Source organism: Sorex fumeus, unplaced genomic scaffold (assembly GCF_029834395.1).
Source record: "Sorex fumeus unplaced genomic scaffold, SorFum_2.1 ptg000265l, whole genome shotgun sequence".
Lineage (NCBI taxonomy): Eukaryota > Metazoa > Chordata > Mammalia > Eulipotyphla > Soricidae > Sorex > Sorex fumeus.
The window spans coordinates 15,548,690-15,692,868 of NW_026606322.1; the positions used below are offsets into that span (position 1 = coordinate 15,548,690).

At 37.6% G+C, this 144,179-nt stretch overlaps 2 protein-coding genes across 2 annotated transcripts; one reads left to right on the plus strand and one right to left on the minus strand.

The window, feature by feature from the left end:
• Positions 1 to 20,582: 20,582 nt before the first annotated feature.
• LOC130018646 (T-cell receptor-associated transmembrane adapter 1) lies at positions 20,583 to 63,463 on the minus strand. Its single transcript, XM_056109429.1, has 6 exons — positions 63,364 to 63,463; positions 54,553 to 54,663; positions 40,319 to 40,355; positions 29,294 to 29,355; positions 26,753 to 26,841; positions 20,583 to 20,985 (listed from the first exon to the last, which is right to left on the minus strand). Exons 1-6 carry the CDS (start codon positions 63,368 to 63,370, stop codon positions 20,728 to 20,730), a joined length of 564 nt encoding a protein of 187 aa, XP_055965404.1. The 5' UTR covers positions 63,371 to 63,463; the 3' UTR covers positions 20,583 to 20,727.
• A 58,746-nt stretch (positions 63,464 to 122,209) lies between these two features.
• On the plus strand, positions 122,210 to 125,231 carry RETNLB (resistin like beta). The gene is made up of 3 exons (XM_056109145.1): positions 122,210 to 122,327; positions 123,421 to 123,495; positions 125,104 to 125,231. The coding sequence occupies exons 1-3, from the start codon at positions 122,210 to 122,212 to the stop codon at positions 125,229 to 125,231; spliced, it is 321 nt and encodes a 106-aa protein (XP_055965120.1).
• The last annotated feature ends 18,948 nt before the right edge of the window (positions 125,232 to 144,179 follow it).

The window sequence follows — 144,179 nt, forward strand, 5'->3', positions numbered from 1 at the left end:
CTCTGTTCCAGTGCCTGGCTATTTTGATTACAATAACTTGTAGCAAAGATTTTAAAATGGAGCTTTTTAATCATTGCTTTTAAATTACTTTTAAATCACAGCTTTTTCTTAAGATTGCTTTGGTTATTATGGGCTTTATGGTTTTATCAAAATTTTTAGAAATATTTCCAAATTTTCTTAATATATTTCTTTCTCTAATAGATGTGTGGGAATATACCTTTTCAGAGTGAAAATTCCAAACTATTTATTTTTCTTTAGTGATTATAAAATCTTTTGGGTTTGTTTGTTTCTTCTTGAGTTAATTTTAATTGTTTGTAATTTTGGGGGAATTTGTACATAGTTTAAATGTCTACCAGTTTTATACAGTCATTAACATAGCTCTTTGATTTTTTTTTGAGTACATGAACACTGGTATTTTCTACTCCTTATATTATTTATCAGTGGTTTATCTATTTTTTAAACCCATTCTCCTAGCATTTCGTTGTGGGAAATGGTCCTGTGTGTGGAAGTTATGTATAGCAATCCTCTGACATCTACCTTCTATCTGCCAATAACATTCCTCATAGTCATGTTGAATTTTCCATCACACTATATTGCTGGATATTGCCAAATATTCCCTGTGGTAGGTTGCAGGAAGAGGAGCAAAATTACTCTCAGTTACAAAACACTGATTTGGAAGTTTGAAAACAATATGACGCCTTCTCAAATAAAATTTGGCATTACTGATACTATTTGTTCATTTTCTATTTAATTACTTGTAGGATAACATTGTTTGTCCTTTATGCCTTGCCTCAGGGAGCTTAGGCTTTTTGGGTTACTCCCATCTCAGTGCTCCCATTCCTTCATTTATTTGTAACTTCTTTCTTTGTGCTCTGTTGACTTGTAAATATCGTTTTTCTCTTCTCCTTAAGTCCTTTGCATAGTTTATAGAGAGTAATGATTTTTCTGTATGGGCACAAGAAAACAGTGAATGCTATGCTTTTGTAAAGTAGAAATTAATTGACTCTCAATGATATTTACCTCCTGGGCATCTGTTCTCTCGACTTAAGCCTAAATTGCCCTTACTTCCTAGCACCCCAAAAGCAGGGTCCCAATGAGGGATTGAATGGAACCAGGGCAAGTGGTGATCTATGAGCTACTCTGGCATCGAGATGGGCTGGTCAAAGTGTCATAATGCTTAACTATAAGTTAAGAGCATGGTCATGGACAAATTCTGTCATGATCCATAAAGTTATAACTAGATTCGGACCCTGCTAGGGTTAGGAATGATTAATCTGGCATGAGCACTGTACTCTGAGTCTGTGGCAAGATGTTCCTAGGAGAGCTACCCTACAAGCCTCAATGTATCTCTTACTGTGTCCATACAAAAATAACTAATATCAAGTTATTAATTAAGATATTAGAGTAAGAAGAAGAGGAACACCCGTAGGTGATGTTTCTGCCCTTAAGCCTGATGGGCAGTCAGGAAGGGCTTTCTCATGTTGATTTTGCTACTGGACTGGGTGTAGTGTCTTCCCCTGGTGCTAGGGAGTGGGAGATGAGAGAGAGAGAGAGCAGGACAGCAAGATGGGGTTCAGAGAGACTTAGCAAAGGGAACAGAGGGAGAAGAATGTAGCAGAATACAGGGACAGGTGCTTGGAGAGAGAGAGAGCCTAGGCTGCAAGATGGAGCACATAGAGATGAGAGGGAGAGACAGGAGGAGACGGAAATGAGGGGCAGTGTGAGACTAGAATGGGGGGAGGCTCAGAGAGACGAGAATAGGCCCTTGCGGAGAATAGAATAAACAGCAGCTCATCAACCAACAGGCTTTGCCTTCACTTCCTTCTCTGTCTGTCTCATGGAACAAGCCGCCCTGGCAGGGGGGAGTGGCCTGAGGACCCCCAAACGCTGGCAGGGAGGGGGAGACCTTGGGGGGGCAGCCACTCAGAGATTAAACAATAATTGTTCTTATCTTTTCCTTTCTTGGATTATCCTAAATTTTTAAGTTTTATGACTCATATCTAGTATCGATTTTCACTCAAATCTTTTTCTAACTTTGCACAAATTTTTTTCCTAAGTATCTCTTACAGTTCACAAGTAGGTGAAATTATATCTCAGTTTTAACCGGTCAGTTTTAATTTTGTTATTTTATCCATGTGAAATTTGGCATCAATTATATATTTCTATGATTAAAATATTAAATTATTTCTCCACCTCTCTCGGAGAGTCCGGCAAGCTACCGAGAGTATCTCGCCCACGCACCAAAGCCTGGCAAGCTACCTGTGATGTATTCGATATGCCAAACACAGTAACAAGTCTCACAATGGAGATGTTACTAGGCCTGTTCAATCAAATCGATGAACAAGGGTAGCTTACCAGGCTTTGCCGTGCAGGCAAGATACTCTTGGTAGCTTGCCGGCCTTTAGGCAGACAGAAATTAGAATTTTTATATTTTTGTATTAAATGCTAATTTTATTAGTATAGAAACCCTCTCTAATATTTTCTATGTAAAGGCATTTTATTGACATAAATATTGTCAGCATTCTTAATGTTACTTGTTTATAATTATTTTTTTAAACTATTGCATTCCTGCTTGTAGGTAGAATTAGGAGTTATTCCCCTACTTGTACAGCATTCGCACGATAATATTTGTAAATAACACTTCATAAATTTGTAGACTAAAATTTCCTGTTTTAAAAATGGAGTTTTTTTGTAAATCTGCCAGAGAATTAAAAAATACCAGCAATTCTTCTCTGATATTACCTACTAATATTGTATTTGCATTTTTTAGCAGCACTGATATAACACATAATATAATGGTACCTGGTCAAATAAGACATCTAATCATAATGGAAAGTTTCTTTGGGCTATTGCTAGAAGATCTGGCAGCAATCCATAAAGTCTTCCAAGTCTTAAAAGAATCTTTTTTTGAAATGATATTTCCAAGGACAAATTTATATTAATAGAAAGAGAATGTAAGTTGGTAACTGTTATGAATATTCACACAAGTCTTCTTGTTTCACGAGAAACAAGATTGATATTCTTGTGAATATTCTCAATTTAATACCTTATCAAAACAGAATGTTTGAATGTGCTTTATGATGCAGAAAGTGCTCTCTGTCTTCATAACTTCAGGGGAGAGGGAACATCTCTTCATCTCTTTCAACTTCCTTTGTTAATTGTGAAAAGTACTTTTATGAATGCTAGGATCAGGAAGTCCATTACTTGGTACTAAAAGTAAAATGCAGATTCTATACATCATTTTTATTTGCAGAATGGGAATATGAAATGAATCATATGATTCTTATGAACAGAATAATAAGATGCATATAATATTAATGTTCTATATTCTGATTTCTCAAATTAGGAGTGTGCTATTGTCAAAAGCAATATGAAATTGACAAAAATGCCAGTAGACTCAAGCAAATGTATTCCTTTTTTTAAGGTAATCAAAGGTTTAAGAGCATATAGAGCAGGACACATTGCAGAAGTCCTGGTTAGAGAAACAGATCTCATCCTCATACATCTCCCACAACAAAAGCTGTTGGATGATCTTCTGGCGAGAAGGTGACTCTCCCACTTCTCCAGAATTTTCTCTAGCATTTGAGCTTTGTAAATCTCAAAAAAGTCTTTGGGAGTCTCCCGGTGGATAGTTCCACCATGAAACAGACCACATCATATTCAATCGATGGTTTTGTGTGACCGATGTTACTGTTGTCCCAAAATTCCAAATGGGATCGGACCACCGTCTCCTTCATGCAAAATTCTACTTCACGGAGTGGGGAGAAAGGACTGCAAAGTTTAAGAAGAGAACTCCCAGAACAACCACCAACTAGGAACTCTTTGGCACTATTGGGGTAACAAGGGAAGATGCCATTGCTGACAATATTGACGAGGAATATGATCGACTGGTTCAGCACCTCCATGATTGTGTGAGGAACGCTGAGAGAGATAGCTACAAAAAAAATGCCTGTCTCCGAAAACTCTTTAGCTTATTTGCCAACGTGGTTTGGCACATGCCTCAGGCAATCGCAAGTGAATGTCCAAGCTCACAAAACATTGCAGAGATGCGATAAAGGAAGACTTCAAAGAGAGAAGAGCAGAAGTGCTGGTAGATGCGGCAGAAGCCAGGAAAAGCATTTTGTAATGCCTGCCTGTCCTTGGCCAACTACAAGACAAGATGACTGTCCTCCGACTTCCTGTTGGATCTATCGCATCTTCCAGAAGGGCAATGGAGAAGAGTATCCATTACTTCTACTCAGATCTCTTTGATAGCGACGTCCACCTGCCGACATACCAAATTCCGCAGGATGGATATGTCATTACCACTTTCTCCCTTTCAAAATCCAACAGGCCATTTCATCGGTAAAGAAACGAATAGCACTCGGCTCAGACAAGGTCAGACCTGAACACCTGAAGAACCTGCCGTCAGTACTCATCAATACACTGGCTCGTCTCTTCACACACTACCTGTCTAAATGCAAGGTTCCGTCCCAATAAAAAGCCAGCAGGACTGTACCACTGTACAAGAATGGAGATATCCATGACATTGGCAACTATTGCCCAATCTGCCTATTGTCTGTCATCTATAAGCTGTTCATTTGAGTCATCCTGAATAGGATTGGCAGAACAATAGATGAAGGAAAACCATGCGAGCCAGCTGGATTCCGAAAAGGATTCAGCACCATCGACGATATCCACACGATAACCAAGATCATTGACGTTTCTCGGGAGTTCAAGATGCCGCTCTGTCTGACATTCATTGATTTAAAGAAGGCCTTTGATTCTGTTGAGACGGTGGCGGTCATTGAAGCCCTAGCCAGTCAGGGCATTCAAACTCAATACATCAGAATCCTCAGTGAGCTGTATTACGATTTCACTACCAGGATCTCACCATTCTACAAAGAAGTGATCATTGATGTCAAGAGAGGGGGTTAGCAGAGTAATACCATTTCACTGAAACTCTTCAGTGCCACCCTCGAAAACATCATGCGACGACTGGAATGGGAAGGAATGGGAGTGAAGATAGATGGTTGGCAACTACACTACCTCCGCTTTGCTGATGACATTGTTCTAATAACACCAAACATTAGCCAAGCAGCACAAATGCTGGCCGACTTCGACTGTGAGTATGGAAAGGTCGGACTACAGCTGAATCTCACGAAGATAATGTTTATGAGAAACAGTCTCGTTCCTGACGTTTCATTCGCTGTCAATGGAATGAACATCTCCGAATGCAACAGCTATGTGTACCTAGGTCGAGAAATCAACATGACAAATGACCTGGCTCCTGAGTTTTGCAGGAGGAAGAGAGCGGCTTGGAACGCCTTCAAGAATGTCAAAGAAATAGTTAAAAGGACAAAGAACCTCCAGCTCTGGGCACATCTCTTTGATTCCACTGTTCTTCCTGCATTAACATACACCTCAGAGACCTGGGCCCTACAAAAACAGGATGAGAACGTTATTTGGGTCTCCCAAAGAGGAATCAAAGAGCTATGCTTGGTGTACCACGTTTGACTCAAATGAGAGAAATAATCCAGAGTTCTGACCTTTGTCGATGATCAAGAATCAGGGATGCTGTCTTGTTTGCCAAGACGTCAAAAATCAGATGGGCTGGACACGTAATGAGATTTGGAGAGGACCTCTGGACTAGAGCCGTTACCGACTGGATTCCACGGGACGTCAAAAGATCTTGTGGCCGCCCACCTATCAGATGGTCAGACTTCTTTGTCATGACCCTGAATGATTGGTTTGAGGCTTTTCGTGTTCCTAGAATGAACAGATGCATTTGGGCTACACTAGCATGTGACAGGGACAAACGAAGATGTTACTGGTGCCCGCTTGAGCAAATCAATGATTAACGGGAAGTCAAGTGATCAAGTGATTGAGACTAGAACATATATGTAATTAAATCCATTTATTTTAGTTTAATTTTATTGACCTAGTAATTATAACTAGCACTTAGACCAATATATTATATTTAGCAATCTTCTTTTTCATATTTAGTTTTGTTTTATTTTGGGACCACACCTGTTGGTTCTCAAGGTTTACAGCTGTCTTTGTACTCAAGGATCATTCCTGATTATTTTTTTTTATTTTTTTATTTTTATTTTTTTTATTAGTGAAACACCATGTGGTACAGTTGTAGATTTACTATTTTTCATTCATTCCTGATTATTTTGAGGGACAATGTGAGGTGCCAGGGATCAAATACAACAGGTGAACTGTATATAATGCAAACACCTTAACTCCTGAAACAATTTCTCTGATCTAGAATTATACATATTTTATGCAAATTATAAGATAGATGCATGGTAACCTATGTCTTTCCATAAGGAAGTTTTATGCCTACAAATTTTAATTAATTAATTAATTATTTTTTATTGAATCATTGTGAGATACAGTTACAAGATATTCATGTTTGAGTTTCAGTCATACAATGATCAAACACCCATTCTTCCACCAGTGCACATTTTCCACCACCAATGTCCCCAGTATCCCCCACCTTTCCCAACCCTTCCCCTGCCTCTATGGCAATTTCTCACATACTCTCTACTTTTGGGCATTATGGTTTGCAACATAGATACTGAGAATATGCCTACAAAATGTAAAATAAATTTATTTGCTGGTATTCTCTATGTCGCATATGAGTAAAGTCATGAAATGTTTGTTTGTTTTTTCCATTGGATTCATTTTACATAGCATAATACCCTCTAATATTCAAGGATAGGGAAACTATTTTCCTCTCCCAAAGGGTCATTTGGACATTTTTGACATCATTTAGCAATTCTTAAAAATAATCCCAGGGGCCAGAGTCATAATACTTAAGTAGGACATTTGCCTTGTATACAGCTGACCAAGGTTTGATTCCCCAGCACCCCACATGATCCCCCCGAATCTCACTAGGAGTGACTCCTGAGCACAGAGCTAGGAGTTGGCCCTGAGCACTCCCTGACATAAATAAGAGAATAAGCAAACAAACACACAAAATTCCAGTTGTCTTTGTGTAAGAGTCATCTATTGAGCCTGTTATTTAGAAAGTCTTGAACTCTATATTATACTCGTATTTTCTTATGCTTATTGAAGTGTCATTGCTCTTGTAGTGGTTTCTTGCTTTTTCAGTTGCTTTTTAGCTCTTATCTCACTAATAACAACTAAGACTCCTACTTCTAGTTTCATTTGTAAGAAGGATTGGGTGTCTAGATTCAGGTACTCACTTCTAATTCAGTCAACCCTGAGTTCTAAGACACTATGAGCTGCAGTTGGGTAGTTTGATTTTCTCAGAAGAGGTCAAAGAAATAGCAAGTAGCAGAAGGAGTGTTTCTGTTTGATTTGTATTCATCCTTATTTCTATATATAAATTTTGACCTTTTTTTCCTTTTAGTGTTTTACAAATTGTTCTGTTCATCAAGTGAAGGAAAAAGCCTGAGAGAAAGATTTAAGGCATATATCAAAACTAATCACCCTGCCTTTACTCTGTCAGGAGTAAGATCTTCAATGCCAAAGGGAAATGGGTTATCATTTCGATTTTTGAGATTTAAGTAAACTTTTGGGGACCTTAGGACATTCTTGGTGAAAATCTAAAGACTTTGTGATTAATCTATTTTCTAGTGAAATGTTCTCTTTATTTCCCTCTGTACATTTTAAAGATGAAATATGAAAGCCTCAAATAATACTCTTTCTGAAACATAAGCTCTATGAACTTCCATGAGTGACAAATTTCTTTAAGTAACTGCATAATATCATAAATTCATAGCTATTATAGTTTCAAAGAATACTGGTGAAGTAGCAGGCATATTAAATGTAAGTAGCATGAGGAATTGAGCATTCCACTCCTGGTCAAGATTGAATGACATCTTAGAGCCACCCTGACACTGAGATACATATTTCTTCCCATCTTAAACCACTGGATCAAAGAAAAGTGTATGGAACAGTGGAACTCCAGACTTTGAACATCGTATAATTAAGCACTGAAATCCCTGGCAGATTGAAAATAAATGAGACAACCCTTACTTTTATTTTGTGTTCTTCCTGGGAGAGTTTCAGGTTTTATAGCAGGTGAAGTAATGCATAATGTCCACTGATCTCCTAACTTGAGGATATCTAGCTGCATATCAAGAGAAGTCAAGAAAGCCAAATATTGGAGAATGGGGAGCTGCATGCATATGGAGGCACTCTGGAAACTTAGAGAGTCCCTCTTGCATATTCAACTAATTAGTGCAGGCAGATGAGAAACTTATCAAAGTTTGTAAAAGACCTATCTGAAAATATTAAACAGAGCTCACTCAAGACTAAGAAAAGTACCTGTTTTGAATAGAATGTAAATCTTAATTCGTAGGAACCAGAATACTTTTGAATCTAATTAAAGTTATTCTGCTCATTGAGGCAAGATCTTGCTCTGGTCCTGTTAACAAATTTTAAAAGCAAAGCTTTATGTGTCAAATTGGTACCCAAGTAACATTACTACTTACTTTTTAAAGAGCACAATAATATTAAATATTAAAAATACCCACCATAGGGACTAGAGTGATAGTAGAGCAGGAAAGCCAATATCTTTCCATGCAGCCTATGTAATTTGATCGATGGCACCACATACGTTCCCCCAAAGCCCTAACAGGAGTGATCCCTGAATACAGAGCCTGGCACAGTTAAGGATGATGCACAAATAAAACAAAAGCTCATCACTAATACAAAATTACCAGCTTTTCAAAGAAGTAGAACAATATAACCCACAATGAGGAAAATTCATCAATTAAATTCAGGATAACAGATATAATAAAATTTATAAAAAAAGGTAAGAGCTATATTCAATATTTCCTGAAACAGAAAATCATAAACCTGAGTGATAGATAAAATATGAAAAAAGTTCCCAAATTGAATTTATTATAATATCAACTATACTGTCTGATTAAAAATATGTCACTTCTCAAAGGAACATAGAAGGATAACCAATAGGAACATGAAAAGGAGCTCATCATTCCTTATAAATACAAATCAAGACAACAATGAGATAACATCTTAGACCAATGAGACTGGTACATATCAAAAACCCTGGAAACTGTGTTGCAAGACTATAGTGAACAAGAAACCCTCATCATTGCTGGTGGGATTGTTTTTCTTTTCTTTTTTTATAATTTTTAATGAATCACTGTGAGATACAGTTACAAACGTTCACGATTGTGTTTCAGTTAAACAACGTTCAAGTACCTATCCTTCCACCAGTGTCCATTCTCCACCACCAATGTTCCCAGTGTCCCTCCTCCCATCCCCAGCCCTTCCCACCTTCTGCCTCTGTGGCAGGCACATTCCCTCTTACTCTCTCTGTCCTTTTGGGTGTTATGGTTTGCAATACAGGTATCAAGTGGCTATCATGGTTGGTCCATAGTTTACTTTCAGCACACATCTACTATGCTGAGCGAACCCTCCAACCATCATTTACTTAGTGCTCCTCTCTCCATCCCAGCTACCTTTTCCCGCTGGTGGATTGTTATATGATTCAACCCCCAGGAAAACAGAATGAAGATATCTCAGAAAAGTAGAAATAGAGCTGCCATATAATCTAACAATTTTATTTTTTGGTATTTAACCCTGGAGTACAAAAAATTCATTTAGAAGGACATATGTAAACCATTATTTATAGTAGTACTTAGCACAATAGTGGGGACATGGCATCAACCTAGGTGTCCAATAACAGAAGAGTGAAAAATGAAAGTGCACTATATACAAAAAATGGAATACTATGCACCTTCAAGGAAGAATAAAATTGGCAATTGGCTCTAACTTATTTGGAACTAGAGGATGTTATGTAAAGTAAAGTCAGGAAAAGAAGTGCTGAATGATCCCACTTGTATATACTTTATAGAATAACAGGAAACAGGGATGCAAAATATCAAAGGAGGGGATACCTAGATTTACCTGAACTCCAGAGTATAGAAATAATAAGGATAGCAAAGTAAAAAATAATTGAGAGGGGAAGTAAAAGGTAGGAAGGAGATAACAAGTGTAGGGGCAAGAGACCTTGGGAACAAGGTGTTGTATATCTTGTTTTTTTTTTTTTGCTTTTTTAGGTCACACCCAGTGATACTCAGAGGTTACTCCTGGCTCTGCACTCAGGAATTACTCCTGGAAGTGCTCAGGGGACCAGATGGGATGCTGGGGATTGAACTCAGGTAGGCTGCATGCAAGGAAAACACCTTACCTGCTGTTCTATTGCTCCAGCCCAAGGTGTGGTATATCTTAATGTCTTAACCATACAGTCAACATTGTAAGCACGAGATCCAAGCCACAGCAACAGAACTAAGAATAGTCCTGTCAAAGAGACAGACAGGAAGAAGGGCAGGAATCTGAGGACATTAGTATAGGGGAGTTGACAGTGATGGTGAGATTGGTGTTGGGACATTGTATGCTTGAAACTCTGCTATGAATAACTTTTCAGAACACAGTATCTTAATACAAAATTAACTTAAAAATCTGTCTAGGATTCTTGACTGATGGAGATTTTGGAAAAAAATATAGTGATCTTAAAGACACTACAAGAGAAACTAACCAAAAAAAAAAAAACACAAAAGAAATAGTGATATACTAGTAAAATATAGAACAATTTGCCAATAATGAAAGAGCCTGTGAATGAGGGAAGTTATAGAATGAAAAATTTAAAAATACTGGCCATTTAACCCAAAACTGAAAAAGAAAAAACTTTAAACATACAGATTAAAGAAGCCCAACAATGTCCAAATACAGTGTACATTTAAAAATGGTAATGGTGGGCTGGAGCAGTAGCACAGTGGGTAGTGCATTTGCCTCGCATACTGCCAACCAGAGTTTGATCTCAGCATTCCATATGGTCCCCCAAGCACCACCAGGAGTAATTTCTAGTACAGAGTCAGGAGTAAGCCTGGAACATCAATGGGTATGATCCAAAAAGCAAAAAATAAAAATAGGCTGGAGTTCTGCTGCGCACATGCCCACCCACCCCCTTCTTTCCTTTGCACAGGTGTGTCTGTTGTGCACCCCCGCCCTGTCCCACCCTGCGCTCCTGATCACCTGCCACCCATACAGCTCCCTGAGGGTATCTGCCAGAGTTTTGACGCATGCGTGCCCACCCAGCACCCGCCTTTCCTCTGCACAGGCCGTTGGGCCCAGGTCTGTGGACTTGCATCAGGACCTACTGGGGGTGTTACCTCCAGTGTAGGGGTGTAGCCTCCGCAAAGTGGGCGTGGCCTTCTGTATGACCAGCAGCTGCTAATGGGGCCACAGTTGTATTTCCCACTCCCAGCACTCTCGACTCACATCCCAACCTTTATCACCTAATTCTGTGGAAAAAGTTCTGGCTGCCTCAAACACAATATGACAAAAATCCACAAGCCTAGTCCAATTCCAATAAAAAACCAGTGTATGCAAGAAGCTGTACAAGCCCAATATAAAAGAGCACCTCCTACAACACTTCACTAGATGCCAATCGTAAGCCACAGAACAATGTCTGAGAGGAAGGACATATTCTAGAAGGGGAGAAGGGTGACCAATATCGACTAACATTATTCAGAATCCCTTCTTGCAATAAAAGGGAACAGTGCTAGTGAACTTGAAGGTTTTATCACTATATAACCACAACAGCATGAGGAAACAAGCCAAATCTCCACCACGAGGAGAGGATGAAGAAGAATCCAGAATCCTCAACAGGAGTAACCCACAAATACATCTCTCTGATAAGAATTCCAAGATGAATCCTGAGGATGTTCAAGGAACTCAAAGAATCAATGGAGCAAACATCCAGAAAATTAAAGGAAGAAATGAAAGAAACAGTGGAATAGATAGTTGAGAAAATATAGGAAGAAATAAGAGCAGAAATAAGGAAGCTACAAAAAGAAGTGTCACAAAGAACGGATTAGGTAGATGAAGTAAAAAAACTCAGGATGCCCTCAGCAGTAGAATGACTACAGCTGAAGACAGAATCAGTGAGTTTGAAGATGTTCAACATAAATCATACAGGCAACAACAAACAATGGTAAAAGACCTCAAAATAGCACAAAGGTAAATCGGAGAACTAGGGGATGACTCCAAGAAGAACAACGTTAGAATCAGCGGAGTACCAAAGAACCAGAAGTACCAGCAGGCCACTCCAATTGAAAAACCACAGTTAAAGAAATCATTGCTGAAAAGTTCCCAGAGTTAGAGAATGCAGGCATCCAGATCCAAGGAGTCAGAAGTGTGCCAGCTAAAAGAAACATTAATAAAAACACTCCAAGGCATGTCATAGTCAGAAAGATGGATGCTGTGGATAGAGACACAACACTGCAAACAGCAAGGTCAAAGAAGGAAATCACATACAAAGGAGCACCCCTTAGATTTACAGCAGACCTACCAGAGGAAACCCTCCAAGCCCGAAGACAATAGTGAGTATAGTGAAAAAACTCAATGAAATGAATACTTCACCAAGGATACTTTATCTAGCTAAACTCTCACCCAAACTCGAAGGAATGGTACACCATTTTCTAGATAAACAACAATTCAGGAACTTCATAGACTCAAAACCAGACCTAAAAGAAGGGCTAAAAGGCTCCTGAATTTCAAAAAGGAAAACACCCAGAAGCATAACAAACCCTTACTGAAAGATGGCACAAAACCCCATGACATTTGTTCTCTCTCTCTCTCTCCTTTTGGGTTCTTTGGTTTGCAAGAGAGGCATTGAGTGGCAATCATGTTTGGTCTATAGTCTACTTTCAGCATGCTTCTCCCATCCTGGGAGGATCCTCCAAACACTCTTTATTTGGTGCTCCCTTCTCTATCCGAGCTTCCTTTTCTCATAGCATGTGTGGCTGGCCTCCAAGTCATGGAGCAAAATTCCTGGTACTAGTCTCGGCCACTCCTGGGTGTTAGTCTCCCATTATGTTACTTTATGTTCCCCAGATGAATGCAATATGCCCTGCCACAGAGGCAGGGGGGATGGGGGGTGGGGGGGGAGAGATGCTGGGACCTGTGGTGGTGGAGGATGGGTGCTGGTGGAGGGATGGGTACTTGATCATTGTATAACTGAAACCCAAGCACAAAAATTTGTAAGTCTATAACTGTACCTCGTGGTGTTTCACTAATAAAAAATAAATAAATAAACCCATGACAATAATGTCTCAATGTCAATGTTTTAAATGCACTAATCAAGAGACACAGAGTGGCAAATAGATCCAGAAACTAAAAACAGCATTCTGCTGCCTACAAGAAACTCTTCTGAACAGTCAGAGCAAACACAGAATCAAAATTAAATGATGAAAAACAATCCTGCAAGCAAACAACTCCCTCAAAAAAGCTGGGGTGGCCATATCCGACAATATAGATTTCAGATTGAAAGAGATTAGAAGGGACAGTGAACGCCATTTTCTATTTATCAAGATTTATGTACAACAGGAAAAAATCACATTCTTAAATGTATACACATCTAATGAGGGACCAGCTAAACACATAAAACAACTGCTAACAGATTTTAAGGAAGACATTATCAGCAATAAAATAGTAGTCGGAGACTTCAACATTGCCTTATCACCTCTGGATAGATCAATAAGAACAAAACTCAGCAAGGAAACATTGGCTTTGAAGGAAGAAATAGAAGAGGGAAGGCTAATACACCTATACAGGGCTTTACACCCCCAAAAGAAAGAATGCACATTCTTTTCCAGTGCGCATGGAACATTTTCTAAAATAGGCCACATGTTGGGTCACAGAACATACCTCAATAGAATCAGGAATATAGAAATTGTATCAACTATCTTTTCAGACCATGGTGCACTGAAGACAAAAGCAAATCACACACAGATGTGGAGAACCAAATCAATCACCTGGAAATTAAATAACAATGTTGAACAATGAGTGGTTCAAAAAGGAAGTCAAGGAAGAAATCAAGAGATACCTGGAAACAAATGAGAATTAAGACATGAGCTGCCAGAACCTATGGGACACAGCCAAAGCCGTGTTTAGAGGAAAATTTATAGCTGTGCAAGTATTTCTCAGGAATGAAGAAAGGGCCTATATAGAAAACTTGACTTCACAAGTCAAGATCTTAGAAAACGACCACACCAGGAACCCAAACCCGGCCAAAGGAAAGAAATAATAAAAATTAGAGCAGAAATTAATGACATCAAAACCCAGAAAACAATGTGAAAGTTAAATCAAACCAAGAGATGGTTCTTTGAGAAAATAAACAAGCTTGATAAACCACTAGCAAGACTCTCATAAACTGAATCAGAAATGAAAAAGGGAACATCACAACAGAAACCAATGAAAATCAAAAGATCAGAGACTATTTTGAGAGTCTGTATGCCACGAAACAAAAGAACCTAGAAGAAATGGATAAATTTATGAATTCCTACAATCTCCATGACTGAGCCAAGAAGACTTGGAACACCTAAATAGAGCCATTAACATCGAGGAAATCAAAACCATAATCAAAAGTCTTCCCAAAAACAAAAGCCTAGGCCCAGATGGATTCACTAGCGAATTCTTCCAAACACTTAAAGAAGACCTGTTGCAAGTTCTCATATTTTTCCAGGAAATTGAAAAAACAGGAACTCTCCCAAACAGTTTCTATAAGGCACATATCTCCCTAATACCAAAAGCAAACAAAGATACCACTAACAAGAAAACTAGAGGCCAATATCTCTGATGAAAACAGATGCAAAGTTCCTCAACAAAATATTAGGAAATATAATCCAACAACTCATTCAAAAAGGTCATACACCACGACCAAGTGGGATTTATCTCAGGGATGCAAGGATGGTATAACATTTGGAAATCAATCAGCAGAATTCATCATATCAACAAAAGTAAAGATAAAAACCAATAAAAAAACCATATGATAATATCAATAGATGCAGAGAAGGCATTTGAAAAGATCCAATACCTGTTTAGATGAAAACTCTTATCAAAATGGGCTTAGAAGTAACTTTCCTCAAGATAGTAAAAGCCATCTACAACAAAACAACAGCAAGCATTTTCCTCAATTGGAAAAAACTAAGGGTCTTCCCTCTAAGATCATGGACAAGACAAGAATGCCTACTATCACCACTTCTATTCAATATACTTCCATTCAATGGAAGTACTTGCAATAGCAGTTAGGCAAGAAAAAGTTATTGAGGGCATCCAGATAGGAACAGAAGAACTCAAGCTTTCACTATTTGCAGAAGGTATGATACTATATCTAGAGAATCCTAGAGCCTCTACCAAAAATCTCCTAGAAACAATAGACTTGTACAGTAAAGTTGCAGGCTATAAAATCAATACCCCAAAATCCATGGCCTTTCAATATGTAAATAATGGACAGAGGAAAGAGACATGAATAAAGCAATCCTGTTCACAATCATGCCCCAGAAAATCAAGTACCTTAGAATCAGCCTAACTAAGGAGGTAAAGGACCTCTACAAATAAAACTACAAAATACTACTCCATGAAATAAAAGAGGACACGAGGAAATAAAAACATATCTCGTGCTCATGGATAAAAACAACAATTAACATTGTCAAAATGGCAATACTCCCCAAGGCACTATACAGATTTAATACGATCTCTATAAGGATACCCATGAAATTCTTTGAAGAAATGGATCAAGCACTCCTACAATTCATTTGGAACAACAAACACTCACGAATAGCTAAAGCAATTTTGGGGAAAAAGACAATGGGAGGCATCACTCTCCCCAACCTCAAACTCTACTAAAAAGCGGTAACAATGAAAACAGCATGGCACTGGAACAAAGGCAGAGCCACAGACCAATGGAACAGGGTGAAATATCCCTACACACAATCCCAAATGTATGAACATCTAATCTTTGATAAGGGAGCAATAAATGTGAAATGGAACAAGGAAAGCCTCTTCAACAAATGGTGCTGGCCTAACTGCCACATGCAAAAAAATGGGCATAGACCTCGACTTAACACCATGCACAAAAGTCGGATCAAAATGGATTAAAGATCTCATCATCAGACCAGAATCCATAAGGTACGTTGAAGACAAGGTCTGCAAAACCCCCCACGATATTGAGGCTAATGCTATCTTCAAAGATGACATGCCACTGACAAACCAAGTGGAAACAGAGATAAACAAGTGGGGCTATATTAAACTAAGAAGCTTCTACACCACAAAAGATTCAGTAACCAAAATACAAAGGCAATCAACAGAATGGAAAAGGATATTCACCCAGTATCCATCCAATAAGGGGTTGATATCAAGGATATACAAAACACTGATTGAACTCTACAAGAAGAAAACATCCAATCCCATCAAAAAATGGGGTGATGGAATGGACAGAAACTTTGTCAAAGAAGAAATCCGAATGGCAAAAAGGCACATGAGAAAATGCTCTGCATCACTAATCATCAGGTAAATGCAGATCAGAACAACAATGAGATACCATCTCACACCACAGAGACTGGCCCACATCCAAAAGAGCAAAAGCAACCACTGTTGGCATAGATGCGGGGAGAAAGGGACTCTCCTTCACTGTTTGTGGGAATGCCAACTGGTTCAACCTTTTTGGAAAACACTATGGACGATTCTCAAAAAATTAGAAATTGAACTCCTATTTGACCCAGCAATACCACTCCTGGGAATATATCTCAGAAAGGCAAAAAAGTATAGTCGAAATGACATCTGCACTTCTATGTTCGTTGTTGCACTGTTCACAATAGCCAAAATCTGGAAAAAACCCAAAGCCCGAGAATAAATGACTGGTTAAACAACCTTTGGTATATCTACACAAAGGAATACTATGCAGCATTTAGAATAGATGAAATTTGCATACAAGTGGTACTACATGGAAAGTATCATGCTAAGTCAAATGAGCAAGAAAGAGAGGGGCAGACATAGAAAGACTGCGCTCATCTAGGGAGTAAAAAGTAACAGAATGTGAGACGAACACCCAAGAATAGTTGAGAGAAATACCAGTAGGTCTGCTGCACGGCTTGGAAGCTGGCAGCACATGCTGGTGGAGAAGGCATTTAGATAGAGAAGGGAATACCAAGTGTTAGGAGGACTTGCTCAGGATGCGAGATGCATGCTGAAAGTATTCTATAGACTGGACATGATGGCCACTCAGTGCCTCTATTGCAAACTACAACACCTAAAAGAAAGAGAGAGCAAAAGCGATTGCCTTGCCACAGAGGTGGTGTGGGGTAGGGTGGGGGTGGGGGGCTGGGAGGTTGAGAGTGCTACTGGCTTTATTGGTGGTGGAGAATGGGCTCTGGTGGAGGCATGGGTCCTTATCATTGCATAACGGAAACCCAAGCATGAACGTTTGTAAGCCTTCAACTGTACATCATGGTGTTTTACTAATTAAAAAATAAATAAATAAAAATAAAAATAAAAATGACACTGTGGTCAGAGCAGCAGTACGCTTGCCTTACTTGGGGCTGACCCAAATTTAATCCCAGCACTGTATTGGCTTCCTGAACAGCACCAGAAATGATCCCTGAGCTTAGAGACGAAGTAATCTCTGAATACTGCCAGGTGTGCTGCCTAACTCCCACCCCTCCCTGCAAACCCCCACAAGATTGTAAGATATATATTATTTAAAATCAATTATGAAAATCTTATGACAGTAAAAGAATAGTAAGAACAGAAAATGGACAAAAATAAGTATAATAGCATATTTTTCTTCAGAGACAATGTAACAGGAGAGAATGCAACAGTGTCTTTATATTATTTAAAGAAACATATAGTTGAATAAATCTTGAAATTGTTATGCAGCAAAAAATATCTTTTAAATAAGAGGAAAATAAACAAAAAATTTGGAGATCACAAAACCTGAAATAATCATCACCAGCAGACTTAAACTTCAGTTAATTTTTTATTAGATGGTAAACTGATGTTAGATGACATTAAAAGAATTTCTTTTAATCCATATATCTGTTGTTGAATATTCAGGTTATCACCATATCCTGGCTAGTAAGTACTGCAATGAACATAGGAGTGCATATATGTACTTTCTAGTGTTTTTGTGTTTGGGAGTATACTCCAAGAAGCAGAATTGTGAGTCATAAAGTGTTTTATTCTTTAAACAATAATTAATTTCCTAGCTCTTTGTCCTAAAAAATGATCAATTATCCTAACATGTGTGAAAAGTATTTTTGTAATATCATTTATGTTATTATATTATTATGCATAAAACATAAAACATTAGTTGAAAAAAAGCTAAATATACTTGGATTTATTGAAACAAATTGTATATAGTTTTCAATAAAGTGTTATTCAAAATTTTAATGAGATATATTACAATTATGACATCTTCATATCCAGTTGTAGTTAAAAACAACAGTACTACATATTTTTCAATGACAAAAGTTTCAATGCCATGTATAATCACTCTTCTTATCCTTTTCATAAAGGGATGTTACACCTAGAATTACTCAGAGGCTATTCCTAACTCTGTGCTCAAAAATGGTCTTCTGCAGTTTCTAGGGAACTGTATGTGGTGCCAGAGATTTGAAATGGGGTTGGTGGGAAGCAAAACAATGCATTAACCCCTAAACTGGCCCTCCAGCCCCAATAATTACCCTTTGTTAATAAACAAAAAAATTAAGAAATGTAAAACTGTGATAAATATAGATATGCTCAGTATAAAAAAACAGCTAAAAATAGGAAATTGGAAATTATTCACAGTGATTACCTCAGGCTAGTAGAATTTCCAAACACCTTTAAAAATTTATTTACTATTGCAAGAAGAATGCGTCAATTTTATAATAAAATTTAAAGACTTATCAAGATATTTCTAATGGCAAAAAATTATTTCTTGGGCTGGAGCGATAGCACAGCTGGTAGGGCGTTTGCCTTGCATGCGGCTGACCCGAATTCAATTCCCAGCATTCCATATGGTCCCCTGAGCATCGCCAGGAGTAATTCCTGAGTGCAGAGCCAGGAGTAATCCCTGTACATTGCTGGGTGTGACCCAAAAAGCAAAGAAAAAAATTCTTAATAAGATACTATTTCTCTTTGGAATATTTTTTTTCTTTTATCAGGGCGGATGATCCTCCATAGTAGGCATCCTCCATAGTAGGCAGGGGTCATACCCACCAACTGGTCCCCTGGCGCCGTGTAATCCCATCAACGGCCTAGATCCAGAGACTATAAAAGCCAGCTCCTGGAAGAGAACAGCACAGCACAGAGTCTCCTGTCCCTGTGCCTGGCTGTCCTCGCCAGGGCCCCTTGGAGGGGAACGGGTTGAGTTTCCTTCCCCACCCCGACCAGGGCTCTGGCAGCCGAAGACCTCCAGAACCAGTCACCACCACGCTGAGACCACTCTCCACACGCATGAAGGTACGGGCAGAGGAACAAAGGTATGCGGGTCCCAGGGCTGAGATCTCCAAGCCTGCTCAGATCGGAGTTGGGCATCCTCCACCCAGATCCTCCATATTCCAGTAGGCAGGGGTCACACCCACCAACTGGCGCTGTTTGATCCCATCAACGCCTGAGACCCAGAGACTATAAAACCCAGCTCCTGGAAGTGTGCGGCCACAACATCTTATTATCTCATTCTTTGGACAAATTGGCAGGTTACTGAATCTAACCTGCCAACACAGCAGAGTCTGGCAAACTCCCCTTGGCGTACCCAATATGCCAAATACCAGTAACAATGATGGGTCTCATTCTCCTAACCCTTAAAGAGCCTTGAATATGGCACTTTAAAAAAAATCTCAGGGCTAGGGTGAAGGAGACACTACTGGGGCCTGCTTGAGACAATCAACGAACAACAGGATGGTCGTGATCGTGAGGGGGGCAAGCTCCCAAGAAGTGCTTAGGGGAATCAGGAAGCCACTTAGCTGATACTTAGTCAGCCAAGCCTGGTGACACTATGTTCAGGTTCTATAATCTGGTATTGTTCAATTCAGCAGTCCCAGACATGTACCCTGACATCTAATTGTACTCCAGTTCCTGGGGATATACACCCAGAAATATATTTTAATATTTCCCATGTTTTCCAATCAAATTTATTTTTAATTACAGGTGCTTCATGTTGGTGATAAGAGAGATGCATTTCTGTAGATATCTGTTGATATCTAATCCACTAGACCCAACACTACTGAAATCACGAATACCAAACTACAATAATTAAACTAAAAAACGAATCTGTCAAGTATACAGGTTGAGATGTGGGAGGAAACCTGGGGTTCAGGAGAAGGCATCAGGTCACAGGATGTGGTACTGTAGGTGGGGACGCTGTATTCCTGAAAACCTATTATAGACAACTTTGTAAATAATGATGATTAAAATTTAAAATTTTCAAAAAGATGAAAAATCGTAGAAGTATTGATTTTTAGACAAAAATAAAATAAACAAAAAATAAAAATGAAAAAAGGAAGAAAAAAGTGTTGACTTTTCCTTTTCCTTTATATTTACTTTATATATTTATATATTTACTTTATATATAAATATATATACACTTATATATATTTTATATATATATTTACTTTATTTCTCCATTTCACTAACTTGAGTATTACAATTACAATCAAGCACAGACTCTTATTATTATTTTCAATTTGCAAACTTAATTTTATTTTACATTCTGTACATAGGTATTTTTTTAAAATCCAAATAAGTAATATTTATGGACTTACATTTGATAAAGAGGAAACTCTGGATATGAAATAGCCACTATCCCTCCAACAAAATGATCAGTTAATCGCCCTGGCAAATCATGCTATCATGCAGGATCTTGTTTCCTTTTACACGCTGTCCAGAAGTGAGTCATTGAGCTAGAACACAGTTTACCTAATTTATAGGCTCCCTCTTGGCACGAATCAATCCGAAAAGTCTGACAGGATCATCATGAATGTTTTCTTCAATTTTCTGGCTTTCTGGTGGGAAATTGCCAACCAAAGTGGCCTGAGAAATACAAGCATCCATTTCATGTAACAGCTTATCTTCATTCTTGTCTGGCAAATGTGTATTTGGTTTCCTAGGCTTTCTTCGTTGCCCCTCTTTGCTGTGATCTAGTGAGGCATAGAACATCTCTGGATCACTTATTACCTAAAAAAGAAAGGCATGTTAATTTTTTATTGTTAATGGATATTATGATTTTGTTGGCTTCAGGGAATTCTAATGCCTATGACAAACAAGCTATTTGTTTTCTCATCTTCTACTAGCTTGTTTGTAAAAAAATAAAAGTGTCAGCATAGAGTGAAATGAAATAGTTCGAGATGTTTTAGTAAAAAATGAATCTTAGGTGAAATTTTTGTATACTTCTTTTTTCATAATTGAAATATGCCTGAATATTTATATGAATCAGCCTCTCATCCTAGAATTTTGCTTCTGTGGGTTCTTGTCCTTTTCTGCCCTTGCCCAGGAAAAATTTGATTCTTTAAAGAGGAAATAAGCATGATTAGAAAGTAACAAATCACAAGGTTTCTTCTACGTATGTTTAACAATTGGCCAATTATCCACAAAAATCCCCAGTTTATTTATTTATTTTTTTTACAAAAATGTAAAAATATTTAGAAGAGTAAAGGTAACTAAATCCTATGATTAAGAAGAGCAAAGGTAACTGTCTATTTATGGATAGACATGGTATCTGGCAGGTATAAAACTTTCTGCGTTTTCTTTTAATTCTTTCTTGCCTGCCTGTCAGATCTCCTCTGATCAAATTGATCTATCTACTAGGGTATATCTGATTTTAGACAGGCATCTTTTTTTTAATTTCAATTTTATTTTCCCCTTACAATTTATGTGAACACTGTGGTTTATAGAGTTGTTCATGATGATTTGTTACAGACATTCGACATTCCACCACCAATCCCACCACCATTTCACCTTCCCACCACCATTATTTCCAGTTCTCCCAACCACCCCTTAAACCTGCACCAGATTGGATGGGATGTAATATAGAAGTCAACCAATCTCAATTAACAAAATATAAATACAGAATGCCTAACTTCTAATAATATCTCAGTAGTGTATCGTACAAAGACTAATGACTCCATGGTGAGATATAACAATCTTCACTACCTTTCTTCTAAGGAGACATATTTTCATCATTCTTTTAGCAAATTATTTATAATAAGCAATATAAAATAACTTATTGAGGAACTGCTATGTGTGTCTATAGCATCTTAAATGTTTATTTGCACATGAACATAAGTAGTGTCTGGTGGTCCCCTCTGACGTGTAGAGCTGAGTAAATATTAGAACAAGAAAGACAGAAGAATAAAGAAAGTTGGAGAAGCAATGGCATGAAGCCAAGACCTTGAATATGGTATTGGAAAGCCTCCAACTGACTTCCAGTTCTGTTTCACACTGGTCTTGAAATCTCAGGCAATATTTATAAACTATTTTTGCTTTATTTTTCTTGCTTCTAACAAGAGTACTTATCTGACAGCGCATTTGCCTTGCATGCGGCCGACCTGGCTGACCTGAGTTCGATTCCTCTGCCCCTCTTGGAGAGCCCGGCAAGCTACTGAGAGTATCTCACCCACACAGCAAAGTCTGGCAAGCTATCCATAACGTATTCGATATGCCAAACACTAAAACAACAAAGTCTCACCATTACTGGGCCCGCTTGAGCAAATCAATGAACAACAGGAGGACAGTGCTACTATATACTATACAGAATATAGATGGCAGCTATACCCAAATATACTTGTTATTTTAAAAGTAACAAGTGGTGTGTATTAACTATTAGAAATGGTAGGGTAAAACTTTAGGATATCGATTGAATAAAACAATAATATTTGATCGACGTTTCCCTTAAAAGAAGATCAAAATTAATCTGTGGAAAAGGAAATAAGCAAGAAACATTAAAAGCTCTTGATATTTCAGAAGTATCATCCTCTTGGCATTCATTTTATTTTAAGTGTCTTGAGTGTTCCATAAGCAGAAGAAATGGCCCTATTTGGAACCTATCCTAGTCTGACATTTACTCCCCAAATAATCATTTCTGGAAATTTCAATTGTTGCCTAGCTGGTATCCTTGCTTAGGGCTCTTCTTTCTGGAAGTTAGCTTATAAATTGTCTTCAAATTATTTTCTCAAGGCACAACATTTATATTTTACCATAGTCTTCAAAATTTTAGTTGATAAAGATCTGAGTTTTATATTTTGACTTCCTGGCTTCCCATATTTATATACCATCTTTTCATTTGATTCCACTACTTGCCTACATAAGTTCTGTATTCCAGCAAAACTCGTAATTCACTGATTTCCACACAATCCTACTACTTTTATCTGTATTGCTTCTGTGTAGTCAAAACAGATATCAGTGACGCTCAAAAGAAAGTGAATTCCACTTGATTCCGCAATGGTGTGGCTATCCTTTTTTGCATAACCTCTTTTATTGTATCAATTCCCCATTTTCCATGGAAAATTTCTCTCCTCTCTATGGTTCTGCAGAGCCTGTCAACTACAATTCTGCACCCAATGTCCAGCACAGAACTAAGCAGGTGACGTAGGGTAAAACAAGTCACATGATCAATTCCTGTGGTTCCCAACCCTAGAACGGGCATGCAATAACAGCAAAACTAATTCTATGGCATTTGGGGGGATTAATATACAGAAACAGATATTGTAACATTGTTTTTTCCTGGAATTGGGAAAAATCTGGGTCTACCAGTAGTTAAGCCAGACTCAATGGAAGAATCTTTTGGCAATAAAAGACAATTAACTTGATAATGAAGGGAAGACCTCTTATTTAGTCAAAACAAAACCTACCCTTACATCTCCCAGTTACAGAAGTCAGTAATTCACCTTTCATACTATTGTGGCTTGAATTAAATTTCTGCATTTATAACTGAAAGAATTCCAAATAAGTATGTTTGGTCATTAAATCAGCAACTTTATATCCAGTGCTGCAGAGTTCAAGGAATATTCATATTAAGAAATGAAAATACACTATATGTAAGTCATTTATGACTCCAGGAGAATGGCTTCAGTTGAGTTGCTAGGTGTAAAATATATAGCCAAATGTAAATGGATTCACATCTCTGGAAAGAAATAGAAACAGTAGAAAAAAGCAAGAGTTTAGGAATTTGTAAAACAAATTTGAAATAAAGCTTTGTTGAATTGCTTTATTTTGCTTTGCTTCATTTTTGTTTTGTTTCTGTTTGGGGAACATACCTGATGATGCAGCAGCAAAGCATGAGCTCTAGTCCTTTGAGCAGTTTCTCCAGCTCTGTTTGCATTTGGGGGGGGGGTTGTTTTTTGTTTGTTTTTTGGGGGAGGGACTGAGGCATATCTCGTGGTTCTCTGACATCACTCCTGGTGGTGTGATACGTGGGGATAGATATGTGGGGTCTGAGATCATATTTTGAGATAGCACTGTAGCACTGTCTTCCCGTTGTTCATCAATTTGCTTGAGAGGGCACCAGAAATGTCTCCATTGTGAGACTTGCTACTGTTTTTGGCATATTGAATACATCAAGGGGAGCTTGCCAGGCTTTGCCAGGTGAGTGGGATACTCTAGGTAGCTTGCCGGGCTCTCCGAGAGGGATGGAGAAATTGAACCCGGGTTGGCTGTGTGCAAAGCAAATGCCCTACACGCTGTGCTAATGGTTAAGAGTTTAAATAAGAATATTGACTTCAGAGAGGTGAGAATTTATTTCTGATATAGGACAAGAAGAAGAGATTGGTTAGAGATATTGAGATGAGAATAATATAAAGAAACTCATATTTGTGTCCCAAGGGACACAACCAAAACTCCTAGAATTGGGAGAAGTAATTTTTCAGAATATGAACATCTTATGGACTCATTTACTATAAAATTGCCTTACTAACTCTTTCTAACTAATGGTAGACTTATATACTGAAATTAGAACTTTTAAGCTATATACTTCACTTTCAAAGCTCAAGCAATCTGTATCTTTTAACAGCAAATTCTGTATGCATCAAGTTTTGTGCATAATATACCTTGTGCTTTTGTAATTAACCAAAGCAACAAAGTAATTACTGGACTAGCAAACTGGGTAGTACTTTTAATGATAAATGAAAATTTTAGTAAAATAGAATTGAGAAAATATAAAACCATTACTTCTCATCTATTTTATTTTTTAGATCTACTTAAAATTTGTAAAAAGACTATAATCAAAGATTAATTACAGGTCGTTCTCAGGCATCATTCCTGGTGTATGTGGACTAAATTTTTTAGAAGTACCTTTAACGATATAACATATAAGTATAAAATAGAAAATAGTTTTTTTGTTTTTTATTTTTTTTTGTTTGTTTTTTGCAGTACTGGGTACTAAACACAGGGGCCTCACACACACAAGGCAAGAGGCACTGTACCGCGAGTTATTTCCCTGACTTGAAATAGCAAATTTTTAAAGACATTCTAAAGTGTTGCTTAATTTCAACTTGAGTAAAAATCAAATGCATTTCAAATAAAGCTGGTCTGTACAATTTATGTGTATTAAACAGCCACTTCTATTTTGAATTCTCAGTTCTTTTATAGTTAAGTTATGATGATGCTAAATTTCAGAGAATGCAGTTATATTTTAACTAAATTTGATAGATTTAATCTTTATTACCATGGATTTAGCATATTTTATTATCACATGCAGATTTGAAGACTTTTATCTAAAAGTATGTTTTATAATTAACTGAACGTCATACGATGGATTTGTCCATCAGAGGGTGTACATTTTGCTTAAATTTCACTACCCATTAATTTCTTAATAAAAGTGTCAAGAACTCTGATTTCTTAGGACTTTCATATAAAGAAAAAGAGAAAAATTCTACCTTTTTGAGAAATTTCCAAGATGTGACCTCTCTTAGGTGAAGGAAAATGTTCTCTGTTAGGCAAGACTAAGCCTAGACTCTCCTCACTTAGTATGTGGCTGCTCTAGGGTAAGGTTTTTATCCTTGACAAGTTTCTGTCAAGTAGGCGTAATAATGTTGTTTCCCCTCATAGGAATCAAAGATAATAAGACGATAAAGCACATAATACGGGCCTGACACATCACAACTGTGAGGGAAATGCTGGCCCTATTACTATTTCTAGCAATTGGCAAGACAGCATGTGTTAGAAGAGGCAAGGTCCATAAGGACAAGGAAAAAATAGAGACTTTAACTGAAACTTTTAACATTTCAGGAGCATGTAGGCTGAACAAAGGTGTGTGTGTCAGGACACGGAACTTATTATGGAAGGAAATGGAAAAACTTTTTTTTCTGGTTTGTATGTCTGTCTCAGCTTTGTCCTGACTATCCCTCATATAAGCCGTGCATAATTTTTTTGCCATAAGACCACATCCTTAGAACTTATATCAGATCCACACACATTTGCCTTACAAAGTAGAGGTACAACTAATTTACCTTATGACTTATAACTGTCCTTATAACCTAGTGCTCCCTCCCTTTCTCTCCCTTCCCCCTGCCTTTCCTTCTTCTCTTGCACTCTTTTGCTCACTCTTTCGAACATCGAAATCTATTCAGCATTATGCATATGCCAATTTTTATATTTATCTCTGTGAAACATGTAAGATTCACCATGAAGGAAAAGAACTAATTGAACATTTTTGGACATTTAGGAATGAGACGCATTTTTCCCTTCAAAAATATTTTTGCCTTTGTATTTGCACACAATTTATACCTTTGAGTGTGGTTGAGGATTGTTTACTTGCCTTTGCTTGCATTTTAGACCTCAGTCTCCAGAGCTTACCACTGATTCAAACTTATCATTTAACATAGCACTGTTAGAAACTTAAAAAAATTTTAACAGTATCCATCAGAATACTCGTTTTTGTGTCCTTGCAACAGGATTCCCAGCTGTGACTTAGTTTGAATTTGACCTTGGATCTGAAGGGCACACTCACCTGTGCAGATGGGCTGGCCTCTTGTAGTTCATTCACGGATCTCTCTGGTCGGGCTTTCATTTGTTCATAGCAATTTTCATCCATTGTTTCTTGGGAAATTTGTAGTATAAAAATGAAAATACTGGCACAAAAAATACTTGACAGACAACATTAGCTGTTCATGTAAACCCCTAATCATCATATAATTCATCTTTATATGATCTGTGTGTGAAGGTAGGAAATAATGCAAGGAGGTACCAAAGCATAAGGTGTTATCTGCAGATCAGACAGTGGAGGAGTCTTTTATTCATAGAAATAATGGTAAGAAAGACAGAAGATTATTTGGGATAAGAACTGAAATCCTATTTTATACCATTGCATGACAGTCTTCATTCAAATTGTCAATGGAAATGATGGAAACCTCACAAGTTAAAAAGATTTTCTGTATTTTTTAAGATAAGATTGCAATGGAGAGTAGCATAAAACACAATGCAATTATATCGATGAATATAACTTAATTTTTACATGAGTAAGTTTTATTCAGAATATTTTAGACTTTTTTTTTTTTGCTTTTTGGGTCACACCCAGCGATGCCCAGGGGTTACTCCTGGCTCTGCACTCAGGAATTACTTCTGGTGGTGCTGGCGGTGCTGGTGAGACCATATGGGATACCGGGTATCGAACCTGGGTTGGCCGCATACAAGGCAAACACCTTACCTGCTTTACTGTTGCCTCTGGCCTCATATTTAAATTCTTGTTAGAAAAAGAGAATACAGATTACCATATGTATTCCATGTGACAGTCCCATTCAGCCAACCTATACAAAATTCTGGGACTGTAAATTCTGGTCCACAGTCTTAGAGTTTTTGAACAGTTTAACAACCTCCAGACCTGACCCAATCTCAAACTGTGGGGATTGTTCATACCTTTCTTCTTCCAAACACTCCTATTTAAAAGGGATAACAATAAGAGTAACTGATAGGATGAGTCTGAGAATCACATGGGAGGTTGATAACTAGAAGATTCTTAAGTCCTATCCTGGACATACAAATTCAGAGATTATCGAATAACACCTAGAGTCTGCATTCACCTAGATGCAGAAATTAAAGATAAGCTGGGCTTAAAGACACCAAAAATTAGAAATTAAGTTCTAGAATATTGTAGATGGGCGTCATTACTCTCCAAGTCAAATCAGAAAGGTAAATCACCCCCAACACCATCGTCTGCCACACATCTCCCACTGTGATAATCTCAGTTCTGTAGACTATATTTAACAGTACATTTCTGAAAATTAGTTTATGATTTCTCAAAGGAGAGTGATTATAGTGCACTTTAGAATAAATGGAAAGATAAATTCTTGAATTTTATAAAATTGTCACAGTGCTAAAGCCAGAGTAGTTGTACAGTGGGCAGGGTGCTTGAATTGTACATGGGTCTACCCAGATTTGGTCCTCTGCATCCCATATGTTCCCGTAAGTCTTGACAGGAGTGAGTCTTGAGCACAGAGCCAGGAGTAAGTCCTGTGCACCACTGTGTTTGGCCCGCAAACAAGCAAATATCATATTTATAATTTTAGAAACTTTGATATAGAGGATTTGATATATGACGATTTGCTTTCATATATGAGGATTCAAATTTAGTCTATTACTGGAAATTTCTGTGCTCAAGTCATCACCCCAAGTCTATTAAAAATGTCTTCAGGGTAAATGTGGGGTTCATTGCTAACATTATTCTCATGACTTTATCAACAGAATTCTAGAATTAGGTCATGGTTGTATGTTTTGAGGAATTTGAAGGTTATTTTTAGGGAGTGATTTAGATAAATGTTTTTCAACTGGGGGCCATATACTCCCACTGTAGGCCCCAGAATATTCTCAGAGGGCAAAGGTGAAAATCCAATAAGTGAGGCGGCCACAATATAAAGTTAGGGGGACAACCAGTAAGACGGGGGCTACAGGAAGGAAGCAAGGTCAAAAGGAAGCCATAGTTGGAAAAAAGGTTGAGAAACACTTGTTTAGATGATTCATGTAATCAATGTAAAAAGAACAGTACTTGCTACAAAAGAATAACAATCAAAAAATATGATCACTCAGTACTTTAGTTTATTTCTCCTCTAATTTTCCATCAGTCTAGACCTAGATTTTCTAATTTACAAAGGACAATTTTAAGTTAGAGAATCCAAAGAAAGCATTCATTGTTCCAATGAGTCACCGTAGACTTTTGAATACAGAGGACAAAGCAGTTTCTATGGACTATTTTCTGCTCTAGAAATAGCTTTATTTCGTATAATTCTGCTCATCAAAAGTCATTGTAATCAAGTCTTCCTGTGTTATTCTTAATACTAGAATGAAATTAAGAGACTGTAGAAAAACATAATGTTGATTTAAACAAAATGTTTTAATATAATTTATAATGGGAATCTTTGGAAATAAATAACATAATAAATATAGTTGTATTTATAACTACCATTGGAATATTGAAATATTGTAACAAATAACTAGCAACTTTAACTTCCTTGTAGAATATTCTGGTCAATTTTAATTTTGGAAAAATAGAACTTACCTGGGATCACACTATCTAAATTACCATAAATTGGTATGTCTTCAATATCATTCTCATCTTCCCTATAATAATAAAAAAATTATCTTTATAATTGACTTCATACATTACTTATGACAGATGCCCAACCAAATTCAATATTGAATAAATGATTGTATGCTCTTGTTCAGTCTTGACAAACCAAAGTACATGTTTATAAGTGAAGTGAGTGAGAGCATATTAGTACACATGAAGGCACCAATTAGATTCAAGTGCATGCACACAGTATTTTGTGCATGAAAGACCCAGACAACATCTTAAAAATTATTACTAGTGTTCTACACTTTGCATATGAGAACTCTACAATTAATATAAGTATATTTTCCCCTAATCTTTTGTCTAATAGCAATAATAACTACTAATTATAAAATCTTTGTGTCACTGTTCATCAGTCCTCAAGAAAACCCTACGAAGATCTAGCGGGACAGTACAGAGGTTGAGGTGGGTACATTGCATGGGATCACTCACGGTTCAATACCTGGCACCACATGGTCCCTCAAGTATTGCTGGTGCAGTCTGGAGGCCCCTCCAAATAACACCAGGTTTGACCCTGTTTCCTAAACACTCCAGGGGTGGACAATTAATACCTGGTTTTGTGAAGTTTGAGCAGTACCATCTCCTCAGACTCTTGGAGGATCTCCAGGATGAGCCTCTGGACCCTCTTGAAAGTACACACACACACATACACACACACACACACACACACACACACAAGCATACAGATACCTATGAGATTCATGGATATATTTTTAAATCCACATTGTTCAGATAAGGAATTTTCAATTCATCTAGGTAAGTTGTTCAAAGACATATGGATAGTAACTAGCAATACTAGGATTGTAATGCAAGACTGCTCTTAAACCCTGAATGCTATTTCCTCTGATGTTTCATTAATTTTTCTTACAGCCTCCTCAGAGTAATCCTATTAGGATTACCGAAGGCATCCGACAATTGACACTAGACAGTGGCGATGACCCTGGTGACCAGCTTGACAGTGGCAGGCTGAGAAGAGAGGCAGTGAGAGTGGCATTTCACAAAACAGTACCAACTGCTTTAACTTGAAAATTATACATCAATAAGAACTGGAGGGAATTGAATTAAGAGGGAAAAAAGAACTTTTATCTTAAGACATAACACTTACATTACTCCCCAGTCTTCCGACAGAACATACAGAATATGAAAATAATAACCAGGTATCTTCTAAAAGTAACAAATCAAATTTTATCTCTAAGAAATGGTTTGAAAAGTCCAGATGCTGGATTTTGCTTATCTGATAACAAATAAACTTACCCACCAACTTTTTTTTTAAACATTGGTAATTAATTCATATAGATTCGAATTAGAATGTAGCATAATCCCTGCTCTTGGGCTTTCTCTGGCTATGCATGCAGAAAATATAATAGCAAACAGTGAAGAATTTTTAATAAGACAATCCATCCATTTCCTAGCCTACAGATAGCAGATATAACCTGCAAAAGATAAATCATGTCCAAAACATGAACATCATTTTATTCGCGGTGAATGAAAATAAGATGTGATTTATAATGCAGTGCCCTGCGTCTACAGGCAGGTCTCAGATGATTAATCATGGCAAATAAACTATTATTCAGGAGCAGTTTCCTAACCAAAAAGTTAAAAAAATATTTTTTCACTTAGCAATGCCAACTAGCCCTAGTCTATTGAAAATATCTAATGAACTGTAGGCATCAATGCTTGGCATTATTTTGTGTATGGAAGATTAATTACTATTAAAATAGATTAATAAATGAACTCATATCCCAGAGATTGTTAAGCCTCTGAGATTTGGGTCTTTATCAGATTATCCATTGCTTTTAATTTGTTTGAAATGTTTCTCTAATTAATAAATACCTTTACTGACACTGCAAGTATTTAAGTATTAATTGCATCTTTTATTAGACTCAATATTTTTTATCCTCACTTGTATCACTGCCATTCTTTTAAAAGTTTTAAGTTATATTTTATTATTTTACTGCCAAGTCTTTTAAGAAAAGTAATTCAGGTATTATTTATGAATAAAATAAGTAAATTAAACAATTAAGCTATCATTACACACAAGTACTGGATTTCAATTTTCTTATTTCTTTTCAATTCCCAAAGACCACGCCATAAATTCACCATTCCTATCTATATCTAATTAAAGTTAAAGTAATTTATATAAAAGTATTTTAAGGAGCTATAAATTCATAAGATTAAGAAAAAATAAACTCAGGGATGTATCAGAAATTGGTTTTGGTATCACCTTGACTAGATTACTAAGTATGCATATATGTATATATATACATACATAAATAAATATATTTTCTTGATTGGTGTAAAATTGCTATTTAAAATAATGAGAGAGATTAAAATTACTTGTGAAATGAGTATAGATAGAGGAGAGATTCACTGGATGTGTTTAGATATTTATGGTTCAGCAAAGAAGGAGCCTCTGGCTAGGGAGGAGAAAATCCAAAGGAGTGGCCCAGAGTCCGGAGAAGCAGACGTCTCGAGAAAGAGAGTGCGGGGCCAGCGAGACAGGACAGTGGGTCAAGCACTTGCCTTGCATGTACCTAACCTGGTTTTGATCCCCTATAAGACAAATGGTCTCCCATGTACCATCAGGAGTGATCACTGGACAAAGTGCCCTGAGTAAGCCCTGAGTACCATCAGGTCCCCATGCCACTCCTCAAAACAAAACAAAACAAAACAAAAGGGTATCAAAGTGTCCAATGCTATAGCTGAGCAATGTGAAATGTGTCCATTTTGATAGTGGATTCCACTGAAAACCCTCAAAAACTGAGTTGGTGAATCACTGAGGACCAAAAACTGAAGAGTAGATTCAAGAAATTAAAAGAAAGATGAAGAGAAACCTGCATATGTGGGCAGATGTAAATTTAACTTTTAAGTTCTTCTGGAAAAGTTGCAGATCAATGAAGAGATGATTGTCAGGCAACTTGGTATAAATTTAGTCTGATATCTATTTAACAAGTATATATAATTTTTAAAATATATTTCACATTTTATGCATAATTTAGAAATAAGGCAGATTAATGGAATAGTGCCAAAAAATAAATGAAAGCTGTAATGATGGGGCAGGGAAGCAAAGCTGCCAAAGTGAAGAATTTATCAATATATGCTTAATGTGATTTTTTACTTTCTTTGGCTGGGTATGTGATAGGACATATGTATAGAAGTTTTTATACTGGAGTGAGATAACACAAAAGATAGCAGAAACTTGTCCAGGGGACGGATATCAATATAAATAAAATGTTATTTCTTTTTCTATTCTTTTACTTTTTAGTCAAGGTAACAATACTTTGCATATTTGTATTTTTATATTTTAGTGTTCAATGTTACCATACCACATCCACCACTGAAGTATCAATATCCCTCCATTAGCTAATCACAGGACCCCTTTCATCTTCCCCCACCCTGCCCCTTTTGAACTCTCAGTTTTGTCATTAGAATTTAGGAGTTGTTTTCATTGAACATTGTCTATTTCCTTGCTTTGTTTCGTTGTCCACCATATATATGTGACATCATCTGGTGTTTGTCTTTCTCCTTCTATCACAATTTACTTAACATGACAATCTCTGGTTGCATGTACGGTGTACACAAAGACAAGATTTTATCTTTTATTTTTACAACTGGTAGTGTGTTTGCCTTGCTTGAGGCCAACCCAGGTTCAATTATTCCGTCCCTCTCGGAGAGCCTGACAAGCTACCGAGAGTATCCTGCCTGCATGGCAGAGCCTGGCAAGCTCCCCGTGGCATATTCGATATGCCAAAAACAATAACAACAAGTCTCACAATGGAGACCTTACTGGTGCCCACTTGAGCAAATCAATGAACAATGGGACAACAGTGCAGGACAGTGCAGGACAGTGCATTTTTATGAATAGAATAAAAATGTGTATATAAACCACAATTTCTTTATCTACATATCTTTATCTAAACATCTGTTGCTGGGCACTTGAGTTGCATTCAAGTATTGGCCACGAGAGAGAGCATTGCAATGGACGTAGGCATATATGTACCTTTTCTAGTTAGTATTTTTGTGTTTTGGGATACATATCAAGAAGAAAAAATTGCTGCATCATATGGTAATTCTATTTTGAACTTTTTGAGACATCTCCAAACTGTTTTTAGAAGATGAAATAGTTTATATTCCAACCAACAATGAATGATTCAGTTTTATATATACTTGCAAGAACTGGTAGTTTCTAACCTTTTTAAATGTAGGTCATTGTCACTCCTATGAGGTGTTATCTCATTGTTATTTTGATATTTATTTTCCTGATAATTTCAGAGAGAGTCAGCATTTTTTAATTTGCCTTTTGACAATGTTTATGTCTTCTTAGAACAACGTTCCTTTAGCTCATTTCCCATTTTTTGGGAGGTGAGTTGGGGGGAGGGGGTGGGTAATTGGGTCACACTTGGCATTGCTCAAGATTTTTGCCTGGCTCTGAACTTAAAAGAATTACTTACTCCTGGTGGGGCTTGGGGGCCATATGAGATTCTGGGAATCAAATCTGGGTCCTCCACAAACATGGCAAATACCCTACTTGCTGTACTATTGTTCCAACCCCTTTTCTTCCCATTTTCTGATGAGACTGCCTGTTATTTTGTTGTGAGTTCTTTATACATCTTGAATAATAGCCCCTTAATAGATGTGCAAATATTTTTGCTTTCAGTAGAGTGTTTTCATTTTAGCATTTTTCACAGTTCAGAAACATTTTAACTTGAGGTAATTTTCCTTTATCTTTGCTTCTGTTTTGCTTTCCAATAGAGTTGAATCATTGAAAACACCTCTGAAGTCAATACATGGAAAGTTCTTTTGTAAAATTTTAAAAATAACTGGAACTTTTGAATGTACCTACAAGTTGACAGACAGGGCATGGGGAGTGGGGGGAGAGTAAGGGTTTGGATGGGGAAGGAATCTGGAAATACTGGTGGAGGGAAATTGACACTGATGGATATATTAGTGTTGAATTATTGTTGCTTAAAACCCAACTATCAGTAACTTTGTAAATCATGGATGTTTAATTAAAAAAACTAAACTAAAATAAGATGCATTTGGTGCATTTGGACCTAACATCAAGGTCTTTGGTTAATTTTGAGTTAGCTTTTGTTTATGGTAAGAGATGGTGGTCCAATTTCATTCTTTTCATTCAGCTAACCAGTTTTCTCAACACCATTCATTGAAGAGGTTTTTCTCCCTTCATTTTATGCTCTTGAATAAACAGTCATAAATGAACTGTCCATGTACATGATGGTTTCTTTTGGGGCTCTCAATTCTATTCACTTGGTATGCAACTCTGTTTTCATTTCACCACCACACTCTTTTGATTGCTACAGCTTTACAGTAATTTTTTGTGAGGAAATTTAGTTTGGGAAGATATCTTTGTTCTTCTCAGGCTTTCTAGCCAGTGTTTCTTTATGACTAGCGTTTGTTAAGAACTAATAATATTTCTAAGAAGAGGATGATTGTCGTTTTTCAGAGCAATGTTGTGTAACACTAAACTTAATTCTTTATTAGTGCACAAATTCCCCTCAAATACACCTACTTCAATGTAAAATTTATTAAGAACATAGAGCTAAGGGCCAGAGATATAGCTGAAAGGGCTGGTGTACATCTTTTGCATGCTTGGTGCCTATGTTTGATCCCTGGCATTTTGTGGTCCCCCGAGTAGCCCCTAAGAGTATCCATTCTGCACTTTTGGATGTTGCTCAGAAACACAACAAAGAACAACATATTCAATGGTGGATAAATACTGGTACCTAGATGGAAGTTTTGGTATGGTAACTTTGTACGCCTAAAACATAAACACATGTATGCTAGCATACCACTGCTACTTCGATAAGAAATAAAATAAAATAAATTTGATTACTAAAAATCAAAGACAGTCATTGTAAAAATTAAGAAGAAAAAAACAAAAAGTCAAATAGAATTCTGCATTGCAATTATTTTTCTCCTAGTCCCTTCCCTTTCTGGATGATATTGTTATTGTGATGATGAGGGGCTGCACGCATGCCTAATTGGGGTTAGTGCACAATGAGTTTCTAGTCTGTTGAGCTCCAGAAAAAAGTCATCTCAAGGCAGAAGACGAGTTGAGATGCTTGCAAGGGATTGCACATCAGGTTGTGGTACTTGTACATCCAGTCATGGTGCTCACTGAGGGTCACAGTCCTTTTATTTATTATACCTGTGCACATGTGCGTAGTTTAAGTTATGGTGCTCATCTGTGTTTTGATTGCAGTGCTCACCAGGAGCCCCTGTGATGCTCACACAAGTGTTCACCACTGCTTGTATTTCCTGACCATGAGGCATGGACATCATACCTGTCCATGTATATGATGGTTTATTTTGGGGCTTTCAATTAGTTATGGCATTTGCCAGTTTGTTGAATTGCTTAGCTGTACCTTTTTATTGTGCAACTACAGTTCACTAGTAACATAAGGGACCACAAACAGGAGAGCAAGCATCCAGGGTCTACCTTGAGGATGTGATAACACTAAGTATTGAATCTGCTTGCAAGGCTGATGCTTTTCCGCATTCGCCACTGAGCTATTCCCCTTGTTGTGACTATTTTGAAGTACTGAAAACAAAGGGTATTTTGGCCAAAATTTAGGGGAAAGGAAACCAGGAAGAGTTGCCCTCATGGATTCTAATATGATGGGGATAGAGTCTAAGGCATTATCACAGAAGTAGTGTCACCAAAGCAAAGCCAAGTTCCCATACAATTTTGGGAACCTGCTGGTATTTCTCAGAGGATCACAAAATTACTTAGGGAGGAAACTAGACTTGAAATAACATAAGGTTGGAACTTGGTTTGTGGTTCTTTGTATAGTTCTAAACAGAAGACTGGGAACGGACTACTTGGGTATAAACAGGGCCTCATCTGAATATCCACTTGAAAGTCTAGGCCATGAGTTCTATTGTCAAAAGATCCTCAGTGTAGAGTTAAGGTAAAAGGATCACTTTAAGATTCAAGGCCTTTTTCAGTGCATTAAGCAAAGAGGTCACTGAATGAGGGTTTCTAGCCTTTTGAGGGTCAGAGAGCCAAGATATCACCTCAAGGCACAAGACTGCATGAGATGAGATCTATTTTATTATGAATGTAAGTGTTTATTACATGAATGGATAGAACATGCAAAAGCTTCTGAGATGTGGTGAATTTTAGAAAAAATTCTAAAATCTCTGAATGCTGAGGAGTGATGATATATACATATATATATATGAAATACTTTTCTAATTTTAGGATTGAAAAAAATTCAGAATAAAATTTTCTTAGGCTTTTTATTAAAAAAACTACACAATTTTTATTTTATTTATTTATTTATTTTTTTGTTACTCCTGGCTTGATGCTTAAGGATAGCTGGTACCGAAAGAGAAAGCCTTAATTTCCCTTAACCAGCTGCTTGAATAATCTTTTTTATCTTTATTTTTTAATTTTATTTTGTTTTATTTTTTAATTTTTATTAGTGAAACACCATGAGTCTACAGTTGTAGGCTTACAAATTTTTGTGCTTGGGTTTCAATTATACAATGATCAAGTACCCATTCCTCCACCAATGTCTATTTTCCACCACCACTGATCCCAGTATCCCTCCCACCCTTCCGTTCCCCCATCTCACCCTGCCTCTGTGGCAGGGCATTCCGTTTTTTTCTCTCTCTCCTTCTGGGTGCTGTGGTTAGCAAAAGAGGCATTGAGTGGCAATCATGTTCGGTCTATAGTCTACTTTCAGCATGTATCTCCCATCCTGGAAGGATCCTCCCAACACCCTTTATTTGGTGCTCCCTTCTCTATCTGACCTGCTTTTCCTGCTAGCATGTGTGGCTGGCCTCCAAGCCATGGAGTGAACCTCCTGGTATTTATCTCAGCTATTCTTTGGTGTTAGTCTATTTTGTTACTTTATGTTCCCCAGATGAATGCAATCTTTCTATGTCTGACCCTCTCTTTCTGACTCATTTGGCTTAGCATGATACTTTCCATGTAGTACCACTTGTATGTAAATTTCATGACTTCATTTTTTTCTAACAGCCACATAGTACTCCACTGAAACTACACAATTTTTAATTGTTCATTTTCTGTGGATGAAGTACTATAATCTGCATTTTTCAGATGATAAAACTGAAGTTCATTAATCTTTTTTTCCTAGATTATAAGCTTAATCATTGCAAGCTTGTTTAAAATGCATAATGTCCCCTGTATTATTCTCCTTACACATATCCAAATAAAATAATTGTGGGGGAGTATATTCTGAAGGCACACCCAAGAACCTAGGAATAATTACCCAGTAGTGTATATTTGCTTTCTATTATACAGAGCTACTGTACTATCCTTGAAGTGATCAAGTTCCTGACCTGCTGGCACAAAGAAAAGGGATATGGGGGAGCAGAAAGCAAAAATCAGAGGAACAAATGTCTTCTCTAGTATATTGAACCAACAAAACGAACATTAAGAAGGACCCTGTGTGTTCGGAGATCCTGTGTGAGAGAAACTTGCTTCCCTTCTTTCTTGCCTCGAGCCATTTAAGAATTGAGGAGGCACCTGTTTTCCTTGCCCTAAGAACATTGTCCTCATTTCTACTTGCTCTTTTAACATTTGTTTTAGTGACTGGAGAAACATTTGCTTCTCTGCTTTTTTTCCTTCCTCTGGAGGTCATTCCACTTCCTCTCCAGAACCTTTGTGCCTGCCCCCACAAAGGTGATTTTTGAGTTCCAAATTATTAAAAACAGACAACTAAACAAGCTACGAAATACATACATATACTTATGAATGAACATACAAACTACTTTTATAGATAAAATCTGCACTGCATATTCAAATTTTGACTAAATTTAAATATCACAATAGACAATAGATTATTAAATCTTTAGGGGGAGAATCTGTCTCTGTCCTTTCTTTATGATCTATTTTGGTGCCTATTTGCTGATTGAATATTTATTGAATGAGTGTTACAAAAGAATCTGTCTCTTTAATATATTTTCCTTTAACAAAGAGCCTGCTTGATTTGAGATAAGTATTTTACTAATTTTTCTTTTTTGACACCTTCTATTTTAATCTAAAACCCACCAACCTAGCAAAATATGATTAAATCCCAAGACCTTCTATCTCACTTGCCTTTCAAATAAAAAATATTAAACTAATCACCAAAGAAACTGACTCTAGATAATCATATAAATCTTTATCATCACAGTATTTTTTATAAAAAGATTAGAAAATAATTTTGTATGTGAGGCTGTTTTTGTTTGTTTATTTGTTTTTTTTTTCTGCTAACACCAGTAGTTCTTAGGACTTACTCCTGGATCTGCTCTCAGGGTTCGCTCCTGGCAGTACTCAAGAGGACCATATGTGGTACTTCGGATGGAATTCAGGTCAGCGTTGTGCAAGGTATCTTATCATTTGGCACAGCAAATGCTTGTTTTATTTAAAAATTTTTTTATTAAATCACTGTGAGATAGATACTTACAAAGCTGCTCATGATTGAACTTCAGTCACAGTATTCCAACATTCATCCATCCACCAGTGTACATTTTTCAGCATCAGTGACCCAGGGTTTCCTCCCATCATCTCCCACCCCCTGTCTGCTTCTATGGCAGGTGCTTTTCTTTCTGTCTCTCTGTCTCTGTCTGTCTGTCTGTCTGTCTGTCTGTCTGTTTGTCCCTCTCTCTCTTTCTCTCTCTCTCTCTTGATCTCCCGCCCATTCCCTTTTGGGTATTGTGGTTTGCAATGTTGATACTGAAAGGTTATCAAGAATATCCCTTATCTATTTTAAACCCTCAGATCTTGTCCAGCGTGATAATTCCCAACTATTATTGTCATACGCCAGCATTCTTAAAAATCTGAGTTAAATTTATCTTAAAAATTATGTCATCTTACAAATTATTCAATGTAAGGAATAGTTAAAAAATAAAAATGTCTTTCTGGGGTAGGTTCACCTGGAAACCAGGTCCAGAATCTGCTAAATACATTTTTATGTTGAGTTTTTAAAAGACCTTTTAGAGACAAAAATGCTTATAATTATATCCCACCCTATGAGAAAAAGCTGTGGTTTTAAAAGACCTTTTAGCCTTGCAGTTTACCATTTCAGAAAGGTCTTGAAGAGTCCTCTAGGAAATTCTACTATATTTAGATATTTTGATAGCGAAAAAGAAATCTGAAATCTAATGACACATTTGGTCAGAACATACTATCCATAAAATAAAATTTCTTTACTACGAATATGCCATAAACTTTTTTCCTAAGGTATAAATTTTAAGAATATGTTTGTAATAAGCTATATTTACAACCATACATTACTTTAGAGTTGCTTTATAACATTTTCCTATTAATTGACAGTGTCTTTCAAAAGAACATACTACAAAGCATTCTTGATATGTATGTGTGCACATATATTTTAAATTAATAAGGTAGTGTTAATTTATTTCTACTTTGGGCTCTTAAGATTGACACAATTCTATTTATAGCTATACATTATATAATATTATATGAATAATAATCTAGTATATCACCTTTAAAACTTATATGACTTCTTGGGCCAGAGCAATGTGATACAATGAATGATACGGCAAATGTGCTCTTGCCTTGCACACAGCTAACTCAGATTAAATCCTAACATCCCTTATGGTCCCTCGAGTGATCCCTGTATGCAGGGTCAGGAGTAATCAGAATTTCCAGGTGTGTTCCCCAGATAAGCCCCCAAAATAAATTAAAAATAAAATTGATATGATTTCTGTAAGTACTAAGTTATAGTCTCATTTTGTCTGTAAGCAACACATTCATTGACTCAAAAAAGTAATCAACTAGGGCAAAAATTAATTTTCTAGCTTTGAATCTTATGATGAGAATAAGAATAGTAAAAGTTCATATTCACTTAATTTTACCTAAATGGAATATTATAAAGTCAAACCAACAGAAATTTAATATTTATTACTTTTATTTATTGCTTGTGAATCAAAATACATGTTTCATTTTAGACATACCTGGGATTGTAGTCACTGTAGTCCATGTTTATTTTATCTGAAATATATTAAAAATAGACAAATTAAAAGAAATGTTTATATTTATTTTTCTAAAGAGTGCTAAATCAAGTCATTCCAGCACCCCAGGAATGGAGCAAAGATATCTAATTTAGGGAACCATACTCCTTCTTCCTAATTTAGGTACAAACACAGTTTATCTGGGCTATGCAGTAGAGCCCAATGTGTGATATTTCTACTTAAGGTAAATAAGCAACCGAGAACTCTTGGATTCTTTGCTCTGTGTTTCCAGTCAGCAATGAGACAAAACTGGGTTGTCTATGTCTGAAAAACTACACTTTTGTTTCCACCTTTTCTAGTGCTACTTTGACTAGGCTTTTATTCATTATCCTATTACCTTCTTTCCCCGGCAACCCCTCCACAACCAATTCCCTAGAAGGTTGCATGTCTTTTTGACATGTCCTTTAACATTTATTGTATGTGAACAATCAGATAAAAATGATCTTCAGAGCCGTTCCTCCACTCTCTACTCACTCATGCGGGTACCCACCCGGCGGCAGGGCCCCTTCCCAGAGCCATGGCCGCTAACGCGGCCGCGAGTTTTTCTCCCCCTACATATCCTATAGGAACCATAAGTTACCTTCTTAGATGGAACTTTCACTAGGATAACTTAACCACCAGAAACACATTAGCCAATAATTCATTAAGCCCATCTCAAAATTTCCTATAAAGGAGCATCCTTAAGATTCACAGCTGGTTTGTCTGATGAAACACTCATGGCCCGAAAACAGTGGTGGGGTATAGTGAAAAAACTCAATGAAATAAATGCCTCACCAAAAATACTTTACCCAGCGAGACTCTCATTCATAACAGAAGGAACAACACACAGTTTTGCAGATCAACAACAGCTCAGGAACTTCATATACTCAAAACCATGGTAACAAGAGCAACTAAATGGGCTACTTTAAGACAAGACAGGCCCCTCAAATACACCAAATTTCAACAGAAAAATAGGAAAAAAAACCCATAACAATAATCTCTCTCAACGTCAATGGGCTAAACACACCAATTAAAAGACACAGAGTGGCAGGATAGATTAGAAAATTGAACCCAACATTCTGCTGCCTGCAAGAAACACATCTCAATAGTCAAAGCAAACACAGGTTGAGAATCAAAAGCTGGAAAACAATCCTACAGGCAAACAGCTACCCCCAAAATGCTGGGGTAGCCATCCTAGTATCAGACCACATTGATTTCAGACTGAAGAAGGTCACAAGAGACAATGAAAGCCATTTCTTATTGATCAAGGGATCTGTACAAGAGGAAGAACTTACAATACTAAGACATGTGTATATACACCAAATGAGGGACCAGCAAATTACTTAAAATAACTACTCATAGACTTGGAGAAAGACATCGATAGCAATACAATTCTAGTGGGAGACTTCAACACCGATTTATCACCTCTTGATAGGTCAACCAGACTCAAGATTAGCAAGGACATACTTCATCTGTGGTAAAAAGTGGAAGAAAAGGACTTAGTAGATATAGCAGAACACTTCATTCTCAAAAAGCTGAACACACATTCTTCTCAAGAGTGCATGGAACATTCTCCAAGATAGACCACATCTGAGCCACAGAACATGCCTTCATAAAATTAAGAAGATAGAGATTGTATTAACAATGTTCTCAGATCACAGTGCACTGAACTTTGAAGTAAATCACACACACAAACTAACTCAAACAGCTGTAAATTTAAAAGTTCACTATTGAACAAAGAGTGGCATAGAAAGGAAATCAAAAAGGAAATCAGAATATTCGTGGAAACAAATGAAAATGAGGACACGAGTTACCAAAACTTATGTGACACAGCAAAAGCTGTGTTAAGAGGAAAGTGTATAGCTCTACAAGCATTCCTCAGGAAGGAGGAGCAAGCCCACATAAGTAACGTAACTACACAGCTTTAGAGCTTGGAGAATGACCAACAAAAGGAGCCCAATCCGAACAGGAGGAAGAAAATAATAAAACTCAGAGCAGAGTAACGAGATGGAAACCCAATAAACTATCCGAAAGATCAATGAAACCAAGAGCTGGTTCTTCGAGAAAATAAACAAGATCAATAAACCTATGGCAAAACTCAAAAAGAAAGGGAGAGAGAAAACCCTAATAAACCAAATCAGAAATGAAAAGAGGGTAATTACAACAGAAACTACAGAAATTCAGAGGATCCTTAGGGAGTACTTGGAGAAACTTTATGCTACAGAACACGAAAACCTCGAGGAAATGAATAAATTCCTAGATTCCTATACCCACTCAAGGCTGATCCAAGAAGACCTGAACAGACCTATCACCATCAAGGAAATTTAAACAGTAATAAAAAGTCCCCAAGCACAAAAGTCCTGGCCCAGATGGATTCACTATTGAATTCTTCCAATTCTTTAAAGAGGACTTATTCCCAATCCTCTTTAAGCTTTTCCATAAAGGTAAAGGTAAAGGCCCTCCCGTTGATCGTCGATTTGCTCGAGCGGGCCCAGTAACGTCTCCATTAGAGACTTTGTTGTTACTGTGTCTGGCATATCGAATACTCTCGGTAGCTTGCCGGGCTCTCCGAGAGGGGCGGAGGAATCGAACTCGGGTCGGCCATGCTGGCCGCTTGTAAGGCGAACGCCCTACCCGCACACTTCCATACAGTTTCTATGAAGCCAATATCACCCTGTTACCAAAAGCAGACAGAGATAACACAAAGAAAGAGAATTACAGGCCGATATCCCTGATGAAGAGAGATGCAAAGATCCTCAACAAACTATTATCAAATAGAATCCAACGACTCATCAAAAAGATGATACACCAGGACCAAGTAGAATTCATCCCAGGGAGCAAGGAAACATTTGGAAATCAATCAACATATTCCATCATATCACAAAAGAAAAAAGAAAAGATAAAAAGCACATGATCAAATCAATAGATGCAGAGAAAGCATTTGACAAGTTCCAGCACCCATTTATGATAAAAACCCTTGTCAAAATGGGAAGAGAAGGGACTTTTCTCAATATAGTTAAAGCCATCTACCACAAGCCAACAGCAAGCATCATCCTCAATGGGGAAAAACTGAGAGCCTCCCCTCTAAGAGCAGGAATGAGACAAGGATGTCCACTCTCTCCACTGCTGTTCAATATTGTACTGGAAGTACTTGCAATAGTGGGTAGGCCAGAAAAAGATTAATGGCACTCAGGTAGCAAAGGAAGAAATCAAGCTCTCACTATTTGCAGAGATATGATACTGTACTTAGAGAACCATAAAACCTATACCAAGAAACTCCTAAAAACAATAGACTTGTATAGTAAAGTTGCAGGCTATAAAATCAATACCCAAAAATCCATGGCTTTCCTATATGCAAATATTGAGATAGAAGAAAGTAACATGAAAAAAAAATCCCATTCACAATTGTGCCCCAGAAAATCAAGTACCTAGGAATCAGCTTAACTAAGGAAGTAAAGGACCTGTACAAAGAAAACTACAAAACGCTATTTCAGGAAATAAAAGAGGACACTAGAAAATGGAAAGATATCCCCTGCTCATGGATGAGGAGAATTAACTTGTCAAAATGGCAATACTTCCCAAAGCACTGTACAAATTCAATGCGATCCCTATTATGATACCCATAAAATTCTTTAAAGAAATGAAGCAAACACTTCTGAAATACATATGGAAAAATAAGCCCCCACGAATAGCTAAAGCAATTCTTGGGAAAAAGAAAATGGGACGAATCAACCTCCCTAACTTCAAACTCTACTACAAAGCAGTAATAATTAAAACAGCATGGTATTGGAACAAAGACAGAGATGCAGACCATGGAACAGGGCTGAATATACTGACATCTCCCCCCAAACATATGATCATTTAATCTTTGACAAGGGAGCAAGAAATGTGAAGTGGAGCAAGGAAAGCCTCTTTAACAAATTGTGCTGGCAAAACTGGATGGCTACATGCCAAAAAGAAATGGGTTTAGATCTCTACTAACACCATGTATAAAAGTAAGATTAAAATGCATTAAAGACCTCAACATCAGACCAGAATCCATAAGGTACATTGAAGACAAAGTTTGCAAAACCCTCCATGATATTGAAGCTAATGGCATCTTCAAAGAGGTCACGTCACTGGCCAAGCAAGTGAAAACAGAGATAGACAAATGGGATCATCTTAAACTAAGAAGCTGCTGCACCTCAAAGGAAACAGTGACCAAAATACAGGCTGTCTAGAGAATGGGAAAGGATATTCGCCCAATACACATCCGACAAGGGGTTGATATCAAGGATATACAAAATACTGGTTGAACTCCACAAGAAAAAAACATCCAACCCCATTCAAAAAATGGGGCAATGAAATGAACAGAAACTTTCTCAAAGAAGAAATCCGAATGGCTAAAATGCACATGAGAGAGGCTGGAACGAGAGCACAGCGGGTAGGGCGTTTGCCTTGCATGCAGCCAACATGGCCAACCCTGGTTCGATTCCTAGCATCCCATATGGTCCCCCGAGCACCGCCAGGAGTAATTCCTGAGTGCATGAGCCAGGAGTAAACCCTGAGCATCGCAGGGTGTGACGCAAAAAGAAAAAAAAAAGCTAAATAAATAAATAAATAAAAGGCCCATGAGAAAATGCTCTACATCATTAATCATCAGGAAAATGCAGATCAAAACCACAATGAGATATGATCTCACACCACAGAGACTGGCCCATATCTAATTAACAAAAGCAACAGGTGCTGGCGCGGACGTGGTGAGAAAGGGACCCTCCTTCACTGCTGGTGGGAATGCCGACTGGTTCATCCCTTTTGGAAAACAGTATGGACGATTCTCCAAAAATTAGAAATTGAGCTCCCATTTGATCCAGCAACACCACTCCTGGGAATATATCCCAGAGAGGCAAAAAAGTATAGTCGAAGTGACATCTGCACTTGTTTGTTCATTGCAGCACTCTACAATAGCCAGAATCTGGAAAAAACCTGAGTGCCCAAGAACAGATGACTGGTTAAAGAAACTTTGGTACATCTACACAATGGATACTATGTAGCTGTTATAAAAGATGAAGTCATGAAATTTACATACTAGTGGTACTACATTGAAAGTATCATGCTAAGTGAAATGAGTCAGAAAGAGAGGGATAGACATAGAAAGATTGCATTCGTCTGGGGAACATAAAGTAAGAAAATAGGAGACTAACACCTAAGAATAGCCAAGATAAGTAACAAGATAAGTAACCTCCATGGCTTGGAGGTCAGCCACACATGCTAGTGAACAAGGTAGCTCAGATAGAGAAGGGAACACCAAGTAAAGGGTGTTGGAAGGATCCTCCCAGGATAGGAGATGCATGCTGAAAGTAGACTATAGTTCGAACATGATTACCACTCAATGTCTCTTTTGCTAACCACATCACCCAAAAGGAGAGAGAGAACAAAAGGGAATGCCCTGCCACAGAGACAGGTAGGATGGGGGGGTTCGGGGGTGGAAGGGATACTGGGATCAGTTGTGATGGAAAATGGGCACTGTTGGACGGATGGGTACTCGATCACTGTATAATTGAAACCCATGCACAAAAATTTGTAAGTCTACAACTGTAACCTCATGATGTTTCACTAAAAAAATTTTAAAAAATGATGTTCAAAAAATTGTTTGGGGAGTGTTTTCATTTTTTTATGCATCCAAATAGAGTAGAAAAGAAAGAAGGGGCTCTAGAGATGAGACCTTTAAAAAGTTGGGAATAGTATCTAACCTGCAAAGGAATAGAGTGTCTTCTAAAAGAAAAGAAACAATATAGTTTTCTGCAGAAAGAAGAGCTGAGTCATGATGAATATAAAATTATAAAGCTTGGAAAAAATTATGTGCCAATTATCAATTGGTTTTCATGTCATGTTTCATATAAAAATAAAAAGGAAATGTTTTAGTTCAATTTAAATATACTTGTATATACTAAACTGAATAAAAGTAGTCATGAAAAGTACTTTTCATTAAAACCAATAGCTGGATTTTTAGAGGAAATTAAAAAATCTATCTGAAGTTTTAATCATTAAGATAAATTTATAAAGAAATCCCTGCTCATCAATAAGTTTTCTCTGATGTCTAACTGAATATGGATATATGTGAACGTTGTCATATTTTAATTGTTTTATTTAATTAAGTATTGAATCAAAGTAAAAAAAATCATAATAGCTATTCATATAACAGTATTGTCTAGAATTATAAAAATCTATGACAATGAGAAGCAATAGTAGCCATATGGTAATTTTTAGCTTTTTTCTGAAAAATATTTTTTGTTGGCAAAGAATAAGCCCCAAAATTTTCAATTTATTTAAAAAACTACTAAACAACTGAAGAAATTATTTTCAGTTATATTTATGCATGACCAAGTTGAATTGGATTTTTTTTAGATATTTCTATTTCTTTCTTTGTACTGTTGTATTCAGTTTGCCAAGATTATGTTGAGAATATGTTGCCCTAAAAATAAATAAATTAATTAATTAATAAAAAAAAAAGAAAGTGTATTCTGGAAAAAAACAAAGTACAAGTTGTTTTCTTTTTATGTGAAGTATACAATTACATTCAGGTCCTTAGCTATTCAAATTTGTCTGGAATTTAAATTCATAGCCTAATGTATCATGGTAGTAATCAGAATTAAAAATCAATAGATACTTGATTTGGGTACCTGTTCTTCGATGCTCCTGGCGTGGTACAACATACAATTTTTTTAAAACTCTGACTCTCGTTTATTCTTAATGTGGGGAGAATAATGCTTGCATTATAGAGTATATGTGGAGAATAAATAATTTCTATAAAATCATTTACAAAATTACAGTTGCTGTATTACACCTGAAACATTTATGTCATAAACAAGCCACAACTCAATTGTGTTGATCTGAACTGGGAAGTCTGTTCACTGGAAAAACATTAGATGAAAACAAGCTGATATTACTAGGATATAATTTTATATTAAAAATTATAAATAAAGCTTCATTGGGGGCTGTAGAGATAGTACACCAGGTAGGGCATTTGCTTTGTACACAGTCACCTCATGTCTGATCCGCAGCATATGGTCACTGAAGCCACATCTGGAGTAATCCCTGAGAACTGAGCCAGAATCTTAAGCACAGCCAGGCGTGGCCCAAAAAAACAAAGAAAAAAAATTGATTGAAATAAAATGACCAAGTCTCGTCTTTAATAAGATTGTTAACAGCTGGAATTAACTTTAAAGAAAAATTAAACTTAGTAAAATCAAAATAAACTTTTAGATGTGGATATCAGAAAGAAGGATGAGAAAAATAGAATAGGTAAAATTGGTCGATTGGTGAAGGATCCAGAGGCAGATGTGTAATAATGTGCATCTGAAAGATAACATAATGTTCATCCAGTAAATAGTGTAATGTGTGGAACTGTTCAACAGTTCAGAGATTGCAGATTGAGAGGTAGAATAAAGTTTGCCCTACTATATGGATCTGTACATTGACTTAAATGTACAGATAAAAAATAAGGACATGACTAATTATTCTAATTATCATTACTAAAATAAAAAGCAATTTTGCTTTTGCTATAAAACCATTGCCTTTGTAAACCATTGTGAAAAGGGCTGGCTAAATTTTCTTCATGGTCTCCTATGATTCAAATACAAACACTTGTGGTCATCTTCATGATAGACAGAATGTGAGTAAACACTTGTGGTTTTTTCGTGGTTTTTTTTTTCTTCTTTTTAGTGTTAATCTTTCCATGAGTAAGAAAGAGTACTGTATGGGTTAGTTCCTTTATACATTTTCATGCTAAAATGTGCTCTAATTTTTTAATGAATAGGAGATATGCCAAAGAAATTTAATGTCTGAACAGAAAGATGAGCATTCTTTTTTTTATCCTTCTCAAACCAGAGAATAACAGCAGGATAAAGAATATATTGTGGCTCCAGGAGGACTCCACCAACTCAGGAGTGATATTCACAGAGAGCCTAACCTGCTGAAAATTTTAGGTACACAGGGTTTTTTGCTGAAAACTCCAGGCCTTCTCAAAATCAGGATGGGTGACCTCAAACCACCTCCTGGTACTTCCAGAAGACCCAGCAGCCACCTCCACATTTCACCACTGTCACGTAAACTCATCTATTTGGTCCAGAGACTCATAAATAAGTCTCAAAAGAAATCAACTGGCTGCAAAAATTTCTTCAATACCCATTCCCAGCTGAGACCTCCAGGGTGATCTCGGGAGGAAGGTGGGCCAGCTCCTACCCGAGCAAAGCCCTCAAAGCCACACCCTTGCATCACAGCTGCCACCATGCCTCAGGCCAGACTGCATAGTTAAATGTTCTGGATTTTCTGGAGCAACATTTCCAAAAGCTCTAGCACTGACATCTCAGTAGTAGCACACCAGACTGAATGGGACATAATCTAGAAACCAACCAAAACCCTGCACCTTTATTTGCAATTTTATGTGAAGTTTATGATTATATACAGGTCCTTAACTAAATTTTGAGATAGAAGACTTAACTTGCAACAACAGCTCAGTATACACTCAGGTAAGGATTTATTGTCCCCATGGTGAGATACAACAATTTTCACAAACTTTCTTTTACTAAAGTATTTTTTGGTCATTCCATTAGCCATTTAGTGATAATAAAAATATGAAAATAAGTTATTGTGAGCCTGTTACAGGAGCAAGATTGAGGGGTGATTGGGAAAACAGAGACAATAGTGGAGGAAAGGTGACAGTTGTGGTAGGACTGGTGTTGGAATTGATTGCCTGTAATAAATCTTCATAAACAACTTTGTAAAACCACATTGTTTAAATAAAGCGAGGGAAAAATATATTGGGGAATGCAAAGTTTAAAAAAAAAACAATGTATTCCTACCAGAAAAAGAAATGAATATAATCTTTTTTAAAACCGATTTATAGAAAGAATCACATAAAGTACAAAATACTTATTTTGGGTGAAAAGGGACAACTCCATTTCTAAAGCTTCTATCTAGCAGTGCTACAGAAAATATGAAGGAGAGGCTTATCTTGTCTAACTGATTGAATGTGCAGATACTGTGCTGTCGCTGTGATAGATTTTCTTGTGTAAGCTATTTAATACACCAGTAAACTTATTCACTCCGTGTACACCAAGGTGCAGCCATATCTTGCAAGTTTCTTAACTACAAAGAACAGTAGGGCGATGAAAAAATAAAGTTGCATGAGATCATTTACGGGCACATTGTGTTCACAGACCAAGTGGCAGAAAAGCTGGCAACTATGAATCTTTTCTTGTATGTCTAGAAGAAACAAAACAGGGGAAGGATAAATCTTCAGAAGAACTGGGAACGAGGTAAACAGTTTGCACAGCTGAGCCCAATTCATCTGGTATCTTTAGATGAGAAAGATAGATAGTGCTTCTTGCTCAGTTGAAACAGAAAAGAATGGCAGTTTTTGCTAATAATTGGGAGGAAATGGATAGAAGTTGGACTACTGGGAAAGAGCTGGGGAGAAAAAAGAAAAGATGGAGAGAACAAAAGACCTTTCTTCGGCATCAAAAAACTCTGCTCCAGGGCTAATGGTAGGTTTGGGCACCAGTAAAGGACAAAACCCAGGGTTGCACATCACTGCCTGAAATAATTTTTTATAGACTGAGATATTTAGGATTTATTCAATAAAAACCTACCGAAACCTCTAATAAAAAGCTGTATGTGACTTAAACACAGCAGCTATTGCTAAAAGTCAGGCTGTTTTTAAAATGTGGTAAATAATACAGAGATGGGAATAAGAATAGTCCAGCAGGTTTGGCAGTTTCCTTGCTCTTGGCCCCTGGGTTTGATCTCTGGCACCTGATATGGTCCCCCAAGCCCTGCAAGCAATGATCCCTGAGCACAGAGCCAGGCTTTACTACTATGAAGCCATAATAAGTCCTTAATAAATATTTGTGAAAAGAAGGAAGCATCATGGCCACCTGAAAAAACATGATGTGGTCCAGAACCAAGCTATTAAGAACCCAGCACTATACCAAGATATTTCCATCACTTGTATCACCTGTCATTCTGTTGCTCATCGATTTGCTCGAGCGGGCACTAGTAATGTCTTCATTCACCCCTGTCACATGCTAGTGTAGTTCAATGGCATCTTCTCACTCCAGGAACACCAAGATATTTCCATAGTTCTCACAAAAGCACTCTGGTCTACATGTAATTTGTCACATTTTATAAATAAGAAAACAAGTTCAGGGCTTTGAGCTAGCCCGGGGCACTGGGGATCATACTCTATATGTACAAATCTCTGAGTTCTATCTCAGGCACTGTATGTGCATTGCGTTTCTCCACCCCTGTGTTCCCCTGATGGTCCCCAGCACTGCTGCATCAAACAGTGCTACATTGCTGGTGCCTAACATTGAAGCAGTTGGCCCCCAAATCGCTGGGATCCAGGTCCCAGCATAGTACTTGGGAAGTACCCCCATCATCCCCCAGACCTCAGCTCCCACTATCCGCCCCCTACACACACAGAAAAAAAAAAGTGAAATTCAGAGTGAGTAAAATTATTCATACTAGATCTTCCAGGTAAAGTACTGAAATAGTAGTTCTAATCATACCAAGTTGACTTAGAGTTATGATACTAAAAACAATTATAGAAACTGAAATTGACACTTAAAAGTGCATCAAAAATGTAATTTTCATTTTCTTTTTTTTTACGTTTTGGGTCACACCAGGCAATGCACAGGGGTTAATCCTGGCTCATGCACTCAGGAATGACTCCTAGCGGTGCTCTGGGGACCATATGGGATGCTGACAATCGAACCTGGGTAGGCCATGTGCAAGGCTAATGCCCTGCTCTCTGTACTGTTGCTCTTTAAAAAGAATTGCTCCTGCCTTGTTTATTATTACCAATAGAGTTACTTATGGCTTTATTGTTCTACGTCAACATTTATGACATAAATTACCTAAGTCAGTAAGAGTCTGAACTACTAAAAGAAAAAAATTAATCTATGCCTGAGAAACACATTAAACATCAACTATTAAGCTATTGTCTTTTAGCAGTGGTAAGCTCATCTTTATAAGTGAATGGTTCCCCAAAGGAACTTCCGTGATGAATAAATGGTATGAACATGGAGAAGTAAGTTTACACATGGAGAAGTAAATGTACACATTTCCAATTATGGGGTACAAAAATCCTCCTGGTCTCTGGCTCCACATAAATCTCCATTGGAAGATTATCAGTGACTTTAATGAAATGGGGAGGCACTATTGCAAATGATTATTCTTGTCCTGCTTTCCATATTATTTCACCTTGATAATCTTCAAATCACGTCTTTCTAATTTAGGTGGCAAAACAGTCTGCATTCGTAAAATATATATTGAAAAACATAATATTAATCAATTGTACTAATATTAGTGCTACTTGGCTCATTTTTATTCTATAAAGGAATATTTTTGTAAAATGTTTGATTCATGTTACAGAGAAAGTTTATTTAAAAAGATACAGATTTTTAAAATAATTACTGAAAATATTGCAAATAAGTGAGCTTTTCTTGCTAGAATTTGATCTGAACATAGAAAAGATATAATAAAGATTCTAAAAGAATGTTATAGTTCTAGCTAGGATATTTGGTTTTGACCATGGAACTAGAAAAAGTTGGAATTTATCTTTGGCTTTTTTATTAAGTAGATTTATATCTTCAGCAATGCCACTTCATTTGTTAGTATCTCTCATTTTTTCCTTCAAACATGTATGACACAATATTTTACTATTTTACTTTAGTATTTTGCTATTTTACTTTAGTATTAACACTTAAGAAAATACTCCTAAAAGGATCAAGTCCTCTTCCCAGAATCTGTTCATGGTCCAAAATTTGTTTTCTGGAATTTTTCTTGGGCACATGGTGCCAAATTTTGTTTTCCAGTTTTTCTCATCTGTTAAAGGAAAATGTATTTGTCATCTCTTTTTTATTCATTTATTGGTACTTAAATGTCATACTCCCCAATGAATTTTTGGTTATAAACTATTAAATCTTCTCAAAAACAACTTATCAGTTATTCTTTCACACATCTATCCATGTATTCATACATGTGTTGAAGATACATGGACCTACAGCATGCATAAGACTGTTCCAATTGATGGGCAACCCACTATTTTAACAATGCACCTGAAGGTGAAAGTCACAGTGGAGTGGAGAGTATCACGCTGAGTGAAGTTAGTCAGAAGGAAAGGGAAAGACAGAGAATGAGCTCTCTCATATGGGGGGATATAAAGAAACATTGTAAGGGAGTAACAAATACTGAAAGGCAACAGAAACAGAACTGGTCTTCAATATAATGCTTACCACAGGAGAAGGGGATTGGATTGGAGGGATACTGGAACAACAGTGGAGGGAAGTGGACATTGTGGTAGATGGTGTGGTGCTGGAATGTGTCATGCATGAAACCCCTATGCTAACAGTTCGTAAGCCATGGTCCCTAAAATAAAATAAATAAAACCTCTGTCCAATTTTATGAAATTAAGTTACAGAAAGTAACAGTTCCTTTTGATATGTGTTCCAGACCTTGAGAGTGTATGTGTTCACAAAAGTGTGTGGGCACTTGTTCCTTAGGTTTGGTGGTCAGGTTGCTTCCTCACCCCAGATGGCTAATGCCAATGGATGGAAAAATGAGGAAACGGGTCAGGCTGGTTGGTGATCAATTGCCATTTATTCCAATCTCTAGTCTTACTCTCTGCCCCCCAAACTAGTCTTCCCCTGTAGCACATTCCCTTCATCTCTCCCTTGACAGACCCATCTCACAGTCTTAGTTATCAAGAACAATCACTAAGGGTTGGGGGTAGCAATTACACATAGATGAGATAACGGAATCAACATATGTAAAGTCCTCCCTTCTGGGGAAGCTTTTCCTAAGACAAAGATCTCATCCTGCTAGGAGATCTGTTCAAGGGTGAAATTTCATCTAAGTTCATTTTTCTCCTTCCCTTACTCCACATCCATTTAAACAATCTTCTTAAATTTACTTCTTAATAATCGTTCTAGTCATTTTATATGGACACAGTGAGAGATATATTAAGCTTAAAGGGTGGCTCTCCTGGGGACATCTCACCATATATTCCAGATTTCTGTCCTCAAGCCAGATTAGTCCTTCCTAAACCCTGCAGGGGTTACTTCAGTTATTTATTTTTGGGTCATGACAGTTTGTCCATTACCAAGTTCTTCAAATATTGTAAGTTTTATGGTGCTTGACCTTTCCCTTTTAGATGCCAGGATAACTTACAGCTTGCCCTGCGTCCATTCAAATCCCCTCATCTTTTCTTGTGGGGTGCTAGGAACTAAAGGAAACTGAGGCTTAAATCAAGTAAACATGACAGATTCCCAGGAGTAAATATTTTTCAGAATTAATTAACTCTCAAGTAACAAGAGCATAATAGCAACTGTCTTCCTGTGTCTATACAGAAAGGACCCTGCTCTAAAGTAAACTGCAAAGGACATAAAGGAAAAAGAAAAGCAATATTACACGTACAAATACAAAATTCAGAATCCTCTGAGGAATCTGACTTTAAAAGTCACAGTGTCTGATTAGGGAAATGAGCAATTAATAGATAGATAGGCTAGCAGAGCACAAAGGAGAATTTAAAGATGAAAGGGAATGCTTCAGGAGCATTGTGATATGTGTTACTCAGTAAACATAAGCTCCTTGTGGCAGAGGAAAAAGAACCAGACTAACATTATCTAACATTATCTAGCAGGAGAGTTTGCTATCAAGCCAAGATTCAGACTTTTGGTTGCTTTTTGTTTGTTTTTGTTTTTTAATGCCTCTTTGAGTCCAACCAATATGGCTACACTTTAGAGACCCCAACTGATGCTGAAAAATTTCATTAAATTTGAATGAAAACTTAAAAGAGCAAGTTTTCACTTTTCTCGTCATGCATCTGAGAGAACCTGTATGACTATATCAGAATTAACTACAATTTCACGAATTTTTCAGTTGGAAGAAGAAAAATACATTGCATCAGAAAAATCTTTTCATACTCTGTACCCCAAAGCAGATGGCAAATGATAAAGCTGAGACTGGGAGTATGTTTATGTTAGTAAAATGATCACATTCTTAAATTGAGAAATAGTAGTAAAAAAGAACCCCATAGATGTCTACAAAGTTATCCAATTGGATAATATTTCATAAAATTGTCATTTTCTGTATGTTATCCAGGGACTTGTCCTCTATTCAAGTAAGTATCATAGGCTGTTTAAAAACTGTCTTACCTCTTCGATGTGAATCCACATAGTAGGAAACATTGAAGATCAATGATATCACCAGAGCTAAACCCAAGAAGGCTAGAATTGCCCAAACATAAAACTGGCATTCATGGTTTCCTAGAAATAAAAGCAAAAATAAAAAGCAATACTGTTGTTATTTACTTTTTTTGAACTAGGTATTCTCACAATTAAAACTATTTGAATTTTAATTTAACCATAGTGTCAGGGATACAGCTAAAATGGTAAAGCATTTGTCTAGCATGTGAGAGCCACTGGTACCTAGTACCTCTGGATGTAGCCCTCGATGTGCCCAGGAATTGCCAGGGCTAGAGAGATAATTCTAATAGAGAAAGAGAGAGAGAAAGAGAGAGAGAGAACGAGAGAGAGAGAAGGCAACAGAATCATTATGTATACTCATAGTAAGGGACACATTCTCTGCCAAGAAATTAATATTAATAGCTAAAGACTTCTTATAAATTTCATAATGGGTATTGGAATAAATTTTTACATTAAGCATGGAAAAATCATCAAGTTTCCTTTATTTTTAGTGCTTATGAAATAGATAACAATTTTAACCTGGCTAATAAAATTTTAAAACCAATGACAGATTCTAGAATTTTTAGTTCAAAATCATGAACATCGGACCAGAGATATGTATAGGATGTGACCCTAGTTTAAATCCTCCGTACCATATATGTTCTCTGAGCACTGTTAGGAGTAATACCAAGCACAGAGCAAGTAGAGGGACCCACACACACTCTGAAAAACTAATATCCAAATTGCCCTGAAATCATGAACAGATGTTTTTGTCATTACTTTAATCCTTAGACTAATATATATCATCCGATTGTGATCAGACTATTTTGTTTAATTTACTATCTATTAATTTCTCTATTAATTTCTATATATGATGCAATATATTTGAATCAATAATTTAAGAGTCATCTAATCCAGTTTTTTCAAGACTGGCCACGGGAAGCTTTTATTTCACACCATTTAGAGTACCATGAAAAGATAGTAGAGGGTTGACACATTTCTCATTTATTCTCGGAAGGCCTCATTTTTAAATTTCCTTTTAGTTTGTTTTTGCTTTGCGGAGGTTTGGGGACCACATTCTGCAGTGTTCAAGGGACCATATGGGATGCCAGGGTTGGGATCAAACCTAGGTCTGCCATATGCAATGCAAGATCTTTACCACCTGTACTATCTCTATGGCCCATTTTTTAATTCTGAGCCAAAAAATGGGGTTTAGTGTGACATTGTGTGGCAGTTGTCCTTGTCAATGTTTATTAAATAATTATGCTCATGTGTTAAAAAAAAAGACATAAAATACTGCAACAAAAACTCAGTCATGAAGACCTGGAATGATGGTACAAAAAAGACTGAGAAGGTGTTAAGAACTAAAAATTATTCTAAATACATAAAATATCTCTTCAAAAGATGAGAAAGAAAGCAGATAATAAAAGGAAAAGATACAAAGTGAAATAAACAATTGTATAAATAATTAAATTGAGGTAATGATCTCTGATAAATTATACAGGCAAAATGCCTAGGAATTATATATGCACTGCATTAAAATAATTCATAGAATTATGATTCTGAATTTAAATTTTTATAAATATATTTATGCATATTGTATAGTCTACATAGAATAAATATATAGAGATATGTATGTATACATATATGTGCATATATGTAATTAGGTAGGAGTCATCAATGCCCTTGTAAGACTAATTCAAGAAGACTAATTTACGATTTTATAATCTACATTTATGTATTGAACTGGTAAAAACTGGACCTCAATTCTCTGTAGGAACTATGATCTATTATCGGTAATGAATTCAGTATATTTGCACTCGAGAAATTGCTTTTAGCTGAAGACAATGGTGTGTAAATAGATCATTATAAATGTAAAGTGGAAACAGCTACTATGAAGATTGTATTTCTTCAAAGTCCCAATTTTCTCACTATGTGATTGCCCCAGATTAGAGAACATTTTAGGTCCTTCAAAGAAATCCAAATAGACCCAATTAACAGAGCAGGCAAACACTTAACAGAAGAGAAATTGGTTTTTCTTAATTTGTGTTCAAGTCATCAAATGAGGAATCCATAAGCCAAAATGTTCTTTGTGCTGCTCTATTTGACTAACTTTTGTTGTTGTTGTTGTTGTTGTTGTTGGTACATGCTCAGGAGGCCCGACCAGCAATTCTCAGCTGAACAGGTTGTTGTTTTCACTTAAGAATGGAAGACATAATGCTGCTCGGACCCTGTTGTATCAGGAAGACCCAGGCAACACCCAGCAGCGCTCAGAGTTGCATCCAGGGCCCCAGGGCTTCACCCAGTGATGCTGGGGGAGGGAGTGAAGTGGGGGAGAAATCATGTGGTGCTAAGAATACAACCCATGTCTCTAACCTCTTTGATGCCTCTCAGTCTCTTTACTAACTTTGCACATCTCAAATTTTGTTTGCATTTTCTCTTTTTGTGAGTTCACAAAGTGTGGGGGTGTGCTACTCCTGCATTTGGTAGTTGAGAGCCAGGGCTCCATCCGCCCCAGACCTCTACAGCAGAGGAACAAAGAGATAGGGGACCACAGACTCATGGTAAAAATGGCCTGTTTAATGCAGAGCTGCTAGTATAGAACATCTGAAGGGGGCTGAAGTATAGGACACACATAGGTATGGTTGACCATTTACAGAACATTACAAAACATTTCAGCAGAGGCAATTCTCTTCGGGAGATTAACTTAAGGAGACACAATCTGTCTCCCAGGGACATCTATATTGCTTTTCTCTTTCCCTTAAGGAGAGCCCGGCAAGCTACCGAGAGTATCTCGCCCTCACGGCAGGGCCTGGCAAGCTCCCCGTGATGTATTCGATATGCCAAACACAGTAACAACAAAGTCTCCAATGGAGACGTTACTGGGCCCGCTCGAGCAAATATATTAAACAATTAAGTTTAATTCTTATTAATACTTACAGTTATTTGGATGAACACAGTAAGAGATCAAGATTCCAAAACTTAGTTCTCTGGGCTCCAAGGGCAAGAAAGTTTTTTACCGTAAATCCCAGACTAAGTCCTCAGGCCAGTTCAGTCTGTCCTTCCCCATGGGGGTCTTGTCTCTTAAGTCATGACAGCTTGCATCAAGAATGTGCTTTTATGCTTTCTAGACTGTCCCATTTCGATGCCAGGGGAGCTTCACCACTTGCCCTGAGTCCATCCTAGTCCCATCGCAGGACCTCCCTTTTGTGGTGTTAGAAACTACTGCAACCAAACATAATTTTATGTTTTCTAGATTGTCCCATTTTGATGCAAAGGTAGCTTCGCCACTTGCCCCAGACCCACCCCAGTTCCATGGCGGAACCTCCCTTTTGGGGTATTAGGAACTACAGCAACCAAATCCTGAGTCAAGAAATTGTGACAAATGCCCTGAAGTAGATATATTTCAGAGTCAATCAACTCCCAACTATTAAGAGCATAGCATTAAGGTCTTTCTGTGTGTATGCAAAAAACATTATAGTAAAATATAAAAGGCCTATAGGGGAAAGAAAAAAAGCAGGTATTTCACTACAAATACACGGTACAGAATTATCAAAAAATTTGGCTTTAAGTAACCAAAATTGACTTGGGAAACTCTGACAATGAAAGGTAAAACACAAAGAAAAGGTTAAAGATAAACTCAGGGGATTAGGATACTCGCAAGAGCACTGTAAGCTTCTCTGGGAGGAGGGAAAGGGACATTCACTGATGAAGCCTAAAACACTTAGGGTGAATATCCAACAGTCTTTGAATACTTGATAATATTGATAGGTTATTGAATGATATCAGTGATGTTTACGTCAGTTATCTCTTCTCTATCTCTCTCTCTTTTCTCTCCTCTTTCTCTCTCTCTCTCTCTCTCTCTCTCTCTCTCTCTCTCTTACTTTTTTCTAGGAAGAAGGTGGTAATCATCCACATCATTACTCCGGAGTTACTCCCAGGGGTACTTTAGGGACCACAGGGTATAATAGTTCAAATTCCCTCAAATTAAAAACATGCACAATAGTCTTTTGAGTTTTCTCCATATCCCTCTTGTCCATTGTCAATTCAGCGTAGTAGGCATAAAAAATATTGACTATGAAAAGTATACATTGATATGTATTTATGATATACATGGTAGTGCAATGTACGTTTTTCTTATTTTTAGAGAATTTTATAAATTCTCTCTGATTTAGGAATCTATAATTCCAATTTATCTTGTTTTCCTAGAGTTTGTTCCTTTTGTATTGTTATATGAGCTTTAAGTAGGACTATTTTCAGTAAAACGCTTTTTTATTTCATGATGCTCTTGATATCTCTCATATCCTTATTGCCAAAAATAAATGGAATTATAATGAAAATATACACAGCAAGTAAAGGAACATGCAAATGCTCAACATCAATTTTTTAAATGTATGCGTGCTTGCACACACTTTCTCAAACACGCATTTTATATTTCTCATTGCCAATTTCTTTTTCTTGTGTAATATGGCTTCTACACTTCTAAATATCTATTCATGCACATGGTGCTTCTGATAACATTAGATGCATAAAGTACTTAAAATCTGTGGTTCAACAAATATAATTTATTGATTGAATTTCTTTCACTTACACTGTTTTTATTAATTAAAATTATTTAAATCTTACATTTACTTACTACATTTTATTTACTCCATTTAAAATACCAAAAGTCTTGAGAAGTTAGTAATATGGTGATAACTGCTGGAAAAATATTATTTAAATTTCAGCTGTCAACTGCCAGAGGCTAATAGTAGTAGGCTTGATTTTAAGACCTATGACTTCCTTAAGGCCAAAATTACTTGGCAGGAACTCTTCAAAATTTACAAGTACATAAAGCACTGAAAATAAATCCAACTAAACAAATGTAATGTCTCTCTGTTAGCAAGTGTGATTGATACAAAAATCTTTACTTAAATAATTAGCCATTGAAAGGACATGAATGTCATTCATAAATGTTTCTTCTTCAGGAAGGTTTGTAGTGATGAAAGGAATGTGATTTTATAGTACATAGAGTATAGTCTTTCTTGAGTATTTCTCTCCTTTAACTTTAAAACTGTCAGAACAGCAACTATCTCTTGTTTGCTTTCCATGAATGTGTATATTTATTTTGGACACTCCAGAGAGTTCAGAGGGTAAGTTCTAATATTACAATTCCCATAGAATCTACTTATAAAGTGAGATTTTTCTTGCTGCGCTTATGGTCTAGTGCATTAGAGTCATAGATAGGAGCACTGGAAGGAATTCTCAAATCCAGACCAAGTAAATAAGATAATGCTTTTAATGGAAAATTTGAAAGCTGCCAGCTTTAAATGAGTATCTATTATGAGCAGACAGATGTCAGGTAAGAATGATAGGAAGAGGGAAAATAAACCTATGGGACATTGAAATGTCTCTAGCAGAAGAGTGGAGGTTGAAGGGAATAAAAGAAGGAACTTAAAACCCAGGTGACTTTTTATAAATCACTGAACCTCACTAAGCTAATTTTAAAACTGGAGTTCGAGGTCCATCTCTGTGATAAAAAGGTACTCTTTCTTGTATATTATGATTCCTCCAAACACTTAGGGAATTTAACGAAGAAAGCATAGACATAGGAGAGAGATGGAGGAGAGCTCTGAGACACTACATTATCCTACAGGTTATTTCTCAATATTAGACTTTTATAATTCAATTTATTGGTGATTGGTAAGATTGAGAAGTCTTGCTGGGGTTAAAATACTGTCAAAATTTGTGCTGTAGATGAACCTCTCTTTTTTATGTAGCTTTCCACTGTAATTCATTTATTATTTTCTAGTAGAAATGCCTTGTAAGAGCATCTGAAAATGCCAGGGATGTGTGTAAATTCAGTATATATTTCTTTGATGTTTTAAGAATGCTTAACAATTGCTTTCCTTTTTAGAGTTTAGGAATTCTGAGAAAATTAAATGGAAAAAATTGTACCTGGAAATGTGTCAACTTACAATATTTATTAGGAAATATCTGGATGTTTATTTATCAGAATTTTAAGAAATAAACTTATTTATTAATAAGAAATTTTCCTTATTATTTTAATTCTTATTTATTAATAATAAATTTTAAATATTATATCTACACTTTCCTAGAATGACTTTTTCTGAAATTCATGGCAAACATTACTTAGAGAAAATGATGAAATATTGTCTTAGACAAATCTTTAAAAAATATCTGATGTAAAGGATGATTAATAAGTTATTCTCTTAATTTGTTCTACCAAGGTTCTGAATGGGGCTGGAGCAATAACACAGGGATAGGGAGTTTGTCTTGCACGCGGCCAACCTTGCTGACCCAGGTTCAAATCCTCTGCCCCTCTCAGAGAGCCCAGCAAGCTACCGAGAGTTCCTTGCCCTCAGGCAAAGCCTGACAAGCTCCCCATGATGTATTCGATATGCCAAACTCAGTAACAACAAGTCTCACAATGGAGACATTACTGGGCCCAGTTGAGCAAATCGATGAACAACAGGAGGACAGTGACAGTGACAGTGACAGATTCTGAATGAAACACTATCATTGTCTCAAAAAGGTGATTTAGAGGGCAGAGTGATAACGTAGTGAGTAGGTCCCTAGATCATCTGTGGCATCCCATCTAGTTCCTGAACCCCACCAGGAGTGATCCCTGAGTGTAGAGTCAGGATTAAACCTTAGGCACTGTTGGGTGTGGCCCCAAAAGCCAAAAAAAAAAAAGGCAAATGTGTAATATGTAAATGGTGAACCATAGTTTAAATTAATTAATACTAACCCAAAGGGGTAGTTGTCATTGTGTGATTCAATGACTGGTGACTGCAGAAGTACAAGTGGAAATTATGATTGGGATACATGGGCTAATTGAAGAGGATAGAAATGAAGAGTTGGATGTTTCTTTTTTATACTTTGCTTAGAAATATTTTCACATTTTTTCACACGCACTTCTTTCTTTACTTCATAGATATAAATGTATTTAGATAGGTTTCTAATAACTTCTGATTCTCTTTAACTTCAGGTTTTTATTTTTCTTTCAAGGTCTACACTTTAACGGCAAATGTTTCATTTTATTTCTTCAGTGGAATTATAGAAACTTTTTAAATGACAATGAAGTACTCCAATGTATTTCTGAACGGAATATATCTGAACTATGAAATGGTTTGGAGGAAATTTTATCTCCTTCCTTATAAATATAAATTAATCCTGGAAATAATTAAATATCAAAGTCACTGCCTATAGGCTTCCCACTCTTCCATCACCTCATCGCTACCAGCTCAGAGGAATTGCGCATAGTATTTCTTTTTTTAACTTTTTTTTTATTCTAGCAAAACTAGAATAATTGTCTTTGTCTTATGATAATCTATATACATGTAGAAGATAGAGAGAAAATCATAGTCAGCTCATGCTCCTTGGGTGATTAATTCAACCAAGTGATTTTAAAATCCAGGAAGCAAAACACTACATTACAGATATTACAGCATATGACATCTCTATAAATGGCTTATGTAAATTAGTAGTAAAGTATTGTAAGCACAACAATTAAGCAAAAAGATAGAATCACACAATTCACAAATGATAGAATTATAAACAGTTTTAATTATCCTTCAAAAAAATTTCAACTTCCTTATACTCAAAGTGACAGAGGATGAGCATGTTGTGCTTATGAAATTAGCAAAGATTTTTAAAGACCCTATCAATAGGTTAAAGGGAACATTTCAAGAATTAGACAGAAATGACATAAACTCTTGGAAAGCAGTGTGACAATAAGGATACTTATATCTTCTAACCTTTTCTCAGCAATTCCAGTTCTAGAACTCTTTCCTAAAATAATTTTAATATTAAAATATAGCTTTTATTATTTAAATATTAAAAAAGCTAGACACATTTTTAACATTAAACAAATTATAATTAACTGAAGAGATGTCATTTGTGCGCTTTTTTAAATGATTAGGCAGAAGTTATCTATAAAAGGGGAAATATAATTAATTTCCATTTTGAAGAGAATATTATAACTTTAATGAAAAGAGCAAAAAGATGGATATTGGATATTATGTACAATGTACATTATTATTTCAGTCATGAAAGGTAAATCATTTAGGATGAAGATAAATAAAAGTTAGAAGAAAATGTATCTTGTGTTTCTGTAAGTGATGAAAATTATGAAATTTTTAAAGATATATTTTACAATTTTCCCAACTATAGACTGTTATTGTATACTCTTACAAAAAAAATACATTTGTTAAAGTAATAAGAGGAAATAAGAGGATAATGGAGCAACAAACCACCAACATCGAACTCAACTAACTGATGTAGAAACAACTCCACAACTCATTTCACAATGGATCAAATTTTTGCTGCTCTTTAAAAAATTTGAATCTCTCAGAATGTTGACTATTGGGGTGACTTCTGGGAAAACAGCTTACCGCCTAAACTCTAAGGACTTATAATGTGACTATTTCTAAAATGTTTTGTAATCAAATTGCAGTAATGAGGATAATGCTTGGTCAACAAAAATTTAAGTACTTTAAGTGAGCTAGTTATTAGTGAACACTTAATAAACAGGAACAGGTAGCTTTATATTATAAAATATTGCCCAATATTTTCTCTGAAGAAAAAATAAGCAACAAACACCCATTAATGTATTTCAAAGATTGTTCTAATTATGAAAAATATTATATAACATTAAACAACTAATTGTGTAAAAAATTTACTTTCTAAACCTTAAATTTCTTTTTCTTAAAGATTTTCAAATTTTGAAGTGAATATTTTAGATGGAAAAAGGAACAAAAAGTTTGAAATGCCACTTACCTGACATACTTCTTTTCTTAGAGAAATCCTCATGTAACCAAGTGTATTGATTAAAAATGCTCCCACAAACTTCTTTTTGTTAAGCAATGCTTCTTTGTTCTGTTAGAAGAAGTATGACAATAAAACTTTTCTTAATCTGTATCTCAGGCTCTATTTTTCTCTCACTCTCTCTCTCTCTTCTGTTTCTTAAAATCTTTTGTGTGTACTTTGTTCAGTTACAAACAGGAAATGTGGTGATAGAGTTTCTGAAACCAGTAAGCCCTTAAATTTGAGGGTACTGTAAAAAAGGAAAATCCCACATGCCTCTGTATCTGGTATTTGAATTTTCATCAGTCATTTTATAATTTTAATGTAAAAAATGAAATCAATATATGAATTAGACTAGGATGAATTTTTTATCCCTGGAGAAAAGTCACGGAGTCCTAAAGTGAATCAAAGTGACTTGGACTTGAATATTTTATAAAATATTCTAAACGGTGAGGAAGCAGGTTACAGTGAGAAGCACCCAGGTGTGCTGAGCTGTTGGCCATGTGGTTTTTGCTTGGTGGGGTGGGGGTTCTATTTTGAAGCATAACAGAGGAAAGGATATTCATGTACATTATACCGGTATGAGATTTCTTGCCAACTCTCACCAATGTGAGATCCTCTGTCCAACCCAGAATCACTTGGCAGGAAGATCCAGGTGTTTATTACTACTCCTCTTTCAATTTTGGAAATTCTTAAATTCTAGTGTGCATAAATACAATATGCAGTACAAGTTTTAGATGCATATTTCTGAGATCTATTTGAATCAGAATATTTGGTGTAGAGCCCAATTTGCTGGACTCATGTGAGTATCCAAGCTTACTTTAATATGAGTACTCTGGATAATATTTCGAGAAATTAATTAATATGGATAATTAATACATGTAAAACATGTAGTATATAAGATACATATAAGAATTATTTTAAAAAATAGCAGCAACATGGATGGAACTAGAAGATATCAGGCAAAGTGAAGTCAATTAGAAGGAATGGGGTAGACACAAAATGATCTCTCTTTTAAATGGAACTTAAAGTTACACAACAAGGTAACAACAAAGCCCTGAGGTAGAACTAATCCACTCAATTGATTAGGTGGGGAGGTGAGGGACAATTGAAAGGGAGGTACATTAGGGCCCTTGGTGAAGGGATGTGGGCACACTGGTGACAGGTGTGGTGTTAGAATTATGTGAATGAGAAACCATTATAAACCACAAAATCTCACTTAAAATATAAACATTTGAAAGGTAAAAATATATATGGCAATGGAAAATATTGAAGAGCTGAATCCAAGATTTCCAATTATGAATCTGACGCCCATCTGTAGGGTGGTCTTGAGGTGTTGGTCTTTGATTCAAGAAGATAGTTGTCAAGTTGGACAGAAGTCCCAGGCTCAAAAGGATCTCAATGGATAAATTTGGCAGGACCTCTGTTCCCTTTTCTTGCCCAAGACAACTTAAAATCCCTGCTTAGCCTTTCCCAGGACACAGAGCCTTGCCAAAGGTTTGTAGAGTCCCCCCAGGAGCTGACCCCAAAAAACTCCTCTTTCTCTATTTTTCCACTTTAGTCATCTCCATCTGGGACAGAATCTACCCACACGCTTTCTTGCATCAAGTCTATGTCTATACTCTCCAAGTGTGTGGATAAAGAAGAGGCAAAGGCAAAGGCAAAGTGGATACCCCTTTTTAACCAATGAGATAGCTGAATGATTATGTAATAGCCTATAAAAGGTCAAGTCCATGATTAGCATCTCTAAAATAGTAAATCTAAGACAGATAAATTTTAACCACTTCAGATTTTCTAACTGTTAAAATGGTTGTGAAAAGCCTGCATTATAATGCTCAATAATTTATCCTTATTATTTAATAGACTTTAATAGACTTATATAAACAGAATATAATGCAAATTTGTCTAAGACCACACAGAAAGTCTGTGAGTGCGCATTAGATAATCCATAGATGTTCTAAATTTTCCAGGAAATGATACATTAGTTTTTCATTAAATATAGATGGCAGACACATAGCAACATTATAAGAATATTAAAAGGCCTATGGATATGTTTGTTATAAAATATATTAGTAAGAACATTCAGAGATTTGATTGATAGCTTCATGAGCCATGTTCAAATAATAAATAAACATGAGATTCTGTGGTATTTTTTAATAAGATGGGTTATCAAAATGAAATTTAGAAGATAGCTAACCTAAGCAGAAATGTTCTGACAAGCTTCAGCAGTTAGAAATGTTGTAGGAAATTTGGGGGAAAGACATGAGGCTTTGATAGGCATCTGTCAAGAAATGAGAATTTTAAGACCAACAAAATTGAGAGTTTGTTGCCAAAAGAAAATGAAAAACATATCAAAATGGCAGGTGCTGCTCAGGGTTTCCATACTCAGAAGGTAGTGTCAGAAATTATAGAAAGAGACCCAGTTTTCAAACCTCTTTTCAGGTCAACAAAAGCTTTCTTGGCAACCAATCATCCTGTTAAATGGCAGAACCATGCCCTAAAAGCAACCACCTTGACTTCATGGCTTCAAGAACCTTTTAGAAAATTTTATTTTGTTTCATTTCTAATAGAAAAATAACAAGGATAATGGTAAGATTGCAATTGGTGGGTTCAGAATAAACAATAAATTACTTTCTGGGCGGATCTTCTGAGGGACAATGCCTCATCTTATTCAAAAATCTAAACAAAGAGGAAATGTGTAATCTTTAAGTTTTGGAACAGAGATAATAAGACAAGCATTCTTTCTAGGAGTTTGCCTTTTATAATTTCTCTGAAGTGGTTTTAAGCCCCAATGTCAGTTTTTCCTTTCATATCTATAGAAGTTGGGATCTTTTGTCAAAACTGCTTACTGTGAGATAATACTTTATAATCTCTTTTCCTAGAGATTTTTACATATCGAACATTTTTTTCTTATGGTTATGTATTATTTTTAAATACACACATATGTGCTATGAATGTTTCTGTTTTTATTCTTTAAGGCTCCAATGGTGAAGGGTAATTATTTGCATATATGAGACACTGTGTTGAATCCAGCATGAGGAGAAAAAAATAGAAAAGTTCTAAATAACAGTTATAACAGGGGCTAAATATATTTGATATGCTTATCTATGATGTGGTCACTATAACCACATCATATTCAATCGATGGTTTTGCCTGACCCATGTTGCTATTGTACCAAAATTCCAAACGGCATCTGATCACTGTCTCCTTCGTGCAAAATTCTACTTCAAGGAGCGGAGAGAAAGAGCTGCAAAGTTTAGGAAGAGAACTGCCAGAACGACCACCAACTGGGAGCTCTTTGGCACTATTGCGGCAATGTGAGAAAATGCTGTCATTGACTACATTGACAAGGAATACGATTGACTGGTTCAGAACCTCCTTGATTGTGCGAGGAATGCTGAGAAAAAAACAGAAAAATACGCCTGTCTTGGAAAACTCTAGAGCTCATTCACTAATGTGGCTTGGCGCGAGCCTCAGGCAACCACAAGCTAACATCCAAGCTCACAAAGCAACGCAGAGAAGTGATAAAGGAGAACCTCAAAGAGAAAAGAGCAGCAGTGCTGGCCAATGTGGCAGAAGCTGAAAAAAGCATTCACAACTACCACCTGTCCTTTGCCAACTCCAAGACCAAGATGACTGCCCTCCGACGTCCTTATGGATCTATTGCATCTTCCAGAAGGGAAATGGAGAAGATTATTCATGACTTCTACTTGGATCTCTTTGATAGTCACATCCACCTACCCACATACCAAATTCTGCAGGATGGATATGTTCTTTCCAAAGTTATCCCTTCCAAAATCTGACACACCATTTCATCAGTAAAGAAGCGAACAGAGCTTGGCCTAGGCAAGGTCAGACCCGAACACCTGAAGAACTTACCATCAGTACTCATCAATACACTGACTCGGCTCTTCACACACTACCAGTCTGAATGCAAGGCTCCATCCCAATGGAAAACCAGCAGGACTGTTCTACTGTACAGGAAGGGAGACATCCATGACATTGGCAACTATGTACCTGTTGTCTGTGGTCTATAAGCTGTTCACTTCAGTCATCCTGAATCTGATTGGCAGAACACTAGATGGAGGACAGCCTTGTGAGCATGTTGTATTTCAAAAGTAATTCAGCATGATCGACCATATCCACATGGTAATCAAGATCAGTGGGGTTTTGTCAGAGTTCAAGATGCCACTCTGTCTAACATTCATTGATTTAAAAAAGGCCTTTGATTCTGTTGAGACTGAAGCGGTCATTGAAGCCCTAGCCAAACAGGGCATTAGGATCCTCCATGAGCTGTATTACAGATTCACTACCAGGATCTCACCATTCTACAAGGAAGTGATCATTGATGTCAAGAGAGGGGTTTGGCAGGGCAATACCATTTCATTGAAACTCTTCAGTGACACCCTCAAGAATGTCATGTGATGACTGGAATGGGACAGAATGGGAGTGAACTACACCACTTCCACTTAGCTGATGACATCGTTCTAATAACACCACAAATTAGCCAAGAGGCAGAAATGTTGACCGACTTCAACTGTGATTGTGGAAAGATCAGACTGCAGCTGAATCTCACAAAGATAATTTTTATGAAAAATGGACTAGTTCCTGATGTTCCATTTGCTCTCAATGGAATGAAGATCTCCGAATGCAGCAGTTATATGTACCTAGGTCAAAAACTCAACATGACGAACGACCTGGCACCTGAGCTGCACAGGAGGAAGAGAGCAGCGTGGAACGCCTTCAAAAATGTTGAAGAAATAGCTAAGAAGATGAAGAACATACTGCTCCGGGTATATCTCTTCGACTCCACCGTTCTCCCTGCACTAACATATGCCTCAGAGACCTGGGCCCTATGAAAACAGGATGAGAACGCTATTCGGATCACCCAAGGAGGAATTGAACAAGTTATGCTTGGAGTATCATGCTTCACTCAAGTGAGAGAAGGATTCTAGAGTTCTGACCTCCATCGATGATCATAATCAGAGACACTGTCTCATTTGCCAAGGTGTCGAAAATCAGATGGGCTGGACATGTAATGTGATTTGAAGACAACCGCTAGACTAGAGCTGTTACCTACTGGATTCTATGTGACATCAAAAGAATGCGTGGCTGCTTGATGTTCAGACTTCTTCGTCAAGACTCTGAACAAATGGTTTGAGGCTCTTTGTGTTCCTGTAGCGAGTAGATGCCACTGGGCAACACTAGCATGCCACAGGGACAAATGGAGACGTTACTGGCGCCCACTCAAGCAAATTGATAAGTAATGGGATATCAAGTAATCAAGTGATACTTATCTGTTATTTAAATAATTTCCAATATGTACTGCTATTATTTGTAATAAACTTATGCTTCAGTATTTTTAAGATTCTTTAGAATACTGTCTTTTATAAAAACACAACATAACTCTGTGTTTTACTTTATTCCAGTGAATAACTCTTTAGTAAGACTAAAGTTGGCACAAATTAATCAAATTACTTTGTGAAAACAAGCAATGGGCCCCTGTGTTTCCAATTATGCTGTTTTAATATGTGAAATTATTCTAAATTAATCATGTGTTGCTATTGTATCTTGTTAGGCCATATTGATGATCCATATTTTCATTAAGTTTACACTAAGAGATCTTCCACAAAGCATAATTATTCTGGGGCTGGAGCAATATCACAGCGAGCAGGGCGTTTGCCTTGCACGCAGCTGACCCGCGTTCAATTCCCATCATCCCATATGGTCCCCCGAGCTGTGCCTGACATATTTCCTAAGCGCATGAGCCAGGGACGACCCCTGTGCATAGCCGGGTGTGACCCAAAAATGGAAAAAAAAACCATAATTATTCAATTTTTAAAAAATTTAAATCTATGTGGCAGTTCATAGAATTTGCAAGATTTGCAGACCCTATGTAATCAAACTTCTGAACTATCAAACTCTAAGGTGAAAGAATAAATTTAAAAATTAGAAAAAAGAATACTTGAATAGAAGACATTGTTTCATCACATGTGAAATTTTCCAGTTTTCAATTTTCTGAAAACACAATGATTTGCTACATAGCCCATATTTTTATACACAGATCCCTAGATGAAGTACTATTAGCAAAGTTAGAGCATTATGAGAACTTTTTTATTTGAAACACAGTGTGCTCAAGATAAATCTTTTATTTTCTTTGACATCTCATAGCTTTTGTGAGATAGTATGCTATTTCTCTTAAGAGGATATATTGCACTGTATTTCTGAAATTTATTGCACAAGCAAAATATTCTCTTCTAAATTTTTAGTAGAAGCTTAAAACACTCTATTCTGTGGTAAATATTTCAAGAAATGCTAGATAAAGCAATTTGTTTTTGTTTATCTGGTTCTTCTCTTCTGGCCTCTTAAGTTTATAGTCTGACTTACATGGTACATAGCACAAAAATGTCTTCTACACGACCAATGTTCTAATTTCCATCTCTAAAGATCTTTTGCTTCATTCAGCTTAGAGAGCAATGAGCCCTTACCATTCAAATATGGATCAGAGAAATAGAAATGCACACTTGATCTCTGCTTGATCTCAGAACTGCAAGCCCTCCACTCCTGGCATTGCCCTGTGGTACCACTGGATGTGGCTCTGGTTGTCCTTGGCATCACAGAACAAGGAACAACACCACAACCATGGGTCCTTGCTTTGAATGCTTGCCTGGTTGACCAAATTTAGTTGAAGTGGTTCCCAGGGACCCCTGATGACTGTTTAGAAGCCTCCCACTCTCTTCTGACCACCAACTCATATATCTTAGGATAAGACACAGAATTTGTATCTTCAAAATATACCATGAGAATAGTTATTATGGAACCTCCACCAAATAAGACATTCAAAGATTAAATTTTGATAAATATAAGAAATTTGGAACACAGACATTTCTCAAAGAGAGCAAGTTGTAGCTGGAAAACACTAGGAACTAGGACATTAGAAAGTGATACACCATTTCTCTGTCTCACCCCCATGCCCACTTCTACATTTCTAAACCACAGTTTGTACCTCTAACCTTTCAAGTGAGGTATGAGGTTAACCTCCCAGCTGACATTCATATCTGACCAGTCTCCATACTGATACCCTCTTAAATTTTATCAGCAGGTCTAACTCTACATCTACTGAATCTCTGCTGCCCCATGAACCCTCCACGTGAAGTTAACCTCACAAAGGACAGTTCTACTCATCATACCTCACACAGTTTACACTTATACTGTCACTGGGTGAAGACTAGTAGAAGAAAGAATAGAGCAATACCCAACCTTGTCCATCAGAGACTCCTAGGGGGGGAGGACTAACTACAAAGATTTAATGTAAGCATAGCATGAGCACATCAAACCAAATGGGAAAGACACTTAGAAGCCCACCAAGTTAAATGAGTGAAAATATTAACAGAAAGTTCTACCAATAACAACCAACCAGGTCCATAAACTCTCAAAGAATAAATTTAGTGATACCATGATTAGGATGTTTAATAAGGTCAAATAAACCATGGCACAGGTAGTCAGCAAAGTACAAGAAGAGTGAGATTGAAATGGGAGTGAAATGAGAACATTACATTCAGAAGTGACAGGAATGCAAGGTATGTTATATGATCTAAAATCACCAGAGAAGTTATGGGCAGCAGAATAACAGCAGCAGAGGAAAATATCAAAGAGTTCCACGATGAGATGCAGGAAACCTTTAGAAAACAATGGAAGATTAATAAAACTTTTATAAAGAAATGAACAGCACATCAGAGATCTATGAAATTAGTTAAGAGAAACAATATAAGAATCACCACAATACCCAAATAAAAGAAAGGCAAATTTAATGAAGATCTACCCATTTAAAAAAACATAGTTAAGAATATCCTAGAATTGAAGAGTGTGACTAAAGCCAAAAATCAAAACAGAATATTGAAAGCAGCAAGATCAAGAAAGGAATTTACAAATAAAGTCCAGAAAACTCTTTAGTAGATCTGTCAAATAAGACCGTATGGGTCAGAAGAAACTTGTGGGATAAAGCACTGTAGCACTGTCCTCCTGTTGTTCATTGAGTTGCTCGAGCAGTCACCAGTAACGTCTCCATTGTGAGACTTGTTATTACCATTTTTGGCATATCGAATACTCCACAGGAAGCTTACCAGGCCTTTTGGCTAAGATCAAGTGTAGTGGGATATAGTCTTAAAAAAAAAGAAAGAAATGAACACCTCACTAATAATACTCTCTCCAGGTAGATTATCATCCACATTTGAAGAAACTATACGGAACTTCATAGGCAAAACTTAAGGAATTCATAGCCTTGAAAACATTTTTCAAGAAGTGTTAAAGGAGCTTCTTTAAAGACAAGACAAAATTCTCAGCTCTTTTGACACCGAGTATAGCATTTGCTCATGAGGCTTATGGTTGCTCTGTACAAAATCTGTTTATTCCTAGCTTGCTAAGGGGTTTTATATTTTTTCAATAAGTAATTAATGTTTCATTTACATTGACTGTTCTATGTCCATTTAGGTGATTTTGTTGCATCTATAAAGATTTTTATTATAACCTTTCATTTATTTATGCAGGTACTTAAACATTGCCTGTAATATAATATTTTCTATCATCAGAAAATACAATATTTTTTTCTAACAGTATTTTCTAACATAAAGCCAACATTCCATTTTTAGTATAAAACACTGCTTAATACTTTTATAGGCCTATTCAAATTTTCCCTTAAAATTTTCTTACTTTTACTCTCCTCACTCTTATTAAATCATATATTATAGGATTTATATATTTCATGTCCATGTAAAAGTGTATTAGCATATAATTCTTCATACTATTAAATTTTTAATTTATATATCTACATAAAGATACTATTAATAATATGATTTTTTCAACTTATCATTAATTTACAATTTTGCGGAATTTAGGGGTTTAGCTTTAACCATATAAATGTGTGTAGGTATCACCACCTCTATAATAAATAAATTTAAAAGATTTCTCTTGGATGTGAGATATAAAAAGTCACTGTCACAGTCACGGTCCTCCCGCTGTTCATCGATTTGCTCGAGCAGGCCCAGTAACGTCTCCATCGTGAGACTTGTTGTTATTGTGCTTGGCATATCAAATACATCACGGGGAGCTTGCCAGGCTCTGCCATGTGGGCAAGATACTCTTGGTAGCTTACCGGGCTCTCCGAGAGGGGCGGAGGAACTGAACTCGCTTGGCTGGAGCGGTAGCATATAAAAAGTAAAGGAACAAAAAATAGTCAAAGTTATCAGTACTGGAGATTTAGTCTACAGAACTGAGATTACGTGAGAGGTTGGGTGATTCGAGGAGCCCTTGGAACACTGGTCTGGGGAAGTGGACACTCTGGTGATGAGTGTGATGTTGAGATGATATATCAGAATATTATTAATACTTAGCGAGGTTTGTGCTGGTATTGTTGTGAAGCTACTTCCAGCAGTCTCCCTCCTCTCCTCATCTTGAGGCTACTCTTCCTGTGCTACTTGGTGGACTATGTGATACAGTGCTAGGAAACAAACTTAGAAAATGGCACAAGCAATCTATGTACTCTACCCTTGAGCCCCACATCCCTTATTCCAATAATTGTTACATTTGGATAACAGTTATGTGGAATTTATTTGTACCATGTTCACATAATTAAAAGAGGAAAAATCTATTCAGTATTTTTGGTCAGAGGTATCCCCCGTGCTCCGGGATGCAGGGGCTATAGGGACCACTCTGGCAATACTTAGTTTGGTTATGTGGACCTGATGCTTTACTACATTGACCTGGCAATATGATATATCTTAGGTCCACTAATGGTAAGGGGAGGGACTGAAGTTCACTATGACCCTATTCAGTGGTGCCCAAGGGATCAAATTCAAAATTTCGTATGTGTCAGACATCCCCTCCAGTCCTTTGAAGTATCTCCCTTGGCCACTAAATCAATAATCTTATCTTTTAGCTTTACAAACAAAATGGAAGAAATAAAGGCCAGAGCAATGGCACAGTGTGCAAAGTAGATAGTACAGTGTTTATCCAGCCCACCAGAGTGATCCCTCAGAGTAGAACCAGAACTAAGTCCTGAGCACCACTGGATGTGTCCAACCCCAGCCTTCGCCCCCCCACCCCCCGCCCGGCTATTAAAGAAGGAAGAAATAAAACAAAATTTGTAGAAAAAAATTTTTTTGAAAGAATGCAATGAAAACCTAAAAAAAAAAAAGAGAGAGAGAGAAAATGTTAATGGAACTGAAAATGTTAATGGTAATTTAGATCCATAAAATCAACAAACATGTGTAGTCTCAATAGGAAATAAAAGACTGTTAGGAAAAAATAAACGCATTCCTTTTAAACTATAGATCACTGTATCACTTTATCACTGTCATCCCGTTGCTCATTGATTTGCTCGAGAGGGTGCCAGTAATGTCTTCATCTGTCCCTGTTGCATGCTAGTGCACCCCAATGGCGTATTGGGGGCTCTTTCAGGGTCAAAGGAATGAGGGCCTTCATTTGTTTTGTTTTTGACATATCAAGAACGCCACGGGTAGCTTGCCAGACTCCTGCTTTGCGGGCGGAATACTCTAAGTATCTTGTTCGCCTCTCTGAGAGGGACAAACTATAGATAAAATGGACAAGTGCTTACATAAACACACATTACAAAAACTAACAAGAAGTAATAAAAATTATAAAATGATAGTCCTATGCAAAATAAGAAAATTTAGTTATTAAAAAGGGCTGGAGCCATAGCACAGCAGGTAGGGCAATTGCCTTGCATGCGGCCAACTTGACCGAGTTAGTTTGATTCTTCCGCCCCTCTTAGAGAACCCGGCAAGCTACCGAGAGCATCTCACCCACATGGCAGAGCCTGGCAAGCTACCCATCATGTATTCGATATGCCAAACACAGTAACAAGTGTCACAATGGAGACGTTACTAGGCCTATTTGAGCAAAATCGATAAACAATGGGAGGACAGTGGAGAGTGACAGTGACAGTGATTAAAGATAAAGGAAAAATTAAAAAAGCAGGGAAGGAAAGTTAAGTTTACAATATTTTATATTATTCAAATATTTACCGTAGTAGTGTAGTTATGAATTATTTCTGATTATAATAAAAAGGTCAATTTCAGTTAGTAATAGATGTATAGAGTTCAGCTTAAACATGAAGACACTTTAGACTTAACCCAGGGCCAAATTCATTTAGTTTCAAGAAATAAAACAGAAAATAACATAACAGACACAACAACATAGTCCTGGTCTCCCACCTCCCAAGCATAATTTACAATTCTCTGCTGTGATGCTTATTAAATTCACATTTTCCTAAGAAATAGAGCTAAAAAATGTGCAGCTATTGAAGCTTGGGAGACATAAACGCTGAGATCCCTTAAACTTATCTTCCACTTAGTGACATTGCTTTCTCAGATGCATGTAACTCGTCCCAGTTCTTAGAGCTATGTGCATCTCATAGTACTCAGTCTCAATGCTCAGCATACTTTGGTCCTCTGCTTATTCTTTGACTGAATTCTTTGTAATATAAACCTGATCTTGTGAAATTCTTAAATAGAGAAAAATCTAAATGTCATTTATGATGACAATTATGATAAAGATAATATATTGCTTACTGGTAACATCTTGCTCCTTTAGTTATCATACAAATATGTGCTGTGAGATGCATTTAATAACATGCTGTATGTAAGTGCTTTAGACAGGGAACCATCTCCACCTGGAATATGTAAGGACTCACTCCATTATGGAGAATTCCTATTCTTCCTTGAGCATGTGCCTTTATTTACCTTCTTCCCTCACTTTGGTTCTCCAATAAACTTGTTAGCGATCACGATCACGATCATCCTGTTGTTCGTCGATTGCCTCGAGCAGGCCCCAGTAACATCTCCTTCATCCTAGCTCTGAGATTTTAAAAAGTGCCATATTCAAGGCTCTTTCAGGGTTAGGAGAATGAGATCCATCATTGTTACTGGTATATGGCATATTGGGTACGCCACGGGGAGTTTGCCAGACTCTGCAGTGTGGGCAGGTAACATTCAGTTGATTTTAGAATACACTCAAAATACTACAAGAAAACAAGGCTTACTATTTCTAATTAAATATTATATAATTAAGAGGTGCCCGTGGATGGTGTGAGGCCGGTCGTGGCCCGCGGCGCACCGGGCCCGGGTCTTCCCAGAGTCGGGTTGCTTGGGAATGCAGCCCAAAGCGGGTGGTAAACTCCATCTAAGGCTAAATACCGGCATGAGACCGATAGTCAACAAGTACCATAAGGGAAAGTTGAAAAGAACTTTGAAGAGAGAGTTCAAGAGGGCATTAAACTTGCTAACATTTCCTTAAAGAAGTTATTTGTTAGTATGGCAGAGAAGAGTGAACATGGGTCCAATCCTCAGACTTAGGCTAAAAGAAATATCAAAGATGCGTCTGTTAACACCTCTTATATGGTTGGACAGATATTTGAAGATGAAAAATACGTATGTCAAAATTAGAGGTGATATTTGTTTCATAATTAAAATTTAATATTATTAAAAAATTTCAATAAACACTAATTTTAGATGTAAAACAAAGTTATTTCCAAAATATAAAGTATTTATAAATAAAATTATGTTTTTTTTCAACTGCAGGAAATAAGGAGTTGTTGCAGATGGCAAATATTTTCAAACAGACATAAAAAGACAAAAATTTTAATGGTAACTGACATTCTTAAAAATTACATTTAAACTCTATGAGAGCCAGAAAAAATAGCAGGGAATAGTGTGTTTGCCTTGCGTGCAGCAGACCCTAGTTCAATCTTCAGCACCCTATATAGTCCCCCAAGACTACCAGGAGAGATCCCTGAGAACAGAGCTATAAGCAAGCCTGGCTTACATCTGAATGCGGCCCTAAAAATAAAAAACACGGGGCTGGAGCAATACCACAGCGGATTGGGTAACTGCCTTGCACACTGCTGACCAGGGTTCTATTCTCAGCATCCCATATGGTCCCCTGAGCACCACCAGGGGAATTCCTGAGTGCATCAGCCAGGAGTAACCCTTGTGCATTGCTGGGTATGATCCAAAAAGCAAAAAAGAAAAAATAATAAATAAAAATTACATTTAACTTTTAGTGACTATTTTTTTTTTTTGCTTTTTGGTTCACACCCGGCAATACACAGGGGTCACTCCTGTACTCAAGAATTACCCCTAGTGAAAGGGTGTTGACCGGCCCTCCCGCTCCTCTCTGGAAAGAAAGATGGCGGCCGCACAGGAGCCTTGTGGACAGCAGGTTTGAGCCGGGCTCGGCGGGAGCGGCGGGGACCTCATGGGAAGGGGGGCTTTGTGGGCCGTCCCCCACGCCCCACCGAGGTCGCCAGCTTCCCCCCACGAGCGGCTCTCCGGCACGGCCACGGCCCCGGAGGCACAAGGACTTAGCACAGAGAACCAGCCGCTTGGAGCAGAAAAGCAAATGGACTATGTGTTAAACAGTGCCACCAAGCCTGCCCGGAGGGGAAAGGGTGTTGACCGGCCCGCCCACTCCTCTCTGGAAAGAAAGATGGCGGCCGCACGGGAGCCTTGTGGACAGCAGGTTTGAGTCGGGCTCGGCGGGAACGGCGGGGACCTCATGGGAAGGGGGGCTTTGTGGGCCGTCCCCCACGCCCCACCGAGGTCGCCAGCTGCCCCCCACGAGCGGCTCTCCGGCACGGCCACGACTCCAGGGCACAGAAACCAATCTCTTAACTATCTAACTTTTAATAGAAATTCTTCCAGGGTCAATAAGTAAAATAGCAGAAATTCAAAACCGCGTGGCCACTACCGCGGCCGCGCGACATCATTTTATTCTTAAACCAAGTTGTAGAAATCAAATCATTTCACAACGCTGTTTCAGCATATCTGATTGTGGGGGGTGGGTCGTAAACTCTAAACAATAATTGTGCATCTTCTATCGAAACAATCTATCTAGTCAAAGTAGATAGAGTATTAACTAGAACTCATCTGCCTCACAAGAATTGGGAGGGGTGGGGGGAGGTGGGGGTCTATTGGGGTTCGGGGTTAAAAATGAGTATTGGTAAAGGGAAATGTGTTTGATATTTACATGACTGAGACCTAAACCCGAAAGCTCTGTAACTTTTCCCACAGTGATTCAATAAATAAATAAATTATAAAAAAAAAAAAAAAGAATTACCCCTAGTGTTGCTCACGGGACCATATGGGATGTTGGGAATCAAACCCAGGTCAGTCGTGTGCAAGACAAACGCCCTATTCGCTGTGCTATCACTCCAGCCCCTAGTGACTATTTTTTTATTGCATTAAAGTTGAAGCTGAAGCAAAAGAGCATATTTTGAGTACTGATAATTCCCTAGTCTATTTTTGTAGTACGTTGGGTTCCCCAGGAAGGAAATTCCAAGATAAATATTAGTATACAGAACATTTGCTAAATGTGCAGTTGCGATCAAGAGTACTGTCAGAGAATAATGGTCAAAAGTAGAATTGGGCAGAGAAAAGAGTCAAGCTGAAGAGCTGTCAGTGTTGAGAGAAGCTTTAGCCAACACCCAACTCTGAAGATGAAATAATCCTTTAGAGCTTTTCTGTGATTGGAGGGAGGAAGGCAAGGAGCATGAAGGGAAACAAAGTGTTGGGAATGGATTGGGGAAAGGTGTTGGCTGAGGAATAGGCTTTTCCAAGTCCTAGTAAAGTTCTAAACGATGGACATGGGAGTCTCCCGGTGGACGATTCCACAACGAAATAGACCACATCATATTCAATCGAAGGTTTTGCCTGACCGATATCGCTGTTGTCCCAAAATTTCGAACGGGATCGGACCACCGTCTCCTTCGTGCAAAACTCTACTTCACAGAGCGGGGAGAAAGGACTGCAAAGTTCAAAAAGAGAACTTCCAGAATGACCACCAACTGGGAACTCTTTGGTACTATTGCAGCAACATGGGAAGATGCCATTGTTCACAACATTGACGAGGAATACGATCAACTGGTTCAGCACCTCCATGAATGTGCGAGGAACGCCAAGAGAGAGATAGCCACAAAAAATCACCTATATTCGAAAACTCTTGAGCTAATTCGCCAGCGTGGTTTGGCGCATGCCTCAGGCAACCGCAAGCTAACGTCCGAGCTCGCAAAGCAGTGCAGAGATGTGATCAAGGAAGACCTCAAAGAGAGAAGAGCAGAAGTACTGGTAGATGCGGCAGAAGCCGGAAAAAGTATTCGTAATGCCCGCCTGTCCTTCGCCAACTACAAGACCAAGATGACTGCCCTCCGACATCCTGATGGATCCATCACATCCTCCAGAACGGCAATGGAGAAGATTATCCATGACTTCTACTCAAATCTCTTCGATAGCCATGTCCACTTGCCGACATACCAAATTCTACAGTATGGATATGTCGTTCCCAACGTTCTCCCTTCTGAAATCTGACACACCATTTTGTCGGTAAAGAAACAAACAGCACCCGGCCCAGACAAGGTCAGACCTGAACACCTGAAGAACCTGCCGTCAGTACTCATCAATACACTGGCTCGGCTCTTCACTCGCTACCTGTCTGAATGCAAGGTTCCGTCCCAATGGAAAACCAGCAGGACTGTACTACTGTTCAAGAAGGGAGACATCCATGACATTGGCAACTATCGCCCAATCTGCCTATTGTCTGTCATCTACAAGTTGTTCACTCGAGTCATCCTAAATAGGATTGGCAGAACACTAGATGAAGGACAACCATGCGAGCAAGCCGGGTTCCGCAAAGGATTCAGCACCATCGACCATATCCACCCGATAACCAAGCTCATTGAGGTTTCTCGGGAGTTCAAGATGCCGCTCTGTTTAACGCTCATTGATTTAAAGAAGGCCTTTGATTCTGTTGAGACGGAAGTGGTCATTGAAGCCCTAGCCAATCAGGGCATTCAAGCCCAATACATCAGGATCCTCCATGAGCTGTAATGTGGATTCACTACCAGGATCTCACCATTCTACAAAGAAGTGATCATTGATGTCAAGAGAGGGGTGCGGCAGGGTGATACCATTTCACCGAAACTCTTCAGTGCCACCCTCGAGAACATCATGAGACGACTGGAATGGGAAGGAATGGGAGTGAAGATAGATGGTCGGCAACTACACCACCTCCGCTTTGCTGATGACATTGTTTTAATAACACCAAACATCAGCCAAGAGGCATAAATGCTGGCCGACTTTGACCATGAGTGTGGAAAGGTAGGACTACAGCTGAATCTTACGAAGACAATGTTTATGAGAAACAGCCTCGTTCCTGACGCCCCATTCGCTCTCAATGGAACGACCATCTCCGAATGCAACAGCTATGTGTACCTAGGTCGAGAAGTCAACATGACAAACGACCTGGGACCCGAGCTGCGCAGGAGGAAGAGAGCGGCTTGGAACGCCTTCAAGAACGTCGAAGAAATAGCTAAGCGGACGGAGAACCTCCGGCTCCGGGCACATCTCTTTGATTCCACTGTTCTTCCTGCATTAACATATGCCTCAGAGACCTGGGCCCTATGCAAACAAGATGAGAACGCTATTCAGGTCTCCCAAAGAAGAATAGAAAGAGCTATGCTTGGAATATCACATTTCACTCAAATGAGAGAGAGAATCCGGAGTTCTGACATCCGTCGACGATCAAGAATCAGGGACGCTGTCTCATTTGCCAAGGTGTCGAAAATCAGATGGGCTGGTCACGTAATGAGATTTAAAGACGACCGCTGGACTAGAGCTGTTACCGACTGGATTCCACAGGATGTCAAAAGACCGCATGGCCACCCACCTACCAGATGGTCAGACTTCTTCGTGAAGATCATGAACGATTGGTTTGAGGCTCTTCATGTTCCTGGAGCTAACAGATGCCATTGGGCTACACTAGCACGCAACAGGGACAAATGGAGACGTTACTGGCGCCTGCTCGAGCAAATCGATGACTAACGGGAAGTTAAGTGATTAAGTGATTAAGTAAAGTTCTAGTGTTGAAAGGAGAAATTTCTTTGGTAAAATGACTTTCCAGTTCAAGCAATATCTAGAGTAGTCTCAACCCAAGGCATGGCTTCCTTTGAGTTGAACAACCATCAGGCAGCTCAGTCATCAGTCCTTTACCTTTAAGGGGATCTGAGCTGTGCATTCGAGTTTGCTTCACAACTTAAGAATAAGAAGTGAGTGATAATCGTACATTGTCTGAGTAAACAACACTTTAGTTGCTTAAGTAGACGCAAGAGTTTTGGAAATTCTCATTGTGGTTCTAATGTTTGAAGCAATGATGTGCCCAAGCCAGGTAAAGCAACTGGGGTGTCTAACCCAATGATAATCCAATTCCCTGTTTATTAGATCCTCCTACATCTGCAACAGTTTGATGTGGTCAATTCCTTCTCTCTTTTTTGGTACATAGTTGTGGTACTTTGAATCACATAAAATATCTTATAACCAAGAGAAAAAAAAGGTCAAGATAATTTTTATGATTTTTTTTGTCATGTTTGTGAGTCACTTAAAATAGCCATAAAGCTAACACTGGGCGTCTCCTGCCCCCGCGCCTGGCTATCCTCGCTGGGGCCCCTTGGAGGGGAGTGGGTTGAGCTTTCCTCCCCACCCCAACCAGGGCTCCGGCAGCGAAGACCTCCAGGACCAGCCACCACCATGCTGAGACCACTCTCCGCACAAGTGAAGGTACCAGCAGAGGAACAAAGGCAAGCTGGTCCTGGGGCTGAAATCGCCAAGCCTGCTCAGATTGGGGCTGAGCATCCTCCACCCAGATCCTCCAAATTCCAGTAGGCAGTGGTCACACCCACCAACTGGCCCCCTGGCGCCGTGTAATCCCATCTACAGCCAAGACTCAGAGACTATAAAAACCAGCTCCCGGAACCGCGCGGCCGCGAATGCTTCTTATTATGACATCTTATTATCTCATTCCTACTTTGGACAAACTGGCAGGCTACCGAATGTAACCTGCCCACACGGCAGAGTCTGGCAAACTCCCCGTGGCGTACCCAATATGCCAAATACCAGTAACAATGATGGGTCTCATTCTCCTAAAGAGCCTTGAACATAGCACTTTTTTAAAAATCTCAGGGCTAGGATGAAGGAGACATTACTGGGGCCTGCTCAAGGCAATCGACGAAAAACAGGATGGTCGTGATTCATGATTCGCTAGCACTGGGTACTTTGCTCTCAGAAGAGAATAGCCCCTGGATTATTTTTACTGGCAACAAATTATAACCTAAACTTTGCTAGGATTTATAAAATAGAGTGGTGCATTAAAAAATAAAACAAAAGCAAACTGCTGTAAAGGCAGGCTGGTAGTGGGGGTCGGGGTGTGGTGGTGGGAAGGACACTGGGGACATTGGTGGTGAGAAATATAAACTGGTTGAAGGGATGGGTGTTGTAATGTTATATGACTGAAACCCAATCCTGAACAACTTTGTAACAGTGCATCTCATGGTGATTCAGTAAAAAAAGGAAAGAAAAAAATCAAGCATAAAAAGTTTCCAAGAATAATTCCTAAGTATAAAGTCAGGAGTAACCCCTGAACATCACTGGGTGTGCTCCCAAACCAGACCACAAAAAAAAGAGAATAGTACATATATTTTGAAAAGGGGTAAAAGTGTACCTAGAAAGCTTATACAATCTTGGAAACTAATGTAACATCAATTAAAATAAAATTATAAGATAGAATGGGAACTCCATCCAGAATTTTTTTAAAAAATAGAGTTGGTGTGTGTATGTGTGTGTGTTTATTTATCTATTTATCTACCTGTCATGCGTGTTTAACAGATAATGCTTTGAAAATATGTTTGAAAATGCCAAATATGCTAATATGCTTGAAAATGCCAAATCATTCTTTTGGGATTTCATAGTATATATTATCATGAATAATATTATTAGCAATACTATGTTCTATGATAATTAAAATAATTTCAATGAAGCTTATGCTTCTTAAACACATTTGATTAAAAAAACCTAGCTATTAAAATTTTACTTACTTGGGACTGGAGAGATTGTACAATGTTAGGGTGTTTGCCTTGCATGAAACCAACTTGGATTTGATCCCTGGCACCCCATATGCTTCCCTGAGCACTACCAGGAGTAATTCCCAAGTGTAGAGCCAGGAGTAAGTCCTGAACATCACCAGGTATGGCCCCCAAACCAAAACAAACCAAAACAAACAAAAAGCAATCATTTACCTATAAATGGAAATGGACTGGGAAATATTATTCAGTCTGTATTCTGTTCCATAGTTCATTAACAGTGAATTACTTCTGTGATTCTTTTCTGCAGAAGAATTCTTTGTATCATCTAGCTTATTGTTGTGGTTTTGGTTACACACCCAGTTGTACTCAGGGGTTCCTGCAGACATTGATCCTGAGAATCTGCTGTGCAAAGGCCCAAACCTAGACCTCAAGCATGCAGTATAGCCCAACTCACTAACTGTTTCTCCAGCCTGAAATAATTTTAAGTTAAATTAAATTAAAATAATAAAATGATTACCTCTTTGTTATAGCTGAATTAAGCACTCAAACTAGGTCTGAATGGTTCACAGTGTTTTAGGATGTGGTCAAAGGCTAACAAAGAAACACATAACAGCATATATTCAGGTCACAACTAATCTGCACACTTTGCAGGTGATGATTGACATCCTGGGTCTCTCGACATCAGTTATTTTTATTTTTCTGCAAGCAGTCTCCTTTCACTTCTCTACAACTTATTGGCAGTCTAAAAAAAAAAAGACATGACTTGGAGGCAAGCATGAAGTTCTCTATGATATAGAAAAAAATCTTTCTCAATTTTGACACAGGAAGTAATGGCTGTGGCTACTTTAACAAAAGCCTCGTTACAGTAATTTTTATTTGATCCTGTAACAGATTTGCCAAATGTCAAAACATATCATGGTCCAAAGGGAGACTTTAGCAACTCCTTCTTAAGTCATTCTAGTATGAATAACTAGACACTGGCTTTTGTTTTCTTTCTGGCCTCTTTTAAAATGACCTATTTTCTTTATACTTATTTATTCCTCCTCTAAAGGATGATTCAGAATGTCAATCCAGAATTTTCTGAAGTTGAATATTTGATTCCTTGTCCATCCTCCACAGTTTGATAACAGCACTGTCCACATATGAAGGAAATCAGGGGTTGTTTTTTTCTTTCTCTGTCTTTTTCACTTGTCATAATACCTTCAAGTTCCATTCATATTTTCTAAAATGACAAGATTCTATCTTGTGCAACAGCTGGTGTTTTAATGTACCATATTCTCTATCTATTCATCCATTGATGAGCACTTCAGCTGTTAACATATCTTGGCTTTTGTGAATAATGCTGCAATGAGCCATGTCCTGACTACAGAAATAATTCACACCATCTCTCTGCTATCCCCTCTAGACTTCGTGCAAACAGCATCCATTCAAAGATGGTTTTTATCACTCTTCTCCACCCAGAATTCTGAACAACATCTTAAAAATTAAGTAAGACCAAGTCATTTTGTTGCTTAGCAGGTACTCTCAATGGCCTTACACCATACTAAGAATAAAATTCTAGCTTTTTATGTCCTCTGGCCCCACATGTTCTGGACACTTCACAGTTTCAATTTAAAAACTTAACACTTTCCTTTTTGTTCTATAGCCTAGTATGAGAGTTGATTAACTACATACAACACACGGGCAAATCGTATATTTTTTGAAAACAAATTTTTATTGGAATTCAGTTGTATATTTCACATATGTACCTCTATGATTGCTTTTGAACTGCAATAGCAGAGTTGAATAGTTTCAACAAGAGAGCACATGGGACCCCAAAAAGCCTAAAATATTTATTGTCAGATCCTTTCAAGAAATTTGCTATATTTTTCTCAAAAGGGTCTGTCAAGAAAATAATTATTTGTGTACATTTACTATATAAAGAGCCTCACTAGCCTCCTTTACCTACTTTGATTCAGATAAACTGATTATTACTTGCAGATTTTATACTTGTCCTTTCTGTTTTGAGAGGGTGAAACCTTGCTTAACAGAGAATCATTCAACTTCTTAAAATTTAGCTTTAACATTCAGAATAGTCTTCTGTTATAACTCTAACTGTAAAGTAGGACTCTCATCTCCCATCTATACTACATTCTATAGTATACTAATTTCTGTGTAATGCATTAAAATGGAAATAATTTTTCTTATGCTCTGTTTATGGTTTTCTTTTCTCTATGATTAATCAGCATTGGTCTTACAGGTCTCAGGGGAAAATGTACTATAGTAGGAACTGGATTTAGACATATGTGACTGAAAGTTTCTACAAGCAGAGATAAAGCAATGTTTCTTCTAATGATGGTAAATTTGGTCATTTGTAAGGAAAGAGCAATTGAAAAGATGTTTTTGGAATTTGGTGATAATGAGTTTAATGTGATATTGTATTGGAGAATTTTGGACAATATAGTCATTTGAGTATTTGTGGAGCTAGACAAAATGTCACCTGATTACTATGAACAGAAGTGGAGAAAAGAGAAATATCATAATTTTCTCATTTTGTATATATGAGAATTTTTCCATTGACCCCTGGCAATAATTTAACACCATCTACTTGGTCCTGGTCAGAGTTTGCAGTAGACTGCCTTATTCATCTTGAGAAATCTCAAACCATACAACTCAAGAGAATTTCATATAGTATTTTCTTCATAGTTTACTGAATTAAATAACAAGTACACTTTAAAATACAAGTGGTACAATATGGAAAGTATCATGCTAAGCAAAATGAGTCAGAAAGAGAGGGATAGACATAGAAAGATTGCATTCATCTGGGGGATATAAAATAACAAAATATGAGATTAATACCCAAGAATAGCTGAGATCAACACCAGGAGGATTACTCCATAACTTAGAGGCCAGCCGGGTATTCTAGGGGAAAGGACAGTTCAGATAGAGAAGGGAGCACCAAATGGAGGGTGTTTGGAGGATCCTCCCAGGAGGGGAGATGCAGGTTGAAAGTAGACTGGACTGAACATGTTTGCCACTCAATGCCTCTTTTGCTGATCATAACACCCAAAAGGAGAGAGAGAACAAAAGGGAATGCCCTGCCACAATGGCGGGGGGGATGGGGGGAATGGGGGGGGGGATATTATCCATGGTGGTGGAAAATGGGCACTGGTGGAGGGATGGGTATTTGATCATGGTATGACCGAAACCCAAGCACAAAAATTTGTAAATCTACAACTGTACCTCATGGTGTTTCACTAATAAAAAATAAATTAAAAAAAAGAAAATAAAGGCTTTCCCTATGATTCATCTTCAATGAATGCACCAAAAGACTTTACATGCTTGGGTATTTTATTTATTTTACTAGAATATGGCTGGGGGTTTGTACTAAAATCTCACATTAATGAATGCAATTAGTTTCTGAAATTTTTGTTCACTGTATGAAGAATAAGTTTGCAGGGATAGTTTTGAAAACTAGGCGTAACAGAGCTTGATGTTACAAGGTAAATCTGATGATAGGTTTCAGAATTATTGGCTCTCTGTAATACAGTTAACCTGCCCTTGAAGCCAGTTTTGCTGCAAGGTGCAAGGTGGATTTCCTATGGGAAATCACTTGCTTACCCCAACCATTTGTTTCCCATCACTGAATCTTATCTGGCATTATTTCAAAGAAAGTTCTGCAAAATTAGAAACTAATAATAATAAAAGTGGCCACTTTTAGGTGTCTACATTTCTAGACAAAAGAAGAAAAATGCCATTTTTGGTTTTGAATGTTTTGAATGCAGTTGATATTTTAGCACTTCTAGTTGAAGTGCTTTCCATACATTTGTCCACCTTAGTTTTTGCTTACTACAGGGAGGATTAAAATATTATATTTTAATATTTAAAGGATTGTTATCCTATTTTCATTTTCATGCTCAAGAGACACCACTTACCAAATTGTCCTGGTTAACATTCATACGTATTGTTCCTATTTACAATTGTCCTTCTTACATAGCCAAGTCTTTGCTTTAAGAATTCCAGAACAAATCAGTGATTATACAAGAACTCAATCACATTTTGTTAATAAAAGAAAAAACTGGTAGAAAAACATTCCTTGCCTCAGAAGTCTAAGTCCTCACTTAATACCAAAAAAGATGTAAAATTGAACCCAGATTGCACAGGGGGAAAAGGCTAGTAAATAATTTTGAGAATTGTGGCTAAGGATATTATTGGAATTTCACAGCTCTTTCTGGTACTGCCATGTATTTGAACAACATTGAATTAATGTGTCCAAAAGAAAAATGAGAAAATGGTCTTAGTCAGTAAGAAAATGCAGAAGAAATTTTTAAATTAAAGAAATGCACTATTATCTCAGTGTCAGTTGGATTCTAATGCAATTGAGAGAAAACTAACTCTATTTTTCTCCTAGAGGTGAAATACACAAGCTCATTGTCCAGAAAAACTCTGAAAGGCAAATATCTAATTTAATTACTGATTATTGGTATAAAAATATAGGTTAAAGGAAAAGGTAAATGTTATGCAAGTTGTGAAAAATGGCATTTAAACTGTAATATTTGACCTTCTCCATGCAAGCCTATTTCTGATGGATTTTTCTGATTCTCTATAATGCCTAAAACGGTTCTATGAACATAGGAAGTGATTTTTCACTTACTGGCACAATGGAATCCAAAATAAATCACACTGGTAAATCTAGGTAGCCCTAATTAATTAAGATGTAAACATATTTAATACTTAAATATTATAAAGGTCTTTGTTTTATATGCACTCGTAAATTTTCACCTCTTCCAAAATTCAAATATATATAAATGGATAAAGTAATATTAGTGTTTGATAAATAGGAAGTAATTTTTTTAGTATTCTGGTCTTTGAATTACTTATTATGTCATCCTTATATATTGTGACAATTTTTTACTTAAAACAGAATACAAGGTGAGACACTGTGATCTTTAAGATGTATATTAAAGAGCTGGGGATGGAGCAATAGCACAGCAGGTAGGGTGTTTGCCTTGCACGCAGCTGACCTGGATTTGATTCCCAGCATCCCATATGGTCCCCTTAGCACTGCCAGGGTAATTCCTGAGCACAGAGCCAGGAGTAATCCCTGGGCACTTCTGGGTGTGACCCAAAAGGCAAAAAAAAAAGATGTATATTAAAGAGCAGAATCTTTCAAAATGCAAAGGTATTTCATTTTGACTTTTATTTATAATCAACAATTTTGTTACAGGTATCCATGGCAGCTTGTTTCTGACTTAAATAATTTATCATTTATTTTATAACTTTTAAATGTTTACATGTTGTATTTTTACTATGAAAAGCTAAAAGACTTAGAATTTCATTTTTCCGAATTTCAAAATTATTACAATGATGGCATAGAGTTCACATGCCCCACACTCAATTTCTCCTAATAGCATCCTACATTACATGGGTACATTTGTCATGCCCACAACCATCGTACCAGCATCCCTCCAATTCTAAATCTCCAGGGTTCATCCATTCTCCTCCACTTAGCAAATTCAGTTCTATGGGCCAGTGCGCAGAGTCTGTTGGCCATTGTTTATTGCCTTACTATGTTTCTTTTTACTCTTTATATGAGATCATTTCATATTCAGCAACAGTGTTTCTTTCTTCAACAATGTCATCTTTCTAGCATTATTAAAATCATTCTAATGGGGCTGGAGAGTAGTGTACTTGCTATGCACCCAGCTGACCACTTTGATCCCTGGAATCATATGATCCCTCAAACTCTGCCTGGACTGATCCCTGAGCATAGAGTCATGAGTAAACCATGAAGACAGCCGGACATGGCCCCAAATCCAAAATAAAGTAAAATAAAATAATAAATTAAAATGCTTCAAGCAGATGCGTTTCATAGTATTCTTTCCTTTGTCTTGTTCAGGATATAAGCAGTAATTCTCTCAAAGCCTCTCTACAGAGGTAAAGTTAAAAACTTTGTGTAATTTGTAAAATTTAGACTCCCCAAGAGTTATTCACTCTTTTACGAGTCCAAAGTCAGACTTCACCAGTACATCAAAATTGCACTTAGATATCATCAGTTAATAGTCCCAGAGGATCAGAGACCTCTACCCTAGGCAAATAATACGGACTGCGATGTTGGCTTCAACTGTCTCTTCAGATTTCAACAAGATGTCTTGCTCCACAAACCGATTCTTTGATGGGTTCAATAGGAGTTGTTGACTTACAGTTTGTATAACTTTTTCTTTTAATGATAAAAATAATGACCTCAGAGCCCTTTCAATATTACAGCTAAAAGCTGCATTTAGCTTTCCTTGGCTATCTCTTGCTGATGAAAGCTACACTCTTAAATCTTAAAACTGTTTTCACCGTTTTTTTTGGACAATACATCATTTACCATTGAATTAGATTTTTATGACCAACAATAAAAAGGCCTTATAACCATTTTATGCCTCACCCTGCCTGACTATGATGTTTCTTTATATTTTGTCAGAAATGCTTAGTTTATATTCCCATCCACAATCTTAAATGTGCAAATGAACATAAATTATATCAACTGACCCTTTAAAATGGATGGATGGTTTCCTTATGTTATATTTTTTATTGTGAAATGAAATGCATATTCAAACATTGCACAAAATAAAAGATACAGTTCAGAATTATTATTAAATCATTGCCCCTACAACCACCCACGTTAAAAAATACAATATGGCTGATTAAAAGCTTCTGATACAATGCCAAATGTAGTAGAAGTAGTGGACAGTGTGTCTTGTTCCTAATCTTTTTGTTGTTTGTCTTTTGATTTGGGGCCAAACCCAGTGTTCAGGGCTTCCTCCTGACTCTGCACTCAGAAGTTCCTCCTGGCAGTGCTTGGTGAACCATATGGGACGCCTGGGATTGAATCCAGGTTAGCCATGTGCAAGTCAAATGTCTTATCTGCTGCACTATTGCTCCAGTCCTCTTGATCCTAATTATAATGGGAAAGTTTATCCATTAAACAAAGTGATTGCTTCAAGTGTCAAAGTATATGCATTTTATTAGTTAAGGAAATACCTAATACCATTTTTATTAATATTTTATAAGAAATGAGAGTCCATTTTCCTTAAAAACTTTAACAGCATTCACGGAGATAAAAATTTTCCTTTCAGTAACTAATTTGGTAGTAGAATAAATAAATCAGACCCCTTATATTGAATAATTGAATATTGAATAATCTTTATATTGCAGTGATAAAACCATATGTGGTCATGATAACTTTCCAAAAAATGAACTTGTGGTTCAATTTACTGATTTTTAGAAAGCAAGTAATCTCAGTGCCTTTGAAATTGTCTACATAAACAAATAAAAGAAGCAAAACAGTATCAGTATCCAATTTCTTTTTTGTTACCTGCTTCTCTACACAATAAAAAAATTATCTATTAATTTCCCTTAAACCTCTTGTACAAATGGCTGCTATGTCATTTGGTACATAAGTATAATTTTTATGTCTTTGTGTTACTAAACTATGTCCTTCAGCCTACTCTTTATATTCTTTAATGTCAGGAGTTCACATATGTCTCATTTATATTTGTGGATTAGATTATACATTCCCTACTATAACGTTTCAACCTCTGCTTTTTTATATATACATATATTTTGGTTTATTTTTGCCTATCCATTGGTTTTCAGCATTTTTTGACTTTTGGGATCACACGAAGCAATGCTCAGGATTTATTCCTGGTTTAGGAATTACTCCTGGTGGTGCTCCAGGGATCGTATGGGATGCTGGGGATCAAACCTGAGTCGGCCATGGGCAAGGCAAATGCCCTTCCCCATAGCTATATACTATAGCTCCAGTCCCCGTTTGCAGCATTTCTTAATCAGCCTCTATGTATCTTGTACATGTACAGCACAGGGTTTACAGATAAACCACAGCTCTAGCTTATTGACATTCTTGTGCTTGGTGTCAACTCTTTGATGTTGTTAGACTATGTTTACTATGTGGGATATATTTATTATGTTGACCCTACACAATTAGTCTTTATGTGATTTTCTTAAAGAATAGTTTAGATTTTAGGAAGTTTTCCTCCAGCCAATTAATCTTTTTATACTATCTTTAATAATGTTTTAATCTTCTTAAAAAATTTTATGTCTACTAATTTTGGTTTATTATCCCTTTATTTTTTTTAGGCATTGTGGTTTACAAAGTTATTTTTGGTTGAGTTTCATAAATACAAACTTCACCAGTGTCCACTTCCCTCCACTAATGTCCCCAGTTTCCTTTACACCACCCAAACTGCCTCTATAACAGGCAACTTTATGTTTCCTTTTAAAACTGCGGTTTGCAATACTGTTACTAATATCCTTTCCTGCATACCATTTTACCTCTTTCCAGTATCCCCTCCTCCTCCAGAGTAACCACTTCCCTCCACCTGTCATAGTGTTCATGTCCCCATCCTATCTCCCTCCATCCCAGTGTGAAACATTCTACTGAAGACAAGATCTCATGGTTTTTGTTTTTATTGCCATTGACCATTGATTATTCTCCAGCTGTTTCTTTATATTCTACATAAGAGAGAAAACTTTAAATGCTATACTTTGATTATTTTTTATTTTCACAGTAACTCATAAAAGAATTTCATTTTAGCCTTTTCTCTTATTGTTTTTCCTTTTATTTTGGAGGACCTCTCAAGTGGTGTTTAGTGGACTCATGAGCCCCTCCCAGTGACTATTGGACAATTGGGCTAAAGGTTCAGGACAGAACTTGAGTATGTAGTTCTGTTTGAGTTCTGCTGTGTCAGGCACTGCCAGGGCCACCCACTTGAAACTCAGGAGGCTCCAGGGCTATGCCCATCAATGTTCAGAATGCCATGTGGTGCCAAAACCAGAATGGACACCAAACTCAGGATGGGTACCTTTAGTTCTATACTATCTTCTCAGTCCTGAGTCTGACTTTTTTCTTTACATTTTTTAAAAAAGCAGAAAAAATTATATTTTATAGTTATTTTAAATTACATAATTGATGGGCTGGAGCTATAGCACAGTGGTAGGGCACTTGCCTTGCATGCAGCCAACATGGCTGACCTGAGTTCGATTCCTCCGCCCCTCTCAGACAGCCCGGCAAGTTACCGAGAGTATCTCGCTCACACGGCAGAGCCTGGCAAGCTCCCCGTGATGTATTCGATATGCCAAACACAGTAACAACAAAGTCTCCAATGAAGACGTTACTGGGCCCGCTCCAGCAAATCGATGATCAATGGGAGGGCCTTTGAAATAATTGATATGATTATATCTGCACATTTTACATTTATACACAATTATTATTTTTCCTTTACATTCATCCAGTTAAATAAATGGGTCATCTTGATTTTATTAGTTATCTACTTTGAATTTGTTTTATTGTTTTGTTGGTGTTGTTTTATATTTTTATTAGTGAAACACCATGAGGTACAGTTGTAGACTCACAAGATTTTGTGCTTGGGTTTCAGCTATATAATGATCGAGGAACCATCCCTCCACCAGTGCACATTCTCCACCACCAATGATACCAGTATCCCTCCCACCCCCCATCCCCCTCATCTCACTCTGCCTCTGTGACAGGGAACTCCTTTTTGTTCTCTCCCTCCTTTTGGGTGCTGAGATTTTCAATAGAGGCATTGAGTAGCAATCATATTAGGTATATAGTCTATTTTCAGCATGCATCTCTCATCCTGGGAGGATCGTCCTAATACCCTTTACTTGGTGTTCCCTTCTCTATCTGAGCTGCCTTTTCCCCTAGCATGTGCGGCTGGCCTTCAAGCCATGGAGTGAACCTCCTGGTACATATCTCGACTATTCTTGGGTGTTAGTCTCCTACTTTGTTACTTTATTTTCCCCAGATGAATGCAATCTTTCTATGACTATCCCTCTCTTTCTGACTCATTTCGCTTAGCATGATATTTTCCATGTAGTACCACTTGTATGTAAATTTCATGACTTCATCTTTTCTAACAGCTACATAGTACTCCATTGTGTAGATGTACTAAAGTTTCTTTAACCAGTCATCTGTTCTTGGGCACTCAGGTTTTTTCCAGATTCTGGCTATTGTAAAGAGTGCTGCAATGAACAAGCAAGTGTAGATGTCACTTCGACTATACATTTTTGCCTCTCTGAGATATATTCCCAGGAGTGGTATTGCTGGGTCAAATGGGAGCTCAATTTCTAATTTTTTGAGAATCGTCCATACTGTTTTCCAAAAGGACTTAACTAGTCAGCATTCCCACCAGCAGTGAAGGAGAGTCCCTTTCTTACCACATCCACGACAACAGCGGTTGCTTTTGTTCTTTTGGATGTGGACCAGTCTCTGTGGTGTGAGATGATATTTCATTGTTGTTTTGATATGCATCTCCCTGATGATTAGTGATGTAGAGCATTTTCTCATGTGCCTTTTTGCCATTCGGATTTCTTCTTTGAGAAAGTTTCTGTTCATTTCATCACCCCATTTTTGATGGGGTTGGATGTTTTCTTCTTGTGGAGTTCAAGCAGTGCTTTATATATCCCTGATATCAACCCATTTTCAGATGGGTATTGGGTGAATATCCTTTCCCATTCTGTATATTGTCTTTGTATTCTGGTCACTGTATCTTTTGAGGTGCAGAAGCTTCTTAATTTAAGATAGTACCATTTGTTTATCCCTGTTTCTGCTTGGTCGGTCAGTGGAGTGTCATCTTTGAAGATACCATTAACTATATCTTGAGAATCCTAAATCCTCTACCAAGAAACTCCTAGAAACAATAGGCTTGTACAGTAAAGTCACAGGCTATAAAATCAAAGCCCCAAAACCCATGACTTTCCTATAGGCAAATAATGAGACAGAGGAAAGTGACATGAAAAAATAAACATTCCCGTTCACAATTGTGCCCCAGAAAATCAAATACCTCAGAATCAGCCTAACTGAAAAGGTAAAGGACCTCTACAATGATAACTACAAAACACTACTCCATGAAATAAAAGAGGACACGAGGAAATGGAAACATATCCCCTGTTCATGGATCGGAAGAAATAACATTGTCAAAATGGCAATACTCCCCAAAGCATTATACAGATTCAATGCAATCCCTATAAGGATACCCATGAATTCTTCAAAGAAATAGATCAGGCACTCCTGAAATCCATATAGAACAACAAACGCCCATGAATAGCTAAACCAATTCTTGGGAAAAAGACATGGGGAGGCATTACCCTCCCCAACCTCAAACTCTACTTAGAAAGCAGTAGTAATTAAAACAGCATGGTACTGGAACAAAGGCAGGTCTGCAGATCATGGAACAGTGTGGAATATCTGTACACACACAACCCCAAATGTATGAACATCTAAGCTTTGATAAGGGAGCAAGAAATGTGCAGTGAAGCAAGGAAAGCCTCTTCAACAAATGGTGCTGGCATAACTGGACAACCACAAATGCAAAATATGGGCTTAGACCTAGACCTAACACCATGTACAAAAGTCAGATCAAAATGCATTAACGATCTCAAAATCCATAAGGTACACTGAAGACAAGGTCTGAAAAACCCTCCATAATATTGAATTTGTTTTATTGTTATAGTTACAGGGTTCAATAGTTAACATTTGTAACACTGAGGCACATGATTACCACCACCAAAGTACAAAAGACCATCTATCAGTCCCCTAATATTAATTCTAGTCCACTGCTTCCTTTACTTCCATACCACTCCCATTGCTCGCCAGCACACCAGTTTTGTAATTCAAAATCATATATTATCCAAGATCATTGTCCTCTTTTGATGTTATCAATTTCCTTGCTTTATTTTCCTATATACCACAGTTGAATAATATCTGGTATTTTGTCCTCTCTCTGACATATTTTGCTTAGCAAAATTACTTTCAGTCTCATCCATTTGCAGTGAACAGTAAGACTTCCTATTTTTTTTTAGAACTACATAGTATCTAGAAGCTGTTCTCTTGAGTCATCCTGAATAGGATTGGCAGAACACTAGATGAAGGACAACCATGCAAGCAAGCCGGTTTTCAAAAAGGATTCAGCACGATAACCAAGCTCATTGAGGTTTCTCGGGAGTTGAAGATGCCACTCTGTCTAAAGTTCAGTGATTTAAAGGCCTTTGATTCTGTTGACACAGAAGCAGTCATTGAAACCCTAGCCAATCAGGGCACTCAAACTCAATACATCAGGATCCTTTATGAGCTGTATTACGGATTCACTGCCAGAATCTCACCATTCCACAATGAACTGATCATTGATGTCAAGAGAGGGGTTCAGCAGGATGATACCATTTCACCGAAACTCTTCAGTGCCACCCTCCAGAACATCATGCGATGACTGGAATGGGAAGGAATGGGAGTGAAGATAGGTGAGTAAAATTCTTCACAAAAATTTCTGTCACCATGGTGACAAAATAGAGGATTAGAAATTTAGTGGGGGCTGAGTTAGATACGGAGCAGGGGGAAGTAAACATCTTCTCTCTTACTCCCAGTTGTTTTTTAGAAACCCCTTTGAATCTAGGATACTAATTTTTTTTTGCAACAACAGGCTTCATATCACTAGCCCATTCCAGCCTCACAGTATTGGAGTGATATTAGGGGCAGGAGAACTAGCCTAGCATGTATATCCACAGTCAGGCCATTCTGACTCATCTCTCCAGAGACTATGGAACAACAATACCAGAATGGTTCTCAGGGACATCCGACACTTCCTGTGAAGAGTGTGGGCTGACACACCTCAAACCACACTTCAGTGAGGCAGAGGCTTTGTCTGCATGCCTGGCAGCTTATCTGGATATGGTGCTTTAGTCAGGAAGGAGATAACATTGCTTTGTGGTTGGGCCTATATTTACACTTTCCTTGTTAAACCCCAACCTTAAAATATCTTGAATTCATACATTCTCCACTAGTTTTCTCTGAAGTTTGCACTCTGGTGTAATGTCTTTCACTGATGGGAAATGACAGAGCACTCAGATGAGTGTATTATTTGGAGAAGAAATGAAGTCAGTGCATTGGACTGATTATAGGTGCAAAGGGCCTATTAACTGTGGCTTCTTCCCTAGTATGCTCACCTCTATGAAGGAGCCTTATCAGGAAGATGACAAAGAAGGTTCTTACTGTTGTCTCCACTTGATATGGGAAAAGTGAGTTACAAATTTATTGCCATACTATTTTTACTCTTTCAACAATTATTCTTTGAGTACTCATAGCCACTTATATTAACCTAAATAGTGAGATTACTAAAATGTCTGATACCTTTATAATATACCAAAATATGCATGAAAATAACCAGTTATTCAGGAAACACAGTAAGATAAGCCCAGACACATATATGTATATAAACAAACACATATATGTATATATATAAAGCTATGCTTAATCTTGTAAAAAAGATATCACTGAGTAATTAGCATTTGAGGAAGAACTGAAAAATCAGCCTATGGAGGAGACAGAAAATTCCCTAACCTAATAGAACTGTATCACTTAAAGCAAAATGTTATCAAAGAGGAAGAGAAGGACAACATGGAGGGCGGGATCCACAGATCCCGAAGGAAAAAAAAAAAACAGGTTCCAAAAAGAGCCGAGATCATCGGGAAGTCCCAGATGGGGTAGGTACCGCATCCCGCCTCCCCCAGATGGAACCCCTGTGACCAGAAGCCTCTACAAGCACAGCTCGAGTATGCGGGAACTAGGACTTCTCCTCAAAACCACGCGGCCGCTTATGCGGCCGTGCGACTTCTCTCTATGTACAAAGTGATCCATGGGAAGTAAACCACCCAACCTTTCTCCCTGAAAATCAGAGTTAAGTTTGGAGCATGGCCACAGCCCCAGAAACACAAGGACTTAATGCATAACCCAGCAGCTTGGAGCAGAAAAGTGAAAGGACTATGCGTTAATCCAGGCCATCATGTCTCCCCAGAGGGGAAAGGGTGTTGGTCCCTTCCGCCCTCCTCCCTCTGGAAAGAAAGATGGCGGCCACATGGGAGCCTTGTGGACAGCAGGTATGAGCCGGGGCTGTGGGGGCAACTAAAACCTCATGGGAAGGGGGGGCGTTCCAGTCTGCCCTTCACACCCTACCGAGGTTACCAGTTGCCCCCCGCGAGCGGCTCTCCAGCACGGCCACAGCCCCAGAAGCACAAGGACTTAATGCAGAACCCGGCAGCTTGGAGCAGAAAAGTGAACGGACTATGCGTTAATCCAGGCCATCAGGTCTGTCCGGAGGGGAAAGGGTGTTGCCCCAGTTGCCTTCTCCTCTCTGGAAAGAAAGATGGCGGCCGCATTGGAGCTTTGTGGACAGCAGGTATGAGCCGGGGCAGTGGGGGCGACTAAAACCTCATGGGAAGGGAGGTGTTTCGGTCCGCCCTTCACGCCCTACCAAGGCCACCAGTTGCCCCCGCTAGCAGCTCTCCAGCACGGCCACGACTCCAGAGCACAGAAACCAATTTCTTAACTATCTGACTTTCAGTAGAAATACTTCCAGGATCAATAAGTAAAATAGCAGAATTCCAAAACCAACATTTAATTCTTGAACCCAGCTGTAGAAAGCAAATCACTTCACAATGCTTTTTCAGCATGTCTGATTTGGTGGGGGGGTAAACTCTAAATAATAGTGGTGAATCTTTTATTGAAACAATGAATCTAATCAAAGCAGATAGAGTGTTAACTAGAATTCATCTGCCCCACAGAGACTGGGAGGGGTGGGGGGTGGGGTTTTATTGGGGTTTTTCATGGTAAAAAATAAGTATTGGTAAAGGGAAATGTGTTTGATATTTGCATGACTGAGACTTAAACCTGAAAGCTTTGTAACCTTTCCCACGGTGATTCAATAAAGAAATAAAAAAAATGTTATCAAAGAGCATCAAATCTAAATACTATGTGGCTGTTAAGAAAATTGGGTTAACTAGTCTTCAAATTCTATATATCTTTATTATCAGTATTAGTGCTACTTTATCATTTTAAATACTAGCCACCAAAAATCTCTTAGTCTAAGTATGGTGTTGCCCACTGACTCCCATTTTATGCTTTTTTAGCAGCAAAGATTTAATCACTATTTTATCCTCTTAATGGGTTACATATTTGTGAATATATGTGAATCATCTTTAACTTAGTGCATTTGGCTTAAAGTTATACTTTGTCTAATTTATTAAATTACTTTTTAAACATAGAATAGTTGAATCTATGAAAATTGCATTCAGTCTTCTGCTTTCGTCTGGAGAAGGAATAATACAATAAAATACAAATATATTCTCCAGTGTAATAATTAGTGAAGGCACTGCTTTGATATATAGGAACTAGAGAGGAATAAGAAAATATGTAAAATCTCTGCATCCTGGAAACACCAAATAGTATAGTAATTATAACTTTTCTTATTTTACACTTCTTTAAACTCAAAATCACTCTTCTATTTTCTCTTATGTTAAATGTAAGACACTATAGAATTAAGCTATTGTCCAGATAAAACCATTAACACTTCCCAGAGATCAGTAGGCTACATGTTCTCCCTAGAAAAAGAATGCCCTTCACCCTACCATGGTATTAAATATAAAAATGAAAGGGAAGACAGTTGCTTGTACTTGCTCTTTATTCTCTTCTAAACTTCTAATTTTTAAACTTTATTTTTGGGAGAACTCTCAAGCAATATTTTTTGGGACCCTGAGCCTTCTCCCTCTGGGTTCAAGAATTCAATGACTGAGACTGAGCTATGTGATGCTGTTCAGGCTCAGCCATTCTAGACAGCCATGTAGTCCCTAGAATCAAATTTAGAGTATACATACTTGTGTTAGACTAAGTAATATCCAAGCTATAATAGTAATAATATATAAGGGTGGACATTACATACTGGCTAGTGAATCAAAAGGCCAAAAGAGCTTAAATCTTGTCAACATAGATATACCAAATGAAGGAGCAAAAAAGCTTATATAAACAACTATCAATAAACCCTTAGAGTTAAACTGATGGCACCCAATAGGAGTGGGATAATTTAATGTGGCACTTATATCTTTGGTTAGATCAGTCAGACAGAGCATCAATGGGGAAACATGAGTCCTGAATGAAGAACTAGGGCTAATAGACAACAGGACCCTCCATCCCCCAAAAGTCAAATAAGATTTTTCTCCACCTTGCTTGGAACATTTTCCAGGATAGATTACTTTCTGGGACACATAATTCTAGTATCCATAAAGTCAAGGAAATAGAAACGATATCAAGCATTTTCTCAGATGACAGTGACATGAAGGTAGAAATCAATCATAAAATAAAAAGTTGGGGAAAAATCTGATATTTGGGAACTTAATGACAAAATTTCAAGCAATATTGGACTGAAGATAAATTCAAAAAAGTGAAAAGACTCTTTGAAACAAACAGGAATAAAGACACAAGCTCTCAGAAACTGTATTGTCTTGGAAGTCTTTGGAAGGCACAAGAATGTGGCAAAAAAATTTAAAGTATCTAAATTGGACATGAATAAGTTAAATTATCACTGCTTGTGTGTAATATAACAATATATCTGGAAGATCCTAAAGACTCTACTGAAAGCTCTTATAAGTAATGAACCAATACAACAAAGTAGGAGGCTACGAAGCCAACAAACACACAAAAAAAATCTGCATACTTTTCCCCCCACACACAGTTGTAAAGTTCCTCATGACTGGGTTTCAGTTACACAATGTTCCAGCCCCCATACCCTTTACTAAAATAAATCTGCATTTTTATGTGTAAATAGAAAACTAGAAGAGAATGACATATAGAGAACAATCCATTTATTTCTTTGCTTTTTGGGGGACCAAACCTGGCAGTTCTCACAGACTTATCCCTGGTTCTGTTCTCAGGAATAATTCCTGGTGGGACTCAGGAGACTGTATGAAGTGTTGAGGATAGAATCTGGGTAGGCCACATGCAAGGCAAGTACCATACCATCTGTAGTGTCTATTCACAACATACAATCCACTTAAATTGCACCCAAAGATGTAAAATACCTATGTATCAATTTAGCAAAGGATATACAAGGCTTATACATTGAAAACTAGGAACACAACTAAAAGAAATAGAAGATAATACCATGCAATGGGAAAAAATTCCATGATTATGAAATGGAAGAACTAATAATATCAAAATGAATATCCTATCCAACACATTATATATTCAATGTAATTCCCATTCATATTTAAATGAAATTCTTCAAAGACTTAGAACAAGATATATTATAGTTTATGTGGACTCATGAACTCACTAAAGTCATAAAATAACCAATCATTCTGAGAAAAAAATGAGAAGTATCACAATTCTGGACTTTAAATTATACTATAAACCTACTATAAACCTAGAGTTGTCAGAACAATGTGATGCTTAAATAAAGGTAGACTCTCCAGCCAATGGAACAGAACTGAGAGCCCAGAGATAAACCTTCAAATTTATGAACAGTTAACCTATGGCAAAGAAGCATGAGCTGAGCACACAAAGAGAAACAAAGAAAGCTTCTTCAATAAATGATGTTAAAAAAAACTGTATAGATACATGGAACCTATGCCTAATACCTATATAAAAGTTAATTCAAAGTGGATTAAAAGCCTAGAGATTAGGCCAGAATCTATAAGATTCATTGAGGAAAACATAAGCATAACTCTAGAGAATATAGGATATGGACACATTAGTGGTATTTTCAATGATTTGACTTCAGAAGAAAGATAACAAAAAAATTTTTTTAAATGGGGTTATATCAAACTAAAAAAGATTTTATATGGTAAAAGAAATGCAGGCTAAAATAAAGACACCTTACCAATGTGAGAAAATATTTGCATACAATGTATCAGATAAAGGGCTAATATACAACACACTCACAAAGTTCAACAAAATCTGATAACATCAAAATATGGGGAGCAGAGATGAGCAAACATTTCTCTAAAGAGAACATATGACAGCAGTAGGTATAGTCAGTCAAATGCACATCAAAACAATGAGGTATCGTCTCTCACCAGTGAGAATGGCTTATATCAAAACAACTGGAAACATCCAATGTTGGCAAGTTAAAAAAGAAACCCTCATTCACGATTAATGGGAATGTTGTTGGTTAAGCTCTGTGGAAAACAGTATGAATGTTTTCCAAGCAAACAAAAATAATGTTTTCTTATGACCCAGTTACTTTTCTTCTTGGCTTCTGCCTCTGAAACAAAAATTAATGGGAAAAAAATGTTCACCCATATTTGTTGAACTTACAATAGCAAGAATATGCAAACAACTTAAGTGCTCAGTGACTAGTGAACAAAGAAATTGTGGTGAGACTGCAGAGATAGTACGGTGGATAGGGCATTTGCTTTGCCTGCAGCCAAGTGGAGTTCAATCCCTGGCACTGAATATGATCCCCTGAGTGATGCTAGGAATTATCCCTGAATGCAAAAACTTTGAGCACGGTCAGATGTGACTCTAAAAAAATTTTTTTTTTTTACAATTGTAGACTTACAATTTTTTGTGCTTGGGTTTTAGTTATACAATGATTGAGTGCCCATCCCTCCACCAGTGCCCATTCTCCACCACCACTAATCCCAGTATCTCTTTCACTCCCCATCCCCCCATCCCACACTGTCTCTGTGGCAGGGCACGCCCCTTTGTTCTCTCTCCTTTTGGGTGCTATGGTTTGCAAAAGAGAAAATGAGTGGCAATCATGTTCGGTCTACAGACTACTTTCAACATGCATCTCCCATCCTGGGCGAATCTTCCCAACACCCTTTATTTGGTGCTCCTTTCTCTGTCTGAGCTGCCTTTACCCCTAGAGTGTGTGGCTGGCCGCCAAGCCATGGAGTAAACCTCCTGGTATTTATCTCGGCTATTCTTGGGTGTTAGTCTCCTATTTCGTTACTTTATGTTCCCCAGATGAATGCAATCTTTCTATGTCTGTCCCTCTCTTTCTGACTCATATCACTTAGCATGATACTTTCCATGTAATACCACTTGTATGTAAATTTCATGACTTCATCCTTTCTAACAAGTACAGAGTACTCCATTGAGTAGATGTACCAAAGTTTCTTTAACCAGTCATCTGTTCTCGGGCACTCAGGTTTTTTCAGATTTTAGCTATTATAAACAGTGCTGCAATGAACAAACAAATGCAGATGTCACTTTGACTATATTTTTTTGCCTCTCCTGGGTATATTCCCAGGAGTGGTGTTGCTGGGTCAAATGGGAGCTCAATTTCTAATTTTTTGACAATCGTCCATACTTTTTTCCAAAACGGCTGAACCAGTCAGCATTCCTACCAGCAGTGAAGGAGGTTCCCTTTCTCGCCACATCCATGCCAGCACCGGTTGCTTTTGTTCTTTTGGATGTGGACCAGTCTCTGTGGTGTGAGATGATATCTCATTGTTTTGATCTGCACCTCCCTGATAATTAAGGATGTCGTGCATTTTCTCATGTGCCTTTTTGCCATTCGGATTTCTTCTTTGAGAAAGTTTCTGTTCATTTAATCGTCCCATTTTTGATGGGGTTGAATGTTTTCTTCTAGTGGAGTTCAACCAGTGCTTTGTATATCCTTGATACAACCCCTTGTCGGATGTGTATTCAGTGAATATCCTTTCCCATTCTGTAGACTGTATTTGTATTTTGGTCACTGTTTCTTTTGAGGTGCAGAAGCTTCTTAGTTTAAGATAGTCCCATTTGTCTATCTCTGTTTTCACTTTCTTGGCCAGTGGCATGACATCTTTGAAGACACCATTAGCTTCTATGTCATGGAGGGTTTTGAAAACTTTGTCTTCAATGTACCTTATCGATTCCAGTCTGACGTTGAGGTCTTTAATTCATTTTGATCTTACTTTTGTACATGGTGTTAGGCAGAGATCTGGGCCCACTTTTTTGCATGTAGCCATCCAGTTTTGCCTGCACAATTTGGTAAAGAGGATTTCCTTGCTCCACTTTACTTTTCTGGCCCCCTAATCAAGGATTATATGATCATATGCTTGGGGGGAGATGTCAGTGTATTCAACCCTGTTCCAATGGTCTGCATCTCTGTCTTTGTTCCAGTACCAGGCTGTTTTAATTATTATTGCTTTGTAGTAAAGTTTGATGTTAGGGAGGTTGATTTCTTCCTTCCATTTTCTTTTTCCCAAGAATTGCTTTATCTATTCGTGGGCGCTTATTGTTCCATATGTATTTCAGAAGTGTTTGCTCCATTTCTTTGAAGAATGTCATGGATATCATAATAGGGATCACATTGAATTTGTACAGTGCTTTGGGAAGTATTGCCATTTTGACAATGTTAATTCTCCTGATCCATGAACAGAGGATATTTTTCCATTTCCTGTGTCCTCTTTTATTTCCTGAAGTAGCGATTTGTACTTTTCTTTGAACAGGTCCTTTACTTCCTTAGTTAAGCTGATTACTAGGTACTTAATTTCCTGGGGCACAATTGTGAATGGGATTGTTTTCTGCATGTCACTTACTTCTCTCTCACTATTTGCGTATAGGAAAGCTATGGATTTTTGGGTATTGATTGTATAGCCTGCAACTTTACTATACAAGTCTATTGTTTCTAGGAGTTTCCTGGTAGAGCTTTTAGGGTTCTCTAAGTATAGTATCATATCATCTGAGAATAGTGAGAGCTTGAGTTCTTTATTTTCTACCTGGATGCCCTTAAAATCTTTTTCTTGCCTAATAGTTATTGCAAGTACTTTCAATACTATAATGAACCGTAGTGGAGAGAGTTGGAATCCTTGTCTCATCCCTGATCTTAGGGAGAAGGCTCTCAGTTTTTCCCCATTGAGGATGATGCTTGCTGTAGGCTTGAGGTAAATGGCTTTAACTAAATTAAGGAAAGTCCCCTCTATCCCCATTTTGACGAGGGTTTTCATCATAAACGGGTGCTGGATCTTGTCAAATGCTTTCTCTGCATCTATTGATATGATCATATGATTTTTATCTTTTCTTTTGTTGATATGATAGAATATGTTGATTGATTTCTGAATGTTAAACCATCCTTGCATCCCTGGTATGAATCCCACTTGATCATGGTGTATGATCTTTTTTGATGAGTTGTTGAATTCTATTTGCTAGTATTTTGTTCAGAATCTTCGCATCCGTGTTCATTGGGTATATCCGCCTGTAGTTTTCTTTTCTTGTGGTGTCTTTGTTTACTTTTGGTATTAGAGAGACATAGGCTTCATAGAAAGTTTGGGAAAGTTTTCATTTTTCCAATTTCCTGGAAAAGCTTGAGAAGAACTGGCAGTAGGTCCTCTTTAAATGTTTGGAAAAATTCGCTAGTGAATCCATCTTGACCCGGGCTTTTGTTTTTGGGAAGACTTTTGATTACAGTTTCAATTTGCTTGATGTTAATAGCACTATTCAGGTACTCTATATCTTCTTGATTCAGCTTTGGGAGATTATAGGAATCCAGGAATTTATCCATTTCTTCTAGGTTCTCTGTTTCATTGCATACAGACTTTCAAAGTATTCTCTGATGATCTCTTGAATTTCTTTGGTTTCTGTTGTGATATCCCCATTCTTATTTCTGATTAGATTTATTAGTGTTCTCTCTCTCTCTTTCTTTTTGACTGTTGCTAGTGGTTTATCTATCTTATTTATTTTCTCGAAGAGCCAGCTGTTGGTTTCATTGATCTTTCAGATTATTTCTTTGTTTTCATGTCATTGATTTCTGCTCTAAGTTTTATGATCTCTTTTTTTCTGCCTGATTTGGGCTCCTTCTGTTTATCCTTTTCTAAGATCTTGAGCTGTGAATTCAAGTTGTTTATGTGGATCTTATCTTCAATCCTGAGAAATGCTTGCAGAGCTATAAATTTTCCCCTTAATACCGCTTTAGCTGCATCCCATAAATTCTGGTAGCTCGTGTCTTCATTCTCATTTGTTTCCAGGTATCTTTTCGATTCATCCTTGACTTCCTTCCTGACCCACTCATTGTTCAGCATTGAGTTGTTTAATTTCCAGGTGTTTGATTTTGTTCTCTCTTTCTTTGTGTGATCCATTTCTATTCTCAGTGCTTCATTTTCTGAAATGATTGTTGATAATATTTCTATCTCCTGATTCTATTGAGGTATGTCTTGTGGCCTAGAACATGATCTATTTTGGAGAATGTTCCATGCGCACTGGAGAAGATTGTGTATTCTTTCTTTTGGGGGTGTAAAGTCCTGTATAGGTCTATAAGCTCTTTCTCTTCTATTTCTTCTTTCAAAGCCAAAGTTACCTTGCTGAGTTTTATTCTTGTTGATCTATTCAGAGGTAATAAGGCGATGTTGAAGTCTCCAACTATATTGTGTTGCTAGCAATGTCCTCCTTAAAATCTGTTACGGTTGTTTTAAATATTTAGCTGTTCCCTCATTAGGTGCTCATACACTTAAGAGTGTGATTTCTTCCTTTGTGCGTATCCGTTGATGAAGAGAAAATAGCCTTCACTGTCCCTTTCTGATCTTTTTCAACCTGAAATTAATGTTGTCGGATACTAGTATGGCCACCCCAACTTTTTGAGGGAGCTGTTTGCTTGCAGAATTGTTTTCCATCCTTTAACTTTGAGTCTGTGTTTGCTCTGACTGTTGAGATGACTTTCTTGAAGGCAGCAGAATGTTGGATTCTGTCTCTGAATCCATTTTGCCACTCTGTGTCTCTTAATTGGTGAATTTAGATCGTTGACATTGAGAGACATTATTGTTATGGGGTTTTGTGTCATCTTTCTGTAAGGGTGTGTTGTGCTTTTAGGGTTTGTCTTGTCTTTTAGTAGTCCCTTTATTTGGCTGAATTACAGATAATGTGAATTTATAATTTAATTGAACTAGGCTAAAAACTTCTTCCACTTTTTACACTTGCTCAAGTAGGTTACTAAGATGGCTATAACATATTGGGAATTGGTGAGGCATGACAGTTCCCACCCCCCACTACACACACACACACACACACACACACACACAATTTGCTGTTCAAGTACAGGAGATTGTTTACTCCACCAATCACACACAGAGAAAAGATCATTAACATTTTCTAAAACATTTTCCTCAGACACTAAAAGTAGACATTCTTCCTCCTTTGCCTTCTCTCTGTCTGCATGGCCATTGCAGAGGAACTGGTCACAGAGCAGGTGGAGGGCAGTGATGGGAAGTTAAGAAAGTAATTAGAAGAAAAAAAATTTTTCTTTTGCGTTTTAAAAACCACACCCAGAGCTGCACAGCCTTATCTTCTCCTAAATTTGATATCAATTATGAAATCCATGTGTTCATAAGATTTGGAGAATAACTATGTTACATATGAGAGATAAATGAATTGTCTCCAGATAAAAGACTGTGAAAAAATTATATTTTACAATACTGGATGTAATCGGACCTACCTTCTTACTGCCTGATCTCTTGCTTGTCCTGTTCAATCAGCAGGAGCTTCAATACTGTAACCTTGTCACTCTCCATCAATTGCCCTTTCCCTTGAATCTGATTCGATCACAGTAAATTATTTGGCTATTACATAAAAAGTGGTTGAAGTGATGTTATACATTTTCAGAGGTAGTCATAAGTCTTTAAGCTTCCTCTGGGTCTCTCAGAATTCTTGTTCTTGTGTAAAACGTTTTGTATATCTATTAACTGTGCTCAGAAATGCCCATGTTCTTGAAAAAGAGCATGTGGTATTGAAATTAATAGCCCCATCTAAACCATACACAGTGACTAGCAATAAGATGGAGCCCTTCTAAATACCCATTTCCTTTGAGTCTGAATTTGCTAAAATCTGAACACAAATGCAGCAGTAACTCTAAATGAAAATCATCTAACTGACTCGACACAACAAAGTTTACCACAAGAGATAATAAGTGAACTTAAAAACATAATAGAATAAACTAGAGTTCTTGTTCATAGTATTGAATGTGTGGTCTCATTTGTGACGAAACAATCTGCTTTACTTTTTCTTTTTTCAAAGCATTTTAGTATTGAGTTTTAAAATATTTGTTCTTTTTCTATCCTCTTTTCCTCCCATCTTGCTTTCTTAGAAATTTGATTCATGCCATTAAAAAGCTGTTTTACCTGTGGTTTCTGTTTGCCTTTAGAGTCTTGCCCATTTTCCACTCTGTTTTTAAGAACACAATGAAAAAATATATTTGTTTTAATAAACTCTTATCAGTTAGTATTGCAAAACTCAAGAATTAAACCACACCAATTCAGTTTGTTCTCAATATTAGATGGAATCCCAGTAAGCAAATTGGCCATACATTTGAAGCCCTTCAAATGGAATATTTTCTTAGCATTTGTAGGGGTTTCCAAGTATAATAGCATGTCATATGCAATTAGTAATAGTTTGATTTCTTTTCCAGTAAGGATTCCCTAATATCTCTTTCTTGCTTAGTTGTTGTGGCAAGGAGTTACAATATTCTGCTGAGTAATAGTGGAGAGAGTGGGCATTTTTTCAAAGAGATCTTAGAGGAAAAACTTTTAGATTTTCATCATTAGTTAATGATGTTGGGTGTGAATTGATTCTGAATTTATTTAAAAAGGTTTCTTCTATCCCTAATTTGCTGAGCATTTTTAAAATCACGAATAAATGTTGCATATTGCTAGAAAATTAAGCATAAATCAATACATTATTTTTTATAATTGTATATTCCTTCTGTTGACCTGGTGTATTACATTTATAAATTTGTATACATTGAACCATTCTTGCATCCTTGGGATAAAATAAGCTTGGCCATGGTGTATTATTCATTTACTGTATTATTGGATTTCATTTCATAAGATTTTATTAAGGATCTTTGGAACTATATTAATCAGGTATATTGGTCTATAATGTCCTTTCTAGTGATGTCACTGTTTGCTTTTGAAGGTAGAATATTATTTGCCCCATAGAAACTGTTCTGAAGAATTTCTATTTAATTAACATTCTGGAAGAGTCTGAAAAGTATAGGAAATAGATCTTTGTAGTCTTGAAAGAACTCACTGGGCCTATTATTGTTCTGGGGAGAAATTTTACTACATTTCAGTTTGTCAGTAAGTGATCTGTTCACATGTTCTGCTTCTTCCTGACTCAGCTCTGGGAGAATATAAGATTCTAAAAATTTGTCCAATTTTTTCTAGGTTCTCCCATTTTGTTGTATAAAGTTTTTTTTAAAAAAATATTGGATCTTTTAAAAACTAATTTTGTTCCAACTTTAAATTCTTTAAATTCTTATCTAAAGTATTTGTTATTTTCTTTGTGAATCTAGCCAAGAGTTTATTGATTCTTGCTTATCCTCTAAAAAAAAATGCTCTTGTATTTTGTTTGGATTACATTGATTTCTGCTCTAGCTATATTATTTCCCACTTACTTACTTTGGCCTCCAACATTCTTCTTTTCCTCTTAGAATTGTTTTGGCTATACTGAAATTTTTTGTGGTGTTATATAAATTTTAGTAATTTTTTCATCTTTGTGAAGAATGCCTTTGGAACTTTGGCAGAGATTTTATTTATATTTTTGTATTACAATGGGTGAGCTGGAGCAATAGCACAGCGGGTAGGGCATTTGCCTTGCATGCAGCTGAGCCAGGTTCGATACCTCTGTCCATCTCAGAGAGTCCAGCAAGCTACCGAGAGTATCCCGCCTGCATGGCAGAGTCTGGCAAGCTCTCCATGGCGTATTCTATATAACATGCAAAACCGTAATGACAAGTCTCACAATGGAGACTTATTATTATCATTCTTACTGGTGCCCGCTCGAGCAAATCTATGAACACAGGATGACAGTGCTACAGTGCTGTGCTATTACTATGGGTACGATATTCATTCGAATAGTTCTCTATCAACTCTATTTTTCTATACTCGACTCTTTCTTTTTAGGGGGCTAGGGGAGTTGGTTAGACCAAAAAGTACTCTGAGGTTACATTTAGATCTGAGTTCAGGGATCATGTCTGGCAGTGTTCTTGCGAACTATATGTGGTGCCAACATTCAAACCTGGTCAGTCGCTAGCAAAACACCCTATTTGCTGTACTTTTTACACCTCCTCTATTTTATTTTAACAATGTTTTATAACATTAATTACATAATCTTTCACCTTTTTTATTCCCAAATATTTGACATAACTAAAATTTTAGTTATTTTCTTAACTTTCCTGTCTTCTGATTGTTTGAATATAAAAATTCAACAAATATGTTTATTGATTTTGTGTCTGCACCTTACCCTGTTCCCTATTTCCAGTATTTTGGTATGGATTTTTTCTATACTACCCTTTTTATATTATATCATATTTCTATGTTACTTTTTATATTATGTCAATTATCAGATAGTGATAATTCACAGCTTTTCCAATTTGAATCCTCTTTTATATTTTTCATTTCTAATTGCTCAGGTTAGGAGTTCCAAGACTATGTTGAATCATAGCGGTGTGTACATCTTTATCTTGTTCCATATCTTAGGGGAAAGCTTTCAGTTTTCACCTCAGATCATGTGTTTGCATTTGCATTTCTCATACATGGCACTTACATGCTGAGACTCATTCCTATTATTTTAAATTTACTCAAAGTTTATATCATATGTATATTGAAACTCCTTGATATTTTTCAACCTCTCTTGATATGATTGTTATTTTCATTTTTATGAAAATCATTGTTAATATTCTATATTAGATCATCTGTTCATATTGACCCTTCTCCACATCCGTGGGATGAATTCCAATAGTCATAATAAATAATTTTCTGCATATTTTTCCTTTGTACCTATCATGATGATTGTCTTAAATGTGATAGATCTAAAATAGTGTTTCATGTGCTGCTACTGACTAATTGTTTATACAGATTCTATCTGTCATTCCTTCCTTTTTATGTTTTATTTCATATCCATGTTCTCAGTCCCTGATACCGTATTACTATTTATCAAATCATTCAAGAATAGACTCAAGTGAATGGTTTGGAAGAAGAATTTGGGAATTCAGGATTTTATAGCCTCACTTACAGGCAACATTATAAATAACGTGCAAAAGTCTACTTTGAAGTAACATTTTCAAATTTAAATATCAATGATCATATAGTGAAAGAATTCAAATAGATAATAAGTTTCTCCTGTACTCTGTCCAATACTCAAAGAAAATTAAAGTGAGAACTAAGAAATACAAAATCTTTGGTGAAAGGACGTTGATATTCTGATGGTGGGTGTGGCGTTGCAACATTATATGGCCTCCAACTCTGTAATTAACAGTATTGTAAATATTAGTTGCTGTTACTGTTACTGTCCTCCCGTTGTTCATCGATTTGCTCTAGCTGGCCCAGTAACGTCTCCATTAGAGACTTTGTTGTAAATATTAGTACCTAAGTAAAAATATAATGAAGGAAAATTATGAAAAGAAATGCAAATTTAAAATCATCCCTTTACTTTAGAATGAATTAAGTAGTTGAAGAGAAAAATCCAGATATCATAGTCTTCCATAGCCTGGCTGAGAACATACAAGGTGCTTCAGGAGGAAATAAATATTTGGATTTGAATCTAAAAAGTACTGTGGTTAAATTATGGAAAACTAACTTTAATGTTTTTCAAAATATTACACTGGAAAACTCTTAACCAAAATTTGCTTCCTTTGTATTATTAGATGTTCTCTGTTTCAATGTTGTTTTTACAACTTTTTATCAAATTTGCTCAACTACTGACTTTCAGGGTTCTGACTTCTGTTCTAAATGTCATGTCCGTATATCATCATAATAAAAAATCTCTCCAATACCAGGCTGACTCATCCTATAGATTTTTAAGTTCTTGATCTATATATTATTCAGATCTCTAATGTCACTACCAGATTTTCAGTCAGATCCCACAAGTGTCTGGACACTACGCAAATGAAGAGTAACAGCCCCTACAAGTATCCTGGGTTTCTGCCAAATTTCTGCAAGAATAACATATCATCTAGTTGGCATAAGAGTGAGATAAATGATAACTCAGAGAACCAAGAAAAATTGAAGGCTGTCAGAACTCAAAAAAGCTCAATCTTGTGCCAATATTGATGTAATAGAGAGTGTTAAGGTCTCACCCCAGATGTCTTGGTTGGCATCAGAAAGCTTCATAAAGAGCCAACTTTTTAAATTCTTCCCTTATTTATTGGCACAAAATTATTTATTCCAGGGAGAAAACATAGCATGAAGAAGAGGGCCCCCTCCTCGCCCCCACACACTCACAAACTAGAGCAGAACTTACTCCTAATCTATGGGCACAAATGTTACTATTGAACATGTGATAACAGATCATTATCATTTTACTTAAACTTTATAACACAACTTTGAAGTCTCAAATGCTGCTTGAGGCTCTTGGCCAGTACTTGGCATGGAAGAGACAAAATAATAATAATGGAAACTGATTGCAGAGGAACATGTCAGTGAGTGTGAAGTCCCTGAGAAGTATGTTTAGGGAAGAGGAACTGTGAAAAATTAAATATTGAAACTAGCAGTTGTCAGAATTTTCCTCCTCAAACCTCACATTTCTGTTTAGTTTTATAATAAATATCTATTACCCAGTTGGATAGGAAAGAGTCAACATCCATCATGAGACATCTGGCTTTAGAAACAGATTTGATGATGACACAATCTTTAAAACTGAATTGCTGCAAATGCCATTCTTCAGTGGTCTCATGAGGTGACGTCTAGAGAAAGGAACCACTTCTTCCAAAAATTTTAGTTATATTTATAGCATTGAGTGCAACCTTAAAAATGGCTTTCTGTACTTTCCACTGTTACTGCCAATGTGTCCACTGAATGTGAAATGTACTTAAGATCATAAAAGGCAAAATTTTATTTCACCTCATATTTCACATTGGACACACACTCACACACATATAACATTGATGATGCTCTTGAAAGTCACATATATTGAACATGTATGTTAATTTCTTGTGTGTCACAAAAATGCATGAAAAGAAATCTTTTATATTTTATCAGTCTTGGTATATCTAAATAGAGAGAGGCAACTATATGGATATTCTCAACTCTTCTATTTATTTTTAGTTAAACTGTCCTCAAGAGCTTTAAATAACTAAAGAACATACAGCTCCTAAAATGCCTGTGTTATGGTCATTCTGCCTCACCTAAACTTTACTTATTTACTTTTGTCTGGGGTCTACACACCAGCTGTGTTCAGGGATAACTCCTGGTTCTGTGCTCAAGGACCAATCATCAATCGTGGCTGGGCTCAGGAAATTTTATGTGGTGTTGGGGATTGAAACTAGGTTGACTTCATGTAAGGCAAGAGGCAAGTGTCTTACCCGCTGTATTATATCTCTAACCAATAGCCCTAACTTTCAAAAAAGAACTAATTGGAGATCAAATGGCAGCTTTTATTTCGAGGAAGATAGCAGCAGAGATACTACCAAATGACCTTTTACTGACCTCATACTTTAACCAGATTTCTTATATCTGTGACTCTACAGAGTACCTATCATTTTCGCTTTATCCATCTTTTTCAAATCTTAAAATTCTCCTATTGCTTCCTAGAACCAAAACCAGGTGAAAGAATTACAAATTGGAAAAGAGAACAAAGAACTAAAACAACTGTCATAGCGATTGATTTCAGGATGAATTTGATCTTTTACACTATACCAGTGATTTTCTTGATTATTTTTAATAAGAAAATGAAAATTTTCTTAATTTTTATTTATTTTTAAACTACTATTATTATTGAAGTATCATGATTTCAATTGTAGACCTGTCATTTTAAACTGCTCGTTAAATAAAAAATATTTCTAGGAATATAACTTCCTGAAGTATCCTTTGGCCTCAACCTTATACATAGTTCTTTTTAAGTCTTCTCTCCTTTCTTCTTTATTCTCCCTGTGTCTCTCTTTGCATCTTCATGAAATACTTCTTGTCCTTTTTTTAAAAATTTATTATTTTTTTGTTGAATCACCACAAGCTACAATTAGAAAGCTTTCATTTTTGAGTTTCTCTGTTCCTTTTATGTTTTTGTTCATAACTAACAACCAAATATATTAGACGCGTTGAATTCCAGATAATTTGACTATAAACAATGTTGATAACAAATTACTGTCTAATATTGGCCATTTTTTATATACAAAGAATGACAGTTTTAGACAAATCAATTTCACTGCGACACTATTGGGTAAACCCTATGGCTCCCAGAACAAACTTTTCTATTCCTTATATATGATGAACCTTACTTTTAAATCTTGATTAGTAAAGAATCTTTAAGGCTTCATGCTAATAAAGAACACCCAGCTTAAGAACTCTTAGTGAATCACTTCCCCATTGATTGCTGATGCATAACTCTTATTCATGTTCCTACATAACACAAGAAGATTCCAAGGTCACTTTAGAGGGACATTTTTCCCTAGCATCAAAAATACTAATGACTAATTAACTGTTCAGTGTGGGTCAGCCTCAGTTTCTATTTTTAGTTTTCACATTTAATATCAACTTATAGATTTTCATGAACTATCTAACATATGAGCACATGTAATGAAATATCAGCAGTGCTTCAGATAATTCTCCAACCAAAAACAGAGCTGGAAACTTATGTTTGAGAGAACTAAAAACTTTGTGCAAGCGTTTCTTCTGTTGATCCATTATTAAATTTTCAAATACACCACAAATTAACAAAAATTAGAATACATTCAAATGCAATTAGTAAGCTCAAAATATGCACTGGTCAGTTTAATATAATACATATGCAAAACAGAAAAAGTTAAGGAATGAGAAAAGTAGAATAAAAATAGAAATTTTGTTGTTTATTTCTTATAATTCAGTGTATCATTTTACACATCAGACACTCTACATTCCTCATTAAAAACAGACTTCTGCCCCTAGGAAATAGTGCTGTGCCTTGACCTACTCAATAATAAATGATTATGTCATCCCTATCTTTCCTTTCCCAAGTATACTACTTTTTTCAAAAAAAAATTTTATTAAATCACCGTGAGATAGTTACAAGCTTTCATGTTTTGGTTACAATCACACAATGATCAAATACCCTCCCTCCACCAGTGCACATTCCCCACCACCAATATCCCCGGTATACCTCCCCTTTTCCGACCCTCCCCTGCCTCCATGGCAGACATGATTCCCCATAATCTCTCTCTACTTTTGGGCTTTATGGTTTGCAATACAGACCCTGAGAGGTTATCGTGTTTGGTCCTTTATCTACTTTCTGCACACATCTCCCATCCTGACCGATTCCTCCACCCATCTTTTTCTTAGCGATCCCTTCTCTATTCCAACTGCCTTCTCCCCTTTGCTCATGAGGCAGGCTTCCAGCTATGGAGCAATCTACCTATCCAGTGTATCTACTATCCTTAGGTGTCAGCCTCATGCTATATTGCTTTATACACCACAAATGAGTACAGTCCATCTATGTCTATCCCTTTCTTTCTGACTCATTTCACTTAGCATGATACTCTCCATGTCTATCCATTTCTAAGCAAAGTTTATGACTTCATCTCTCCTGACAGCTGCATAGTATTCCATTGTGTAGACGTACCAAAGTTTTCTTTAACCAGTCATCTGTTCTAGGGCTCTTGGGTTGTGTCCATATTTTGGCTATTGTGAACAGTGCTGCAATGAACATGTAGGTACAGATGTCATTTCTACTGTGCTTTTCTGCATCCCTGGAATATATTCCCAGAAGTGGTATTTCGGGGTCAGATGGAAGCTCAATTTCTAGTTTTTGAAGGACTGTCCATGTAGTTTTCCAGAAAGGCTGGACTAGTGGGCATTCCCAACAACAGTGAAAGAGTGTCCCTTTTCCCCCATATCCATGCCAGCAATGGTTGCTTCTGTTCTTTTGAATGTGTGCCAGTCTCTTTGGTGTGAGATGATATCTCATTGTTGTTTTGATTTGCATCTCCCTGATGGTTAGCGATGTGGAGCAGTTTTTCACGTACCTTTTGGCCAATTCTATTTCTTTTTTTTTTATATTTATTGAATCACTGTGGGAAAAGTTACAAAGCTTTCAGGTTTAGGTCTCGGTCATGCAATGATCAAACACCTTTCCCTTCACCAGTACTTATTTTTCACCACCAAGAACTCCAATATACCCCCCTTCCACCCCTCCCAATGCCTGTGAGGCAGATCAATTCTACTTAACTTTCTATCTACTTTGATTACATTCATTATTTCGACAAAAGATGCACCATTATTGTTTAGAGTTTCCACCCAACAATCAGAACTGCTGAAAAGGCATTGTGAAATAATTTGTCTTCTATAGCTGGTTATGAGAACCAAATGATGTTTCATGGCTGCAATAGCGGCTGCGCGATTTTGGATTTCTGATATTTTACTTATTAAGTCTGGAAGGATTTCTGCCAAGGGCCAGATAATTACAAGATTGGTTTCTGTCGCCCTGGAGCCATGGTTAGTGCTGGAGAGCCACTCATGGGGGGCAACTCGTGACCTCAGTAGGGCCTGAAGCATTTGTATTTCTTTTTTTTTTTAATGTAGGAGTACTGCTATTTATTCAGCCACTGATTAGCTGATTGAATTGTGCATGAACTCCACCTTACTGATCAAGCTGCTTAACGGCCATGATCCCAGAGACTCAGGAGCAAATCTCAGAACCCAGAAGGTTTTTGCAGAAATCCCTCCAGATTTAAGTGTTAAAATTTTGAAATTTCAAAATCGCGTGGACACTACTGCAGCCATGCGACACCATAGTATTTCTTTTTTGAGGAAACTTCTGTTCATTTCTTCTCCCCATTTTTTGATGGAGTTGGATTTTTTTTCTTGTGTTATTCTACTAGTGTCTTAAATTATTTACCTAAAAAATCAAGTGAATAACTAATAACTGCATGGAAAGGGGATAAGAAAGATTAATACTTTGTCTTCACACCTGGGTCATTATAAGGGGTAGAGGATACACTTTTAGAAAGAAAGCATCTCTAAAGAAAAGGTTTTAAAAAAAATCTCAACAGTCAAATTTTGGATGAACAAAAACCCTTTCTTCCATTTTATCTATGAAGGACTTTATGAGTAGATTCTAGCAAAGCTGAACTGGAAACTCTCCCATGTAGTGGCTGTTCCTAGGAAATGTCTTTATATCATAAGTAGTGATTACCTTAGAGATACTTGCAAGAAATTGGGTGTATTATCTGTAGACAATTTAAAATATTGATGTGGGCGTTAGCTTGGGAAACATAAGGTGGTGCCCAGGGATTACTTCTGGCTCTGAACTCAAGGATCACTCTTGGAAGTGCTTAGAGGACCATGTGTAATATCAGAGGTCCAACCTGATGACTCATGTACAAGGCAAGCAGCCTACCCACTGTAATATCTCACCACTACCAAGAATTTGAAAGGAATACATCTTAGTAAAAATAAATTATGTGGCTGGAGATATAGTACAGCAAGTAAGGCGTTTGCCTTGCATGCGGCTGACCTGGATTCAATTCCCAGAATCCCATATGGTCCCTTCAGCACAGTCAGGACTAATTCCTGAGTGCAAAGCCAGGAGTAAGCCCTATGCATAGCCAGTGTGAGCAAAAAAGGCAAAAATTTAAAAAAATAAATTCATATTATTCAGGGAATAACATTGCTTTATATAGGTTTCTGGCGTTCAGCATTATGAAAACAACATATGTATGTACTATCTTCACTACCAAAAGTCTCATTTTCATCCATTGCCACTGATCCTTTTTTTACATGGTTTACTCTACTCATTACCTATTTCTTTCTCATAACTTCTATTTTATTCACATAGTGTAAAAGTCTGGTTTGGTTTAGTTCACTCATTTGTCTGGTTTCTTTAATTATCGGCTATGACAAATGTTACTTGAGGTTCAGCTGAACGATGATGTTCAGTGATGACCAGATTCGTTTTGTGAGCTGAAGGTGCTTGGGCATCTTCAGAACGGAATCAATATATTTTCACAGGATTTTCCCTTTGACATAAGAGTAGCAGTATAAGTGTATGTGTTATATTTTAGGTAGCATTATTTACAATATTTAACAGGGTTTTGTGCATGAAACATTATAATGCCACACACCACCACCATAGTGTCAGTTGTCAGCTTCCCTTCGCAATTATCCCAGTGTCCCTCCCCTATCCTAGTCTTCCTCACTGAAACAGTGATATGCTTCTTCCTGAAGACTATATCTTGGTATCTGTTCCTTCTGGGCATTAGTTGTTTCCTTATTTTGTTTCTTTACATCCTGCATATGAGAGAGATCATTCTGTTTCTGTCCCTGTCTTTCTGACTGTTACTCAGCACAATGCTCTCCAGATTCATCTACATGGCAGAAAATTTCATGATTTCAACTTTCCTTAGCCAAGTAGAACTCCATTCTGTATATTTACCATAATTTCTGTATACGTTCATCTGTTTGGACTGTGAGTGGCTTTCAGATTGTAGCTATTGTGAATAGAGTTGCAGTGAACATAGGGGTGCAAATGTATTTTCTGAACAGAGTTTTGGGGTTCATGGAATAGATGCCAAGAAGTACAATTGCTAAATCATATGGAAGATCAATACCTAGTTTTTTTTTTTTTTAAAAAAGTGTCGATACTGTTTTCCAGGGCTGGAGCAATAGCACAAAGGTAGGCCATTTGCCTTGCACGTGGCCGACCCGACTGACCATAACTTCTCAATTTATACATCAAATCTAAGTCTGTGCTCTTTCATTCTCTCATTTTTTTCTCAAATCCTCTCAGATAACTAAGGACACATTCTTTTATTTGTTTGTTTCTGTACTACACCTGGTGGTGCTTAGGGGTTAGTTCTGGCTCTGCACTCCTCCTGGTGATGTCCAGAGTATCATATGAAATTCCAGGGATCAAAGAAGGATTTGGCTACATGAAAGGCAAACATCCTGCTCTCTGTTTATTATTGCTTTGCCCCACATCCTTGTCTTTTTGCTAGCATTCTGAACCTCAAGTTCATGTATATGTCACACAAATGTATTATGGAGTGATAGCACTGAGGGTAGCACCACGGGAAAGGGTTTTGCCTTGCATGTGGTCGACCCAGGTTCGAACCCTCTATCCCTCGTGGAGAGCCTAGCAAGTACGGAGAGTATCCTGCCCTGAGCCTGGCAAGCTCCCCGTGGTGTATTCTATATGCCAAAAACAGTAACAAGTCTCACAATGAAGACATTACTGGTGTCCGCTTGAGTAAATCAATGAACAACAGGACGACAGTGCTACAGTGCTGTATATGTATGTGTAGCATATAGTAAAAATATAGTATAAATATAGAAGAAATAGGCATTTTTTGAAGAACACTACCTCCACTACACAGCCATCGCCACACTCCAAGACGCTTTCCGGACCCGCACGGCTGCAAAGCAGCCGTGCGACACATCACAAGACACTAAATACCCATCTTCGGAACAGTCGTACCATATTTGATAGGGTTCAAATATGGTAACACCTACAAGGGTGATTAGAGGTCGCCCCAAAAGCCTCTATCCCTCTCGGAAAGACTGGCAAGCTACCGAGAGTATTCCGCCCGCACGGAAGAGCCTGGCAAGCTATCCGTTGTGTATTCGATATGCCAAAACCAGTAACTACAACTGGTCTCATTCACCTGACCCTGAAGGCTTCACCGACATGGCAGCACTGAGAAGGATGAGAAAGGAGAGGCTGACAAAATCTCAAGGCCGAACTAGGTGCCACAACGAAGGAAGACAAAAATGATCGTCTGTACTTTCAATGCACATACGCTAGCATCAGATACATCCATCGAGGAACCGATGGTACAAACGCGAATGATCAAGTATGACATCATTGGTCTGACCGAGACAAGAAGGCACAAATCTCACCATGCCGTTTTTGACACTGGAGAAGAATTGTTCCTCGGAACATGCGATAAAAGAGGTGTTGGAGGCGTCGTGTCCTTGTCAACACAAACTTGGCCAAAAGCATTGATTCATTCGAATGCCTAACAACCGGAATCGGACGTTTACATATGAATAGATGTGGCTCACTGCTGGCAGTTTCTATCTTCGTTGTCTACGCACCAACATCTCATTATGATGAAAGAGAAATCGAGAAGTTCTACATGGAGCTGAAGAAGTTCTGTAAAGAAGAACAACATCTCTAAGGAAAGGAAAATGAAACTAAGCATAACAAAAGCAGAGGCAGGTTTTCTCCCACTTTTTTCATTTTAATGAATCACCATGAAATACAGTTAAAGACTTACAAACTTTCATGATTACGTTTCAATCAAACAATGTTTGAATAACCATCACTCCACCAGTGCCTATTGTCCACCGCCAATGTTCTCCAAAATTCGTCCTGCCACGACCTTCTGTTCCCACCTCCTGCCTCTGTGGCTGACACATTCCCTCTTACTCTCTCTCTCCTTTTGGCTGTTATGGTTTGCAATGTAGGTACCAAATGGCCATCATATTTGGTCCATGGTGTACTCTGTGGGTACACTATGCGGGTCCTGGGGCTGAGATCTCCAAGCCTACTCAGATTGGGGCTGAGCATCCTCCACCCAGATCCTCCAAATTCCAGTAGGCAGTGGTCACACCCACCAACTGGCCCCTCCTGGCTCTGTGTAATCGCATCAATGGCCAAGACTCAGAGACTATAAAACCAGCTCCCGGAAGCGACATCTTATTATCTCATTCCTACTTTAGACAAACTGGCAGGCTACCGAATGTAACCTGCCCACACAGCAGAGTCTGGCAAACTCCCCGTGGCGTAGCCAATATGCCAAATACCCGTAAGAATGATGGGTCTCATTCTCCTAACTCTGAAAGAGCCTTGAATATGGCACTTTTTAAAAAATCTCAGGGCTAGGACGAAGGAGACGTTACTGGGGCCTGCTCGAGGCAATCGACGAATAACAGGATGGTCGTGATTGTGAGTGTACTTTCAACAAGCATCTTCCATTCAGAGTGGTCCCTCCAACCATCATTTACTTAGTTGTCTCTTCTCTATCTCACCTGCTTTTTTTCGCAGGACATGAAATCGACTTCCAAGCCATGGAGTGACCCACCTCGCTATTATCTCTACTATTCTTAGGTGTTATTCTCCTATTATGTTACTTTATATGCCACAAATGAGTGAAGTATTTCTATGTCTGTCCCTCTCCTTCTGTCTCATTTCACTTAGCATGATACTCTCTATGTTGATCCACTTATATGCAAATTTCATGGTTTCATTTTTTATAACACCTGCATAGCATTCCATGATGTAAATATACCAAAGTTTCTTTAACCAGTCACCTGTTCTCGGGCACTTGGTTTTTTTCCAGTGTCTGACTATTGTAGATAGTGCTACAATAAACATACAAGTGCAGATGTCATTCCTAATGTACCTTTTTGCATCTCTGGGATATATTCTCTGGCATTGCTGGGTCAAATGGGAGCTCAGTTTCTATTTTTTTAGAAACATCCACATTTTCTAAAAAAGACTGAACCAGTCGGCATTCCCACCAGCAGTGAAGGAGAGTTCCTTTCTCCCCACATCCATGTCAACACTGGTTTCTTTTGTTCTTTTGGATGTGTGTCAGTCTCTGTGGTGTTAGAAGATACATCATTGTTGTTCTGATCTTCATCTCCCTGATGATTAATGATGAAGAGCATTTTTTCATGTACCTTTTGGCCATTCAGATTTCTTCTTTGAGAAAGTTTCTGTCCATTTCATCACCCCATTTTCTGATGTAATTGGATGATTTTTTTTCTTGTAGAGTTCAATCAGTGCCTTGTTTATTCTTGATATTAACCCCTTATTGGAGGAGTATTGGGTTAATATCCTTTCCCATTCTGTAGACTGTCTTAGTATTCAGGTCACTTTTTCTTTTGAGATGCAGAAGCTTCTAAGTTTAAGATAGTCCCATTTGTTTATCTGTTTCCACTTGCTTGGTCAATGGCATTTCATCCTTGAAGACATCCTTAGCTTCAATGTTGTAGAGGGTTTTGCCAACCTTTTCTTCAATGTAACTTATGGATTCTGATCTGATGTTGAGGTCTTTAATCCACTTTGTTCTGACTTTTGTGCAAGGTGTTATGTAGAAGTCTGAGCCCATTTTTTGTATATAGCTGTCCAGTTTTGCCAGGATTGTTTGTTAAAGAGGCTTTCCTTGCTCTACTTCACATTTCTTGATCCCTTATCAAAGATTATATGATCAGATATTTCATATATTTGAGGGTGTATGTAAGGATGTTCAACCCCATTCCACTGGTTTCTGGATATGCTTCTGTTCCAATACCATGCTGTTTTAACTACTACTGCTTTGCAATACAGTTTGAGTTGTGGAAGGTGATGCCTCCCCCCATCTTTTTTGCCCAAGTATTGTTTTAGCTATTCGTGGGAGTTTGTTGTTCCATATGAATTTTAGGAGTGTCTGATCAATTTCTTTGAAGAATATCATCAGTTACCTTTATAGGGATTGCATTGAATCAGTATAATATTTTGGGGAGTATTGCCATTTTAACAATGTTAATTCTCCCAATCCATAAGCATCCTTCCACATTTTTTGACTTTTTCCACTAGTTGTCCTGCTTCTTCAACTTTCTCTGAAATTGTGGAGTTGAGCCTTGATGACTGTATGCTTTATGCTGGAGAATGATTCATAAACTTTCTGTTTCTCTAACTCACATGCATAGCTTCAATCTTTGTACATTATTCCAATATCTAATATTCTTAAGCCTTAACATTTTCTCTGACCTTTTTTCTCTTTTGGTGGTCACACCGTGAATGCTTAGGGGTTATTCTTGGCCCTGCACTAAAGAATTATTCCTGGAAGTGCTTGGGAGACCATATGGGATGCTGGGGATCGAACCCAGGTAAGCCTTGTGCAAGGCAAATGCCTTATCTGCTATACTATGGCTCTAGCTTCAATTTTCTCTGACTTTAACACTAACTCATTTATCAGCAAACCTTTGTGTGATGTGGTGTTGGATTATTCATGCTACTTATTCCATATTTGGAGAATATTCATACATTATGCAGCAGATATATCAATGTCTTTGATGACCTCTTTGGTAGGATACTTCAGTACACAAATCTGCACTTTTAAGATCGGGAAAAAAAATTGAGTTCTAAAAAAAGATCTGGCACAGTAGACTTGAAGTGAGGATTGTGAAAGCTTATGTGCTTACAATGTTGACATGGTGAAAAGACCAGGTAAACCAGAAATAAACAATAAAATGTAAGGGGGAATCTCCTTGAGACACTAAGGGAAAACTTTTCTCCAAAAATGAAAAGTCAAAGTCCCCCGCAAAGGGTCTGAACTAAGACTGTAATACCTGCTTCTGTATAACCACAAGAAGCCAAGTATGGAAGCCAATGAGCTAAAGATGATGGAGAAAATTGAAAGATCAGGCTTGTAATGACCAAACTGAACCTCCACAAGACCTCTGCAATCAATCACAATGCTCCTGGTTAAGTAAACATCCATGTTTTGAAATTGATTGAGTTTACTGAGTTTTTTCTTACTTTTTCAAATATGGGATTACCCAGGGAAAATAAAATGACTGTTTAGACAGGTGATAACTAGGGTTCTTATTCTGCGGAACTCATGTATCTACCGCTTCCTCATAAGGAATCAAACAAGATGGGTATTACTTGCAGTAGTCCACAGAAATCCTCCAGGTGTTGACCTTATCAAGTTGCGAAGAGGAAATACGAGGATCGAACAGCAAGACAATAAGATTACTCTTGATCTAGAATCAGAACAAAGGTAGTTGTTGTGTATTATTAAAGACACATGAAGCTTATCATAGCGGTGAGTCACCCCAGCTAGAATGGTTCTTTGCAAATATACTGGGAATTTGTCTCTATGTGTCTGGTTCCTGTAGTGTAAGGCTATCCAGATAAGAACCTCAATATATATATCCTGCTGCTGGCCTGCCCAGTCCTTGGAGAGAGAGATTTTGGATTTTTCCGTAAGTCTACTCTGTTGTTACTCTCCCTTGCTTCTCCATACTGCTTAAGGAGATCCAGTCTCCTTACAGACACAGTCAATCTTCTCCTTGCATTCTCTCTATATTCCCTTTTCTATTCCTTCCCTACACACTAGAGCTGAGATTTTTAAAAACAAAACACTTTCCACATTTTCTTCCAGCACTAGGATTCTGCTTTGCCTCACGATGAAGTCATCCTTTGGCTTCCTTTTCGTCCTCATCTTCCTCCAGCTGATGATCCCAAACAATGCTCTGTTTTCCTTTGAGTCTGTTGTGGATGGAAAGATAAAGGATGCTCTTCAAGGTGACTGAATGGGATTGTGGGGAAGAAAGAAGGTAATATCTGATCATGCCTTGTGTTTCTAAATGGTAACTCATCCTCTAATCTATTTCTATATTCTAGACTTTAATTTTTCTGTGTCTATTCAAGCTTAATTTTCCTATACAGAGTCTTTCACACTCTATCACTTTTGTTGTTGTTGTTGTTGCTGTTTTGGGTTCACACCCAGTGATACTCAGGGGTTACTCCTGGATCTGCACTCAGGAATTACTCCTGGCAGTGCTCACAGGACATGGCCCATTTAATTTTTTTGAAGTTTAGTGGTTTCTTCCCCTCACCTTTTAAAAAAATTGACTAAATGTGAGATAGTTACAAAGTTGATGATTGGTTTTCAGTCATGCAATGTTCCAACATTCAATCCTTCACTAGTGTAGGTATTTCACCACCAATGTCCCCAGTTTTCCTTTTGCCACATTCCCACAGCCTCTCTCTTGGCAGACACTATTTTTAATTCTTCTTCTTCTTCTTCTTCTTCTTCTTCTTCTTCTTCTTCTTCTTCTTCTTCTTCTTCTTCTTCTTCTTCTCTCTCTCTCTCTCTCTCTCTCTCTCCTTTTAGACATTGTGATTTGCAATACAGGCACTAAAGGTTATTATGTATATCACTACCTCATTTCAACACTCAATTCTTGTCCAGAGTGATAATTTCCAAGTAGCATTGTTATAGTGGTCCTTTCTTTGTCCAAATTGTACTTCCCTCCATCCCTCCCTCCACTGTTGCAATCATCCTCATTACTATTTTTTAATCTGTTGGCTAATAGTTTTTTTTCCTCTTCTGTTAGTGAGTCAATGAATTGGGAAAGAAAAGAGAGGAATATAGCTGTAATTTATGAGTCATGTATAATATAAAGCTTTATATAGATTATGCTATTTAAAATCACAAATGATTTGTGAGGTAAGTTTAACTACTACATTCCTATTACAAATGAGAAGTCAAATCTTAAAAGTCAGTGAATAATCTGATTATGGACACAGTATTTTCTTTGAGGTAGACGAGGAATTGGAAGTGGATTATGAAAAACAGTATTGTTATTTACTAATGCGTTTGTCTCATACTCAGATTTCAAATATTCCAGAGTAAAGCTGTCATGTACCAGTGTCAGCAGCCGAGGCAGCCTGTCCACTTGTCCTGAAGGTAAGTAATTCCATTAGCAAAGCTGGTAGACATGGTGCTCTGTAGCAGCCCCTGTCTATTCTCTGTGACCCATATATTTTTTACTGAATCACTGTGAGCTACAGTTACAAATTTTCATGATCAAGTTTTAGCCATACAGTGATCAAACACCCATCCCTGCACCAGTACACATTTTCTACCACCAATGTTCCCAGTATCCTTCCCCACTCAGGCCCTTGTCTCTGCTTCGGGCACCTTCCTTCTTACTCTCTCTCTCTACTTTTGGGCATTATGGTTTCCAATACAGATACTAAGAGATCATCATGCTTGGTCTTTACTCTATTTTCAGAACACATCTCCCATCCTGAGCAATCCCTCCAACCATCATTTACTTAGTGGTCCCTTCTTCATTCCAACTGCCTTTTCCTCCAGCACATGAGGCAGGTTTCCAAATTGTGGAGCAATCCTCCTGGCTCTTGCCTCTATTGTCCTTAGGTGTTAGTTTCATATTATGTTATTATATATTCCACAAATGAATGCAGTCATTCTCTCTGTCCTTCTCTTTTTGACTCATTTCATTTAGCACGATACTCTCCATGACTATCCACTTATAAGAAAATTTCACGATTTCATCTTTTTTAAGAGCTGCGTAGTATCCCATTGTGTAGATGTACCAGAGTTTCTTTAACTAGTCATCTGTTCTTGGGCACTCAGGTTGTTTCCAGATTCTGGCTATTGTGAACAGTCTGTCACCTATACCTTACCCTGTCTCATTATCCTGGGACTGAATCATAGCTCCCGAGAGCCCTTATATATCCCCCACTTTCATTAACGTTGCTGCTGAGAAATCTAGGGCTTCTCTTTTTTTTTTATCATTTTTTTTATTAGTGAAACACCATGAAGTACACTTATAGACTTATAAATTTTTGTGCTTGGGTTTTAGTTATACAATGATCAAGTACCCATCCCTCCACCAGTGCCCATCCTCCCCCACCACGGGTCCTAGCATCCCTCCCCCCCATCCCCCCCCCCCCCCGTCCCACCCTGCCGCTGTGGCAGGGCATTCCCCATTGTTCTCTCTCTCTTCTTTTGGGTACTGTGTTTTGCCAGAGGGCTTCTCTTTCCTATTTCAAGACCTCAGATACAAGCCCTTCCTGTCCTCAGTTGTCATCTCCCACTCCCTCATTTATTTTTATTTTTAAAAATCTCCTTTTGTTTGTGAATCACATTCAGCAGAGTTCAAGGCTTACCCCTGGGTCTGTACTCATGGATAAGTCCTGTCAGAGCTTGGGGGACCATCTGTGATGCTCTGGATCAAATCAGAGTCCGTAGTAAGGCAAGCACCCTACATGCTGTACTATTGCTCCAGCCTCTTTTTTTTATCACCTTTTCTCTGTTTTGGAAGTTATGATCCAGCTCTCAGGAAAATTTATTATGAACCAAAAGGGGAAAAGTTCACAGTTACCTCCCTTTTATGAATCTCTTCCAGGGTCCTATATATTTGTATTAGCAATTTTTACATTTTTTTTTCCTTAAAGAAAGACCTCAAAATGAAGGACTTGAGGCTTCACTTCGAATGAATAGCCCTTCCTCCTCTAAAGGCTCCTCTATGTCTCATTGTTCATACAGGAACCATTGTGACTAGCTGTGCTTGTGGCTTTGGTTGTGGTTCCTGGAATATCGAGGGAGAAGACACATGCCACTGCCAGTGTCCCAGGATGGATTGGTCCACTGCCCGCTGCTGCCATCTGAGCTGAAAGGGAGGAGAATGTGAATTCAATGGTTGAAGCAGAATGGCAATGAAACCCTGACTCCTTATAGCAATACATCGTGCCCCTTTCATTCGTTACAAGTCTGCTTCTAGGATAATAAAGACAATTTTGCATCTCTCCATGTTTGTGTTTTTGATGTTACTGTCCCCAGTTTAGGACTCAAATTAGAAAATGTTTCTCATGTCTTTATTCCATTTCAGCAGAGATCAGAGGAAATGTGTGTGTGCGTGTGTGTGTGTTTGTGTGTGTGTGTGTGTGTGTGTGTGTGTGTGTGTGTGTGTGTGTAGAGGGAGGGGGTTATCATATTGAGACTCTGAGACTCCAGTGTCTTAATTAGTTACCAAGAAGAAAAGAACTGGCATTTGATTTTCTGTCTATAGTTTCCTAAGGTGAGCTCCAAATTTTGTATAGGACAATTTTCTGAGGTATACATAGACAAAGCCAGTTTTCAAAAATCCTTTGGTAATTTCTGGGTTTGCATATGTACTTTCTTCTAAATTTATATAGCAAATCTGTTTTATTCAAGGTGAGAAATTTGTTATTGTCTTCACTGTCTCCCATAGGAAAAAAATTTCCTTCCTTCCTTCCTTCCTTCCTTCCTTCCTTCCTTCCTTCCTTCCTGTCTGTTTCCTGCCACAGTTCCACCTCTGCTTCTTTGTACATAAGGGGACTTAAAAAGGTCAAGCTACTTCTTTTAATTTACATATTCCATACAATAATATATTAGAGTTTAGTTCTCTTTGTGTTGATTAAAATTCATATTTAATTTATTTCTAGGTCCCAGTCCTTTGTCCTTCCTGAAGAATAAATACTTACTGACCAGCCACTAAATGCCTTGTTCTATGAATGGAGTCAGGGTATATCACTTAAAAGTAGCAAGAATGACAACGTGGCTTGTCTTCAAGCCCACATTCTCCCTTAAACATGTATCTCATTTGCTTATCTGTATGCTTCTTTGCTTGCTTACTTCTGCTCTAGAGAAGCCTGTATTTTCCCTTCTCACCATCTCTCCCCTCCAGATATTTATAAATAAGTTTCAATAAAAACTTTCTTGTTTCACCAAAACGTAAAAGGCAACTAATACTTTTTTTTGTTTAGGCCAAATATATAGGAGTCACCCTTAACTCACTCTTTTTCATAGAATACATTCTAAAATTATGAACTAAAGCAGTGAACAATCGTGTGTGGTAAAGGTACTGCCTGTATTTGGAAGTTGCAAGTGGTACTGAAGGTCACTGAGAAACTTCCCTGAAGTACACAGCTGGGAAAAATCAGAGCTGGGTGATTACAATTCGCTGTTCTGTGATTCTGAGACCTCTTCCCCCAAAGACCAAACTCTGCCCAGTGCAGACTTCCATAATATGCAGGCTGCTCTTTCTGATCCTGCTCCAGCTCCCAAACCCACACCTCGGTTAAAGTTCTCTTTCCTCACATCATATCTTTTCAAATCACTCTATTTCACAAACACTTTTCAGTGCCCTGCCACCTCCCACACCACACTGTAACTGGTAAATTTATCACCCTTAGTTTTTGCTTGGTGCCCTTATCTTGCTTGCTATTTCTCCCCTATTGAACCTCCGCTTAATTCAAATATGTTCATTGCCCATAGTCCTAATCTACATTTAATTTTTTTCCCTTTTTTCTTTTTGGAGGGAATGTGAACACTAACAGTACTCAGGTCATATGCCTAAGCCTGTGCTCAGAGATGACTTTCGGCCTGTGCTCAGAGATGACTCTTGGCAGTGCTTGGTTATCTAATCGCATTCAGTGTCTGGGATGGAACTGAAGGTATTTGGTCACCTGCAAGAAAGTTTCTCTGTATTATCTCTCTGGTCATATTTTTATTTCTCTGTCCTTATATAATTCATTTTCTCTATCAAAAATTCTACCCTGGGCCTGGAAAAATAATGCAGCAGGGAAAATCTTTATTTTTCATTGAGTTGACCTAGTTTAATCCCCAGTATCACTTATGGTCCCCTGAGCACTGCCAGGAGTAATCCCTAAGCACAGAACCAGGAGTAAACTCTGCGTACAGCTGAGTGTGCCCCTCCCTAAAAAAATCCCATCCTATGAACACAGCTCATTCTCTTCAGTCCCTCCTTCCCCAACTCTCATTTAGGCTGAACTTTTTTGGACAGTATTTATTTTAAATAGCATTGCTGTGTAATATTATGTAAGTTTCAGGTATGCAAGAGCAAAAATCAGAATGAGTACATGCCTCATTGTGATTTTCTTGTCTGTATAGGCCAATTCTATACTTCATACATTTGCCCACTTTTTCCTAATTTATTCCCCACTTTCTGCCTACCCTCAGGAAGTCCTACTATCCTTGAAGACCAGAAGCAGGACATTTCCACTAAAGCTCTAACTCAACCACAGTGACAAGTGTCTTTTAGCTGATACCTGCCTTTACCCTTATTAGCATGTGCACGGTGCTTGCTGTGTTTTGATTATCTTTTGATGTGTCATATCTCTTTTATTCTGCTAAGTGTCACAATCCCTGTGCAACAGGAACTATCCCATGTTCTTCCTCCAAAAATTTTAGGACAAAATTTTACATAGTGTAAGAGTTGAGCAACTGTTTCTTAAAAATCGTTAAATCATCATTATGTTCAAGAATCAATATGTACAAACAAGATCCTGGAGAGTGTTACATCCTTCTTATATTTTATTTCAAAGTTAGAAAGTAAATGCTGTGTACAGAGCATTGATCTCCAGTACACAGATGAGCAATCAAATATCACCTCTTTCATGATCTGCATCAACTCAACTGATTCTCTTAATCTGTCAGAAATTTGGTTCCCTTTCTGTAAATGGGATAGTATTACATTCCTCAGGGAAAATAATAATGATTAAATGATTTTTTTTCTGCTAAATGCTCAGTAAAGAGATTGGTACATAGAAAAATCTGAAATATGTGGTGTTACTCTGCAACCATCAGAAACAGGTCACTGTCACAAAATCAGGGCATTTTGTGATTAGAGAACATCTTCACCTTCTTATATTCCACTCCCTTTTTTAGGTGAATTATTGGAGGGAGGGAGTCATAACCAAGGTTACAGAGATAGCTAGCAGATTCCAGTCATTGTATATTTGATTTCCAGTAGAGTTTTATTTATAGTGTTTCTCAGAACAAAAATGACATGTTTAAGGAGTGTTCAAAACTATTAAGTTATTTCTAAATAAACATAGATTCCCTTGAAAATTGTATTTCTCACTTATGCATTGGCTAAAAATTGTACTCTTTTCCTTATAGAAATAAAATTGGATATAGCATTTCAATTTTGGCTTGGCATAAAAAGAATGATAATTAGTGTCACTCCAATGCTTCTAACAAGAAAAAGACTAAACAAAAGGCAAGTTCATTACTTTTTTGGGACTTGCTGGAAGAATAAAAATATAATCCAAAATCATAGGAGCAACAGCTCTTGAAGGATAAGAGGACTTAGCTCTTGTTTATTTGAAATACATGCAAATAAAAAGAGGCTGGGCTATTTCTATGTTTCAAAGTATCTCCCCTCAAAGCCTATTACTTTAAAAGAGAAAATAGTAGCTAGATCAGATAAATATAAAAATTTCCACCACAGTCAGTGATCTAAGTGAACATCACTAGTGTACCCTGATGATGTGTACATCACTTTGGTGTGCTTTTAAAAATTATTTTTTATTAAATCACCGTGAGATAAAGTTACAAGGTTGTTTACAATTGAGTTTTATCATATAATGTTCCAACATTCGTCCCTTCAGAACCCTTCAGAACTGCACATTTCCCACCACAAATGTCCCCAGTTTGCCCTCCTGATGCCTCCCCACCTCCCTCTCCCTCCCTCTCGCCATCAATCACTCCATCCCTGAAATCTGCCTCTATGGCACAAACTTTTTCTCTTCCTTTTTGTTTTCCTTTTATGCACTGTGATTTGCAATACTATTACTGAAAGTGTATCAAGTATATCACTTTCCCTCCTTTTAGCACTCAGTATTTGTCCAGAGTGATCATTTGCAAAAATTACTCTCTCACTCTCACATGTTCCCTTCTCTGTCATAACTTAACTTCTCTTCCCCTTTCTGGTAAGCTTCCTACCATGAACCAGTCCCTCTCGCCCGTAATATCACTGTATCATTGTCATTCTGTTGTTCATCGATTGCCTCGAGCAGGCTCCAGTAACGTCTCCTTCATCCTAGCCCCGAGATTTTAAAAAGTGCCACATTCGAGGCTCTTCCAGGGTCAGGAGAATGAGACCCATCATTGTTACTGGTTTTTGGCATATTGAATAAGCCACAGGGTGTTTGCCAGACTCTGCCATGTAGGCAGGATACTTTTGGTAGCCTGCCAGGTTCTCCAGAGTAAGAACTAGATAATAAGATGTAACATGGCAGCAAATGCGGCTCATGCTTCCAGGAACAGGGTTTTATAGTCTCTGGGTCTTGGCCGTTGATGGGATTACATGGTGCCAGGGGCAGCTGATGGGTGTAAAGCCTACATACTGGAAGATGGGAGGTCTGGATGGAGGAGGACCCAGTCCCAATCTGAGTAGGCTTGGAGATCTACACCCCAGGTTCCACACACCTGGGTTCCGCTGCTGGTTCCTTCATGCGTGAGGCTCTTCTGAACATGTGAAGAGTAGTCTTGCATCAAATACATGAAGATGGGTGAACTATGAACTGTGTGTGTCTTTGTGTGTGTGTGTGTGTGTGTGTGAGAGAGAGAGAAAGAGAGAGAGAGAGAGAGAAAGACAGAGAGAGGACCTGCGAACACAGGAAAACCAATAAATTCTCATTAGGTGCTGGGAGATAGCACAGTGGTTAGGGCATATGTCTAGCAGGGTTCTGGCCTGGTTTGAATCCTGGTTTCACATGATCCCTGATGATTTCTAGATGAGCCCTTGAGCCTTCAGTGCCACTGGTTGTGGAAATAAAATTTCCAGCACCTGCATGGTGGCCTGAATATTCCTGGCACCACAAGCAATATCTTATCTGCAGGCCCTTGCTCTGTACCATTGAAGTAGCTGGCCAAGATCACTAGGGGGCCTGAACCGCCTCCTAAGCACTGCTTAGAAGCTGCCCCCACCTCCAACCACAATGAATAAAAATTTTAAATCCCCTTACTGAAGAACTCACACATGAAGGAATCGGTAGAGGAACCCAGGTATGCAGGACCCTGGACGTAGATCTCCAAGCCTGCTCGGATTGGGACTGGGGCCTCCTCCACCCAGATCACCATCTTCCAGTATGTAGGCATTACACCCACCAACTGCCCCCGGCACCGTGTAATCCCATCAACGGCCAAGACCCAGAGACTATAAAAGCCTGCTCCCGGAAGAGAATAGCGCAGAGTCTCCTGCCTCTATGCCTGGCTGTCCTCACCGGGGCCTCCTGAGGAGGGTGGGTTGAATTTTCCTCCCCACCCTGAACAGTGCCCCGGCAGCTGAAGACCTCCGGTTCTAGCCACAGCCATGCTTAAGACCACTCTCCACACGTTCAGACGAGCCCGTAATATACGTACACATCTCTCTATATATGTATATATACATAGAGAGAGCTATTTTGATTACTATGGTACATTTATAGTATATTTTCAAGTTAGGTGATATCTCTAAGTTTCTTATTTTTCAGCATGGTTTCGGTCATTTGAGATATTTTATGATTCCACATAAATTTTATTATGGACTGTCCTAAATCCTTGAAGAATGTTGTTGTCTGAATTTGGACAGGGATTGCATTGAATCTGTATTTTAGTTAGTATGGTAACTTTGACAATATTGATTCTTCCCCTTTAAAAGCATGGATGCTATCATTCATATATGCTATCAAAAATAACTGAATAACTGAACTGGAGGGAAGATGAAACAGTAGTGAGATTGGTGCTGGAATATCCAATGTATAAAACACAACTATGAATAAATTGATAAATTATGGTGTTTAAAAATTTAAATATAAATAAATTAAAATATATACATATGTAATCATATCCTAAACATAAGGGAATGCAATCTGAAAGTGGAATGATTATATCACCTTTGACCCCAGAGTATAAAAAGGAGGAGAACGGAGTCACGGTCGGTCTGTCCTCCCGTTGTTCATCAATTTGCTCGAGCAGGCCCAGTAACGTCTCCATCATGAGACTTGTTGTTACTGTGTTTGGCATACCGAATCATCACGGGTAGCTTGCCAGACTCTGCCCTGCGGGCAAGATACTCTCGGTAGCTTGCCGGGCTCTTCAAGAGGGGCGGAGGAATCGAACTCGAGTCGGCCATGTTGGCCGCTTGTAAGGCAAATGCCCTACCACTGTGCTATTGTTCCAGCCCCATTCAGAGAGAGGGAGAAGAGAAGCAAAGAACAGGGCCCAAGTGGATCTGAGTACATCAGATGGTGTGAAGAAGTTCTATAGCTAAGTAACCAAACCACAGAGTCGATGACACTGAAAACAAGAAATCCAAACTTTAACCACCAAACTTAAAGACGTGCCTGGCAATATGGATGACTGAGGATAGAAGAGAACCCAGGAACCCTGGTGGAGGGAAGATGAAACAGTAGTGAGATTGGTGCTGGAATATCCAATGTATAAAACACAACTATGAATAAATTGATAAATTATGGTGTTTAAAATTTTAAATATAAATAAATTAAAATATATACATATGTAATCATATCCTAAATATAAGAAAACAAGATCATCTTTTAAAAACTGATCGTGTAGTGCCATTGAAGTTTTAAAGAAGGATAACAAATTGAGGAAGAGCAAGGTGGTATGGCAAATAAATATCAAGATGGGATTCCAGATCAAATCCTTAATATTAAAAATGTACACTGATAAAAATAAAATGGGAGTAATCTTAGGGAGAAAATTTGAAGTTTGTTTAACAGATTTATTCAATGTTTACTTCACTTTTTAAATTATGCTATAATTATACAAAAAGTTGATTCCTGGGGTACCTGAGTAAAGTTGATTCCTGGGGTACCTGAGTAAAGTAAAGAGGAACACTGTTAGGGTTAGAGCTTTTCTGAAAAGTTTATTTATTGCAAAATAAAATATTTAAACATGAAACTCAATCATGGGCTCTTGAAATTGTAAAGGATATTTCAACGTGATTTTGTTCACTTTCCGTCCAAATCTTATATGTATAAATCAAACTTTGTAAATATTCTGATAGAAGTTAGAAGAAAGTGTGTATATATATATATATATATATATATATACAGAAACACACACATATCATATTTTTTCCTTAGTTCAGGAAGAAGCAATGTACCTATGAAAGTTCAAACAAAAAATTGTCATTTAGGGTGGATAAAGGAAGAAAGATGCAAGGTATACTCTTAGTTCAGGTAACAATCTTCTTTATTTATTGTTCTGGTAGAGAAATCAAATTATCTAGTAACAAGCTACTCATTTAGACTGAGTGCAAATATATTTAAGAATGTTGTCAGAGTTAGATAAACTAAAGAGTAAAATGACACATTTCAAAGACTCCTTTACAAACATTGACCTTGTTCCTGGAAGGTCTATCTAAGTTAATCAATATAGCTAAATTGAGAGAGAGAGAGAGAGAGAAAGAGAGAGAAAGAGAGAGAGAGAGAGAGAGAGAGAGAGAGAGAGAGAGAGAGCTTCAGCCATACAATGATTGAACATCCATCCCTCAACCAGTGTATATTTTCTATTACCCATGTCCCAGTGTCTGCACCACCTCCATCTCAACCCTCCCCTGCCTCTATGGCAGACAATTTCCCTCTTACTCTCTCTATCCTTTTGGACATTATAGTTTTCAATACAGATACTAAGAAGCCATTATGTTTGGTCCTTCACTTTCAGCACAAATCTCCCATACCAAGCAATCCCTCCAACCAACACTGACATGAAATTTGCTTATAAGTGTATGGGCATGGAGATTATCATGCTAAGTGCAATGAGTCAGAAAGAGAGGGACAGACAATGACTGTATTCATTTGTGGAATAGAAAATAACATAATATGAGACTAACACATGAGGACAATGGAGACAAGGGCCAGGAAGACTGCTCCATGGTCGGAAGACTGCTTCATGAGATGGGGGAGAAGGCAGCTGGAATAGAGGAGATTTTCCATGTTTTGATAAAAGCTTCGTAAGGTTTGCTCAACTAATGGCACCACTTGGGACCAAATGGTGATCGGTGATGATATAGCAAAATTCCCGGAATCAGAGATCACTCTGTCCCTTCCTGGTAGTGCCAGGAAGCTACCATACTGCATCCCATGCTTCCTCACATCAACCTCCTATATATAACAGAAGTTCAGATCAAACACCATGGTCCCACTGATCTCTGTTCCCTTGTCCCGCCCAAGACAACTTAAAATCCGGCTTACCTTTCCCAGGGCATGACTCCATCCCAGTCTTGGCAGGCGCCTGCAAGGGTCTGCATGGAAGCGCACCCCAATAAACTTATCTTATTTCTTCACTTTTCTCTTCTCTGTTCCTCTATCTGCCATGAGGTCTCTATAATTCTTATTTCAAAGTAAATATTTTTTTTGTCCCTTAAATATTGTCATTGTTATGGCAGAGTGGGTGGGGAGGACCTGAGGATGGGGTTACAGGCAACTAAGAAAGAAATCACCATTTGCCTTCATGACCTAGAATCACTTTCCTTTGTGGGTTTTTTTCCTCATGTTCCTCTGCATGAAATCACTACCAAAAGGTCTTCTATAATGAAGTTGAGAATTAAAAACACCAAAGTATCAGGGGAATACATAGTTGCATAATTTATCTTTGCTTTAATCTTTTCATATATATAATAGAGTAGATAATAATGTAGCTTTGTAAGAATCTTAAAAAGATTAAATGGGGAATTTAGGCAAATAATGCATAAATATTACCTTTGTTTCTATAGCCAAAAGATTTAGTTGTAAATTAAACATTAAATATATAAAAATATGTAATTTTTATGATTTAAAAATATGCAATTTTATAAAAAATATTAAATATCCTTAGAATATGTTTAGACTTTTGGTTCCGGACCTAGCACCTACTAAGTGCTCTAGAGCAGTGTTTGTCACCGTTTTCCCCTCTGACATTGTTTTCTTCCTATTTTTCCCCTTGTCCTACCAATTAATGCCCTAGTCTTGTGCTGTCGCTCCTGTTTACATGACTTTTCCCCCTATGACCACCTTGGACTATTCTGGGGACCTCCAGAGGGACATAAAACCTCCCTGGTTGAGAAATGTTGCTTTGGAGTATTATTTATCTCTTCAAAGTTACAACCTCAAAAGTGTTCTAGCAATGCCATTAGTCTCTTTCCTGTCTACATCAAATCTTCATTTTTTGAGCTGTAAACAGTAAAGAATTTGGCAGAATAAGGCCTTTGTCAAATGCAAGGAGATCAAATAAGGAGATAGGGAGTTTTGCCAGGGATCTACCCATTTGTCATCTCCCAAAAAGAGAAGACATTTCTGAATCATTAGCTTATGAGCCATGAGCCTAGAATTCTAAATTATATCACCAATAAATGTAAACTCCCCTTGATTGAAGCTTATACCTGAGCTTGGATCCTGAATAATAATCATTTTATTTATCTGCTATCTACTCTATCTACTATTTATCTGCTGTGAATAGCAAAAATTTCAGGATTAGTCTTAATAATAAAGTCTAGAAGTACTGAGTACTCTAAATCAATTCTAGGTTTTTTATCTGGCAACAATATGTGTTGTATAATTCAGACAGGAAATGAAAGTGCCAGTGACAGGAAATTTTCTGGTCATAGGTTTTTGTTTTGTTTTGGGTTGGTTTTTCTTCTTTCTTCTATTATTTTTTGTCTTGCTGACTTGGGGAGGTATTCAAGGTATTTTTAACTTTTTCTTCCCTTCTGGACACCACATGCTGTTTTAAATGAGCATTGTGTTAAAATGCGATAGGAATTGCTTGGCAGTATTGATAATAGCAGAAACATAGTCTATTAAGCTGTCTAGTTAGTGGCAAGAAAGGAATGTGGCAAAGGAAATGAGTGACTGAAAGGAAATGAAAACTTCTGTCTTCTCTTTGTAATTTTATTTTTGCCACAGGCTTATAAACAAGTAAATGAGAAGAAACCACTCTTTGCCTTAGTGAGCTAGAACTCTCTCTCTCTCTCTCTCTCTCTCTCTCTCTCTCTCTCTCTCTCTCTCTCATGCTTTTTCTTATGTTTCTTTGCACAGAATCACAGATAAAATATTCTGTGAAACTAATTTGAGGATAAAAAAGCACTTAAATGCTTTTAAATACATAATATTTGAAATTTATTTCCATTGGTGTTGGATTTTTTTTAGAATTTTACTTAAGAAAGGTAAGCCACAAGTTTCTCTGTAATGTATGAGCCACATTCTAGAAATGTGTTAACTTTCGATTAAATTTTTGACTCCAGTAATATTTAATAGGACAGTAAGTCACATGATATCATCATCCTACCTTCAATTGATCTTACTGAATAATTTAAAGACAAAAAAATAGGAATATTATCTCCAGTAAGAATAAGAATTGCTAAGGTAGCCTAACACTCTTCCTTGAATAAGCCTTCAAGGAGTTAGATTTTTCCCTAACTCTATAAATCTTTCCTTTTATTTTATTACTTCCCTCTCTTTCTTCTTGCTCCTTTCTAGCCTTCTCCTAATCTTTCCCTTATTTGGGTCTTCTTCTTTCTGAAATATTCTCAAAGGGACTAAATAAGCAGTACATCATGGACTAATTGCCAAGTCATTCTTTATATTTGAAGGAGACTCAGTACTTCTATATAGTTTGAAATTTTGTCTATTATTATTCTTGTTTTTTATTAATCCACACCTGGTTGTGCTCAGGGCTTATTCCTAACTCTGTGCTCTGGCAGGGCTCGAGGGATCATCTGGGATGTTGGGGATTGAAGCTGGATGCACAGTGACCACTATACACACTGTTTTTCTTTTCCCTTTATTTTTATTGCTCCAGACCGTAGTCTATTATTACTATTTCCTTTCTAAATCAATATGTTCTTTGTTAAAACAGAATTAAAGTAGGGACGTGTAGGAATGCCTCATTTGGAATAGAACCTGACTTGTAGGCATGAAGCCATAAGTTCAATCCCCGGGTCCTCCTTACATGCCATTGCAATCCTCATGTAACTGCCATATGTGATCCCTGGCACCATCTCCAGCATGCCCCAACCAAGTGGTCATGAGCATCACAAACGAGTATGGAATCATTACAGTCAAGTGGTGTGTGAGCAGCAACCAAGTAGAGAACTTCCCATCAAAACAACTGCAACTACAAAGGAAAGGAAGGAAGAACTAAAGTCAAGCAACAAAATAAAGATAAAAAGCACCTGTCATCTCCCATCCAGAGAAGCAATGTTATATTTCAGAATGAATCTTTCAGTGGTGCTATGCATCTAAAACATATTTTTAAAAAATATCATGCTCTCCTACAATTTTATAATTTACTGTCCTTTCACTTGGGACTAGAGCGATAGCACAGCAGGTAGGCTATTTTCATTGCACGCGGCCAATACGGCCGACCTGAGTTCGATTCCTCTGTCCCTCTCGGAGAGTCTGGCAAGCTATCGAGATTATCTTGCCTGCAGGGCAAAGCCTGGCAAGCTACCTGTGTCGTATTCAATATGCCAAACACAGTAACAACAAGTCTCACAATGGAGATGTTACTGGGCCCGCTAGAGAAAATTGATGAACAACGGAAGGACAGTGACAGTGACAGTGTCCTTTCACTTAATAATTACATAAATTTCTCATGTCATTTAAAATTCTGTAACAGTCCTCCATTTCAATATAATGAGCACTTAAACCAAATTCTATTGACTTCCCTATGGTTTACAATAATATTTGTACTGTAACATACAAATACTTGACTCACTGTAAAAATTGGTGTGACTAGTTTCACAGCACTTGTGTGTAGAAGTTTCACAACACCAAGCACTAGAGTTCTAATGCCATCCTATAATCAAAATGACCTACCCCCTTGGGTAGGGTAGTAGGTCAAGTGGTAACAACACATCCCTCATATATTTGAGGCTCCGAATTTGATCCCAGGTATGTAGTCATGGGCTACTCAACAGTGTGTGATCTTGACAGCCTCTGAGCAGTGAGGGGATTCTGTGTGTGTATGTGCACACACACACACACACACACACACACACACACACACACACACACACTCCCAGCTCTTCTGAGTGTATCTCCTGTAATAAGAAACCACTTCATCTACTTACTTCTCCTACTCATTTCCCTCTGGTGAGCACCACTATTCAGAGTTTAAGAATTATTTGTATTGTTTTGCCATTTCATTAGCTGTGAGTTCACAAAGCATGGGTGCTGCAATGCTTGAGTTTAATGGTAGAGAGCCGCCTCCACCCCCAGGCCTCCCCAGGAGAGAACAAAGAGAAGGGAGATCACAGACTAATGGTGAAACCATTTTCACCCATGGCCCATTTGATGGAGAGCTGCTAGCATACTTACAGCACATCTGAATGGGGTTGAGGTATAGGACTGCATGTAAGTGTGAATGGAGGTAAAACATTTTGGTAGAGGCAATTGTCTTGGGGAGATTAACTGAAGGAAACACTCCGTCTCCCACGGACATCTATATTGCTTTTCTCTTTCCCTTAAGTTGTATATGTTAAACAATTAAGTTTACTTCTTATCAATACTTGCAGTTGTTTGGATACACACAGTAAGAGATAAAGATCACAAAACTTAGTTCTCTGGGCTCTTAGTTCTCTGAGAGCAAGCAAGGTTTTTACCGTAAATCTCAGACTAAGTTCTCAGGACAGTTCAGCTTGTCCTTTCTCATGGAGGTTCTGTCTCTTACATCATAACAACTTGCAACAGGACCATGCATTTATACTTTCTGGACTGTCCCATTTCGAAGGCAGGGTGGCTTTGCCACTCATCCCGGATCCATTCCAATCCCATGGTGGAACTTCCCTTTGGGGGTGTGTTAGGAACTACAGCAACTGAAGACTGAGTCAAATAATTATAATAGATGCCCAGAAGTAGATATATTTCAGAGTTAATCAACCCCCAAATATTAGGAGTACAGAATGAATGGTCATTCTGTTTAAGCAAAGAACATTGCTCTATAGTAAAATATGAAAAGGTCATAGGGAAAATAGAAAAACAGGTAATTCACTACTAATTACAAGTCCAGAACTACCAGAAAGTTTTTGCTTATAAGCAACAAAGACTGACTTGGGGAACTGTTAAAATGGCACATAAGATACAAAGAAAACGTTAAAGATAAACTTGGGGGATTAGGGATGCTCCCAAGAGCACTGAGAGGAGGAAAAGAGACATTCACTGATGAAGCCTAAAACATTTAGGGTTAATATCCAGCAATTAGCTTTGACTATTTATGGTCCACTTATAAATGAAACCATCTAGTAATTCTCTATTACCTCCAGACTTATTTCATTTAGCATAATCACTTTAAGATCCATCCATTTTATCCCTAAAGCCACAATTTCATTTTTTCAATTATCTGTCAGAGGTCATTCAAATTGATTCCATATTTTGACTATTGTAAAAAGAATACTGTTAAATATTGTTAAAAATAGTATAAACATAATGCTATAAATATCTGTTGGCTTTATACTTTCCTATCATTATGTAAACTCCTAGGAATAATATTGCCATATCAGATGATATTTATTTTTAGTTTTCTAAGAAACATCACACCATTCTCCAAAAGGGATACACCAGTTTATATTCCCACCAGCAGGATATGAATTCATTTTACTTCATACCTTTGTGCCAATACAATAATGTAGAAAAGACTACTTCTAGTCTTTCAAACAGACCATTCTCACAGGTGTGTGGTAGTATTGCATAAACATTTCCTTAGAGATACTTTATACCCAACATACGTTAACTGATAAGGATCAGAGTTGAACTGTGCAAAAAAAATGCTAGCAAGCAAAAGACAAACAAAAATTTGGTGAGCATTACCAAGGGAAGTCAGAATATTATAGAAGTAAATAGGGGATTAAATTTTGAGCTGAAGTTGGGAAAGATGAGAATGCAGGCATCCACCATGTGTAGAGAAACCTATAAACGTTTTCTGCTAATATTTGAGGCATCCTTACCTAGCTACGTCTACTAGTTGTTGACAGATAGCTTCTTCTTGTTGTTATTGTGTTTTGAACCACTCCCAACTGTGTTCAGGACTCAGTCCTTGGTCTGTGTTCAAGGATCATTCCTGGCAAGGCTCATGGGGTTCCAGGGATTGAGCCTGGGTCAGCTGCTGTGTGCAAGGCAAGTGACTTGGCTGCTGTGTTATTTGTCTTTCCCCAATATTAATATTATGCTTCATAACTACAATTAGATATTGATGTTTAAATAGGCTTTGTCCTTTGCCTCTTCCAATTAAAAGAGAATTTGCCTATCTGATAATTATCTTCCAGATTGAGCAAGTTATCTTCTAGGTCACCAGCCTATGTTTCTGTGTTTAAAAGGAGTGTTAGAGCAGAAAAGCAAATGGACTATGTGTTAAACCGCGCCAGCATGCCTGCCCGGAGGGGAAAGGGTGTTGACCCAATCGCCCTCACCTCTCTGGAAAGAAAGATGGCGGCTGCATGGGAGCCTTGTGGACAGCAGGTTTGAGCCGGGGGTGGGGGCGGCAGGGACCTCATGGGAAGGGGGGCGTTCTGGTCCGTCCTTCACGCCCTACCGAGGTCACCAGTTGCCCCCCAAGAGCGGCTCTCCGGCACGGCCACGACTCCAGAGCACAGAAACCAATCTCTTAACTATCTAACTTTTAATAGAAATACTTCCAGGGTTAATAAGTAAAATAGCAGAAATCCAAAACCGTGCGGCCACGATAGACATCATTTAATTCTTAATACCCAGCTGTAGAAAGCAAATCATTTCACAACGCTTTTTCAGCATGTCTGATTTGGGGGGGGGGGTCGTAAACTCTAAATAATAATGGTGCATCTTTTATCGAAACAATGAATCTAGTCCAAGTAGATAGAGTGTTAACTAGAACTCATCTGCCTCACAGGAATTGGGAGGGGTGGGAGGTCGGGTTCTATTGGGGTTCGCGGTTAAAAATAAGTATTGGTAAGGGGAAATGTGTTTGATATTTACATGACTGAGACATAAACCTGAAAGCTCTGTAACTTTTCCCACAGTGATTCAATAAATAAATAAATTATTATTTTAAAAAAAGGAGTGTTAGATAGGAAAATATGGCACTGAATATTTCTCCAGTCTCACTGCAACTTCAGAATGACTTGCTGATGTGTTCTGTGCACACAGCCAGGGTTCAAATTCTGTTTCTATAAGAGAAATTAGTGGAAATTTTTTATCTTTATAAACCTCGCCCTTCACCTGTAAAGTAGGAGTAACTATCCCATTTCATAAATATGTTTCAGGGGTGTTAGAAAATGTATTTGATATCTGGTTTAAATTTATCATCACTACTATCATCACTCGTCTGCCCCTCTCAGAGATCCCGGCAAGCTACTGAGAGTATCTCACCCGCATGGCAAAGCCTGGTAAGCTACCTGCGATGTATTCGATATGCCAAACACAGTAACAAGTCTCACAATGTTACTGGGCCCACTCGAGCAAATTGATGAACACTGGGAGGACAGTGACAGTGACAGTGACCATCATCACTACCACTCCATCATTGCAATTGTTTTTTCTTTTTTTTTTCCTGAAAATGTCTGAAAGAAAGATGACTGGATGCTGGTTCCTCAAAGAACTTCTCCATATTCCCAAGAGACTGGTTGGTGGTTTCCTCTTATCAAGAGTTTCTAGTTTTCTCTGAGAATTTCTGCAAGGTAGAAGTCTCTTTCAAGACTACCTAGAGAGGGGCTGGAGTGATAGCACAGCAGGTAGGGTGTTTGCCTTGCACGCGGCCAACCCAGGTTTGATTGCCAGTATCATGTATGGTACCCTGAGCACTACCAGGAATAAGAGCACTATCAGGAATGATTCCTGAGTGCAGAGCCAGGGATAATCCCTGAGCATTGCCAGGTGTGAACCAAAAAGCCAAAAAATAATTTTAAAAAACCTACCTAGAGAGTTGCTTAGATTACTGCCTGCCAAACTTCAAACACTACAGTTCCTGAAGGATTTTTTTCTGCATCATTTTCCTCTAGACCACTCCTGCTTCAGATTATTACTCTTTTCTCTACATTTCTTCAATTCCTTTAAGAAATAATCTAAGAGCACTTTCATTCTATCTGCCCAGTGGCCTCTGGATAAAACAACACCAAAAAAACCTCAATATGAAGGAAATCCAAAAATCATTTCCCCATGAGAGCAAATACTTCCAGGTACCTTTCTAGACGGCTCCCTCCCTCTCAGCCTACTATGAGCATGCTTTTCCATTTTTCTCTGTTTTGTGTTTATGCTTTTTACATTTTATATTTTCTCTTTGTTAATTTGAAAGTCACATATTCCCGATTTTTTCCATGTAATAGTTATTTTCTCTTGATTTTATGTTTAGAGAGAAATTTTAGAATAAGGAATAGCATTTGATATATTCAATTCAGGGAAATATTCTGAAAGCCAAATTACATAGAAAAATCCCCAATCCAATATTTGAGTCAGCAAATCTATTTTGTTTAAAGGGAAAAGAATATATGTTGTAAATGTAATTTTTGGAGTCAAATATTACCAGTGCTGTGGAAATCTTAAAAAAAAAACAAAGATGACTAAGTGATGCAACAGTACTGGAATTTATAGATTTTTAAATGCTTCCTTTCTGCTTTCCCTCCATTTCCAGACTGATGAGCTGGTAGATCAACCCAAGCCCTCAACCATGTTGCTTTATCACAGTGAGGGACAAGTTGGTATCAAGTTTAGTTACTGAAAATCCTCCATCTGGAAAAATCTTGTCTTATAAGACTATATCATAGGCATAGTGATAATTGCTGGCTCAAGTGGTATGAAGAACAGTGAATTCAAATCTGTGTCTTTATGGATGTTTGCTCATTGAATAAACAACAATTTTTTATAGGATGGTGATGATAATCCCCTCCAACCATTTTTTTCTTATTTACATATGTGTGGCTAGTGCTTGAAGTGGTTTTATAAATCACTATGTCATTGCCACCAAAAAATATAATGCCCCTGGCCATATTAAAAAGAGCCCAGGACAAGGGAACTATCAAATTGAATAGAAAGGCCATAAAACCATTCGTTCATTTGACATTAAACTGATATATTATGTGATAATGCTTCAAGTAGAACCCAAGATCCCATTCATCATTCAGGCTGTTGCTGGGCTAGGTTCTGCACTGTGTGTTAATGAGACCATCACACTCACTCATGTAGGCAGACTGCAGTTGCCAATACAGCACTGGGGATGTACAGAACAGGAAAAAAATCTGTTAGAAATACCTTTTAACGAATTAATGAACCTTTATGGGAGAAAGTCACATTAGCACAGATATCACACAGCAACTTTGAAATAGTCTGTAAGCATGTTAAAAGGCTAGGCTAGATCCATGCTTTTCAATAAGAGGAATATATCAGACTTCCTGGCCTGCCTGTAAAGAGGTAGTGGCTGGGGTTCTTCTCAGGAAAGGACCAAGGAATCCTCAGTTCTGAAAAAATCGCTAGGTAATTCTGATGCTTACCTGGGGGTTAGTAACACAAGGACCAGCAGCAGCAGTAGCTGCTGGAAGCTTATTAAATATGCAGAATATCAGGTCTGAGGATCCTGAATCTGAATTTTAACAAGATCCCCAGTGATTTCATGCACATTACAATCTGAACTCTAAAACAGTGTTTCACAGCCTTAGATCCATATAGTAATATTTCTTGGGAAACTTAAAATATCCCTTTTCCTAGCCATGCCTCAGACTCAATAAAATCAAAACTTCCTGGAGTGAAACTCCAGCAATAGCATTTTTGTTGATGTTATTGTTGCTATGGAGCAAGGCTCAAGACCCTCTGGAGTTTGAACTTAATTCACAGTTTACACCTGAGGCCTCAACTGGAGATCCCTAAGCATAATGATGATGAAAAGGCACAGAATCACTGGCTTCAAAAGTCAACTTCAAACAACACCTGGGACGAGAAAGGAGTTTCTTATCAAACTCCTCACTGCTAGGTATTTCATTATTTCATAAATACCTTTAAGACAAACTTGTCAATAATTATCAACTCTATGCATACAATGCAAATAAAAGTCCACAAAATGATTTTTCCAAGAAGATACAACTCCAAAGGCTTCCACTCTACAACTCATGCTCTTCTTAATCACCCTCCTCTTCCTGAGAACTATTATCACTCAGTGGGGCATCCCAGAATACAATAGATTGTATTTTCCTTATTCATTTTGTTTGGGGGCTGTACCCAGATATGTTCAGGGCTTACTTCTGACTCTGTGCTCAGAGATCACTCCTGATTGGACTCTGAGCACCAGTCAGATGGGAAGCCAGGATTGAATCTAGGTTGGCCTAGTGGAAAGCAAATGATCTACCCCACTGAACTGTCTCTCTGGCTCTGTATTAGAGTTTTTAAAGTAGAAGCACATTTTCAGGTGTGATAGCTAGAAAGATTGTGTTTGTCTTTTCCAGGCTTCTTCTATGGATATAATCAGAATAATTTATGGGAAATGAACCAAATTTAAAGCTGTCTGGGAGCAAGAGCAGTGGAAAACTAGAGGAGCCCAAATCAATTCACTGGATCAAAACTTGCCATCCTTTTTTTGTTCTAATTGACTTATACAATTTCTTTCAAACAGAATCACTATGTGATATTTATTGCTCACTTGAAAGTGGAACTGAGATATAAATAATACAAAATAAATGATACATATTTAATAAAGCATATAATCTGATATGTAATTTTGATATATTCATATACCTATGAACCTTTCTTATGACCAGTAATTGAACACAACTTCCATCTTCATACTTATTATTTTTGGTGCTTCTTTGTAATAAAAATTATTTTTTTTCCATACCCTCTACAGGCTAACCATTG

Excerpts from the sequence above, each read along its gene's own strand:
- LOC130018646 (XM_056109429.1), bottom strand. Across the intron at positions 40,356-54,552 it reads TGTGGATTCACATCGAAGAG|ATAAAATAAACATGGACTAC; the intron begins GTAAGACAGTTT and ends AATATATTTCAG. Across the intron at positions 26,842-29,293 it reads TTTAGATAGTGTGATCCCAG|AAACAATGGATGAAAATTGC; the intron begins GTAAGTTCTATT and ends AAATTTCCCAAG.
- RETNLB (XM_056109145.1), top strand. The coding sequence starts at position 122,210 with ATGAAGTCATCCTTTGGCTTCCTTTTCGTCCTCATCTTCCTCCAGCTG. Across the intron at positions 122,328-123,420 it reads GATAAAGGATGCTCTTCAAG|ATTTCAAATATTCCAGAGTA; the intron begins GTGACTGAATGG and ends TCTCATACTCAG. Across the intron at positions 123,496-125,103 it reads CCTGTCCACTTGTCCTGAAG|GAACCATTGTGACTAGCTGT; the intron begins GTAAGTAATTCC and ends TTGTTCATACAG.